This window comes from Monodon monoceros, unplaced genomic scaffold, assembly GCF_005190385.1.
Source record: "Monodon monoceros isolate NGI ecotype Baffin Bay Population unplaced genomic scaffold, NGI_Narwhal_1 Super_Scaffold_9, whole genome shotgun sequence".
NCBI lineage: Eukaryota > Metazoa > Chordata > Mammalia > Artiodactyla > Monodontidae > Monodon > Monodon monoceros.
The window spans coordinates 52,051,533-52,195,711 of record NW_021703786.1 but is presented as its reverse complement, the minus strand read 5'-3'; the positions used below and the strand labels follow the sequence as shown (position 1 = coordinate 52,195,711).

General features: G+C 40.4%; 3 protein-coding genes, 1 long non-coding RNA gene and 2 other non-coding genes across 8 annotated transcripts in view; 4 read left to right on the top strand and 2 right to left on the bottom strand.

Annotated features, from left to right (window-relative positions):
- The window catches only part of EFCAB5 (EF-hand calcium binding domain 5), a 108,804-nt gene extending 90,982 nt beyond the window's left edge, over positions 1–17,822 (top strand). Inside the window, exons 20-24 of the mRNA XM_029210918.1 lie at positions 181–284; positions 2,614–2,867; positions 4,151–4,434; positions 4,816–4,912; positions 17,104–17,822. Of these exons, the coding sequence (XP_029066751.1) occupies positions 181–284; positions 2,614–2,867; positions 4,151–4,434; positions 4,816–4,912; positions 17,104–17,285 (921 nt within the window). The 3' untranslated portion in view covers positions 17,286–17,822. The remainder of the gene's footprint in view (positions 1–180; positions 285–2,613; positions 2,868–4,150; positions 4,435–4,815; positions 4,913–17,103) is intronic.
- A 6,270-nt stretch (positions 17,823–24,092) lies between these two features.
- NSRP1 (nuclear speckle splicing regulatory protein 1) lies at positions 24,093–90,272 on the top strand. 3 transcript variants are annotated; one of them, XM_029211445.1, is made up of 7 exons: positions 24,093–24,154; positions 25,362–25,455; positions 74,138–74,194; positions 84,629–84,757; positions 85,663–85,870; positions 86,619–86,727; positions 88,675–90,272. In XM_029211445.1, the coding sequence occupies exons 1-7, from the start codon at positions 24,135–24,137 to the stop codon at positions 89,735–89,737; spliced, it is 1,680 nt and encodes a 559-aa protein (XP_029067278.1). In that variant the 5' UTR covers positions 24,093–24,134; the 3' UTR covers positions 89,738–90,272. The 3 variants fall into 3 exon arrangements, with proteins under 3 accessions (XP_029067278.1, XP_029067280.1, XP_029067279.1); XM_029211446.1 differs by lacking the exon at positions 24,093–24,154 and adding an exon at positions 24,508–24,621 and having other exon boundaries at positions 88,675–89,804; XM_029211447.1 differs by lacking the exon at positions 25,362–25,455 and having other exon boundaries at positions 24,107–24,154; positions 88,675–90,052.
- Positions 80,384–80,523, top strand: LOC114889856. The gene has a single exon (XR_003792153.1). It is a non-coding gene; the product is annotated as a U4 spliceosomal RNA (small nuclear RNA).
- Positions 90,273–93,260: 2,988 nt separating the features above from the next.
- LOC114889424 lies at positions 93,261–112,289 on the top strand. Its single transcript, XR_003792027.1, has 7 exons — positions 93,261–93,334; positions 96,013–96,160; positions 100,669–100,733; positions 104,160–104,271; positions 107,552–107,636; positions 108,105–108,214; positions 111,027–112,289. It is a non-coding gene; the product is annotated as an uncharacterized LOC114889424 (long non-coding RNA).
- On the bottom strand, positions 101,769–136,931 carry SLC6A4 (solute carrier family 6 member 4). Its single transcript, XM_029212701.1, has 14 exons — positions 136,525–136,931; positions 123,052–123,505; positions 120,436–120,570; positions 119,779–119,998; positions 118,817–118,955; positions 118,144–118,278; positions 117,459–117,562; positions 116,233–116,360; positions 114,522–114,634; positions 113,731–113,862; positions 112,608–112,707; positions 111,058–111,158; positions 106,926–107,093; positions 101,769–102,547 (listed from the first exon to the last, which is right to left on the bottom strand). Exons 2-14 carry the CDS (start codon positions 123,392–123,394, stop codon positions 102,473–102,475), a joined length of 1,893 nt encoding a protein of 630 aa, XP_029068534.1. The 5' UTR covers positions 123,395–123,505; positions 136,525–136,931; the 3' UTR covers positions 101,769–102,472.
- TRNAW-CCA lies at positions 115,884–115,956 on the bottom strand. Its single transcript has one exon. It is a non-coding gene; the product is annotated as a tRNA-Trp (tRNA).
- Positions 136,932–144,179: the final 7,248 nt, after the last annotated feature.

Here is a 144,179-nt window from a genome sequence, read left to right as displayed (position 1 = left end):
TACTGACCCCACAGACCACAACTAGAGAGAAGCCGGCGCGCCACAACGAAGAGCACGCACGCTGCCCATGCACCACACCTAAGACCCTGATGCAGCCAAAAACAAATAAATATTTTTTAAAAAAGAGAGTATGAAGTCTAAGTACTCCTCTCTCTAATGATATCTCTGCCTCTTTTCAAGGATTCAGACTATGTTTTACGAAATATGATGGTCACAGGGCACCTGGGTCTAACAGAAATCCACAGGAATCCCCCTATCATCTTTAGGAAGACTTGCATTTTCAGGTATGAGACATACCTCATGGTCTGTTTTGTTTGACTGCCAGCTTCTGCCTCTTATTAATATACACTGGCTCTCATTCTGATTGGGTTTTAAAGAAAAATTACTGCAGACCTTTGTCTGCCTGGGTCCTTTCCCCCTCAAGTCCTTTTTAAAACAGATTTCAATTTAGTGTTTTATTTTCTATAATTGTCCTGTAAACATGGAATTAACAAAAACCCACCATGGTTATGAAAAATACACCCACATCACTTAATCAGAGCTCATCCTCTTAATGTTAACTAGTCTGTGGACTTGTATTTTTTATTTAAAGAAGACAGTCTGGGGCAAAGATGGGGAGGAGGCAAAGAATGTTGCCTTTAATAAACCCCCAGTTCTAGATAACCTTGAATGCCTCTCACCTGTGGAATGCAAAGGCTATTAAACTGTGGACAGATGCAAAACAGATCTTAACTAGAATACATCTTTTGCAAAAAGGGACCACTGCTTCTTAGAGGGTCAGCATAGTTGAATAGGCGGTAACCTATCTCAGACTAGTAGGCTAATTTGACATTTAAGTACCTATGTTAATTCAATTTCAGTTTGGCCTCATACCAGAATGTTCATTCAGTTTTAAGCTCCTTTCCATACAGTTATTCCTTGTGCTGGTCAAGGGTTCTACAGGAGTCCTTGTAACATCCAGACTTATAACCTCGGATTTCTCTGTGTAACTTAGAGTAGGTGCTTTTTTTTTTTGCGGTACGCGGGCCTCTCACTGTTGTGGCCTCTCCCGTTGCGGAGCACAGTCTCCGGACACGCAGGCTCAGCGGCCATGGCTCACGGGCCCAGCCGCTCCACGGCATGTGGGATCTTCCTGGACTGGGGCACGAACTCGTGTCCCCTGCATCGGCAGGCGGACTCTCAACCACTGCGCCACCAGGGAAGCCCAGAGCAGGTGCTTTTTGAGGACCTCTGTTGACCAAGAAAGCTTAGCATGATGCATCATTACTATGGTTATCATAAAGACACAAAGTGATGGCTCAGCTGCAGCAAGGGGTAGGAATAGCAAAAGAAGGACATAACCTTCCCTATCATCATAGGATTGATGTTATGAACTATAAGTGTGCTTTTTTTTTTTTTTTTTGGCAATGCCCTGCAGCATATGGAATCTTAGTTCCCCGACCAGGGATCGAACCCCTGTCCCCTGCAGTGGAAGCACGGAATCCTAACCACTGGATCACGAGGGAATTCCCTAAATGTGCTTTTGAGGCTATGCAAAGCACCAACATTTTTACAAATACCTCAAAGGAATGACATCTCAATATCATGTAAGGACTTCCCTGATGGTCCAGTGGTTAAGACTCTGGGCTTCCACTGCAGGGGGCGGGGGTTTGATCCCTGGTTAAGGAAGTTCCGCATGCCAAAGTTCAGCCAAAAAAAAAAAAGATACACTCAATATCATGTAGATGGGGAAAGAGAGAAAGAGATAAAAAGAGATACCTCACTAGAGAAAAAAGGAGCCACTACATTTCTATGAAAACCGCAGGTCCCTCACTGAAGCAGGTGCCCTGCCCAGATCCCCGTGTACCTTCTGCGAGGGGCCAGGTCCTACTGCTAATGACTCACACTGTAACTTTCTCTGGAGGAGCACCCTTGAGCAATGGGAGCCTCTCACCAGGAGGTGCCTAAGAGTTCTGTAAACACCCTCTCCACACACAACCCAAGCAGATTAGAGCTCTAATGACTGACAAAAGGCCTCTCCCCTGCCTCAAGGTGGAGCAGAGTCTGGGCACAGTTTGCCTTCCAGAGCTCCCCTTGGGATCAGACTGAGGCTAGAGTTCACCTGAAATCACATTCTTGCTTAGCTCCTCCCCCTTGCCTATCGCGCTTTTCTCAGACCCTTACAGGTTTCTCCTGAGAGCACTCCCTCAATAAATCATTTGCACAGAGCATCCCTTTTCTCAGGCTCTGCTTCTAGGGCACCTGACCTAACACGCTCATTGTTCCTTCAGGCATTCAACCAATATGTATTGGACAATATTTAAACAAAAAACAAATACCCTCAGATAAGGATAAGTATATAGTAAAAACAATAAGGCAGAGTATTAGGGTGGAGCGAGACTCAGATGCAGCTATTTTAGATTGTGGGGTCTGGGAGGGCTTCTCTATGAGGAGCTGAGGGAGAGACCCCTGTGAACTCAAGGGGTGGAGTGGTCCAGGCAGACGAAACAGCAACAAGGGCTGGTGCGGCTGGAGTGTAGTAGGCACAAGAGAAGATGATTCAGTACGTTTGGGTGGAATGTTATGAACAGGCTGTTGTTTTATATCCTTATGCTTATTTGGTTTTGGTTTCAGAGATTTCCTCTTTAAGTGTACAGACAGTTCAGAAGTTGTTTTGGCCTCTGTCTGTGGAGAAAACCACATAGTAGTTCCACTTCGTAAGAGAACAGGAGAAGCTTTGGGAGTTCTCGATGTTAACATTGGCAGGAGTAAGATGTTGTTGTATCGAGAATTTAAAGATCTACAGAAAATGACGAAGGTGATCCAAGTTGCCTGCAATGAAATACTGGGCGAATTATCTGGAGAAATAAAGAAAAACTATATCTTAGGTATTGTGCATGTGGCGACCATCTGAATTCATGGATTTAAAAAGTTTTGGGGAAATCACAGACAATGCAATGCAGGATGCATTTTCTAAAATGAACTGTTGCAATGTATAGATCTTTCCACATGGAAGGATTTCCTTCTTGCAGTCTTGGGCTGATGAGTGTGGGCTATAAATGCTAGCAAAGGGTAAGGAATCACATTTTCTTGGCTAGAGTCATGGTTTTAGAACTGGAAGGACTCATAAAGGCAATATACAAGTAGCATTTATTGGGTTGGCCAAAAAGGTCATTTGGGTTTTTCTGTAACATCTTATGGAAAAACCCGAATGACCCTTCTGGCCAGCCCAATATTAAATGTCACATCATGTGTCAAGCACTTTAAATATGTTATTTCAGTTGGTCCTTACCATAACTCTATGAGGTGAATGGTTATTATTTCATTTTACGGATGAGGAAAGTAAAGTTCAGAGAAACAACTTGCACCAAATCACATAGTTAACAAGTGGTGAAGGCTGGATTTGCACCCCAGTTTGGGTGCTCTTTTCAGTACATTACACAGTGCTAACTCTTCAGAACATCTCATTTTACAGATAAAGAAGCTAAGGCCTGTCAAAATAAAAGTCCAATAGCAAGCTAGTGCACGACCAAGAACAGGCCCCCGGTCCTTATGATTCCACATCCACTAGGCTACCCTTAGCACAAAATCAGTTTGGGCAGAAGGGAGGGAAGAAGGAAGCATGGAAACCTTTGGCTGCCTAGAATGGAATGACCAGAATTAGTAGAGTAACACTCTGGTGGGGTAAAGCTGAAAGGTTTCTAGCCACTACACAGTGTGGGAGAAGAAGAAAAAAGAAAAGAAAACTCATGTCTTTTGAGCATCCACTATGTGTAAGACCTGGGGCTAAGCACTTTTACATATACCATCTCCTGTAATTCCCACAGCTCAACAGGGAAGTAGGGATCAGCTCTATTCTCACAGAAAATGAAAAGGAGGCTCAGAGAGACTGCAGAACCAATAAGGGGGAAAGTAGGTATTCAAACCAAGATCTAACTCCAAAAAAGTTTCTACATTTCCTCAAAGCCTCTTCCTGTGAACTTCACCAGGTGTAATTCCATTTTTGCCTTTTGATTTCGTGACTAGAGAAACTGATTGTTTAAAACCATAGGATATGGTCTTCTTTTTCCTGAAGAAAAAAAAAAGGGTTTTACTATATTATGTTCAGAATCCTATTAAAAAGTAGTGTGTGTACTAAACAACAATGTGGGATGTCATTCTATCATTCCAGAAATTGAAAATGTGGGAGCAGTCCAGCGGGCAGGCATTCTCTTCTTCCGAGTCATGCTGAAAGAGCTACAACAGTGCCTCCGGCTGCTTACCTCCATGGACTTTGTGTCACTGTTGCTCTATGATTATGATCCTCTGGCAGAGCCAAAATCACCAGCCAGCCAGTCCCAGGAGTTGGAAGCCAACATAAAACTAGTACAAGACATCCTAAAAGGGATTATCTTGTTCTTTCATCCAGAATTGGAATTATCAAGTGACTTAGGAAATTGGGATCAGTGTAAACTGGTAAGTTTTTTTTTAAGTACACTTTATTGAAAAATATCCTACACAGGTTTAGATATACAAATCATAATTGCACAAATCCTAATTATACAAAGGCAAGTAATTTTTACACAATGAACATTTGTAACAGGCACCTAGATCAAGAAACAGAACATTAGTGGCATCCCCAAAGCCGTCCTTTGTACCGTACCCTCTCCCATCACCAGCTTCTCACACACACACACACGCACACTCACCCTCGGGTAACCAGAATCCTGACTTCTAACACCATAGACTGGTTTTGCCTGTTTTGAAGGGTATATAAATGGAATTATGTAAACTGATGAATTGGGCACTCTACTTCTACTTGTTGATGATTCCATAACTTTTGTTCTTTGTTCACAGTATGTTAACCAATACTTAGTCGAGAATATTTGTGACTTTGATCCAACTGCTAGGAAACTGAAGGTTAATTTAAAGCTCATTGATGAATATATCAGAGGTAAATTTCCACTTAATTATGGTCTAAATCTATGCCAAGAGCAACAAAACACAGTTGCAATCCAGAGACTTTTATTAGAATAAAGCAAGTGGCTCATACATTCAATTTTTAGGGGAAAATAGTTCTGATTATAGTCTTCTAAAAGGAGGGGCATTGTCTATAATCTACTGCAATCCCCATAGTGACTGTCTGTGCCACACGTATGAGAATTCAGAAGCACCTCTGTCTCCCACTTATTGACTACATGTTCATAATTCGCTAAAAAACAAAAGCAAATAGGGGCTGCAGTGAGACTAGGAGACAAGTATGTTAAGCAAAAAGGCAGCTATTATCTTTAGTTCCCATGAAGAACCAAAGAAAATAATAGATCATGAGTCTTTATAGACTAGTAATGTAGACTTTTTAGAGGAGGAGCATCAGCAGGAATCAAAGCAGTGAGGCTCCCAGGTTGGAAAAGGTGATGAGCTCTTTGACCACAGAGAACTGGTCACATATAAGGGTAAATATACATATACAAGCACACATTTCTCTATGTGTGTATACTACCCCACCAGAGACCTGAGGTCAGTTTTGTTTTGTTCTGTTTTTGTTTTTTGCTGCTCGGCTTGTGGGATCTTAGTTCCCCAACCAGGGATCAAACCTAGGCCCTCGGCAGTGGAAGCACAGAGTCCTAACCATTGGACGGCCAGGGAATCCCCCTGAGGCCGTTTATATGAATAGAACAGTAAAGAGCGAACTTAAAAATTTGGCTCTTTTTTTTTTTTAACTCATTTAAAAAACTAATCATTAATTGGAAAAATGGCTCTGTAGAAATCTCTTCACTAAGCCTATCCATCTCTTCCCCACTCTCTTTGGAGACTCTGGACCAAGTCACAAGGGTTTCTGGACTTCTTTGACACCTATATTAGGCAGAGAGGCTTAGAATCAGACTCCTAGGACAAGAGAAAGGAAAAGACAATTCAGGGGAAGACAGCCACACTCTTCAGGCTGTCTGTGGCAGTGGAAGCACGTAGCACAGTGGAAGCACAAAGCAGCGAGTGAGGACGGATGGATGAGAGAGAGAGATCTTCTGGCTTAGGAAGGAGAGATACTCCCAGAAGTTCGGGAGTGCTAGACACGAGATTCACATAAAAGTTAACATGGGGCTTCCCTGGTGGCGCAGTGGTTGAGAGTCCGCCTGCCGATGCAGGGGACACAGGTTCGTGCCCCAGTCCGGGAAGATCCCACATGCCGTGGAGCAGCTAGGCCCGTGAGCCATGGCCGCTGAGCCTGCGCGTCTGGAGCCTGTGCTCCGCAACGGGAGAGGCCACAACAGTGAGAGGCCTGCATACCGCCAAAAAAAAAAATAATAATAAGTTAACATGAATTCATGTGGACTGAGAGTGGTGTGAGTAAAGATTAGAATTCCTGTTTGGAAGGTCTTCTGTGTGCCCTCAGGGCCATGGACTGATTCACAGAGCCTCTGCATTCACAGGTGTTGCAGTTATCACTTCTAAGGTGCTGTTTAAGGAAAACAGTAACAGCAGCAACAACAAAAATGAATACGTGTTCACTATATATTTGTATACACTGTACTTGGTCTATACTTGTTCACTGTTCACTGAGGACTTAAAACTCTAGAAGAAATATTTTCTATGTCAGTGCCTAGTTGCTGCTCTTCCCTTTGGAGTAGATTTAGTCCCTGCCATGGGCCTGGCACTGCCCCATGTGTGACCCGTTTGTCTAATTGATATTCTCCCTGAGTCCCTACTCCACTTTGGTCCCCATCCAACCTGCCAGCCCCTTGGCCTAGAGCCAGATCCTGCTGCCACTTGTGTCCCTTCAAACTGATGCTCCCCTTCTTGGGCAAGGACTCAGGTACCCCCCAGTGTCCAGTCCAGTCCCTCTGTCAGATAGGAGCTAGGGATGAGGATCAGGCCCCTCCCCTCTCCACCTTGAAGGCATGTTCAGGAATTGGCTCTCAGCCCTTAATAAAGACATCATCCATGGCATTGTACCAATGCTTCAAGGGAGTTTCTTCAGGCTCACCTCCGATTTGCCTATCAGAACTACCTCCTATTGTCATATATAGCTCTTTTGTTTCAGGAAAACATGCAAATTTCTGTTTCCTTTGCTTGCCCCCCTTTGGACTGTGCTAGCTGATTCCTGAGCAGCCTTGATCTCCAATGCTCCCCACCACTTTCTTTTCCAGCAGTGTCCTCAGGTGCCAGGAATTCCAACTGCAGTTAACAGAGCTGGATTCAGCCAGAAGCTAATATCCCCTAGGCTCCCCTACCACGGCCACCAAACCTTTAGCATTACCACAGTCTCTGAAGCAATCAAGAAAGTTCATAGACCACCCAGGTACCAACCCTCTCTCCTTCAGATGCAATTGTATCAGGAAATTCTAAGCTCCGCATTTGGGGAAAGGAAAGAGAACTCTTGGGGCACCTTTCTACTTGTGCCAGAAAAAGAGTCTTCTGGCAGGGCACTCTGCTGCCCAAGTTTATCTGAGCCTTCTTCTAGAAGTAAGGCCCCTACTCAATGACTCCACCCAGCATGAAATGCCACCAATACCTATAGGTTCCGCCCAGGATGGGGAGGGACTTTTGGCATAGCTCCTAACTCATCAAACCTTCCAAACTGATGACTTTGCCAAGAAGACAGAGTCAAAGGCAGGTGATGTGCCCACGCTTTTTTAGGGCTTCTGCTTCCAGCTCTCACTCCACTTCATCCTAGCTCTAGCGAGATCATACGGTATTTGTCTTTGTCTGACTCATTTCACTTAACCGAATGCCCTGAAGTTTCATCCATGTTGTTGCAAATGGCAGGATTTCCTTATTTTTTATGACTGAACAATATTCCACTATATGTATATATCACATTTTCATTATTCATTCATCTGTCGGTGAACACCTAGGTTGTTCTCACATCTTGGTTATCGTAAGTAACACTGCAGTGAACATGAGGGGTGCAGATATCTCTTCAAGATAGTGATTTCATTTCCTTCAGATATATACCCAAAAATGGAATTGCTGGATCATATGGTAGTTCTATTTATAATGTTTTGAGAAAACTCCATATTGTTTTCCATAGTGACTGCACCAATTTACATTCCTACCAACTGTGCACAAGGGTTCTCTTTTCTCCACATCCTGGCCAGCACTTGTTATTTCTTGGGGTTTTTTTGTTTGTTTGGTTTTTGTTTTGGTAATAGCCTTTCTAGCAGATGTGTTGTGATATCTCATCGTGGTTTTGATTTGCATTTCTAGAAAGGGTTATTTTATATTCTGGTGGAATTCCAGGCAGCTATGTCCCACCTTTATATCGAGACAGTCACCTTTGCAGGAGCACTGGGCAGCTTTGTTCAGCAGGCTTGGCTTCCCAAGACTATGCCATTGCATGTGAATGTTGCTGACATACTTCCCTGTGGGGGACCCACTGACTCCAGTGACCACTCCCGGACAGCTGTGCATAGTGCATCAAAAGCCTGCTACCCTCTGTTACTCTGCCTAAAGTACTCATGTAGTTAGCCTTCTCTACCTGAAGACCCGTGACCTGACCACCTTGTAATGGATCTGTTCTCCTCACTCCATTTTGGACCTCTGATGCCAGCCTCGCCTGGTTTTTCTGTCCCATGTCCCCTTCCCAGTGGATTTGGACAGATGTTTTCTACCAGGAAATGTTCTCAGACCTAGAGGTAAGAAGAGCTGTCTCCCATTCCAAGTGTGACCAGAATCACTTTGCTGTCTAGAAACTGTGTTTCTGCAAGTAGCCATACTTCCTCCCCACACCTAAATGCAAGCGTCTATAGGTGCACAGACACTGGTCTCAGCAGGAGCTCCCCAGGCCCTCCACTTCTCCTGCGAGAGACCCAGGGCTCCTCTTCCAAAGCAGCCACAGCCTCAGTGCTATCACCATCTATAAAGAAACTCACCAGCTTCCTCCATAAAATACCACCATGATCCTCCAAGAATGACAATGGAGGGAGATGCTCTACCATCAGGGGGCAGGACTGCTGGACTCACAGCCCTGATTAACTTCTGTCCTCAAGATTCACCTTTCCCCGGGAGATCTTTCCCTAATTGCTATTGCCACCACCGTGGTGGCTCTACCTCATGCTGTTCTCCATCCCTCTCCATTCCAGAAGTGGGGCAAGACTCTCTCCTTCACCTCCCGCTGCACAGCTAAAGATCAGACAGGATTCTACCAACCATCCAGAAATAGCAAATATGAATACAGCACTGAACTGAATCTGCAACTGTGAGGATGTGCTGGGTTCTTTTAAATGAGTCAGAATGAAATGGACAAGAAACCAAGAAAATTGTTTTGTCCTATTTGGCTTGGATTTGGTTACAGTTCCCTACCACCTTTTCAAACCTAGTATTCTTAGATAGTGGTCTCTTCCAAGACTTATTTCTACTTGTCGGAAAAGAGCTGCTGTCACAGTTAGATCTGGGTTTAAGAGGGAGTCTAGAGTGTGATATTTATGAGTTGCTCACGAATTTCAGGCTCTAGAGGTAGAAACATCCATTCCGTTCTAGAATAGATTCCCTTGTCCTGAAAAGAACCGCTTAAAGGGCCCTTTTAGTTAAGATATGAGACAAGTACTCACACACTGTTCAGAAATTATTTTGGAATTTGGTAAAGACCTGGGGCCTAGATGCTTGCCCATTTCCCATGCATTTCCCTTCCAGTTTCAAGTCATCTGGGGGAAAAAGAAAGAGAAAAATTAAATTAGCTATTTTCTTTCGTTCCTTATCACTCCTGATTTTAAATTTTGAAGTTTTCCAATAGTAGTTATTGAATTATGAGAAAAATGGTTTTGTCAAGGTAACATCCCATTGCTTTGATATCTGATAAAGGCTATTGAAAATCAGTTTAATGAGAACATTTTTCTATTTAAGGCAAACATATTTTTCAAGTTCCTTTGTCACTCATTTTTTTCATTTCAGTGGATGTTAAAACAATCTTTTATCCCAAAAGGATTATAAAAATTATATCATACTTTTTTTTTTTTTTTTTGCGGTACGTGGGCCTCTCACTGTTGTGGCCTCGTCAGTTGCGGAGCACAGGCTCCGGACGCACAGGCTCCGGACGCACAGGCTCAGTGGCCATGGTTCACGGGCCCAGCCATTCCGCGGCATGTGGGATGTTCCCGGACCAGGGCACGAACCCATGTCCCCTGCATCGGCAGGCGGACTCTCAACCACTGCGCCACCAGGGAAGCCCTATATCATACTTTTTATTAAAGTACTTTAAAAGGTCAAATAGAACTAAAAGCCTTCTAACAAAGAAGTCACTAGCCCATCCCTTTCCTCTCTTTTCCCCAGTTCCTCTCACCATGCAATTCTTTTTGACTCTTTTGACTGTTTCTTCTGTTGTTTTCAAATTTTCTGTATTTCTAATATTATGCACTATTGCTATCTTTTGAGTCATTAACTTAAGCCTTGTCAAATGATTTTCTTCTTATAGATGAAAGTTTAGTTCTGTTATACCACAATTTTCTTACCTTGCCCTCCCAATGAAATTGTATTACTATTTGGAGTTAAATTCAAATGCAATGTTTACATGATTTTGCCTATTTAGATATCCACAGCTGAGCATTGTAGCATATTTTGATCATTCCTTTTTCATTTTTGTTTTTCCTGAAGTAAATAATTGCCTTTTATTTTTTAAATTGCTTAGTTTTCTTTGTACTTCATAATTATTCTCACCCCTTCTATTTGTCTCTCTGTATTTTTAATTTCCCAAAACGTCAGTTTTACCAGGTAATTTTTGTTGGTTTCAATTTCTGTTTTTCTTGAAGCCATCCTTTCTAGAGATCTTAATTTTCTTTGAATCTGGGGCCTTCCCCCACCCCAGATCTGCTCCTTAGCTGCCTTCCTGAAATTTATTTTGCTGCCGTCAGAGGCATTTACTTCGCCATTCTCTTGGTTCATTCTTCCTCGATCTACTCCCATGTTTTGAGGTAGCATATCTCTAGTAGTTTCCTGAGCACTAGTGCATGAATGGTAAATTTTTTGAGACTTTTCATGTCTGAAGATGTTTTTATTCAACTGTCACGTTTGATTTGTAGTTTGCTAGGAAGTGTAATTTTAAAGGCATTGCCCCATTGTCTTTTTTTTTTGCCTGCGTTGGGTCTTCGTTGCTGCGCCCGGGCTTTCTCTAGTTGCAGTGAGCGGGGGCTAATCTTCATTGCAGTGCGTGGGCTTCTCACTGCGGTGGCTTCTCTTGTTGCGGAGCATGGGCTCTAGGCACACCGGCTTGAGTAGTTGTGGCATGCGGGCTCAGTAGTTGTGGTGCACAGGTTTGGTTGCTCCGAGGCATGTGGCATCTTCCCGGACCAGGGCTCGAACCCATGTCCCCTGCATTGGCCGGCGGATTCTTAACCACTGTGCCACCAGAGAAGTCCCCCATTGTCTTCTTTTAGAAATTGAGATATAATTCACATACCACAGATTTCACTCTTTTAAAGAATACCATTTAGTGGTTTTTAGTATGTTCACCAGGTTGTGCAATCATCACCACTATCTAATTTTAGAATATTTTCATCACTTTAGAAAGAAACCTTGTACCCATTAGCAGTCACTCTCCTTTGCCCCTCCCCACCCCAGCCCTTGGCAACCACTAATCTACTTTCAGTCTCTATATATTTGCCTATTCTGGACATTTCATATAAATGGAATCATACAATAGGTGGCTTTTGTATGTGGCTTCTTTCACTTAGCATAATGTTTCAAGGTTCATCTATGTCCAAGCATGTACCAGTACTTCATTACTTTCTTATAGCTGAATAATAGTCTATTATAAGGATATATCACATTTTATTTATCCATTTATCAGTCGATGGACATGTGAGTTGTTTCTACTTTTTGGCTATTATAAATAATACTGCTATGAATATTTGTTTACAAGTTTTTTTGTGAGTATATGTTTTCAGTTCTCTTGATACATAACTAGGAGTGGAATTGCTGGGTCATATGGAAACTCTATGGTTAACTTCTTGAGGAAATGGCTCCGTTGTTAGAAGAAACTTGGAAACTTCCAAGCTTGCTGTTGAAAAGAAGTCTGAAGCCTTTCTGATTCTGTGCATGTAACTTTCAGATTCTGTGCATGTTTTGTTTTGTTTCTCTCCAGAAGCTATAGAATTACTCCTTTATCTCCAAGACTGTGAAATTTCATAATGATATGTCTTGATGTGGGTCTGTTTTCATCCATTGATCTGAGCACTCACTGGGCCTTTTCAATTGTGAAACACAGGTCCTTAAGTCCTGATGATTTCCTCCATGGCATCAAGGCTGCTACTTATGGCTGTGCAGTCTGTGCACTGCACAGATGTGCCCTGCTGAGGATGGTGGGGGCTGAAATCTAACCAGAATTCCATTCACTAAGCTGTGTGCTTCAGCTTAAGGCTATATCTGCTTGGAGGAGGGGTATCTCTTTCCTCACACCTTTTTCTTTCTTTCTTTTTTTTTTTTTTTGCGGAAGGTGGGCCTCTCACTGTTGGGGCCTCTCCCGTTGCAGAGCACAGGCTCCGGACGCGCAAGCTCAACGGCCATGGCTCACGGGCCCAGCCGCTCCACGGCATGTGGGATCTTCCCGGACCAGGGCACGAACCCACGTCCCCTGCATCGGCAGGCGGACTCTCAACCACTGCGCCACCAGGGAAGCCCTCTTTTTTTTTTTTTAAACTTCTAATTTTATATTGGAGTATAGCCAACTAACAGTGTTGTGATAGTTTCAGGTGCACAGCAAGGCGACTCAACCATACATATACATGTATCCATTCTCCCCCAGACTCTCCCCCATCCAGGCTGCCACGTAACATTGAGCAGTGTTCCCTGTGCTATACAGTAGATCATACACCTTTTTCTGCTCAGCAAGCCGTATGCTTATAGAGTATATTCATCCATGGTTGGTGTCTTTTTCTTATTTACACAAAAATGACCTAGAGGTTAGTGGAGGCCCTACCCTCCCTTTTCTGTGTTCCCTCTTTGGAACTCCTCCTATTATTCAGACATGGGATCTCCTAGATTCAGCCTCAAAAATCCCTGTATTTTCTGTCCTATTTTCCATCTTTTTGTCTTTTTATTTCACTTTCTGAGACATTCTCTCAACTTTTAATCCTATTGAATTTTTGTTTCTGTGCATTTTAATGTTTGAGAGCTTTTGTTGCTCTTGTTCTCTAAATATTTGCTTTCTACAACATGTTGTTCATATTTCATGAATGCAATGTCTTATCTCACTGAGAGTATTAATGGTAAGTATTTTTTGAAGTTTTCTTCTCCCTGTTGTTTCTCATCTTTCTGTTTTAGTGTTTTGGTCTCTGTATCTCATCTTCTCTACATCACACCACTGGGCAACCTTCCCTCCCCAACCTTAGAAATTTATTCCTCAGAGAGGGTAACAGAATTTCTCTGGACTGGGGGACGTCAGACACAACTGAGAGGGAGAGTACCAGAGTGAAAACAGGGAGAGTATTAGTGTGTTTACTGAATGCAAAGACCCCTGTAGGCTTCCCACACTAAGCTCCAAACAAAAAGGAGCAAACAACTGATACCTGTGCCATTGGAATACAGGAAAAAATATCATTCAACTTTTATTTGTAATGGTTTTATCACATCAATAGCGAGTTTCTATTTTTTGTTTAAAAGTGTTTTTTGTTTTTTTTGTTTTTTATTTTTTTTATTTTTGCGTTATGCGGGCCTCTCACTGTTGTGGCCTCTCCCGTTGCGGAGCACAGGCTCCGGACGCGCAGGCTTAGCAGCCATGGCTCACGGGCCCAGCCGCTCTGCGGCATGTGGGATCTTCCCGGACCGGGGCACGAACCCGTGTCCCCTGCATCGGCAGGCGGCCTCTCAACCACTGCGCCACCAGGGAAGCCCTAAAAGTGTTTTAAAATAATTTAATTTAAATAAACAGTAAAGGGACTTCCCTGGTGGCGCAGTGGTTAAGAATCCACCTGCCGATTCAGGGGACACGGGTTTGAGCCCTGCTCCAGGAAGATCCCACATGCTGCAGAGCAACTAAGCCCGTGTGCCACAACGACTGAGCCTGTGCTCTAGAGCTCGCGAGCCACAACTACTGAGCCCACGTGCCACAACTACTGAGCCCACGTGCCACAACTACTGAAGCCCGTGCGCCTAGAGCCCGTGCTCTGCAACAAGAGAAGCCACTGCAGTGAGAAACCCGCGCACCGCAACAAAGAGTAGCTCCCGCTCGCTGCAACTAGGGAGAGCCCGCATGCAGCAACAAAGACCCAATGCAACCAAAAATTTTTTAAAAAGATACACTGCTTGCTGATCTTGGGTTAGTTTTTAGTTGAAAGGAGCAGTTACACTTTAACTTTTGGACTTGAAGCTTAGGGACTTCATTCTTTATTGCTTCGCACATCTTTCTAATTGTCTATAATTCCCAAAGGATTTACCTTAATCCAGTGTTAAAGCTGAGATCCATAAATGGAATTTTAATTATAAATATCCTATAATACCCCAATGTTTTCAGCAGAATGAATTCCCTATGTAATTAAAAGTTTGATTAAGCTAGACCCTACAAAAATACCATAAAATGTTTCTGAACTAATAGGTTCATAAACAGAGATTCAAAGTTTGACCCAGCAAGTCTTTAAACTCAGATATATTCAAATAATTTACTATATCCTTTACAATGGAAGAATTACTAAATCTATGCGCATTGGAGTTCTGCTGAACTGCAGAGATCTGGCGTCTATCCACCACAAGAGGGCAGTAACACTCAACCGTTGTTACTGGGAACCCAACCGACCGAAGAAGGCTTCTAGAGAAATCATTAGAGCCAGTTGTTAAGGCATCAATCTCTCATTGAAACGGGGCAGGGAAACAGGAACCTCCACCCAGACAGGTTCGGAGCTTCTGTCCTCGGTAACAGTAAGACAGGAAATAAGCAACAGGGGCTTGTGAAAGGGAGCGACGTCGCTCCCCATCCTCAAATCCTTGAATCACCGTGGAGATGGCTGATTAGCTTAATAATGGCTGCAGATAGGGGTCTGATCATTTGGATGTCGGATAAGAACACTGGCAGGCGTCAATGCAACAGGGCTCTTAATGGGGATCTGGAAAAGGCAGAATAAAGGCTGTGGGCAGTAGCAGAGCTGTTATATCTCAGAAAATTAGTTAGGACTGGTTTTAGGAGTGTTCTAGAGTGAAGTTTTATTTAATTTAGATTCATAACATTGGAACATTATGATAATCAAAGTAATCTTTGCAGCCTATAGCATTAACTTTTAAAGCTTCCAGGAAGCTAATTAATACAAAAAGCGATCAATTATAACAAATGCATCTCAATATTTTAAGTATGTATGTTATTGGTCTAGTATTACCCATAATATGATATGAATCAGGGTTGTTTTTGTTTTTGTTTTTTGCGGTATGTGGGCCTTTCACTGTTGTGGCCTCTCCCGTTGCGGAGCACAGGCTCCGGACGCGCAGGCTCAGCGGCCATGGCTCATGGGCCCAGCCGCTCCGCGGCATGTGGGATCTTCCCAGACCGGGGCACGAACCCGTGTTCCCTGCTATTGGCAGGCAAACTCTCAACCACTGCGCCACCAGGGAAGCCCTGAATCAAGTATTTTTAATGTGCTCTCATGACCAGCATCTGTTTTAATTTTTATTCATAATTGTCACTAATGTTACTGAAAAGACAGTATTTGAAAAGCCTAACTTAATTATTCCACAATTTAATGTTGTTTCAATCAACATTTATTAAACACCTACAACTGAGAGAAGACAGTACCTCTGTGTGTGTGCGTGCGTGTGTTAAAACAGAATTTTAGAAACTTGTACCCACGTGTTTTAAAGTGAGCTTCAAATAAAAATGAGACTTGAGTATGTTTTCCATATTTTATGTGCCTTTCCTGTCCCACATTGTACCTTTTGTGGTAATGATGCCTTCAAAACCATAGAAAGTCTAAGCCTAATTCAGGGAAATTTGTTCCTTCATGTTGATAGAAGATAGGGAAATAATATATGTTCTGTTTTGTCATCCTAATAGATATCCATAAGTGACATAATTGTCAGTGTTGTTAATGAGCTACTGTATAGAAAACATTTAAAACCTCTTATTCAATTATAAGTATCACTTAATAGTTTGATTCAACTCAAATCAGCAAACATTTATTGGGTTAGGAACTGTATTAGACACTAGAAGTAACAAAAATGAGTAAAACATAGACCTGAGGGTAGAAGGCACCTGAAAGAAGGAAGGTAATTAACATTTTTTTGAGCAACTACTCTGTGACAGATTTTTGCATATCTTTTCTCATTAATCCTCATAGCAATTCTGAGTTATCCCTGTTTTTTGGAAGAAGAAACAGGCTCAGAGCAATTAAGTGACTTTTTTCAAGGTCACAAAACTAGTTGGGGTACAGCCAAGATTAGAACTCAGATCCTTTCAACTTTAAAGTATATTCTCTTTCCATTGGACCATTCTATCTGAATATTAGTCACTGACTGACTCCTGGGAAAAAGTAACTTTTACGAATAGCAGCTTAATAGTTAGCAGTCTAACAAATGAAATGTTTTGGTGTACAGTGATTATATGTTTAAAAATAATTTTTAATTAGGAAATATTTCAAACACAGAAGTTAGAGACTAACACCTGTGTAGTCATTATGGAGCCATTTTCTATATCCAAGCTTAACATTATGCATGGTTGAGTCAGACTTTCTTAAAGAAAGAAAACATTATAGGAACAGTTGAGACTTTCTATACCCCTCCCTGATCCCATTCTCTTCTCTTCCTCCCTAGAGCTAATATTATTATGAATTTGGTGTTTATCAGTTTCATCATTTCTTACTTTTACTACATGCCTATGAATCCATAAACAATATAATATTTTCAGGTTTTAAAATTGTTTTTAACTATATCCAAAAGAACATACTATTCTACAACTTACTGTTCTCAACAGTATGTTTTTGAGATTTATCCACAATGATATATGTAGCTCTAGTTCTTTGTTAAATGCTGTGTAGTATTCCATTATATGAATATAAGGAAATTTATTTATCCATTTTCCTGTAATTACATATTTAAACAGGATTCTGCTATGGTTTTGACTCAAAATATATCGAATGAACTTTTGTCATAATTTATATTTTATATTTTAGTATTAAAATATATTTTAGTAATAAAAGTACAAAACTATTCACACTAACTTTTTTTTTCTTGGTGCAGATCATTCTAGAATTGAAGTATGGACATTTGGTAATACTGCTATCGAATACTTATACCACTGGGCACACATCTGTTCAGCTCTTATGAAGCTGAACAAAAAAATAAATAGTGCCATTTCACCCCCATTGCCATCCGAGACTGACTCCTATGCGTATGCAAAATGCCAGGGGGAAGCTTGCTAGGGAAATGCTAATGGAATTGCTACTGTATTTAGGGTATTTTTGTCATGTTCAGTTTTGTTAACTATAAAATAAATATTTTCATTTGGAAAGGAGTACCACATAAACATATTCTCCTAGACATTTATCTCAGCACTTTATAAAACCAAAAGTGCTACCTAAGGAGAAATTTGATCTAAAAAATATCCAGTTAAGGTAGCCATAACCAAATGTATGTTATAGAATATATTTTAAAGTTTCCTTTTAGTTTTAGCATTGTATCTGGCATGGGACTATTACGGTTCTTTGGGCAGAGTTATTTTAATTTTTTTAAAGTACAAGCGAAGAAAGACTGAGGATTTAGAAAAAATGGCAGTTTTTACATCAAAAGAGCACCAAGTAATAAATATTTTAAGAAATGGACTGGGAATTGTTTTTCTAAATTTTCAAAGACTTATATGAGCACCGCTTCCTCCCCATCCCCATCTCCACCCCCCACCCCTACTTACCTTAACAACTTAAAAGTTATTTCAATGAATAGAAATTCTGGGAAAATGTTTGTCCATGACTCACGGAAAAAAGAAAACACTTTTTTTAAATAACAAAATCCTCTCAAGTTCAAGAACTGCAAAAAGAATTTATATTTATTTAAAGCTTCTTACTACAGCAAACTTTACTGCTCTGTTGTGAGATTTCATCTTTGCAATAAGATATCTGATGACAGAGTCCATTTTTAATAAAATTTTGGGAAATTAAACTTCATTTTCTTTATTTGGTTGACAAAATGTGATGTGTTCCAAACATCTTATATTTTGAGATTGGAGGTCCCTTTTTAACCTTTTCTGATAAGATGGCAGTGTTATTACCAGGCCTCATCTCTTGGATGATCGCATGCCCAGTTTTAACCTATAAGCCTGTTTCATATTTGGAAGTGGTCTTTTCAGGGCATTTGCAGCAACATTTCTAGGAACAATGTTCTTGAAGATATTAAACTGATAGCCACATATCGTGATGGCTTCAGATCAAGCTTATAAAGAGTCCACTGTGAATACAAATGGCATTTTAGGCAGCAAGGAGGGGAAATTTTTGCAGACTGCCACCTGTTTAACCATTATCATGGTTATTATTTTATTAGCTCTTGCTCCATAGTTTATAGGTAACAATGATACTGCATGGTGTATACCATCCACACCACTTTCCTTTATCATGGAGTTAACTAAATGGCGTCCAGCTTAATGATAAAATCATCACACACTTGCATGGCATTTTAACTTGTTTGAAGTATCAGTATTTTCACATACTAGCTCATTTGATCCTCCTCATAATGTGTAAGGTGGTAGTCTCGATATTACAATACTACGCCCATTTTATAACCAAGGAAATAGGCTCAAAGAGTGAGTTATTTAGGTCACAACAGCTAGTAAGAGGCACCCACATGTCCTAATTTCTGTTTTATTGCTCTTGCCAGCATTCCAGACATCTCACCAACACTTTCCAGACTTTACTAGGCTAAAGACTATGCTATTAGTCTTTTGGAAACTACTTTAGAATTAAGCAACCAACAGGGTTGAATTTATCTAACTATCGTTAAAGTAAAATCCTATCCCTTAACACCAGGAGTTTACTCTTTTAGTGAAGAGTATGTTATTTATGCTTGACAAAAATTTAGATGTAGGTTTATATTTAAACCTATTTATTTGACTCAATAGATTTATTGATTTATTTGTATTTACATATACTTCAGAAGCTTAGACTTGATTAATTGGATTTTTTTATTAGCTGTTTCTCCATATTTTATAGGTAACAATGATACTGCATGGTGTAGACCATCCAGACCACTTTCCTTCATAATTACAGCTTTCCATGGTCCAGAAACAACATAAGATTTCAAGACAATGATATTGGAATCCCAGAAAAGCTCCTATTGGCTCTTTTAACAACTTTATTGAAATATAACACATATATTATACAATTCACATACTTAATGAAAATGCTTTTTAGTATATTCACAAAATTGTGCAACCATTTACAACTATCAATTTCAGAACATTTTCATCACCCCCATAAAAACTCCATACCTATTAGCAATCACTCCCCATTTTTCCTCACCCCAGCCCTAGGCAACTACTAACCTTGCTTTCTCTATGGGTTTGCCTGTTCTGGATATTTTATATAAAAGGAATCATACATTATGGGGTCTCTTGTGACTGACTTCCCATTCCTTCATAATCTAAATGTGATCAAGCAACCAGCTGCCCTTAACTTCCACAGACATCCCCAATCTACGGACTCAGAAGACCCTTTGCAGGTAATTTAGGGAATTTTCATTCCTCTTCTGTAAGGTTTTATGCAATGCCACTCCCACCTAACCCCACCCTACATCATCAACTCTATGTTCCTCCCCTCCCCTCCATGACCTTATTATAAAGACTTCTCAGCAGGCAAGATCAATTCATTAAATATTGCCTATGTCTTTCTCTGTAGGCATTGTAATTCCCCTTGGTGGGTGTTCCATCTCCTAGCCATTAACCATATTTTACCTCTCCTCAACCTACTGCCTGAGCTTAAAGGCAATGGGAGAATACAGAAGCTTGCATTATATAGGATATCGAGCTGGATAACTTTGTGTAACTAATTCCCCATCCAGTCTCCATAAGTAAGAGGCAGACAGCCCAGGCAGGAGGCTTTATTTTTACCCTTTATCAATTCTTTTTATTTTAAGCAAAGTAACACATGCTCATAGCTTAAAAAGTCCTTCTGTCATACAAGGTCTATCAAGACCAGAGCATTTCCCAGCTCAACCTCACCCCTATTTTCCTTGCTTCTGAGTCATCTACTTTCAGTTCTTTTATCTCAGGAGTTAATAAACAGCCCACAAGCTAAATCTGGCTAGTTGCCTGTCATGATAAAGTTTTATTGGAAAAGCCATGCCCATATTGTCTATGACTGCTTTCATACCACTGGGCAGAGCTGAGTAGCTGCCACAAAGACCTATGACCCATAAAGCCTAAATATTTACTATCTAACCCTTTGCATAAAAAGTTTGCCAACCCCTATTCTGGCTGTAGTTTTGACATGTGCCTCCATATTGCAAAATAACACGTTGTGTGGCAACTTTTTTTTCCTGAATTAGGCAATATTTATTAACCTCCCAGTATGCAATACAAAGATTTAGCTCCTTCCCCAGTGTGTGCATCCACACACACACAAACACATACACATTTCCCACTCCTTCCTTCTTCCCAATATAATTACATAGTAATTTATATCAGAATAGCTGGATATTCAGTATTTGCATTATCATGATCATGTATGCTATTTAGGGCTTACCTATGTAGTAAGTTACAATTATTTTCCTTTCCTGAACATCTTTTTGCTTTCCCTGGCGTTCGTGTCAAAAGAAAACTTTTGGAGTGGATGGAGTGACTATAAAGATATCAGACAAAGTAGATTTCAGAGCAAAGAATATTACTGTGATAAAGAAGGTCATTCCATAATGAAAAAATGGTCAATTAATTAAGAAGACATAAAAATCTTAAATAGTTACACACCTAATAACATAGTTCCAAAATACACAGAGCAAAAACTAATAGGACTGCAGGTCCATAGAGAACAGAAGTAGATTACTGGTTGCCTACTGTTGCGGGGGCGGGGGGCGGTAAATGGGAGTGACTAATGGTTACATGGTTTTTTTTCTGGGTATTGAAAGTATCCTAAAATTGCTTGTGATGATGGTAGCACAACTCTCTGAATATATTAAAAACCATTGAGTTGTACGGTTTTGGTTTTTTTTGGCTGCGTGGCATGGTGAACGAGATCTTAGTTCCGGTACCAGGGATCGAACCCATGCCCCCTGCAGTGGAAGCGCAGAGTCTTACCCACTGGACCGCCAGGGAAGTCCTGAATTGTATGCTTTAAATGGGTGAATTGCACAGTATGTGAATTATGTCTCAATAAAGCTGTTTAAAAAAAAGATGTTTATACTAAATAGAAATCTGGTTCTACACAAAGATATGGAGACACTGGAAATGGTAAATATGTGAATAAACATAATATTTTTCTTTTCTTTTTACATTGACCTATTTATTATATAAGGGATATGATAAAGTATACATATAAACAACCAGATAGAGATACATAGGTGAGGTCAGGAAGGGTGCTTCTGTCCTCGTGAAGTTGGGGTGTATCACCCTCTGGGCAGGTGGATATGTTCACCAACCTGGAAGCTCTTAGAATTCCATACTTTTGGGTTGTTTATGGAGGCTTCATTATGTAGGCATGATGGATCATTAATTTGGTTTAAAACCCCTCTCTTCTTCCCGGAGGATGGGAGGTGGGGTAGAAAGTTTCAAGCTTCTAATTATGGTGTGGTCTCTCTGGTGACTAGCCCCCATGCTGATGCTATCCAGAAGCCCACCAAGAGTTACCTCATTGGAACAAAATAACCCCTATCACCCAGGAAACCAGGAACTAGGGTCAAAGACCAAGTATCAAAACAGCAGTTGCTCTTAGTGCTCTAATTACTCAGGAAATCACAAAGGTTTTAGGAGCTCTGTACCGGGAATCTGGGGCAGAAACCAATATATGTGTCTATATATGTATATATATATTTTCCCTCTTATTTCACTGTGCCCCAAGCAGATTTCATATTTGGTTTCTATCTAGCCTTACCCTAATCACTTTGGGGGAAAAAAGACATTCAGCATATTCCTATATGCAAAGCTATATAATTCCTTTAATAATATATCTCAGCATTAATTCATTTAGAAGAGTGGATATCAAAATGTGGTCTGTGGACTCCCAAAGGTCCCTAAAACACTTTTGGGATTTTCCAGGTCAAAACTATATTTCTAACAATTTGCCTTTTTCACTCATCCTCACACCAGTGTGCAATTGAACTTTACAGAGGCTTCATGATGTGTGATGATGTCATCGTTCTGACAGCTAATAGAACGTGTGGATTCTTTTGCGTTTTCTTTCAACTTTATTTCTTCCAGTTTTATTAAGATATAATTAACATACAGCACTGTATAAGTTTACGGTGTACAGCATAATAATTTGACTTACATATATTATGAAATGATTACAATAAATTTAGTGAACATACATCATTTCACATAGATATAAAAAGAAAAAATATTTTTCTTTGTGATGAGAACTCTTAGGATTTACCCTCTTAACTACTTGCATATATAACATACAGCAATGTCAGCTATATTAATCATGTTGTACATTCCATCCTAATACTTTTTTATCTTATAACTGGAAGTTTGTGCCCTTTGACCATCCAATTCCTCCTCCCACTACCCCACCCTTTCCTGCTAAAAAGAAAAAAAAGAAAAAGAAATCTGGATCTATACAAAGATACGCAGCCACGGGAAATGGTAAATATGTGGATAAACATAACATTTTACTTATTTAAAAATATTTTTAAAAGATAATTGTTTAAAGCAAAAATGATAATTTATTGTGCATTTATAACATAGGTAGAAGTAAAATGTGTGACAAATACAGCAAAAAGTCTCAGAGAGGGAAAATGGAACTATACTTTTATAAAGTTTTTATACTATACAGAAAGTGCTTCATTCTTACTTGAAGGTAGACTGTGATAAGTTCAAGATGTGTACCAGAAACCCTAAAGCAAAACCTTAAAAAAAAAAAAAAAGAAAGCAAAGTATGGCCAATAAGCCAACAAAGAAGTTGAAGCATAAAAATCTTAAGCAGAGTCATAAAAATTTATTGATTAATTCAAAAGGGCGGGGGAAGGTGGAGGGGGGAGCACAAAAAACAGATAGGAAAAAGAGAAAACAAATTGCAACTATACTAATAACTGCTTTAATGATAATGTTGTAAATACCCACGTTAAAAGGAAGAAATTGCCAGACTGGATAAAAAAGCAAGACCCAACTATATGTTATCAACAAGAGAACCACTTTAAATATAAAGACACAAACTAATTAAAATAGGTTAAAAGTAAAAGGACAGGAAAAGATACACTATGCTAACAATGCTGGTTACATTAATATCAGATAAAGTAGATAAAAATAAATAAAAAAATAAAGAGGATCATTTCTTAATGGTATAGGGGGTCAATGTAAGAGGACACAACAATCCTACATGTTTATATATCTAATAACAAAACTTGAAAATACATGAAACAAAACATGACAGATTCTTCTGTCGGTAATTCAAAAGATCTCTTTGCTGTTACTAGTTTGGAAAGGGCCGAGAATGAGTGGGTCCACAGGTGAAGTGTGACTAGCATTTTTTAAAAAGTATCATATATAATCTTACTTCCTATACCCAGTGGTACCACGGTATTTTATTAATCATTTCTGTCCTATAATGAGATACTTAGCGTACAGATTTTCATCTTCTGCCAAATTACCCTGAGCCAGGTATACTCACACTGAGTACCTCGGGGGCGGGGTGGGGGGGAATCGATAGCCTAGGGCAGTGGTTTTCAAACTTGAGTATCAGAATTACCTGGAGGGCTTGTTAAAATTCAGATTTCTGGGCCCCGTCCCAGAGTTTCTGATTCCGTAGATGTGGAAGAGTCGGAAACTTTGCATTTCTAACAAAGTCCCGGGTGATGCCGATTCTGCTGGTCCCAGGACCACTCTCTGCGAACCGCTGGCCTAAAATTTTGCCATTCCTTTCTTCACACTGATTTCGAGGCAGTCTGTGGGTTTTCAAAACAACGCCCAAAGCCAAGCATCAGATTCCCAGCAGTGCGGAAGCAACACAAAACGCGAACCCAGCCGGTAGGCGGGCTCTAGGCCGCCCAAACCCGCGCGAGAGCTCACGTTCGACGTCGGCGTCTGCGTCAGCGTCACGTCGGCGTCGGCCACGTTCAGCGGAGACGGGAGCAAGATGGCGATTCCGGGCAGGCAGTGAGTGACCTGGGAGTTAGGGTTAGGCTGGGGAGTGAGACACCACGGCGACTGTGTCTTTGGCCGAGCAGTAGAAGTGCGCTGGAAGTGAAGGGGCTGTGTCGTCAGGGATAGAGATGGGGGAAAGCGAGAAATCCTGAGGAACATATATTCCCATCCCCCCCCCCACATTTTCCAGGATGGAAGCCCGAAGTTTGAGGGAGAAACTTGTGAGGAAATAAAGGAAGTTAGGCTGAGGGGCAGAGAGCGAGACTTTTCTATTTTCCAAAAGCTCGGTCTGAGGCCCCTCAGTCTTGCTTCCTACCCCGCGCTTGAGTTTCTCCCCGGTTGGATGCTTTCAGGGGCAATGAGAAGAGAGACAATTCCTGGCTTTCTTAGAGGGCCTTGTTCTACTTGGCAGGTCAAGTTCTGATTACCGCCCTCCCTTCTCGGTTTAGGACTGTTGTGCTGAGAAGCCACAGAAAAGGGTAGGCATATAGGGAATTGGGGTATACGTTGCCACAAAAGAGACAAATGTTATATGTTCTTGGAAGTTTTATCTTTGATGTATAATCCTCGCTTGTGATGCGGCCTCCCGTGATTTCTGCGTCTTAAAGGCCAAAACGTGAGAAACTAAATGAGTTGGATCTGATGAGATGGTTCTTTCAGGTGCTCCAAGACAGCAAGTGTGCTTAATAAAGTGTAATGGCAATTTGCCCCGTGGCTACTTGGGTTTCTCAGTTAATGTAATCTTTTAAAAAATTTTCATGGGTGACATTAACCTTTATCCAATAACTTCTTTAAAATTGTGTACCCAATAGGAAAAAAAAACACAAGTATTTTCTTGACTCTTGGTAGATCACAAGGATAATTTAGAGCATTTTTATTTTTAGTGGACATCAACTGAGCTTTCCACTAACATGTTCTTTTTAAAACCTTGCTATCATTTCACCATCTAAAACATTTCTGAACTCTTCATTCACTTCCCTTCTTTGATTAAAATGGTATTTTGATTTTGGCCCCCAAATAATCACTTAAAGTAATAATTATAAAATCTTAGTGCATATTAGAACTTTTAGATAGTTGAAAATCAGAACCAGTGTTATATGTTCATAGGTTATGTGACATGTTTTGACTTGGTAGCTTCGTCTGGAAGAGGTAGTGGCTGTATTATTGTTTAACATTTAAATATAATGGTGTAATTTCTATTTCAAAAAAAAAAATGCAGGTATGGGCTTACTTTGCCAAAGAAAGCACAGCAGTTGCACCCTGTTTTGCAAAAACCTTCAGTGTTTGGGAATGATTCTGATGATGATGAGGAGGTAAGGGAAACTGTGTTTTTCTACTGCATTGTTGGAAATTTTTTTTTTAAATTGAACTTGTGAATTTAATGTCTTTGCTTGCTTTAGATATTTGTTAATACAGCATATCTGTAGCATTATAATTTATAGAATTATCAAAAAGAATAAAGAAGAAAGGTCTACTTTTTATTTTTTTGTAGGTGATACATGGATAATCTAAGAGATTTTTTTTTCCCCAAGGCTAGGAACTTCAGTTATTTTTAAGCAGTTATACAGTGTAATTTCAGACAATAATACTGATATATAACAAAATTGTTGCTGTAAAGATCCCTGGAAATAAGCTATTAAGATGTTGCCAGTTTCCTAGAAATTTTTATTAGCAAAGTAGTTTCTTATGAGACTACTTTTGTGGTTACTCAGTGTCTGCTAAGTGTAGTTATTCAGTTGTAATATGGTAGTGTATAAAGTTAGCATTGATGATAATGACATCTAATATGAACATTTTATGTTTTAGCAGCCAAAACAGTGTTTTCCTATGAAGCCCCAGTTTACAGCAGTTTATAAAACCCCCAAATGTGTGCTTATTTAATACTTCAGTCATTTTCTGTATTTCTAAAAGACTTTGTATCAATTTCATACTTCCTTTGCTCTGGCCGAAAAAATCACTTCTCTTTCAGTTTTTACTAATTATATAATAGCATAGTTAGGTAATTGAACATATTTGATCCTTTGCTTCTTTTCTTCTGTTGAAGAAATAGACTCTAGATGGCTTACTTTTTTAAAAGTTGATAATTTACATATAATTTGCATATAAACTTATGGATTTTAAGTGTACAGGTTGGTGACTTTTGACAAATATATACGCCCCAGTCAAGATGTATTGTAGAATATTTCTCTCTTCCCTGAAAGTTCTTTAACGCCCCTTTGCAGTTAGTTTGCTTCCCCACATTATGCCCCAGACAACTATCTCATTGTGGTTTTGATTTGCATTTTACTTACGACCAAGGATATTGGCCATTTATGTATCATCTTTAGAGAAATGTCTGTTCATATCATTTGCCTAGTTTTTAATTGGGTTGTCATTTTGTTATGAGTTGTAAGATTCCTTTATACATTCTAGATACAAGTCACTTATTAGATGTAATTTGTAAATATTTTCTCCCATTCTGTGAATTGTCTTTTCACTTTCTTGTGATAACGTCCTTTGAAGTACAAAAGTTCAATTTTGAGGAAGTCCAATATATTTTTTTTCTTAGGTTGCTACTGCTTTGGTGTCATACCTAAGAAACCATTGCTTAATCCAGGGTCACAAAGATTTACGCCTATGTTTTCTTCTAAGAATTTTGTAGTTTTAGTTCTAAAATTACATCTATGATCCATTTTGAGTTTATTTTTATACGGTTATGAGATGGGGGTTCAGTTTCACTCTTTGCATGTGGATGGATATCCAGTTGTCCCAACACCATTTGTTGAAGGCTCTTCCCCATTGAATTGACACTACCCTTGTGGTTTGTTTTAATATACAAATAATTTTTTAAAATCACTGTAGACACAACAGAAAAATACGTCATGGTTATCTTGTAGTTTCACATAAATCATCCTGGCATACCCACGTAATGCAAAGCAACATATACTCCAGTTTGAGAAGGATGGGTTTATACAAGTGATCTAGAAAGTTTACTGATGTGATTGCTGTTTCTTTTCCATTGTGAAATGAGGCTAGTGGAAGCTGGACGGTGGGTACACTAGAGTCAGAAAAGAAAGGCCTAGGGCCATTTTGCTCTTCCCTCCCTTCCTCCCACCCTCCTTCCTTTTACATAGAGAGACTTTAATGCAGAGTATTGGTTACATGGGTGATGGAAGACTTGAGAAGCTACAAGAGATGGTGAAGCAACCCAGAGATTAGTAGTAGTAAAAGGCAAGAAGTGATAAATGGAGGGATACAGGTAGGAGTTGGACCTGGAGGCCAGAGGCTAGGGTTACTTGGTGGGAACTGGACTTTTCCAAAAGGAGTTGAAGCCATGGGGAGATTCAGTCTTAGGTAGAGAGAGAGGCAGGGAGAAATACCTCGTCTTCTCCCTTTCTCCTACCCTCCAATATACTGTTTTTGTATTCTATTGGTAGAACCCAGCCAGAAGCCAACTGACAGGGAGATGCAGTTTAGTTCTTAATGAGCAGAGAATATAAAACCGGTCTTTAGAATAATTTCCTTACCTATAAAACATCAGTCTGGTGAATTCCAGCTTATATTATTTGTATATTATTTAAATGTTTGTGAGCTTTGAATATAAAACTCTTCTTTTTAAAAAATTTATTTTATTGAAATATAGTTAATTTACAATGTTATGTTAATTTCTGCTGTACAGCAAAGTGACTCAGTTTATATACACACACACACACACACACACACACACACATACACACACACATTCTTTTTCATATTCTTTTCCATTATGGTTTATCACAGGATATTGAATATAGTTTCCTGTGCTATACAGTAGGACCTTGTTGTTTATCCATTCTATATAAAATAGTTTGCATCTGCTAATCCCAAACTCCCAATCAATTCCTCTCCCACCCACCTCCCCCTTGATAACCACAAGTCTCTTCTCTATGTCAGTGAATCTAAAACTCTCTTCTTTAAAAATTAATCAGTTAAGAAATAATAAAATTATTGGTGTTTTGGAAAATACAGAGAAAGATATTTTGTTTCCCCTCCTGAGGAGGGCATTTGATAAACCTGGTGAGGAGCTTCTGAAGCAAATCCAACTATTCTTATTTTCAGGAATTCAGCAGAAGCAACTAAGAGCCCAAATTTAAGATCAGACTTTTATTCCAGTGGTCAAGCAGAGGGAGCCCTAGCAAGCGAATTCTGTTTCAGTGTGTGTTTGTATCCAGAGTTAGTTTGAAAATGGGAGAAAGTGGTAGTCCAGCACTTTAAATTATTATTGAAATAGTCCCTCTTTTTGAAATTATCAGAACTAAATAGAAACAATTATCATTTTGTTCAAAGGTAGAGGAGATGAAGAGTTTTTACTCCATATGAGTAAGGTTTATATTATATCCAAATGCTGCTGTCTGATAATAAGTGTTTGAGTGGTTTTGCTAAGATAGTGTGTTTGTTTCATTTTTTTCCAGTCTCTCCTCTCTTTCCAGTCCCATTGCCACCACCTTCATTACTTCTGTCATGGATTATTATAGCTTTGTAACAATTTCCTTATCACCTTTCTCTCCTCAAATTCATTTCAAATACTGTTGATAGATTGATCTTCCGAAAGCACAGTTCTAATCACTGTTAACTTCCTTACTCTTGAACCTAATTGTATTTAAAATCTAAACTGCTCACCCTGACATTGAAAGCCTTCCCTATGCTTTGGCTTCAAAGGACTTATTAGCATTTTCTCCTAATTGTGCTTCTCCATGCAAAGTACACTGTTATGTTTGTATTCTTTCACAACTCTACTTTTCTTCACACTGGAAGTCTCTCCATCCTATATGTCCAAATTATAGCCATCCTTTAAAACCCAGTGCAAAAGTTGCTTCCTTCAAGATTTTCCCCACTAGAAAGACTCTTTTTTTTCTGACACTCTTTACCTTTCTTAGAGCACTTAGCTTTTTATATCTTGTATTATAAGTTAGTTGCATACAAGTCTTTCACTGTACTAGAGTATGAGCTCCATGAGTTAGGATCCGAATGTTTGTGCTGGCTTCTAAGAATGAGTAAAATCATTTACTCAGATGTTTTAGCTGTCTATATTGTAAAGAGCCAGAGAGTAGATGTTTTAGGCTTTGCAAGCTAAGTAGTCAACTTTGATCTCCTAGTGTGAAAGCAGCCATTAGATAATATGTAAATGAATGAGCATGACTAATAAATGTGTTCTAATAAAACTTTATTTACAAAAGTGGGGATGGCTGAGATTTGGCTGTAACTTGCTGACCCATGATGTATACAATTATCCAAAGTATGTGTGACAACCAGTATTTCACAAGTGTTATAAAGTGGCTAGTGACTAAAATAGATGTTGCATGACAAACATGGAACTTCCTTTTAGATATTTCTCCGTGATAAATGCTTGCTTATTTTGCAGAACATAATGAATTTTTCTTTTAGTCTTGGCAATTGAAATGCTCATTTCTAGATAATAATAACCTTGTGAGATCCAGTTTTGTAATATAATTCATATGCCATGAAGAGGTATGATCCATAACAACCTAAGAATTGTCACTGTTGGATAAAGATGCAAAACTTCTTGATCTCTTTAAAAGAGAATATTAAGTTAAAATAGATAGCTTAAGTTCATTAATTTAGTTTTTTGTGTATATATCAAATATGTTAGATAAATGGTAGATGATAATAATTGCACTTTGAGGACTCAGAAGCCATGGTATAGTCCTTTTATAGGTTAAGCTTTCATTTTCATAAACTATAGAACAGTTACAAAAACTATAAGGAAAACATTAAAACTCCAGCAGAAAACTAAGGAAAATACATAGAGAAATGTAGAAGAAATGGAAATATCTAATAAACATTAAAAATATTTAATCTTAGTATATCTAAGAAATGTAAATTAGGGCAACAGTAAGCTGCCATTTTTTTTTTTTTTTACTATGTTAGAAAATACTTTAAAAAATGATAATGGCAAGGTTTTGGTGAAATGGGAAATTCTGAAATTCAAAATTTTGTTCTTGTCAATCATTGCCCCTTTTTGGAAGGCAGTTTTGCAATTTGTATCAATCCTTTAAGAATCAAGTATATTTAACCCATTGTATCAATCAGAAGACAGAGGCTGTGCCAGAATTTTCCCTTCTAAAATTCTCTCCTGAGGAAGTTGCCAGAAGTTTGCATTAAAGATTTGTAGGTATTCAGAAGTCTTTATTTCACGGTTGTTTATGATAGTAAAATCTTAGAACCAGTCCAACCTTCAACAGTGAAAGCATGGCTAAGTAAAGTGAGGTGCAGTGTATATTACAGAATTGTTAGAAATAAAATGAAAGGAAAAAAGAGTAAAGAGAGCATTTCAGAATATTTATGGTAGTTGTCGTTGGTGGACTTATGAGTGGTTATTTTGTTTTTTATGCTTTTCTGTATTTTCTAAATTTTCCACAGTAGTTTTTATAATTGAAAAATAATTTTTAAGAAAAATTTATGGTGAATTTTAAGAATTTCCTGTAAGATACTTAGCTTCCAAATCATATTAAAATATAACAGGAAATAACACATTTAATCTGATAGAAGTCATAATGAGAGAGAGTACTGGAACCATTTAAAAGCATGAAAGAAGATGAAATAAGCAGAATACAAAATTGAATATGTATATATGGTTGTACAGAACTATATGGATATATAAGTGGAAAATAAAAGAGAATTGGTTTGGGTTTTTTTGGTGACAGTATGAGCTTTTTTCTTTTTTTTCAAAATTGTATTCATTTCGTTGTTATAATTTTTGAAGAACAGAAGGAAATCAGTGCTTTAAAAAATACATGACTGTATTTGTATATCCCCCAAATTAGAAACATTTGCAGATTACTGGATTACATGGTGTATTTTCATTGCTTTTACTATTTCTTTTTTAAAATTTTATTGAAGTATAGTTGATTTACAGTGTTGTGTTAATTTCTTCTGTACAGCAAAGTGACTCAGTTACACACATATATATATTCTTTTTCATATTCTTTTCCATTGGTTTGTCACAGGATTGAATATAGTTTCCTGTGCCCTACAGAAGGACCTTGTTGTTTATCCATCCTATATATAATAGTTTTCCTCTGCTATCCCAAACTCCCATTCCTTCCCTCCCGCCTCCCCCACCCCGCAGCAACCACAAGTCTGTTCTCTATATCTGTGAGTCTGTTTTTGTTTTGCGGTATGCGGGCCTCTCACTGTTGTGGCCTCTCCCGTTGCGGAGCACAGGCTCCGGACGCGCAGGCTCAGCGGCCATGGCTCACGGGCCCAGCCGCTCCTCGGCATGTGGGATCTTTCTGGACCGGGGCACGAACCCGTGTCCCCTGCATCGGCAGGCGGACTCTCAACCACTGCACCATCAGGGAAGCCCTTGTTTTGGGTTTTTAAAAAATATTTATTATTTATTTAATTATTTGTGTGCGCCGGGTCTTAGTTGCAGCAAGTGGGATCTTCGTTGCTGCATACGGGATGTTTAGTTGCGGCATGAGAGATCTAGTTCCCTGACCAGGGATTGAACCCTGGCCCCCTGCATTGGGAGTGCGGAGGCTTAACCAGTGGACCACCAGGGAAGTCCCTGTTTTTGTTTTGTAGATACGTTGATTTGTATCATATTTTAGATTCCACATATAAGTGATATCATATGGTATTTGTCTTTCTCTTTCTGACTTACTTTGCTTAGTATGATAATCTCTAGGTCTATCTGTGTTGCTGCAAATGGCATTATTCCATTCTTTTTTATGGCTGAGTAATATTCCATTTTATATATGTACCACATCTTCTTTATCCATTCACCTGTTGATGGACATTTGGCTGTTTGTGAATAGTGCTGCTATGAACATAGGGGTGCATGTATCTTTTCTAATTATAGTTTTGTCCAGATATATATGCCCGGGAGTGGGATTGCTGGATCATACGGTAGTTCTATTTTTAGTTTTCTGAGGAACTTCCATACTGTTTTCCATAGTGGCTGTACCAACTTACATTCCCACCAACAGAGTAGGAGGGTCCCCTTTTCTCCATAGCCTCTCCAGCACTTGTTATTTGTAGATTTTTTAATGATGGCCATTCTGACTGATATGAAGTGGTACCTCATTGTAGTTTTGATTTGAATTTCTCTAATAATTAGTGATGTTGAGCACCTTTTCATGTGCCTAGGGCCATCTGTAGGTCTTCTTTGGAGAAATGTCTATTTAGGTATTCTGCTGATTTTTCAGTTGGGTTGTTTGTTCTGTTGTTGTTGAGTTGTATGAGCTGTTTATATATTTTGGAGATTAAGCCCTTGTCGGTTGCATCATTTGCAGATGTTTTCTCCCATTCTGTAGGTTGTCTTTTCGTTTTGCTTTTGGTTTCCTTTGCTGTGCAAAAGCTTGCAAATTTGATTAGGTCCCATTTGTTTATTTTTGTTTTTATTTCTATTGCCTTGGGACACTGACCTAAGAAAACGTTGGTATGATTTATGTCAGAGAATGTTTTGCTTATGATTTCTTCTAGGAGCATTATGGTGTCATATCTTGTGTTTAAGTCCTTAAGCCATTTCGAGTTTATTTTTGTGCATGGTGTGAGGGTGTGTTCTAACTTTATTGATTTACATGCCGCTGTCCAACTTTCCCAGCACCGTTTACAGAAGAGACTGTCTTTTTGCCATCTTATATTCTTGCCTCCTTTGTTGAAGATTAATTGACTGTAGGTGTGTGGGTTTATTTCTGAGCTCTCTGTTCTGTCCCGTTGATCCATATGTCTGTGTTTGTGCCAATAACACACTGTTTTGATCACTGTAGCTTTGTAGTATTGTTTGCAGTCTGGGAAGGTTATTCCTATTTCTTAATCTCTCACCACTTTAACTCCAGTCTTTTATCTTTCATTTATTTATTTTTTTATAGAAGCAGTTAGGTCTTTAATTTTTTTAAATTTTTTGGCTGAGTTGGGTGTTCGTTGCTGCATGTGGGCTTTCTCTAGTTGTGGCGAGCAGGGGCTGCTCTTCATTGCGGTGCGTAGGCTTCTCATTGTGGTGGCTTCTCTTGTGGCAGAGCATGGGCTGTAGGGCATGGGCTTCAGTAGTTGTGGCACGTGGGCTCAGTAGTTGTGGTGTGTGGGCTCAGTAGTTGTGGCTCGCGGGCTCTAGAGTGCAGACTCAGTAGTTGTGGTTCATGGGCTTATGGGCTTAGTTGCTCCTCAGCATGTGGGATATTCTGGATCAGGGCTCAAACCTGTGTCCCCTGCATTGGCAGGCGGATTCTTAATGACTGCACCACCAGGGAAGTCCGAACTCCAGTCTTTTTTTTTTTTTTTTTTTTTTTTTTTTGCGGTACGCGGGCCTCTCACCGCCGCGGCCCCTCCCGCCGCGGAGCACAGGCTCCGGACGCGCAGGCCCAGCGGCCATGGCTCACGGGCCCAGCCGCTCCGCGGCACGCGGGATCCTCCCGGACCGGGGCACGAACCCGCGTCCCCCGCATCGGCAGGCGGACTCCCAACCACCGCGCCACCAGGGAAGCCCCGAACTCCAGTCTTTTAAAAACACTTTCTTGGGACTCCCCTGGTAGTCCAGTGGTTAAGACTCCGTGCTCCCAATGCAAGGGGTGCGCGTTCCATCCCTGGTCGGGGAACTAAGATCCCACATGCTGCGTGGCCAATAAATAAATAAATAGTTCCCCCAGATAAAAAAAAATAAAAACACTTTCTTGAATAACTAAAGTAGTCTTCATAAGTCTGTTTTTCCTAAAATGAATCTTTTTTTCGTTGGAAGCCTGTTTGACTTGCTAATGGTAAGAAAAAGTTAAAATTTTAATCTCTCTGAACATTATAGTACATCTGAATCAAGGAAGTGTTTCAGTTTCAGTTTTTCATCAGTTATCAGTCTCATAATTTCCTATTTCTCTGGAGATAGTCTTGTATAGTTTGAATAAAATGACAGTTTTATATGGACATGACAAAGCATATTATTTGTGAAAATGGCAGGAAATTTGGGTTATTTTAATGATGGCTAAGAATTTTTTACGTTTTTATCATATGCTACTAAATTGAATTCCTAGAGATTGATGATACTGAATATATCTAATAGCAGTATAAGGAGTGAGAGATTTTAAGTAACTGTGTAGCTTTGCTAAAAATTCATCCCTTGGGCTCCCCTGGTGGCGCAGTGGTTGAGAGTCTGCCTGCCGATGCAGGGGACACAGGTTCGTGCCCTGGTCCGGGAAGATCCCACATGCCGCGGAGCAGCTAGGCCCGTGAGCCATGGCCGCTGAGGCTGCGCTCCGCTATGGGAGAGACCACAGCAGTGAGAGGCCCGCATACTGCAAAAAAAAAAAAAAATTCATCCCTTAACCTGCTATCCGTGAGTGAAATGGATATGTAAGAAAATGCAAGAAGAGAGCAAAGGACAACATTAAATGATAGAATTTTGTGAGGAGTGGGAGCGACAGCAAGAGGATTCTGTTCTTCTTATGCCAGTAGGATAAGAGCATTACCGAAGTGGCTGAGATCATCCAGATTATGAAGATGAGATGAAGTAGGAATTTTTGTTCTTTTCTAGGAAAGAAATGGTGGTATTAATCATGTGCCCTCATAGACTTTAAAGTTGCTTTGTGAATCTCTGGTTAAATCTGTTTAGCCAGATTTACTTATGTTGACATATGGGTGGATTATGTTTTTTACATCTCCTTTGTCTGAGATATAATACGTTGTTGTATTTTCAACTCCTGAGGTTTGTTTTTGTTTTGTAAATTCTTTTTATTGGTATTCTCAATTTGGTGAGATATTCTCATACTTTTCTTTAGTTTTTTAGACAGTTTCCTTTAGTTCATTGGATGTGTTTATTCTGTGTGTGGACTGTACTTTCTTGTTTCTTTGTATGTCTCATAAATTGGGGTTGAAAACTGAACATTTAAAATAATAGAAATGGCAACTGTGGAAATCAGATCTTCCCCTCTTCCCAAGGTTGGTTGTTTTTGCTGGGTTTTATTGGCTGTTGTTTTTTGCTTAGTGACTTTTCTGAGCTAATTGTTTGTGTTTTGGTTTTTTTGGACACACCACGTGGCTTGTGGGATCTTAGTTCCTGGACCGGGGATTGAATCTGGGCCCACGGCAGTGCAAGTGCTGAGTCTCAACCACTGAACTGCCAGGGAATTCCCTGAACTAATTCTTAAAGTCTGTATTCATAGTTGTGTGTGGCCACTGAAGTCCACTTGGTTAGCTTCGTGGTCAGCTAGTGAGCTGACAGAGACTTTCTTAAACACCTGTAACTAATAAGTCACAAATCTGCCAAGAGGCACTGTATGCATGTTGGGGTATGCCTTCAACACATAGCCAGGCATTTTACAACTTTGCCTTATCCTTCAGTTCTTGCTTGTGCAGAGCCTGATGTCAGTCCTCAAGATCTGTCTTGAGAGTTTAGGACCTTCTTAGGTCTTTCCTGATCATGCTCAAAGGTCTGTGTATGCATGTGATCTTCATGATCCCTAGGAATATTTTGGGGATTTCAAGCCCATATGAACATTCTGTTCCTCTGCTTTTCTTCCTTTTAAGCTTTTTGGTTAACCGGTTGTTTTCCCCAACTGTTAAAACTGTTACCCACTGCCTCAGGCCACCCTGAAGTTCAACAGTTGTCTTTGATCGTTTTTTGACAGATACTCCCAAGGAGAAGGCTGTTTTACATCAGCAACTCTGTCAAGTCAGATAAAGACAGCCTTGTGAGTGGTGTCTTCCAGGGAACCACCAGACAGGTCCAATAATTCTCTGGGATGAGGTTTTCAAGGAACTTCATCTGCCCTTTGCAATGGCTGCCAGACTGCTGATTTTTCTACTGTACTATGATTGTGGTCTCTTGTTTTTAGGCTACCATGGCACTAGGGAGGGGATGATGGAAATAGGGCAAGTTAAAACACCACAGAGTTCTTACCAATATTCAGTTCTTGAATAAATGCTCCCTGGACTACTGTAAGCCTTTGGTTAATTTCCAGAGTTCTAAAAAAGCTGATTCTGACCTTTTTTGCCAGTATTTTCTTGCTGTTTTGGAAAAGAGAATTTCTGTTAGGTCCATACCACCATTTTCAGTGACATCCCAGTTTGTCTTTTGAGCCTCTCCAGTACATTTTTGCACACTTTTGACAAAGTCGTCTTACTTGTTTTAAAATCACTGTTGACTTCCCATTGCTCTTAAAGACCGAAATCTTCATTTTTGATCTGCAAAGTCATTCATTGTCTTGCTATTCTGTTCAGCCTATTCTCTACTGTAGTGCTCTATCTTATTCTTTAAAATTGCCTTAAGTCATTTAAATGTTTTAATGTCACCTTCAGTTTCATAATAAAATTAGGGATTTTGATTGGAATTGCATTGAATTTATAGATTAGAAGAGAATTGATATTTTAATATTTCACTCTTTTCATATATAAAGATAGCATATTTTTTTTATTTGTTCAGGTGTTTTATATGTCCTTTAGTACAGTTTTATTGTTTCTTCCATGAGGGTCACACCCACCTTTTGTTGGATTTATTTCTAGGTACCTTGTAGCCCTTGTTATCGTATAAGTGGATTTTTTCTAATTTATTTTTACTAGTATGTGTAAAAGCTTCTGATTTTTTTGTTATTGTTGATTTAATTCTAGTACCTATATAGTTCTAATAGTTTACCTGATGATTCTTTTGGATTTCCTTTGTAGACATAGTGTCTATAAATAAGGATAATTTTGTCTCTTTTCAATTCTTTTACCTCATATTTCTTATCTTTTGCTCTGATTATGAGTGTGTCTTATTACGTTGTCTGAAAACTACAATATATAGAGAGAGGCAATGATAGAAACTTTGTTACATTGCTGACTAATGGAAATTGCTTATAAAATTTCTCAAATGTGATGTTCGCTTTACATTTTAGCTACTATTTCTAGTTTACTACGAATTTTTATCATAAATGATTTTAAATTTTAATTTTTTTAGCATCAATGTGAGTTTACATTAATTTTTTTAACATCTTTATTGGAGTATAATTGTTTTACAATGGTGTGTTAGTTTCTGCTTTATAACAAAGTGAATCAGTTATACATACACACATGTTCCCGTATCTCTTCCCTCTTGTGTCTCGCTCCTTCCCACCCTCCCTATCCTACCCCTCTAGGTGGTCACAAAGCACCTAGCTGATCTCCCTGTGCTAGGCAGCTGCTTCCCACTAGCTATCTATTTGACGTTTGGTAGTGTATATATGTCCATGCCACTCTCTCACTTTGTCACAGCTTATCCTTCCCCCTCTCCATATCCTCAAGTCCATTCTCTAGTAGGTCTGTGTCTTTATTCCTGTCTTACCCCTAGGTTCTTCATGACCTTTTTTTTTTTTCTAAGATTCCATATATATGTGTTAGCATACGGTATTTGTTTTTCTCTTTCTGACTTACTTCACTCTGTATGACAGTCTGTAGGTCCATCCACCTCACTACAAATAACTCAGTTTCATTCCTTTTTATGGTTGAGTAATATTCCATTGTATATATGTGCCACATCTTCTTTATCCATTCATATGTTGATGGACACTTAGGTTGCTTCCATCTCCTGGCTATTGTAAATAGAGCTGCAATGAACATTTTGGTACATGACTCTTTTTGAATTATGGTTTTCTCAGGGTATATGCCCAGTAGTGGGATTGCTGGGTTATATGGTAGTTCTATTTGTAGTTTTTTAAGGAACCTCCATACTGTTCTCCATAGTGGAGAGTCAATATTTGTACAGTCGCTTGAATTGTATTTCATGAGGTTAATAATCCTGGTTAATCCTGATGTCTCCAACTAGAAGTACTTGAAGTCAGAGAAATTCTCTTGCAAGACTGTTCCCTTTTCTCCACACCCTCTCCAGCATTCATTGTTTGTAGGTTTTTTGATGATGGCCATTCTGACTGGTGTGAGATGATATCTCATTGTAGTTTTGATTTGCATTTCTCTAGTGGTTAATGACGTTGAGCATTCTTTCATGTGTTTGTTGGCAATCTGTATATCTTCTTTGGAGAAACGTCTATTTAGGTCTTCTGCCCAGTTTTGGATTGGGTTGTTTGTTTTTTTGTTACTGAGCTGCATGAACTGCTTGTAAATTTTGGAGATTAATCCTTTGTTAGTTGCTTCATTTGCAAATATTTTCTCCCATTCTGAGGGTTGTCTTTTCATCTTGTTTATGGTTTCCTTTGCTGTGCAAAAGCTTTTAAGTTTCATTAGGTCCCATTTGTTTTTATTTCCATTTCTCTAGGAGGTGGATCAAAAAGGATCTTGCTGTGATTTATGTCATAGAGTGTTCTGCCTATGTTTTCCTCAAAGAGTTTGATAGTATCTGGCCTTACATTTAGATCTTTAATCCATTTTGAGCTTATTTTTGTGTATGGTGTTAGGGAGTGTTCTAATCTCATACTTTTATATGTAGCTGTCCAGATTTCCCAGCACCACTTATTGAAGAGGCTGTCTTTTCTCCACTGTATATTCTTGCCTCCTTTATCAAAGATAAGGTGACCATATGTGCATGGGTTTATCTCTGGGCTTTCTATCCTGTTCCATTGATCTGTATGTTTTTGTGCCAGTACCATACTGTCTTGATTACTGTAGCCTTGTAGTATAGTCTGAAGTCTGGGAGCCTGATTCCTCCAGCTCCATATTTTGTTCTCAAGATTGCTTTTGCTCTTTGGGGTCTTTTGTGTTTCCATACCAATTGTGAAAGTTTTTGTTCTAGTTCTGTGAAAAATGCCATTGGTAGTTTGATAGGGATTGCATTAAATCTGTAGACTACTTTGGGTAGTATAGTCATTTTCACAATGTTGATTCTTCCAATCCAAGAACATGGTATATCTCTCGATCTGTTGGTATCATCTTTAATTTCTTTCATCCGTGCCTTATAATTTTCTTCATACAGGTCTTTTGTCTCCTTAGGTAGGTTTATTCCTAGATATTTTATTCTTTTTGTTGCAGTGGTAAATGGGAGTGTTTTCTTAATTTCATTTTCAGATTTTTCATCATTAGTGTGTAGGAATGCCAGAGATTTCTGTGCATTAATTTTGTATCCTGCTACTTTACCAAATTCATTGATTAGCTCTAGTAGTTTTCTGGTAGCATCTTTAGGATTCTCTATGTATAGTATCATGTCATCTGCAAACAGTGACAGCTTTACTTCTTCTTTTCCAATTTGGATTCCTTTTATTTCTTTTTCTTCTCTGATTGCTGTGGCTAAAACTTCCAAAACTATGTTGAATAAGAGTGGTGAGAGTGGGCAACCTTGTCTTGTTCCTGATCTTAATGGAAATGTTTTCAGTTTTTCACCATTGAGGACGATGTTGGCTGTGGGTTTGTCATATATGGCCTTTATTATGTTGAGGAAAGTTCCCTCTCTGCCTACTTTCTGGAGGGTTTTTATCATACATAAATGGGTGTTGAATTTTGTCGAAAGCTTTCTCTGCATCTGTTGAGATGATCATATGGTTTTTCTCCTTCAATTTGTTAATATGGTGTATCATGTTGATTGATTTGCATATATTGAAGAATCCTTGCATTCCTGGGATAAACCCCACTAGATCATGGTGTATGATCCTTTTAATGTGCTGTTGGATTCTGTTTGGTAGTATTTTGTTGAGGATTTTTGCATCTATGTTCATCAGTGTTATTGGCCTGTAGTTTTCTTTCTATGTGACATCTTTGTCTGGTTTTGGTATCAGGGTGATGGTGGCCTTGTAGAATGAGTTTGGGAATGTTCCTCCCTCTGCTATATTTTGGAAGAGTTTGAGAAGGATAGGTGTTAGCTCTTCTCTAAATGTTTGATAGAATTTGCCTGTGAAGCCATCTGGTCCTGGGCTTTTGTTTGGTGGAAGATTTTTAATCACAGTTTCAATTTCAGTGCTTGTGACTGGTCTGTTCATATTTTCTATTTCTTCCTGGTTCAGTCTTGACAGGTTGTGCATTTCTAAGAATTTGTCCATTTCTTCCAGGTTGTCCATTTTATTGGCATAGAGTTGCTTGTAGTAATGTCTCATGATCCTTTGTATTTCTGCAGTGTCAGTTGTTACTTCTCCTTTTTCATTTCTAATTCTACTGATTTGAGTCTTCTCCCTTTTTTTCTTGATGAGTCTGGCTAATGGTTTATCAATTTTGTTTATCTTCTCAAAGAACCAGCTTTTAGTTTTATTGATCTTTGCTATCGTTTCCTTCATTTCTTTTTCATTTATTTCTGATCTGATCTTTATGATTTCTTTCCTTCTGCTAACTTGGGTTTTTTTGTTCTTTCTCTAATTGCTTTAGGTGCAAGGTTAGGTTGTTTATTTGAGGTGTTTCCTGTTTCTTAAGGTAGGATTGTATTGCTATAAACTTCCCTCTTAGAGCTGCTTTTGCTGCATCCCATAGGTTTTGGGTCATCATGTCTCATTGTCATTTGTTTCTAGGTATTTTTTGATTTCCTCTTTGATTTCTCCAGTGATCACTTCGTTATTAAGTAGTGTATTGTTTATCCTCCATGTGTTTGTATTTCTTACAGATTTTTTCCTGTAATTGATATCTAGTCTCATAGTGTTGTGGTTGGAAAAGATACTTGATACAATTTCAATCTTCTTAAATTTACCAACGCTTGATTTGTGGCCCAAGATATGATCTGTCCTGGAGAATGTTCCATGAGCACTTGAGAAAAATGTGTATTCTGTTGTTTTTGGATGGAATATCCTATAAATATCAATTAAGTCCATCTTGTTTAATGTATCATTTAAAGCTTGTGTTTCCTTATTTATTTTCATTTTGGATGATCTGTCCATGGGTGAAAGTGGGGTGTTAAAGTCCCCTACTATGAATGTGTTACTGTCGATTTCCCCTTTTATGGCTGTTAGTATTTGCCTTATGTATTGAGGTGCTCCTATGTTGGGTGCATAAATATTTACAATTGTTACATCTTCTTCTTGGATTGATCCCTTGATCATTATGTAGTGTCCTTCTTTGTCTCTTGTAATAGTCTTTATTTTAAGGTCTATTTTGTCTGATACAAGAATTGCTACTCCAGGTTTCTTTTGATATCCATTTGCATGGAATATCTTTTTCCACCCCCTCACTTTCAGTCTGTATGTGTCCCTAGGTCTGAAGTGGGTCTCTTGTAGACAGCATATGTATGGTTCTTGTTTTTGTATCCATTCAGCCAGTCTGTGTCTTTTGGTGGGAGCATTTAATCCATTTACATTTAAGGTAATTATCGATATGTATGTTCCTATTACCATTTTCTTAATTGTTTTGGGTTTGTTATTGTAGGTCTTTTCCTTCTCTTGTGTTTCTTGCCTAGAGAAGTTCCTTTAGCATTTGTTGTAAAGCTGGTTTGGTGGTGCTGAACTCTCTCAGCTTTTGCTCGTCTGTAAAGCTTTTAATTTCTCCATCAAATCTGAATGAGATTTGATGGAGAAATTAAAACACTTTAAATATGTCCTGCCACTGCCTCCTGGCTTGCAGAGTTTCTGCTGAAAGATCAGCTGTTAACCTTATGGGGATTCCCTTGTGTGTTATTTTTCCCTTGCTGCTTTTAATATGTTTTCTTTGTATTTAATTTTTGACAGTTTGATTAATATGTGTCTTGGCGTGTTTCTCCTTGGATTTATCCTGTATGGGACTCTCTCTGCTTCCTGGACTTGATTAACTATTTCCTTTCCCATATTAGGGAAGTTTTCAACTATAATCTCTTAAATATTTTCTCAGTCCCTTTCTTTTTCTCTTCTTCTGGAACCCCTATAATTCAAATGTTGGTGCATTTAATGTTGTCCCAGAGGTCTCTGAGACTGTCCTCAGTTCTTTTCATTCTTTTTTCTTTATTCTTCTCTACAGTAGTTATTTCCACTATTTTATCTTCCAGGTCACTTATCCGTTCTTCTGCCTCAGTTATTCTGCTATTGATCCCTTCTAGAGAATTTTTAATTTCATTTATTGTGTTGTTCGTCGTTGCTTGTTTCCTCTTTAGTTCTTCTAGGTCCTTGTTAAATGTTTCTTGCATTTATTCTATTTCCAAGATTTTGGATCATCTTTACTATCATTATTCTGAATTCTTTTTCAGGTAGACTGCCTATTTCCTCTTCATTTGTTACGTCTGGTGGGTTTTTATCTTGCTCCTTCAACTGCTGTGTGTTTTTCTGTCTTCTCATTTTGCTTATCTTATTGTGTTTGGGGTCTCCTTTTTGCAGGCTGCAGATTCATAGTTCCCATTGTTTTTGTTGTCTGTCCCCAGGGGCTAAAGTTGGTTCCGTGGGTTGTGTAGGTTTCCTGGTGGAGGGGACTAGTGCCTGTGTTCTGGTGAATGAGGCTGGATCTTGTCTTTCTGGTGGGCAGGTCCATGTCTGGTGGTGTGTTTTGGGGTGTCTGTGGCCTTTGGCGCTGCCCTAGTCTCGAAACTCCCGCCCCTGCTCCTCAGACCGCGTCCCCATCTACATTAATTTTTTGAAGTTAAATCATTTTTGTATTCCTGTATTTTGTATTCCTTGTTTTTTTAATTTAATTCAATTCAGTGCACTCTACTAGTCCTTTTACTAGTGTTTTCCATTTCTGAGGTCTTCAGCTTAATTTCACTGTCCCATAGTTTTTCGACATGTGCTTATAGGGGCATTATTTCCGAAATGCTTTTTTTTTTTTTTTTTTTTGCAGTACACGGGCCTCTCACTGTTGTGGCCTCTCCCGTCGCGGAGCGCAGGCTCAGTGGCCATGGCTCACGGGCCCAGCCGCTCCGCGGCATGTGGGATCTTCCTGGACCGGGGCACGAACCCGCGTCCCCTGCATCAGCAGTTGGACTCTCAACCACTGTGCCACCAGGGAAGCCCCCCTAAATTCTTAATTGTTAAGGAGTGATTGATTTCCTGTTGCTTTAGTCACCTAAATAATCTATCTGAATGGTTGTAGAATTTCTAGAATAACAATTTATTTCAAAACTTTGTAGACTGTAGTTATTTTCCCTGGCGCCGAGTATTTTTATGAGGAAGTAAAATACTGTCATTATTTTATCCCACTTTCAATGACTTACTTTTTTATTGGCTTGGACAGCTGGTGAGTATTTTCTTTATATCCTTTAAGTTCAGTGTGTTTTGGTGCAAATCATTTTGAATTACTTTTTCTGGAATACATTGTTGTTTTTTACCTAAATATTTAACTATTCCTTCATTTCATAGAAATTTAGCGTCATCATGTCAATACTTTTTCTGATCCATTTGCTTTTTATCTTTTATCTTTTTGGAGGATCATCTTTGTCTTCCATATCATCATGCATTCATTAATTCATTCAGCTATTTAGTGATTCCCTCCTCTGTGTCAGTGAAACAACAAAGCCACTGCCTTTCTGGAGCTTACATTCTAGTGGGAGGAGGAGAGGTGATAAATAGTTAACCTAACAGATTAGTAAATTACATGTTAGTTTAGAAGATGACAAGGAGGAAGAAAAAGTATAGTCGGGTAAGATGAGAGAGTTAAACAGATATTTGGAGAAATTACTCAATCTTTGTCTTTTTCTCTGCATCAAAGATCATCATCTTAAACCTTTGTTAATATTTCAGTTAGATCTTTTCTGTTTTTTTGCTGTTTCTAATTTATTTGTTGGTGGTGTTTATTTATCTAGTGGTGTTGTTTTAGTCCTTGGTGTATTTTCTCAGTTCTTCAGTCTCCCTTTCCATCCCTTTTATTGTTCTGTTACGTGATCATTAACTTCTTTGATTTAATTCATGGTCTTATTTTGAAAGAGTTTGACCAGGAAGAGGAGACGGAGTTGATAGAAGGAATAATGGTAGAGTTGGTGGAAATTTCCTTTTTGTTTTTGTTTTCTTAGGATGAAGATGTTTTGTACATGTTTAAAATGGAAGAAGCTGAAGGGAAAGGGGAGATTTTATGCTAAGGAATCTGAGGTGTCAAGAAGTTAATTAACCTGTATCACACACAGAGTACTTAGGTAATAGAGCTAGTTTTTGATCCCAGAAGATCTGCCTGTTACCAAAGTCCATGCTTTTAAACATGATAATATATTGCCTCTGAGAGGCAGTTTGTTTGTAATAGAGTTTTAAAAGTTTGAGAGAGCAATGGAAAAAGGGTTAGTTGAGGAATTGGCAGAGCTAGAGACTTCAGAGTCAACTTGTTTACTAGTTGGAAAAGGAACACAAGCTTATGTTGAGATGTAGTTTTTATCATGTGAAATTACACAACTCTGCCTTCCAGTGATTTAGGAATATTTTGAGGAGATGGGTCTATTAATTTTCAACAAAATGGTTAGGTAGTTGTTCAGTTTTTTTTTTGAACAGTCTTATTCCAGGGGTTTTTGGCGCTTCAAGAGAGGCATTAAGAAACTTATGGAGTGGCTTTTACTTATCACAGTTACTCAGAGAGAGTGTATTGACAACAATTTGATGTGGGCCAGGAATTGTAAATATTCTTCCTCTCATTTACCCCCATTCATATAGGTGAAATCCCTCTGAACATGTGTACAGATGAAAAGGTATAATTTTATGAGCCTTGGACCTAAGTTCTTTTTACCCGTAAACACAACATATGTTTTGCACATTCTTTTTTTTTTTTTTTTGGTTGGGGGGTGGGGGTTGGCCCTCACTGTGCAGTATGTGGGATCATAGCTCCCTAATCAGGGATTGAACTTGCACCCCCTGCATTGGAAGCACAGAGTCTTAGCCACTGGACCGCCAGGGAAGTCCCTGCACATTCTATTTTTATTAAATAAAAGTTTTGTTTTGTTTTGTTTTTTGTTTTGGCTGCACCACACGGCTTCTGGGATCCTAATTCCCTGATCAGGGATTGAACCTGGGCCCCCTGCAGTGGAAGCACGGAGTCCTAACCACTGGACCGCCAGGGAATTCCCCAAAATAAAATAAAACTTTAAATACTTTTAAAAAGTATTATTTTTATGTGGCAAAAGTATTATTTTTATGTGGCTAAATTTTCCCCTATTTTTGACTGTCTTATAGATTACGTGAAGATTGTATCTTATTCTGTTCTTTACCAAGAGTTCACCAATTTAAGAAAATCAGGTCACCGTCCCCAGTGTCACTTGTGGTATTTGAGTCACCAGTTCTACAGTCAGCATTTGTATCTGTAGCATTAATGGTGATTACAGTGATTCTGCCTGTTAGAAGCATTTGACAACTTACTGTCTTCTAATGTGGTTATGCATTTATATATTGAAATATAGTATAATTCTCCTATAAATTAATTTCCCTTTATTTTTTTAGTTCTGTAAGGTTGTATGTGTGTATCCAAAACTGGGTTAGAAAGAAGAAATGGGTGTGTGTATGTATAACTTTTAAGAATTGTGTGTAGATGTTTATATTATCTTTTCATTTTCTTTCAGTATGGATAAGGAGTATTTACAAAGTCTTCCTATGAAAGAGGGGTATTGAGTATGATAGGATGAGAACTACCATTATGTACCTTCCCCACTGATATAAAATGATTCATTTATTATGTATTAAATTCCCATAAATATGCAGGTCTCTTTCTCTGGACTGTTTATTCTGTTCCATTGATTTCTTTCTCTAATCCTGCTCCAGTGCCATTTGATTTCAATTACTCTAGCATCATAATCTGTTTTGATAAATATAGTGGGACAAAGAATAAAAAAACTAATATTTATTGAGAACTTGCTATATGTTAAGTACTGCTCTAAGTGTTTCATATGAATTAGCTCATGTAATCATCACAATAATATTAAATATTACTGTATTTTATCAAATGTAAGATACTTTGATATTGATGCTTTCTTGATGTTACCAGAAAGTGACACTGGAAAGTGTTCATATACTATTGATGCATTATTATTGCTTTCTGGGTGACAGCTATTCTTTCAAGAAGTCATCAGTTTCTGAGAGGTTAAAGTGAAAAATTTGTTTTAGAATCAATGAAATAGGTTGTCATCTTCATTTCACAGTTGAAGAAACAAGCAGAGTTTGCCTAAGATGACATAGTTAATTGGCTTCATAGCTCATATGCTTGGTTGGGATCTTTTAAATTTATTGTTACATTTATTATATTTTCTAAGTGTTTATTGCTGATATATAACAATAGTTATTTTTGCTCTGGGTTCATGGTAAATACCTTTTTTCAAATTAAGGGAGTTCCCCTTTGTTGTAGATTTATCATCCCCAAGTCTTATTGGGCAACCCTCTCTACTGGGTCCATCTCTATGGAGTCCTCCCATCAGATGCCTCTCCCTTTGGGAGAGTATACTTCCTGCCCCTTGATACTAGGCTTATTCATGAGACTTGTTTTGGCAAGTGTGGAATGTGAATGGAAGTGATAAGCTATATCCTGATTTAGCCATTGCTTTTTTTTCCCTTTGCCATATGAACAGCATGTTGAAGATAGGTAGTATGAGCAAGAAATAAACCTTGTGTTGTAAGCCATGAGATTTTCGTGTTTCTTAATGCAGGATAAATTAGTGAAAGTTGGTCAGTAACTCTGGATTGCCAGAAATTTTTATTAGGCATTTCCTCCTCCCCCTAGCTCCTGGAAACCACCATTCCACTTTTGTGAATTTGACTACTCTTCTTACCACATATAAGTGGAATCATACAGTATTTGTATTTTTGTGACCAGCTTATTTCACTTAGCATAATGTCCTCAAGGTTCATCCATGCTGTAGCACGTCAGAATTTCCTTCCTTTTTAAGGCTGCATAACATTCCATTGTATGTATGTAACACATTTTGCTTATCCATTCATCTGTCATGGACACTTGGGTTTTTTCCAGCTTTTGACTATTGTGAGTAATGCCACTATGACATTTGTGTACAAGTATGTTTTGAGTCCCTGCTTTCACTTCTTTTGAGTATATACCCAAGTAGGACTGTTGGATCATACGGTAGTTCTGTGTTTTTGAGGAACCACCATATTGTTTTCCACAGTGGCTGTACCATTTTACATTTCTGCCAGCAATGAACAGTGGTTCCAGTTTCTCCATATCCTTTCCAATCCTTTCAGTAGTTATTGATTATTTTTTTAATAATAGCTATTCTCATGGTAGTGAAGTAATATCTCATTGTGTTTTTGATTGCATTTCCCTGATAACGGATGTTGTTGAGCATCTTTTCATATGCTTATCGGTCATTTGTAGATCTATTTTAGAGAAATGTCTGTTCAAGTCCTTTGCCCATTATTAAATTGGGTAGTTGAGGGTTTTTTTTGTTGTTAAGTTGTAGGAGTTTATTCTGGTTATCAGTCCCTTATCAGATATATGACTTGTGAATATTTTCTTCTATTCCATGGGTTGCTTTCTCATTGTTGATAGTGTCCTTTGATACACAAAAATTTTAAATTTTGTTGAAGCCCAGTTTATCACATTTTCTTTTGTTGTCTGTGCTTTTGGTGTCATATCCAGTAAATCACTGCCAAATCCAGTGTCATGAAGCTTTTCCCCTGTTTTCTTCCAAGAGTCTCAACTCTTAGGTACAGGTCTTTGATACATTTTTAATTAATTTTTGTGTGTGTTATAAGGTAAGTATTTGCTCTTAAGTCACACTGACCTAGTTTTCTTGTTCTGTTTTAACCTGGTGTTGGTGTAGCTTTCCATCTTTTTTTTCTTTTCTAGAGCAGTGGCTCTCCAGTTGTAATTTGGAGGCCCCTAGATGTCCTCAAGATCCTTTCATGAGGTCTGCAAAGTCAAAACTATTTTCATGATAATACTAAGACGTTGTTTGCCTTTTTTACTCTCATTTTCTCACAAATGTACAGTGGAGTTTCCTAGATACTGCAGTACATGTGAATTGCAACAAATTGAACACAGAGCAATATGAGAAAACCCAAAAATCTTCTGCTAAATAGACTTGCAAAAATATAAAACACCGCCACTCTTCTTACTAAATTTTTTTGGTGAAGTACAGTTTTTTTTCATAAGACTGTGGTTAGTATGAAATGAGTTTATTGCTGTTTTTCAATGAATTAATAAGTATTTAAAATTTTCTGTTTTACTTTCTAATGTGGTAAATATTGATAGGTATAACTCATATAAACGAAAGCTCTTTGGGTCCTAAATAATTTTGAGTGTAAAAGTTTCCTGAGGCCAAAACATCTTAGAGCCTCTGCTTTAGAACATTTAACAGAGGAAATATGTTCCTTTAAAATATTTTAAAATGCACAGTGATATTTTGCATTTGGTCCTTGACTATTTCAATTTCTTCCTTTTTTAAATCTGTTTCAGTTTCTACATTTTCAGCTAATTTTGTTTTTTTGTATTTTCCTAAGTAGTCATTCATTTTTCTAGGGATTCAAATTATATTTGTAGAGCATTTTAATAATAGTTAAAATGCTTTCAAAAAATCTCTTCTGCATTTGTAATTATGTCTCTTTTTTTTCCCTGATGTTGTTTATTTGCAATTTCTTTCCTTTTTTCTTGATCATACCTGGTAAAAGTTTACCTATTATATTACCTTTTCAAAGCATTACCTTTTTTTTATTGGTCATCCAACTATCTTTTAGTTTTCTATTTTATTACTTTGTTCTCTGTTATTTCCATATAATCTTTCTTTGTTCTTAGTCTGTTCTCTCTTACATTCTTCAATTGAACATCTTTTTTGTTTCCTAAGAAATTTATTAATGGCTGTAAATTTTTCCATAGTCCTGCTTTGCATGTCATAGGCTTTGTTATTTGCCTACCTCATTGTATATTTTTTAAAAAGTAGTTCATAATTTTTGTTTCGATTCTCTTTTTTTAATGAAGGAATCATTTAGGATTGTGTTTTTAATTTCCAGGTATCTGGTCTTTTCCTTCCCACTTGCTATTATTAATCCTAGTGCATTTTGCCTGTGAACATGGTCCATGTGACTTCTGCTTTTTGTAATTTCTTGACATTTTCTTAATGGCTCAATGCAGATTTTGTGACTGATCCATGTATATTTGAAATGAAAATTTTTTCTGTTTTCTTTAAAGTACTACACATACTTGTACTATAACAAACATTTATGTACATATATATGAATATATATTCATGTTTGTATGTATATTTGTGCATTCATTTATTTAATAGACACAAGCAAGTTGGCTGTCTGTCATGACAGTCTTTAAAATTTTTTAAATGTGACTACCTTTAGGTGGGGCTTGTACTCTTTGGTTAGCTATAGTTTCTACCAGTCCCTGTTGATTACTATAGGCTGCATCTCCCTGGCCCGGGAATGAGTTTATATTCTCCGTCCAAACTTAACTGCATTGTTCAAGTCTATACCCTTTCTCACTTGGTATCTATTTGATTTTTCTCTTGAGTATGGTATGGTAGTTTTCCACTATGGTTACAGTTTGTTGATTTTTCTTTTTAAATAAATTTTATTTTTATATGTTTGGAACTATGTTAATTATGTAAAGATTCATTAATATCTCCATGGGTTGTTCCGTTTTTGCCTTGACTTAAGATTTCTTTAAATTAATTTTGCTGGGTTTTTTTTAGCGTGTTCATGCTGTGTCTCTCTTCATCTCTTTATTTTCAGCTTTATTGAATTCATCCATTTGTTCGTTACCTTTTTTTGTATCTCTTGGATATAGCTGTGTTTTGTTCTTGTCTTTTAAATAGGTGATTATGATGTTTGTACTTATTCCTGCCATTTTATATCTCTTGTTTACCATGCTTATTAATCATATATTTCTTGTTTTTTCTTCTGTTTGTTGGATTAAGTTTTTGTTGATGTGGTAATGGTGGTTGTTCCATTTTACCCTTCTCTTTGGGAGCTTTACCTTCTGTTATTTTAATGTTTACCCTTAAAATTTCAACACAATAATTAAACTTAAATTATTCTAATGGTGTTTAGAATAGAATATTCACATCCTCTCTTGAACAAGTCAAGAACCTTAGCAATTTGTTTTTAATTTATTTTATTTTTGGCTGCATTGGGTCTTCGTTGCTGTGCACAGGCTTTCTCTAGTTGTGGCAAGCAGGGGCTACTCTTCATTGCGGTACGTGGGCTTCTCATTGCGGTGGCTTCTCTTGTTGGGGAACATGGGCTCTAGGCACACGGGATTCAGTAGTTGTGGCACATGTGCTCAGTAGTTGTGGCTCTCGGGCTCTAGAGCTCACGCTCAGTAGTTGTGGCCTATGGGCTTAGTGCTCCACGGCATGTGGGATCCTCTCAGAACAGGGATCGAATCCATGTCCCCTGCATTGGCAGGCGGATTCTTAACCACTGTGCCACCGGGGAAGACCAAGCGGGGGCTACTCTTCGTTGTGGTGCACTGGCTTTTCATTGCGGTGGCTTCTCTTATTGTGGAGCATGGGCTCTAGGCACGCAGACTTCAGTAGTTGTGGCACGCGGGCTCCGTAGTTGTGGCACGCAAGCTCTAGAGCACAGGCTCAGTAGTTGTGGTGCACGGGCTTAGTCGGTCCGCAGCATGTGGGATCTTCCCAGACCAGGGCTTGAACCTGTGTCCCCTGCATTGGCAGGCAGATTCTTAACCACTGTGCCACAAGGGAAGCCCAGCAATTTTTTACTTCCTTCCATTTTTCTCTTTTTTCCTCTTTCTCTGTTACCTTATGCTGATTACATTTGAGATTTTAGTTGCATGTATTTTTTTTTAACAGTACATGCTGTTGATTTCTGCTTCCTGCTTCTTTGTTTGTACTTCCATTAGTATTTTCTCAAGTAATTCTTTTAGAGAGTATCTGTGGGTGATAATCTTTGAATCCTTGCAGATCTCCAGATGTCTTTATTTTGCCTTCACTCTTGAAAGATAGTTTGGCTACATACAGAATTCCAAGTTCAAAATTACTTTCCTTCAGAACTTTAAAATAACACTTTGTTTTCCTTTTATATCCACTATTTCCAAATGGAGGCACCTGATATCAATCTGATTCTTTGTAAGTAATTTTCACTCCCAGCTTCCTTCTTAGGTGTTAGGATTTTTCTCTTTATCCTTGGTATTATAAAAATTTCACCAGGCTAACTCAAGCTCCTATGTTCACTATTCTCAATTAAGGGCAGAAATGAATCTTTTTATTTACCTTTTCCAAGAAAGGCAGCATGTAAGGATCACCTGCATTGCTGCTTCTAATGCAAAAACCCCAGTTAATTTATCTTTGTCGTCTTCTGCTCTTTGTATCCCTTACCTCAGAACATGTAGTGCCCTTGGAACCATTCCCATCTTTTCTAGCATTCAGCCTCTGGGCAGTTTGGTTTCTAGTCTTCTATCTTCCTCAAGTTTCTAGTCTATTGAAAGCACCCTTTCTTGTTTTCCAGCATAATTATGGATTTCTTTTCTGTCATTCTAAGGGTTTGGAAGAGGAGGAGGCTGCAGCGTGTATTTTTTTTTTTTTTGACATCTTTATTGGAGCGCAGCATGTATTAATTTGCCAACTTAAACCAGAAACTTTGCATTGCTTTCCTAGCTCTGAGATCTTGAGCAGATTGTTTAATCTTTTTAGTTTTAGTTCCACATTAAAGAAAATCTCTATAATATCTAAACGTTTATTTTAAGTATTAAGGTACCTTAAGTGCCTAGTACAGTGCCTGGCACAGAATAGAAGTATAATAAATGGTAGCTATATTGCTACAATAAAAATGATATCTTCTTTGTGTAGAATAACTGTCATCATTAATCATTAGTCGTCTGAAAGTTACTTGTGCTGTCTCCATGCACTTTGTATTAGACTCATATTTGGTAGCCTGGCTTTTTTGTGACTTTTTAATAGAATCTTGATCTTCATTTTGGGTTGTGGCCATTAGCTAAGAACCATTATATTAGAAAAATTTTCTGTAAAGAAGGCAGTAATGACCATAATTATATTTTTGCATTATTTTATTTGGTTTCTATACAATCTCATTGCACCTTTTTTAGTCATCATTTTTAACTGACAATTTCTAATTAGATGATGGTAAAAGCCTTACTTCTAAATTTGCTGTTAAATAACAAAATTAGCTTTCTGTTTTCTAAAACCATACACATCTTTCTCATACACTGACAGGCTTTGATATTGCCTATTCTAGCTTCACCATAAAAAACATTAAAAAAAAGTTTTTCCTTTATTTTCATGTTGTGTTTCAGTGTGTGCAGTCAGACAGAAAGCAATAATCCCCCATCTTATTCTTGGATTTATCAAAAGCTGAAAATAAAATAGATCAGATCACTTTCTGAAACAAAATTACTTTATTAGTTTAGTAATAATTTGAGGTTACTTTAAAGATAAGAAGCAGCATTTGGGAGGAGATTCATTTCCTGCCTTTGGGCTTTATCTGTAAGAACTACATCTTCAATGTCAAGAGATTGTGTATTTATAACTGAACTCTAATAAAGTCTGTACTGGGGTTTACTGCACACCTGACTTGGTCATTATGATTATATATTAGGTGCCAAACTGTTGCTTGTCTTTTGAAAAAAATACATTACCAAATATATTTCATTAAAATTTGGCCTGTGTGGGGAGGATTACAAGACCATCAACTATTGATTATAAGTGTGCTGGTTATTACCAACATGGTTAATGATGTTCCTTTGGGAAATAAGTGGAATAAAATGTAGTTTTCCTTTTATTGGTGAATTAAGCAATAATTGGAAGAGGTGTTATTATAATAAATGTTTTTACTAAATCTTATAAAATGTTTTTCTACCACTCTTTTTGACTGTGCAACATAAGATATTGAGAATCATGTTCTGAGTTTTTTTTTTCCTTTAATCCTTATCTGTCACTATATGTGGATATTAAAGAACTGTGTTCTTTTCCTTATGAGCGGTCCAAAATTACCCTCTTTTTTACACAACTTTTATGCTTCTCCCATTTTGCTGTCTTGTCATCACAGAGAAATTGTCACATGAAACAGATAAGATTGTTATTTCAGAACAGCATCCTTCATGACATTTTCATCTTTGTGTTGTTGGTGCCACGTGTGTGTATGTCTTTCTGGAACTGTGACATCTCTGACAAGGAAAGAACTGTTAAGCATGTAGTAATGTGCTTTTTTTTAAACAATCAGAGAATTCTTAGTCATACTTCTCATTTCAGGGCACACTCACATTATCAGCCTGCACAGGACTCTTATTTATCAGTTTTCCTCTTCATCCCCTCTCCCATTCCCTTTTAAACATACTGTGTTATGTTTGATATATATGCTTGAATATGTGTGTATGCTTTTGTATTGTGTTGTTTTGAGTGTGTATTTTTTTTTTGGCCATGCCCTCAGTTCCCTGACCAGGGATTTAACCCAAGCCAGGACAGTGAAAGCTCAGAATCCTGACCACTAGACCACCAGGGAGCTCCCGAGTGTGTATATTTTATATATATATGAGCTTCACTGTATTGTAGATCTCATTATTTTCAATTAATACTACATTATATTGTATATACCTAGTTGATTCTAACTATAGCATATTACATGCACCATATTTTATCCCATTCCCCCAGAGATAAACATTTAAGTTATCGTCAGTTCCCTATCATAGCACTATAAAAAACATTCTTGTACATGTCCCAGTAAAAGCCAAATAGAAACCAAAGGGTTTCTTTGGATTTCTGGATCAGAGAGTATATAGATACATTATTTCACTAAGTACTGGCAAATTGCTTTCTGGAATGACTGTACCAATTTGCATTCCATTGGTGGTCTCTATTTCTTCATCTTGTTAACACTTAATAATTTTTCCAATTCTTCATTGTTTTACTTTGCACTTCATTGATTGTTCATTATTAGGCATTTCTTCATTCTTTTCTGTAAATTTCTCATTCATATCCACTACCCTCCTTTCTATTGTATTTCCTGTCTTTTTTTATGGTATGTAATTTGGATAGTAATCCGTTGTTGGTTTTAGACATTGAAAGTCTCTCAGTCTTTTACTTCTTTTGTGGTCCCTATGGTGAGGATTGCTAATTATACACATAAATCTATCCTTCCCTAATGCAATGACAGAGTTTAAGCTGGGCACATAGCTGCTCAGTTAGGGGTTGTGTTTTCTACTTTATCATTAGCTAATTGAGACCACATGACTAATTTTGCCAATCAAACATGGACAAAGTATTATGTGCATTCTTACCTCAATGTGGACTTCTTTTCTACCTTGTCATAAGTTGGAATATGGATAGGTTTATTATTTCAGGCCATGACCCAACTTTCTCTGTACCCTTGTGATAGCTGGAAAGAGCTTGGGTTTCTGAATGACCATATGGAACAGAGAGCTGTCTTGCCAAACTGAACTGTCCCCTTGGTGGAACAATAATCTAGAGAGAAACTTAATTAGCAGTATTTGAGAGCTAATTTGTTATTGTAACTTAAAGTTGACTATAATATAGTGTCCTTTATAGAGCATAAATTCTCTCTCTTTAATATAGTCAAATCAATTATTCCTATATGGTTTGTGCTTAAGAGGTCTTGTTTAAGAAGCTCTTCACCACCCTGAGGCTATCAAGATATTCTCCTATCTTCTATTAGATATATAATACTTTTTATGTATAGGTCTTTAATCCATCTTGAATTCACTCTTTATATATGTTGTGAGGTAGGGATCCAACATTATTTTTCTTAAAATGGACCAGTTCTCCCAGTACCATCTATAGACAGTGTGTGCTTTACCTCTTGATTTGTGGGTCATCTTTATCATGTCAAGTTCCCATATATTCATGAATCTGCTTCTAATCTCTCATTTTATTACAGTTTTTTTTATTATTATGGCTTAGTAAATCTTACTATCTTGTAAGCTGAGTCCTTTATTTTACACCTCTCTTACAAACTTGATTAAACTGTTTTTAGACAATTTAGAGTTGTAAAATTCCTTAAAAATTAAAACTCCAATTTGTATTGGAATTGCCTTGGATTTATAGTTTAGTCTTTAGGAACTACCGATAAATGTGGTATAGTTCTCCATTCATTTAGGCTTTTTAATGAAGTAATTTTTTATTTCATTAATGTTCTATACCTTATCTTCAGGTTTATTCCTAGATACTTCATAGTTTTTATAGCTATTGTGAATGGTACCTTATTTTCAAGTATATTTTCCAGTTGACTGTTCCGGTGTAGAGCAATGCTGTTGATTTTGTAAATTGATTTTGTATCTGGCAGTCTTTCTAAACTCATTTAGTGTAATAATTTGTTTATACCGTCTGCTTTATCTCTTCTAATCCTTATGCTTTTTTTCCCTCTGTTTTATTATATTAGCCAAGTCTTCCAGTAGTATGTTAGACTACCTCAGTGGGCATTCTTTCTTGTCTGTATTTTAAATGAAATACTTCTGACTGTTCCTGAGTAAAGTTTTATTGGAACACAGCCTTGCCATTTACTTATTTGTTGTCTGTGACTGCTTCTGTGAAACAGTGACACAAAACTGTTTGCATGTTGCAAACAGTTGCAACAGAGGCCACATTGCCACAAGTCTAAAATATTCACCATCTGGGCCTTAAAGAGAAAGGCCTACTGAATCCTACTCTAGATCTGTGCTAATATGGTAGCCACTAGTCATAGAGACTTTTAATTTTAAACTTAAATAAAATTTAAGTTTAAAATTCGGTCACTGTAGTTACATTTCACATGCACAATAGCCACATGTGACTAGTAGCTACCATATTGGGCAACAAGTATAGAACATTTGAATTATTTCAGAAAGTTCTGTTGTATAGAGCTGCTCTAGATTTTTAGTTCTGGATCATTTTGGTTATCTTTTTGCTCATTTTTAAAGATAATATTAAGTTTTACTTAATCTCACAATATTCTTATTGGGAATAGTTCCCTTAATGTGTATTTTCAGAGAGAGCCTTTATGTGGCAAATCTTCTGAGACTTTGTGTGCTTAAAATATCTTTACTTTTGATGCTAGTTTATCTGGATATAAACTTTTTGGTTTGAAGTTTTTTCCATCAACACTTTAAAATTACTCCACCCAGTAATTTTAAGAATTACTTATTCTTAAATCTTGTGTGGCTGATGAGGTGTCTGAGGTCAATCTGATCTTATTCCTTTATAGGTGATCTATTCTTTCTTGTTAGAAGCTTTTAGAATTTTTTTTTGTCTTTGATTTTCTTAAATTTCATTATAATGTATCAAGGTATTGTGTATGTATATGTGTTTTATTTATTTTCTGTTCTCTTTGGCATTCACAATCTGTTCAGTTTGACTTTTTATTCTTTAATTCTTGAAAAGCCTCAGTCATTCAGATGTTTCTTTGAATCTGTTTAGTTTATATGTCTTCTTTGTCTTTAATTTTTATGAATGTTGATACTTCTATCTCTCATATCTCTGTATCTTTAAAAAAAAAATCTCCTTATCCCTTCTTCATATGTTCCAGGAGCATTTCTTAGCCTAATAATTCTAGGTCACTAAAACATTTTAGAGCCATATCTTTTAATCCATTCACCCATCTCTTAATATTTTTATTTTAACTGTATTTTCTATACACATTATTTCAAATTGTTTCTTTTTAAAAACTGTTATTCTGGGGCTTCCCTGGTGGCGCAGTGGTTGAGAGTCTGCCTGCCGATGCGGGGGACGCGGGTTTGTGCCCCGGTCCGGGAGGATCCCACATGCCGCGGAGTGGCTGGGCCCGTGGGCCATGGCCGCTGGGCCTGCGCGTCCGGAGCCTGTGCTCCGCGACGGGAGAGGCCACAGCAGTGAGAGGCCCGCGTACCGCAAAAAAACAAACAAAAACAAACAAACAAACAAAAACTGTTATTCTGCTTCATGTTGCCAGTGTCCTCTCTCTTATTTCTGAGGATATGTATTACGGTCATTTAAAATTTATATTCTGTCTCGTTCATGAATCTGGTTCTTTTTAATGTACATTATTCAGTTCTTTTGTCCGTTTTTTAATCTTTAGAAAGATTTTTATAATCCTTATACTTCTCCAATGCTGGATTATTATTTTTCTTTCATGAACATATTTTCCATTGGGATTATCAGCCACATTAATTTTGATGGTAATATGTTTGGGAGGAATGGTAAGGTCCGGAGAAAGGAAGAAGAACCTCAGGGCAGAGAGCCTATGATGTTAATCCTAGGCTTCTCTTTGCTGTATCCACCAGGTAACCATATCCCTCAGGGCACTTCGCAGTAACTACATCAGAGTTGCTCTTTATTTGAGAACAAACTCCCATGGAAGTTTAAAGATTGGGGTGCTGCTCTGACATTACCTCAGAACAGTTGCTTTTTTTGCCTCTGGGGAGACAAAGAACATTTCTGAAAAGCTTTCCATCATCCAACCCCTAAGTTGTATGCCCTATCCTCTTTAACTGTGGTTTGCTACTCTGCCCTCCCTCTGTCCAGACTAGTCAGCTTTTTTTCCCCAGGCATTTTTTCCCCACAGCTTTTATATTTGTTTCTCGTGTCCAACCTCTCTCACCTGTAGAACATCTTCAGAGAAAGAGAGCCTGGCTTAATTTCTTACCAAGAATTGGAAGCTGAGTATGACTAATTCTAAAAATTTTATATATGTGGCTTTTGATTTCATGAGTGTTTATCTATTTATTTTTTTTACTAGTTTTGTATTTAGGGATCACATATTCTGTTGGCAGTGGTAAAGAACATAGTGAGGGCCTGTGCAATGGAAGGAGACTGGTCTAGGAATATTATTAAGTGGTAATTCAGAAAGTAGATAATGGAGATTTCAATAAAAATAATATATATTTTAATGGTTTTCTTGTTCAACACTTTTAACCATCATTATTTGAGCATCTGATGTGTAGAAAATACTGACCTCCTGTTAGTAAATAAAAGGCTGAACAGGACAATCTCTGCTCTAAAGGAGCTTTTTATTGTACATTATGAACATGAATTTATAGACAATTCAAGTTAAAACAAAAATATCTTGACTTCTGGGAGAAGTTAAAATTTCAGAAACTATTAAGGGTGTTTTGTTAGAATTAGGGCCATTTCTTATTGAGCCACCAGGAATAAAAGCCAAATGGAGCATCCAGCCTTACTTTGAGAAGAATTTTGTGTGAGCTCCTATTCTTGTGCATAGCTTTGCCTCTTTTGTTTATTCGGCAGTGTACTTGACTCTAACCACTCTCTAGCTTCACCTGTTTTTGCTGCCTGCTTTCTGTTCTTAAAGTCAGCCTTAAACCATAGTTTGTTTATGTGTTCCAGGAATGATTTGCTTTATATACTTGGACTGTGCTCTTTAGTCTGTCTCTGTCAGTCTATTCATCTGTTGCATCATAATTTGCCTTTGCTACCAGGTTCCTGCCTCTGAATTTGCTCTGCACCTGTCCTCATATGTACTTGGCTTGGCATATTTTGATTCTTGGCTTTGGTTTCTAAATATGCCCTCACTTCTCTTTCTCCTGAGGTTAATTCACTGAGGCTTCTTTGCATCTGGTTTTGTAAAACACCTGTCAACCCTGTCACTGGTTCAAATCATCTCTTCCTCCTCCCCAGTATATGAGTCATGATAACCACAGCTCATTTTATTTTAAAATTATTGTTATTATATCATTTTTTCTATTTAAAATTACCCGCCAGAGGTAAATAGTCCACAGTTTTCAGCATATGGCCTGACATTATTTTACTTAAAAAAAATACCTTTATTGAGGAATAATTGACATATACATGCACTTATTTAAAGTATACAGTTTGCTAAGTTTTGACCTAAGTTTATACCTTGAAACTGCCCTGCAACAAAGGCAGTGAACGTCCATCACACCCAAAAGTTTCCCCATGCCCCTTTGTAATTTCTCCTTTTTGCCCCTTTGCACACACACCAACCCCCAGGCAGCTACTTATCTGGTTTGTATCACTATAGTTTTCATTTTGTAAAATTTATATAAATGGAATCATGCACTGTATACTTTGGATGGGGGTGAGGGGTGTCTGGCTTCTTTCAGCATAACTATTTTGAGATTAACTCATATTGTGTTTCAGTAGTCTGTTCCTTTTTTCTTGCTGAGTAGTATTCCTTTGTATGAATATACTACAACTTGTTTGTTTATTCACTGTTGATCATTTGGATTGTTTCCAGTTTTTGGCTATTACAGGTAAAATGGCTATGAACATTTGTGTACAAGTCTTTGTATAGAGTTATGCTTTAATTTCTCTTGGGTAGAACCTAGGCATGAAATGGTCACATGGTAGATGTAACTTTTTAAGAAACTGCTAAATTCTGGGGACTTCCCTGGCGGTCCAGTGGTTAAGAGGCTGTGCTTCCACTGTGGGGGGCACGGGTTCGATCCCTGGTAGGGGAACTAAGATCCCACATGCTGCACAGCATGGCCAAAAAAAAAAAAGAACAAAGAAACTGCTAAATTCTTTTCCAAAGTTGTTGTACCATTTTACATTTCCACTATTGGTATATGAGAGTTATAATTGTTCTACCTCCTTTGTACAGACATACTGTTGTTTTACCTTTGAGTAAAATTTTATTCTCTTAATGTTTTGCAACTTGTGTTTGCATTTAAATGTTTAATAACACCTGGAGTGTATTTTGATGTTTGTTATAAGGAATGAGGTGTGAGGAAGGTATCAGTTTTAATTGTTCTTTTTTTGTTTTTTTCAAAAGGCTGGATAGTTGTCTCCACACCATTTATTGAATAGTCTGTCATTTTCCCACTGATTTGAAATTTGCTTTCCTAAGGAATTATTTCAAATGAATACACTTTTAGGTTCTTTGTCTATTCAGAACCTATATGTTTAGATATTAGAGAAAAATGTAGAACAAACCAGAAAATTCTCCATTTATGATGCAATAAGGTATTTTTAAGGAGGTAAAATTATGAGGATCGTGTCCTTTATGTGAGATGTGAGTTGTCAGTGGGCGAACTATTATAATAATACTTCAAAAAATACAATTCATATATATCTTTTGGATAGGGAGTATAATTTTTTTGTTTAATTTAAAACCATTTTAAAAACAGCTCTGGATGAAATGAGCTTTCTATAACATACATATCATTCCACTTCTCATCACTATTTCTGCAGTCTCCTAGCTTAGAAACTTTAATACCATGTTCGATTCTATTTTCTACATTCCTTCTATTTCCAAGTTCTTTTTCTTTTAGAATATTGCCTAGATTTACCCTTTCTGTCCACTCCCACCTACCATAGTCTTGTAAACCCTGTGCCCTGAGTCTCCTTCTTAACCGTATTGCATTGATTCCAGATCATTTTTCTAAATTACTTTTTCATTAGCTTAAAAAAACCTCTAATAATTCTTTTTCATCTTTGTATCACTTTCAGAGTTCCAGCTGTTTTCATAACATGGTCTTAGTCCAACTTTAGTACTTAACACCCAAATAGAAGTCATTTGCTATAATCATATTGATTTCTGCATCCTTTGTTTATTTTGTTTTGTTTTTTGGCATGCCACCCATCTTGCAGGATCTTAGTTCCCTGACCAGGGTTTGAACCTGGGCCCAGATAGTGGAAGCTCAGAGTCCTAACGACTGGACCGCCAGGGAATTCCTGATCTCTGCATTCTTTATTGCCATGTTTATGTCATCGTATTTCCTATTGGGGTTTCCTCTATATAATACAATCTATTTATTTATTTGTTTGTTTGGCTGCATTGAATCTTAGTTGCAGCACGCAGGATCTTCGTTGTGGCATGCGGGGTCTTTCATTGTGGCTCGCGGGCTCTCTAGTTGTGATGCACAGGCTCTAGAGCACATGGGCTTATTTGCCCTGTGGCATGTGGAATCGTAGTTCCCCAACCAGGGATCAAACCCACGTCGCCTGCATTGGAAGGCGGATTCTCAACCACTGGACCACCAGGGAAGTCCCCACAATCTTTTTTCACTGTTACCCATCTTTCTAAATTTGGCCTCATCCTTCTTCCTCCATAGATGATTCTTTGATTCTCTCAGACCATGATTTTCCTTTCCCTGAACTCTAATACTTATAGTTTGTTTCTTCACTCACTGTTCCATCCTTGCCTTCCTCCTTGGACGTATATGGTATGTTCTTGCCTATTGTCTGTGCCTGAAAAGCTCTTCTCCAGATCTCATTGTGACTTGTTTTCTCATCTTCTACTGGTCTTGGTTCAAATTTTATGTTCTCATTGAGACCTTCCTCGAAGATCCTATTTCAAATTCAATCCACTCCTGCCTCTACTCTTCTTTGATTTATTTTTCTGCATAGAACGCAACATATCTGACATAAATCTTGTCTGTTTATTGTCTGTTCCCTTATAAGCTCATTGAGGGCAGGGGTTTTTGTTTATAATTTTTCCTCCAACATCTTGAATAGTGCCTTGAACATGGCATATGCTCCATAAATATTTAAATGAATGAATAAATGCCATTATGTTGGTATTGATTGCTCTTTAGTTGTATAAAAGTATTAGTTGTTTAATTGTTTCCTTAACTAAATGGTAAATTCTTTAAAAAGTAGAGTATATTCTGAACTCTTTCTTGGTGTTGGCATAGAGTGACCTAACCAACATTAAATACTAACTGGCTGAAGGTGTGGAATTAGAAATTTTGACCACACAAAGGCAGATGGCACTTCCTATTCTGCAAAATTGGTCAAGATACTAAGCATAATTAACTTTCAGTTCTGAGTAGGATCTTAAAGATGCTTTTGTTAATTAATAAATTAGAATAACTTCTGTTTGCTTAATCAGAATAACTTCTTGTTATATAAAAATACGTAGTCATTATAGACCAGTAGAAAATACAGAAAAGTATGAAAGAAAAATTAAAAGTACTGTTAATCCCATCACTCAGAAGTAACCACTGTACACGTTTGGGCAGCAGCTCCATAATATTTTATAGTATATTTGGACCATAATTTATTCAGCTGTTTTCTTATTGTTGAACATTTCAATTTTTTTTTAATGCTCTGGTGCTTTTATTTCAATGACATATTTCCATAATGAGGCTTCTTGGTTGAAGAATATGTATGTATATTTTAAATACTAAATAGATGTGCAGGGCTTCCCTGGTGGCGCAGTGGTTGAGAGTCTGCCTGCCGATGCAGGGGACACGGGTTTGTGCCCTGGTCCGGGAAGATCGCACATGCTGCAGAGTGGCTGGGCCCGTGAGCCATGGCCGCTGAGCCTGCTTGTCCGGAGCCTGTGCTCCGCAATGGGAGAGGCCACAACAGTGAGAGGCCCGCGTACCACAAAAAAAAAAAAAAAAATGTGCAGTATCATTTTAGATGGTCATATTGCATTCCATTATATGAATAAACCGTAATTTAACCATTCTGCTGTTGAATCTTAGAGTGGTTACCAGCTTTTTGATTTTACAAATTCCATTATCCCGCAAGGCATTCTTGTACACATTTGAGATTATTTCCTAGGGATGAATTCTTGAAGTGGAATTGCTGGATCAGAAGCTGAGCAAGTTTTTAAAGCTTGTAATATCATACATAGAAAATGTGATAGTAGTGGAAAATACAACCATAAATTGAACTTATTTATTTAACAAATACTTAATGTGCCGGTCATGTTGCCAGTTTGTGAAGTTACAGAAGTGTTTAAATAAGATGGACAATGTCCCTGTCCTTATGAAACTTTTAGTCAATAGGGGGTACAGCTAAGTAAAATGACAACTTCAGTGTAGAATGATAAGTAAAATGAGAAGATATAGATGTACCTAGGAGGGTACAAATATCTAACACATTCTTTGAGTCAGGGAAGATTTCCTGAAGGAGGCCAAGACTAGAAGGATAAGTCACTTATCCAAGCAGAGGGAGTTAGATACACAAAGTCCTGAAGTGGAAAGAGGACATGATGTGTTCAAGAGAATGAAAGTAGCTAATTAAGAATGGATCATAAACACTGTAGTGTATACAGAAGTCTAAATAGAATGTTGTATTTACATATACAATACATGTATAATGTTATAAACCAATGTTACCTCAATTTAAAAAAAAAAAAAGAATGGAGCATAAAAAGACAGAGAGGAACTGATAAGAAATGAGCTTGAGGGAGTTTAAAGCAAGGCCAGGATCAACTAGGTCAGATACTTCTGAGAAGTCAAATAAGATAAATATCAAAACTATGGATTAGGTTTAACAACAAAGGTTTTAGAACAATTTCAATGGAGTGGTAGGGACAGAGGCCAGGTTGCGCTGGGGTTGAGGAATGTTTGTGGATAGAGGCAACAAGGGTAGACCACTTTGGCTCTTATGGGATGCCAGGATTCTTACGGTGGCTATAGGGACAGTGGGGTCGGGGGAAGGGAATCTTTGTTTTCATGTAGGAGAGATTTAAGCATGGGTCCTGACGCACAGGTTTTTAGGTTTTGTGAGAGGGAGTTATAGGAGTTCCTATTTGATGTTTCTCTTCAAAGATGCCAATATCATAGGTGTCATTTTAAAAGGGAAAACACAAGCCATAGGGGAAAGATATTTGCAACCATAAAAATAAGAAAAGATTACTGTCCAGAGTATACCAAGAACTCCAACAAATCATTAAGAAAACAAGAGAACCCAAATAGAAAAATGTACAAAAGACATGAATATGACTAATAAATGTATGAAAAATATATAAATTATATGAATATATAATTCAGCCTCAGTAATAAGGGAAATGCAAAACAAAATCATTTTATGCCCATAAAATTGCCTAAAGAATAAAATGTTCCACAATATAAAATGTTCACAAGGATAGAGTAGTGGGAATTTATATACGGTAGGTGGGAGTGTGAATTGGTTAGACTACTTTGGAGAATAATTTGTCAGTATTTAGTGACGTTGAAGATATATCTCCATACAGTGTAGCAGTTCTCCTAAATGGTTACACATGTGTATTAGGACACATGCATAACAATGTTCATAGCTTCTTTGTTTGCAAAAACAAAGGAAACCCAAATAAATGTTCATCAGCAGAGGCATGGATACGAGTTCAGTTTCTGTAAAGTAAAACATCATTTGGAGAGGTATACTGTAGAAGGAGGTAAGATACTCCTTCATTCTACTAGAGACTCTAGCTGGGGCTGACGTAAAGACAGATGAGCAGGAGAAAAGCATATGAAGTTCTTTTACACATATATTGGAGCCCTCACAAGAAAAAATGAAAACCCAAAGAAGTGAGTAGGCCTAAGTGCTTATATAGTAGGTTAACAAAGAGTAGCAATTGTGGAAAAGTAAAATTTGGGGGGAGACGAAAGAGTTATGCTAACAATGTCTGTTTGTATAGATGTCTCCTGGCTTTGACTCCCCATCTCTGGTGATAAGAATTTTTCTAACTCCTAGTACAGGGAAGGCACCTTTCACATGGGAATTTTATCTCCTGCTTTTAGGAAGAAAAAGGAAGGTCAGAGTGTCCTTGTATCTGCTGTTTTTCAGGTGTCTTTAACTCAAACTAATCAATATGCCAAAGCAGCATATTTTGGGGTAGCATGTCCTGAGCCCCTTCAATATCTATGTAGCAAAACTATTTTTAAAAAAATCAAGGAGGGGGCTTCCCTGGTGGCGCAGTGGTTGGGAGTCCGCCTGCCGATGCAGGGGACACGGGTTCGTGACCCGGTCTGGGAGGATCCGGAGCGGCTGGGCCCGTGGGCCATGGCCGCTGAGCCTGCGCGTCCGGAGCCTGTGCTCCGCGACGGGAGAGGCCGCGGCAGTGAGAGGCCCGCGTACCGCAAAAACAAAAAACAAAAACAAAACAAACAAAAAAATCAAGGAGGGGTCTTCCCTGGTGGTGCAGTGGTTAAGAGTCTGCCTTCCGATGCAGGGGACATGGGTTCGTGCCCCGGTCCGGGAAGGTCCCACATGCCGCGGAGCGGCTGGGCCCGTGAGCCATGGCCGCTGAGCCTGCGCGTCCGGAGCCTGTGCTCCACAATGGGAGAGGCCACAACAGTGAGAGGCCCCGCGTACCGCAAAAAAAAAAAAAAAAAAATCAAGGAGACTGTAAACAAAATGCAGGGTGGAAAGGGTAGGAGATGAGATCAGGGAAGGATATATAGGAACTTCAGGTGTACTGATAATGTTCTGTTTGTTAGGCTGGATAATAAGTTCATAGGTGTTATTTTTTGTGCAAAATAATTTTTCATAATAGTTTTGAAAGGTGGCAGTAATCTTAGGTAATGTGTGTACAGGGAGTTGACAAAAACTAGGAGGTTTAAAAAGAGAGGAGGCCTGGATATAGTTGGTAGAGAAAGAAGATAGACTTGACTAATGAAAAAGAAGAATTGGTAGGTAGCATTAGGGCCCAATTACAATTAGAAACTAAGAAATTACATTTTACGGAAGTGCTTGGCAGGCCTAATATAGACAGCAGATGGTTGGATTGATTCAGGGCTTGGGTTTGTCAAATGAGTAATAGAAGATAGGCAGCATAGCAAAGGAGTTAAGATTATTGGCAAGAGTAGTTGAAGATTTACTACTGTAAAGATTCTAATAGAAAATGGAAGAATCAAGGGATTAGGGGCATCCATAGGATCAAAGAAAGGATACGGTGGAAATAAATGATCAAGAGAGCTACTGTATTTCATTGAATTGAAAACATGGTAGGTTGCAGTTATTTTATGTACCACTAAGAAAAAAAGAACACTGTCAACTAAATATGACAGTCTTTCCTGTCACTTAGAATTTTAATTGTATATTTAGTACACGATACAATATTGAAAGGCTTCTTTTAGTCTAAATTAGATACAGATTTTTAAATTTAGGTTACTCTTATACGTACATAAAACAAAATATAAGCAAAATTAATTGGTTAAGGAATTCTTAAAACTTTTTCATATCTAGTATTTTTTGGACTCACTTTTTCACTCAGACAATGTTTTTCCATGCTATATCATTCTCTCTGACATCAAACTTGACGTTTATAAGGAGGGTGTTTGGAGGTGGTGAAGTAGGGCATGTTAAGTAATAATCCCAAATGGGAGTCAAAAGTAAATTATCTCCACAAAATGGCATAATTTTAAGAAATGCTACATCAACACTCAGTGATGCTCATTCTACAAGTTTTGATGCTGATACTTTTTAATATTCACACATGCAAGCAGTAGTATCAACTAAAGTATTAAGAATACCTCTGGGGCTTCCCTGGTGGCGCAGTGGTTGAGAGTCCACCTGCCGATGCAGGGGACACGGATTTGTGCCCTGGTCTGGGAAGATCCCACATGCCGCGGAGCGGCTAGGCCCGTGAGCCATGGCCGCTGAGCCTGCGCGTCAGGAGCCTGTGCTCCGCAACGGGAGAGGCCACAACAGTGAGAGGCCCGCGTACCGCAAAAAAAACCCAAAACAACAACAACAACAACAAAAAAGAATACCTCTGGTTTGACAGTAATTCGATGATGCCACTGGTTGTAAGGTGTATTCAGATTTCAGCAATGTTAAAATGTGAAATAATGTACATCTTATGTTCAGTGAAATATAGTTAGAAGAGTAGTGGTGGTTATCAGGTGGGTTGCACAAGTTTATAGTTTCAGAGCTGGGGCAGTTGCAGATAGTAACAAGAGTGACCGTGAGAGAGGGTGGCTGAAGTAGAGAGGAAACAGTCATTAAACTGCAGTCAGACAAATATATGACTAAAAGGGAGACTTAAAAACCTTTAAAACATAAGTGGAGACGAGGAAAACAAGGTTATTGTTTATGCATTATCTGGGATGATGATGGCATGCCAGGGTGATGGCACGATGTAAAGTAGAGAGGAAGACTGAGCTCAAGATGTCAGAGATAGTAAGTAATAAAGGGTTCATGAATTGAGAGAAGAGAGGGGTAAGGGTAACATAGTCATATAGCATGAGCTCCAAAGGAACAGGGATTTTTACCTACAGTGTTTGAGACTAGAATCAGGAGGAGAAACAGCCTCCTCATCTGAAGTACGGGGTACATGAGCCATGAGCAGCCTCAAATGAAAGATGTCTTTAGGGAAAAGCCAGGTTTTAGCCGAGGAAGTGAAAGAGAAGGTCATCAAAGAGGATGAGGATATGGGGAGGTTTGAGTCAAGGTAAAATACGCAAGAAGCAGTGTGGCCATAGTATGAGAGGGAATGATTATTGGGTCGCTTCTTGAGTAGTGAACAAGGACTAGTAGGCATGTAGCCTTAAAGTTTCCCCATACCATTAAATGTTGTTGAAAACAGATTTTCAGTTGACTACAAAACTTCCTGTTGAAGAGTATACACTTATTTAACCAATCTTATTTTGTTCAAAGTTTTTCACTAATGTGACTAGATATCCCGTTATATAACACAGTGAATATCATAGTACCTAAATCTTTTTGTGCATCTTCTTTTATGTCCTTAGAATAAACTGTAAGTGGAATTACTGGATCAAAAGAAATGGATATTTTTCAGGCTCTTTTGATACATTTTGCTAAATTGAAACTATTTCACATTTTCACAATGTAGGAGTATATCTTTGTTCATTACCTTGCCAGTATTGGATGATATAATTTTTAAAAATCTTTACCAATTTGATAGGTGATAAAAGTTAGTATTTTCATTTTCATCTTTTTAGTTATTGGTAAGATTGAACATTTTTTCATATAGTTAATGGTCATTTATATTTTCTCATTTCTAAATTTTCTGTTCAGAGCCACATCTTTTTCTGTCTTGAGTTTATATAATAAAAATTTTCTGTATTTTTCACAACTCTTAAACAGGCTTTGTACTTAGAAGAGTCATGTGAATGTGGACAAATAAAGCCCATAATACAGATGACTGTGTTGTAGGACCTTTAATAAATGATCTGTTGCTAGGTTTAAAGAAAAAATAAAGAACAGGAATTTTTCATTTCTAAGTTCGAAGAGCACAACAGAAGATTGTAGCCATAAGCCATTTAAGGAAGGATTGATTCTTTTTTTATATAAATAAATAAATTAATTATTTTTATCCTTTTTGGCTGTGTTGGGTCTTCGTTGCTATGCGCGGGCTTTCTCTAGTTGGGTCAGCGGGGGCTACTCTTCGTTGTGGTGTGCGGGCTTCTGTCGTGGCTTCTCTTGTTGCGGATCATGGACTCTAGGTGTGCAGACTTCACTAGTTGTGGCACATGGGCTCAGTAGTTGTGGCTTGCGGGCTCTAGAGCTCAGGGTCAGTAGTTGTGGCGTATGGGCTTAGTTACTCCGCGGCATGTGGGATCTTCCTGGGAGAGGGCACGAACCTGTGTCCCTTGCATTGGCAGGCAGATTCTTAACCACTGCGCCACCAAGGAAGCCCAAGGAAGGATTGATTCTTGAACTGTTTTTTCTTGTAACTGAGATCTGTTTTGGGTAAGTGGATAGGTAAATCTCTTTTTTCAGAAAGAAGCCCATAGGTAATTTTTTTTTCCCTTTGTGGTTTATTAGTTATGGAATAACAGATTAGTTTCTGTAAAAAAAAAAAATCAACCCTTTTCTGAATTTTCATTTAATTAAAAAAAGTTTATGACTGAAGAAAGATAATTTAATAATATAAATAATGGTCCAGTATCTGTAATTTTTCCCCAGTGTCATTAAACTATATTTTGTGTATTGATGAAGGAGTTCCAGTAATACATACAGAGCCGTTTCTCTTCTGATTGTTACCACAGCTCAGGAGGCAACCCAGTAGTGATGGAAGAAAGGTGTTGCACAACCATGTGCTTTCTCTTCCGTTTATCTGAGCTAACTGCAAAGGTTTTTAAAACAGTCTCCCACTTAGTCATGTCATATCTGACTGCAATTTAATGAAACAAAACACTAGTAAATAGTTTTTATTCTCTACAAGAACAATGGAGGTAATAAAGACTAAGAAAATCCAGTTGCAGTGTTCTCCTTAATTCTGCAATCATGGTGCTTATACTTGATGATCACATCTTTACCCTTTATAATTGTGTGTGTGTGTGTGTGTGTGTGTGTGTGTATGTGTGTGTGTTTGGAGAGAGAGAGAGAGAGAATTGTTGTATATATAAAATGGACGAGATTTTTATATTCTTTTTCTTCATGTTCATTTTTTATTTGGAATTAAAGCTAATGTGAGTGTACCAACTCTTATATTAGACATAAAAAATTAAGATGTTGACCAAATATGGCTCCTCCTCCACTTTTAGTGCTATACACGTACTGGGTGCTCCGAACATGTTTGTTCAATTAAGTTCAAACATTTTCAAGGAACTACTACAGGTTTTTTAAAGGATATTTCCCTGACATTTTTGGTAGAGAACCTAAATATTTTGAAACACCAGTGTAATACAGTAGTTTTTACGCTTTTAGGACAGTCAGAATGTTTGCACTTCAGGACTTCTCTGGTGGTCCAGTGGTTAAGACTCCGTACTTCCACTGCAGGGGACGCAAGCTAAGATCTCACATGGTGTGTGTGACTCCCCCCCCAAAAAAAGTTCGTATTTGACCCAATTTATAAATTGAATTTTTTTAAAATTTAAGATAAAGCCCCTTTGTCTTCCTAAATTTAAAACTGATCATAATTTGTGGTTTTATTAGAAGGCACCATTAATGAATACTCTTATTGCTCTGTGAAGTGGTCTTCAGACATAGAATTAAGATAATTGCCTACCTGCTAATTTGGAAACTAATCAGCTAATGACAGTGTTGTGGTTTGGTCACATTCAACCTCCATCATCAGGTTTTTTTTGTTTTATTTTTTAAATATTTATTTATTTATCTTTGGCTGCATTGGGTCTTCGTTACTGTGCGCAGGCTTTCTCCATTTGCAGCGGGCAGGGGCTACTCTTCATTGTGGTGGCTTCTCTTGTTGCCGAGCATGGGCTCTAGGCGTGCGGGCTTCAGTAGTTGTGGCACATGGGCTCAGTAGCTGCGGCTCGCGGGCTCTAGAGCACAGGCTCAGTAGTTCTGGCGCACAGGCTTAGTTGCTCTGCAGCATGTGGGGTCTTCCCGGAGCAGGGATCAAACCTGTGTCCCCTGCATTGGCAGGTGGATTCTTAACCGCTGCGCCATGAGGGAAGCCCCCATCATCAGTTTTTAACAGCTATATTTCCTTAGGTCACTTGCAGGCTAGAACATTTTGTGGCAAGAACTGAAGTGTTTTGTAATATGTGTACTAAGCAAAATACATTCCATTAAAATAATGCTGAGTGAAAAAAGGCTAGTCTCAAAATGATTCCATTTATTTAACATGTTACATTCTTGAAGTAACATAATTATAGAGATACAGAACAGATTAGTGGTTGCCAGTGATTAAGGTTGGGAGCGGGGAGGGGAGGAGAGGTGGGTATGGCTATAAAAGGGTAGCACTAAGGAATATTGTGGTGATGTTACAGTTAAGTATCTTGTTTGTGGTGACAGTTACACGAAACATGTCATAAAATAGCATAGAGCTATACACATACACAAATTTTGCATGTAAAACTGGTGAAATCTGAATAAACTTTGTGGTTTATACCAAAGTCTATTTCCTGGTGTTGGTATTTTACTCCAGTTATGCAAGATGCTCACATTGGGGGTGTGCTGGGTGAAGGACCTTCTTGTACATTTCTTTGCAACTTCCAGTGAGTGTATAATTATTTCAAAATAAAGTTTAAAAAAATATACTTCTTTAACAAGAACTCCCACCCCAAACGGGGCAGTTATTAAAGGAGGATGTCCATTCATTTGGTCATTCCTTGCTATCAGCTCCCATCATCCAATGATTATTATAGCAGCACAGCAGAGGACTCTCTCAAAAAGAAGAGTTCTTTCTAATCTCATGCTTTGGGGCAATGTATTTTCATTTATAGTTGCTTGTAAAACCACTCTTAGTTCTAGAAAACCCATTTCTAGTTCTGCCATAGCTCCCATGGCTAGTAAAGGATTCAAATGTTTGCATCCTCTCTTTTCCTTGTTTTGGTGTACTAAGTATGAAACGTTAAGGAATCTTAACACACAAAACATGTACAGCCTTTTAAATATTCAACAGGATAGACTCTTCTATTTCAGTAGATGCAAATTGAATCGTATTGTCCATCTTCAAGTAAGCCAATCTTATGTTTATTAAACACACTGATAAATATACTATAAAGTGGAACGTAGTGTACATGCTTTTCTGGTGAACACTTTGGTTTAACTGTAATACTCCAAGGGAAAAAAACTTATAACTACTGTTTTCACATAACTTAATTTTAATTTGTTTAAATATAAACATTTTTTCAGCCCAAAATGTTCTTAAATATGAGCATAGTAATAATAATGGTAGTAATGATAGCTAACCTTTACTGAGCACTTGCATAAGCCAGATACTTGCCAAGTACTTTTTACATGTTATCTCATTTAATCCTCAAAACAACCTTGTGAGATAGGTACTATTATATAGATGAGTAACATATCTGAAATAATACAGCTAGTAAGAGAGAGGGAATAGTTTGAAAGTCAGTCAGATTCTTGAGCCTACACTTTTGACCGTCATTCTGTACTTCCCCCTTACGCCATGCAGTATAGGAACTCTAAAGTTAGAGGCTGACGTGTTGGCAGTTATTACATATTTTAGTTGTTTTATTCATAGGGCACATGTATGAAATCTGTTTCTTCTCTTGCTGAGTTCAATAAGGTGAAACCTTCCCTGACTTATGCAGGACAACCTGCTTTTCTCATTTTTATCTTCTCTTGCATATCCTTTTTCATGGAAACCAGACTAAATTAAAAGTTGTCTTAACATTTGTATTGGTATTTTAATTTAAGGATATCTCTTAAAACTTAGAAAGACTTGACCTTTAAAATATAAAATCTTATTGCTCTTGTGTTTAATTTTACCGGTTATTTTGTCTCCAGTATGAATCTAGACTACAGTTTCTTATGTTTGTTATGTAGAAGATAAGGATTAAAATGTCATTTAATACACTTACTGATTTTTATATAGGATCACTATTACTGAAACAAAAGTTTTATTGCTACTATTTTCATTTTTAGTTTTTTGTGTATATGTATTTAAACAGGTTGACATTTTAGCCATCACCACTAATAATCATTGTTAGAGTTCCTTTAGCTAGAAAACTGAGACATGAACTTCAGAAGGAGACAGTCCTCCCTGAGTTTTTCAGCATAGGTTCAGAGTTACCTCTTCATCCACTGATGCTCTTGGAATTCCAGGGATATAAGTTGGTGGATAGGATCTGTAAAATCACTGTCTCCATATGTTATCAACCCTGTAAGTAATAACAACTGATGTTTTTCAAAGGCCAGACTTCATCCTTCTAAACAGCTATAAGCGTGAAAACAAAGTCTCTTGAGATATTTCAAAGTATATATCACTTTACATTGGAAGGCCCTTCCCAGTCTGCCTTTTCTACATTATATAAAAGTCTAAAAAGTCACAGGCTTGTGTTTTGTTTTTTCAAGTTCAGTAGTTCAGGTTGAAGCAACCAGTTTGAAAGTAACAGCCTGTGAACTGTGACTGACTGGAGGAGAGGTGGGAAACAGTAATAAAAATAAGTGAAAGTCCAGCATTTGGGGATTTACTCTTTTAGTCAATCCTGAGGACATTACTGACTCAATGATCAAGAAAAATATATTTAGTATACACTAATTAGAAAGACTGAGACATAAAAACGCATTGGAGGGAATTCGCTGGTGGTCCAGTGGTTAGAGCTTGGTGCTTTCACTGCTGGGGCCTGGGCTTGATCCCTGCTCGGGGAACGAAAATCCCACAAGCCGTGAAAAAACAAACAAAATGCATTAGAATTTCATGAGATACACTTACTAGAATATTTAATATTTTCATGTTTAAAATTTATATTCTAATGAGTGAATAATGTGTCATATTACATAACAGGGACATTTGAATTAAATGAGTAAGACATGTAATACACAAGTAATAAACTTAGCATAATAGCACCTGCTCTATAGATGTTAGCTACTATTATTATTCTTGTTATCAACATCTCTTCCTCTAGTTGGAGTCAATTTACTATAACCTAAAGTAAACTTAGTCTCTGCCTGTACACTTCTTTTAATTTATTAAGTAAGTGTTCTGTTATTATTGTCTGGCCTTTGTGTATTAACTTTATTCATCTGCATGGTCATAGAAAACTAGAAATAGTTTTATTTTGTTCTGTTTGTTGCCATGGAAAACAAAGGATGCACCAGTTGATACTGCATAGCTGGAAACAGCAAATGTCAATAGGCTAGAGAACTATAATTCATTAGTAGTCTTTTTTTTAAGATATAATTTACACACCATAAAATGCACCCCTTTAGTGTGTACATTTCATTGTTGGTTAGTATATTTACAAGGCCTTATACTTTTAAGGGAACAGTTTTTCCTAAGTGTTCTAATTATATTTCTTTTCTTAGCTGCAAGTCTTTACTTTCGCCCATGTGGTTACTACTTTCTGTACTCTTCTTGTCTTCTCTGAAATTCCTTTTGATTGAGGTCTAATGTCATATCTCTTTTGGGAAGGCTTTCTTTTTTTTTTTTGGCAGTACGCGGGCCTCTCACTGTTGTGGCCTCTCCCGTTGCGGAGCACAGGCTCCAGACGCGCAGGCTCAGCGGCCATGGCTCACGGGCCCAGCCACTCCGCGGCATGTGGGATCTTCCCGGACCGGGGCACGAACCTGTGTCCCCTGGCTGGCAGGCGGACTCTCAACCACTGTGCCACCAGGGAAGCCAGGGAAGGCTTTCTTGATTCCTTATACATTTAGTCTCCTGCTCTGTTCTCCTGCAGCCCTTTTTTTAATCCCTTTGTTATATTGCCTATCACATTTATATTGTGATTATCTCTTTTAGTTATCTGTCTTCCCTTTCAGACCATTTATCTCTCAAGCACAGAGACTGTTCTTGTTTTTCTGCTGTCTTCAGGAGCTAGAACAATGTCTGTTATGGTAGGCTTTTCAGTACATATTTATTGAATGATAATAATGACAGATAGTCCTGGCTGTCGCTGAGCCTTCAGCATGTACTAAGAGTTTGATATACTATATTCAGTGGTGAATATTAAAATAATGTGCTTTTTGTTGCTGGGAATCATACCATTTTAGTATTGGAAGGGACCAATTTTCCCCCACTCAACACGCGCACATTCACATATGTACACAAAGCAAATTGAAATCCATAGAAGTTGAACAACTTAGTGGTGAAGCTGGGACTGAAAAACCCATGTTACCTCATCTTGTCCTGTACCATTTTATTTTCTCTTACACCCTGATGATTTATAATGAAGATTCATTCCTTTCCTAAAGTTTAGGGTGAAGACCTTGAAAATGTTAATTTAGTTCATAATATTATCTTTCTGTTTTTAACCATAAGTAAGGGACTAGTTGCCAACCAGAATACTGGAAAAGAAGATTTAAATTGGTTGAAACAGTGACAGCATTTTCCTGTTTTATAGACCTCCGTGAGTGAAAGCCTTCAGAGAGAAGCTGCTAAGAAGCAAGCAATGAAACAGGTAAGGTAGAAGGGTGAATTAAATGCATCTGGTGAAGTAAGTAGTTCAGCTCACATTTTAAAGTATCAGTTTTGGTATTAGGTACCTGAGACTAAAAAGAGTAACGGTGTATAAGGAAAAATTTTATCTTGACACTTGTTTTCTGAAAATGTGTAAGATGTTTCTTGATTTACATAGATTTCAGGTTTCTTGTATAAATTTTAAAGGAGAAAAACACAGTGAAGAATTAGCTCCTTATTGCTGTGTTGTAGATTAAACCCATTTCTGCTTTCATATGACTTAGTCTGATGATGGATTACATGGTTTAGTAATTTCTGCTAATGAGCTTACTTGCTAAAAAAAAAAACAAAGGATACAACCAAAATGATTTTGCAGTTTTATAATTATTTCAAACTCATCTAGCAAGGAAGGGGAATATCAGGTGATTTTCGGTAGACTTGCCAGCACCTTATATTTATGTATACTGTATAGTATTTCCAAGTACTTTTATACATACATTATCTTTTTAAAATTCTCACAAACCTGCCCATGGTCCTGATAAAGAAGTTTGAAACTTCAAAAGGATGTTTACCCCTCATGATCACACAGCTCATTACAGAACTAGGCCTGGAGTTTTAGTGATTTTTCTACTACTGTACCAGTGTATTTTAGATTTAGCTGCAGTAGAAAATAATGAAATTAAACAATGGCAGAGTACCTTTCTTTTCAATTTTAATTCCTTTTCCTCCACATTTTCTTTAATTTTGGGCACCTGTTTTTCCCTTGTGTATCTAGAATCCTGCATAAGGATAAATTTGTTAAGCACTTTCTATGAGCCAGACATTATGGCAACTCCTTTCTAGAGTTACCTTTAATTCTTACAGCAGTCCTATTTTAGGATAATTGCTCTTATAATCTCTATTTTGTAGTTGAGGAAATGAAGGCAAAAAATATTTATGTGACTTTCATGAGATCTCATAGTTAGTAAATGGTCATGTTGTGTTCAAACCCAGGCAGTGAAATTGCAGAGCCCAAGCTTTTAGCCTCTGTGTTTTACTGCCTCCTTGGGGAATGGGCACAGAATTACGTATTTAGTTACTTTAAGATAATATCTTAGTGTCATATGAGATATAACATGTAACTTAGCCTCAAAATGATTTAATACACACATAACATTAAAAACTTTGATTCTTTAGCTTAAGTGCTGGAGTGCTTTGAATTAGAATTTTAGAGCTCAGTAGAATTTTAGAAAGACCATCAAGTTCAGTTTCTTCACTATGTGGATGAGAGAATTAGTTCTAGAGAGTCTGGTGACTTCTCCAAGTCATGTAGGTATCTTGTTTTCTAGTGTTCTTTTCACATTTTTTGCTGCCTTTTTTTTTTTTTTTTTGCGGTATGCAGGCCTATCACTGTTGTGGCCTCTCCCATTGCGGAGCACAGGCTCCGGATGCACAGGCTCAGCAGCCATGGCTCACGGGCCCAGCCGCTCCGCGGCATGTGGGATCCTCCTAGACCAGGGCATGAACCCGTGTCCCCTGCATTGGCAGGCGGACTCTCAACCACTGCGCCATCAAGGAAGCCCTGCCTTTTTTTTTTTTTTAATTAATTAATTAATTTTATAGACCCGGCTCCTTAGTTGCAACATGCATGTGGGATCTAGCTCCCTGACCAGGGATCGAACCAGGGCCACCCCCCGAACTGGGAACGTGGAGTCCCAACCACTGTGCCACCAGGGAAGTCCCTGTGTTGCCTTTTCTTATTCACTTAAATCATAAGTCCCAAATCTGATTTTATTCTTAACTCTGGCTTGTTCAAATCCACTTTTTTGATAGTGGGACTTTTTTATAATTTGCCTGGAAATTGGGGATGCTGCTACAGCTCTTCTGCCTCTCACCTGCCTGCTGCTGCTATACTACCTTTCACCTTATTTTCCCCACTTGAATGATTCAACTCTTCTGCTTTAATCTCAAACTAAATTTTATCATGAAGAATACCACCTTGATTGTATTTACTAAATCTAAGAGAAAATACTCTTAGAAATGGGGTACTTTATCTGTTAGACCTTTCTTCTTTCCTTTTCTAAATTTTTTATTTATTTTTTATTTATTTATTTTTGGCCGCGTTGAGTCTCCGCTGCTGTGCACAGGCTTTCTCCAGCTGTGGCGAGCGGGGACACCCCCCACTGCAATGCGCAGGCCTGTCTCTGCAGTGGCCTCTCTCTGTGGTGGCCTCTCCCATCGCGGAGCACAGGCTGCAGGTGCGCAGGCCTCAGTAGCCATGGCGCACCTCAGTAGCAGTTGTGGCACACAGGCTCAGTAGTTGTGGCACATGGGCTTAGTTGCTCCACAGCATGTGGGATCCTCCTGGACCAGAGCTCGAACCCATGTCCCCTGCATCAGCAGGCAGACTCCCAGCCACTGTGCCACCAGGGAAGTCCTTTTCTTTTCTCTTTTTTTTTTCTTTTGTTTTCTTTTCTCCCCTTCCCTTCTCTCCCCTCTTCTCCTCTCCCATCATTTTTTTAATCTGGCCATCAGGTGCACAGAACTGATGTTGTCAACATTATTATCTTATTCCCTATTTCACTGGAAAAACTTTTAATATGTCATCATTAAAATAATATTTCCTGTAGGTTTTTGGTAGATATCTGTTTTCAAGCTAAGGAAGTTCTTTTCTGGTCTTGGTTTGAGGTTTTGTTTGTTGTTGTGTTTTATTTTTTGAAAGTCATGCATGAACTATATTCATACCAGTAAAGATCAATTTAACTTTAGAAAATCAGTAATGATCACTTCACATAAATGATATAAACACAATATAGGTATAGAGTATTCTTCTTTTTATGTTCCATTGCATTTGGTTTACTAAAATTTCATTAAGGATTTTTGTTTTAAATGTTAAGGAGTTTTTCTTTTTCTTATCATCAGTGAGATTGGCCTGTGATTTTCCTTTTCTTTCACTGTAATTTTCCAGATTGAAAAAAATATAAAAGTCTGACAGTCCCAAGATTTAGTGGGTTAAGTTTGTTTCTCATTCATTACTTTCTGTCCTGACAAATTAGTGTTTTCTTCATTCTGCTTTCTTTGGGTTTATTTTGTTATTTTTCTTACTTTTTGAAACGAGTGCATAGCTGTTTTCAAAAGCCCTTTCTCTTTTCTAATGTGTTTAAAGCTATACATTTTCCTCTAAGCACTGCTATAGCTGTGCTTATCTCACAAGTTTTTGGTAAGTAGTACTTTTTATTCAGTTCAAAATATTTTATAATTTCTCTTATGATTTCTTCTTTGATCTGTGGGTTATTTAGAACTTAATTTTTAAACATATAGGGGTTTTTTGTTTCCTTTTTGTTACTGATTTTTAACATGATTTCTTTGTGTTCCAAGATGATGCATTGTATTGTTTCATGTCTTTAAAAAATGTGTTGAGATTAACTGTGTGGTCCAGTAGTTTTTAATAAATATTCCTTTGATGCTTGAAAAAATATTCTAAATGGTGTTTTTTGGCCAGTTGTGTGAATCCATATATATTCATACTAATTTTTTTGGTCTCTTAATTACTGAGAGGCATATGTTAAAATCTCCTATTATAGTTTTGGACTTGTCCGTTTTTCCTTAGATTTCTGTTCAGTTTTTACTTTATATATTTTGGGACTTAAGCTAATTGACAATACCCTATATCTACACACATGCCCTCTTGCCACTCTCCCAATATACAAAAAAGTAAGTTATCAATTGAAAACAGTGTCCTGTTTCCCTTGCTTTTTGTTGGTGTGATGGTGATGATTTCTTGGATTCCATGTTTTCCTCCTCTGAGTTTTCCAGGTTGGTTTTGGGCAAGGAGCAGCAGTGCTAATTCACCATGTAGGCAGGAGCATTATTGTTTTTCTGAGGTTAAAGTAAATGTTGAAATGTTTTTAAAAATTATTATTTTTTAATATCTTAAGCAATATTCCAGAAAAAAAGTTTTTAATTTGGCATGTACATCATTCCAGTCTGATTGTTGACATGTAAAAACCTGAGAATATCAGGTCAGTTCTTTGAATAATTTATACTATCCACCCTATCACTTAAAAGGATCACTTTTATGTTCCACATTGCATTAGGCAATGTACCAATTAAAGAAAAAGTTAAAATGTGTACTTTCTGTACCTCAGGAACTTACAAGTTGGGACAAGAGGCTAAGATTTGTGAAATAATTAGAAAGTAATAACATCAGGAGTATTCTTAGGAACTATATATTGCAGTACAGAATGTGCCATCAGACTTCAAAAGAAAGACCTAATTGGGGGTAAAAGCCCTCAGAGATGGTCTCGTTTAAGAGGTAGGGGGTGAGCTGGCCTGAAACTCTAGATAAGATTTTGATGGCCTGAAAGCAGGAGGAGGAACATTAAAGTATTTCCCCAGAGAGGACCTACAAACAGCCAGAAAACAATTAACAAGATGGCAATAAGTACATACATATCAGTAATTACTTTAAAGGTAAATGGACCAAATTCTCCAATCAAAAGACATAGAATGGCTGCATGGGTAAAAAAACAAGACTCATGTATGTACTGTATACAAGAGACTTACCTCAGATGTAGGGACACACACAGACTGAAAGTGAAGGGATGGAAAAAGATATTTCATGCAAGTGGAAACTAAAAGAAAGGTGGGGATACCAATATCAGACAAAATATACTTTAAAACAAAGACTTTAATAAAAGACAAAGATGGGTATTACATAATGATATAGGGATCAGTCCAACAAAAGATATAACACTTGTAAATTTTTGTGCACCCAACATAGGAGCACCTAAATATATAAAGCAAATATTAACAGACCTAAAGGGAGAAATTGACAGCAATACAATAATAGCAGGGGACTTTAATACCCCACTTATATCAATGGGTAGATCATCCAGACAGAAAATCAATAAGGAAACATTGGCCTTAAATGACACATTACACCAGATGGACTTAATAGATAGGTACAGAATATTCCATCCAAAAGCAACAGAATACATTCTTCCCAAGTGCTCATGGACCGTTCTCTAGGATAGAACATATGCTAGGCCACAACACAAGTCTTAATCAATTTAAAAAGATTGAAATCATATCAAGCGTCATTCCAACCACAGTGGTATGAAATAAGAAATTACAAGGAGAAAGCTGGAAAAATCACAAATATGTGGAGATTAAACAACATGCTACTGAGCAACCAATAGGGCAATGAAGATATCAAAGGAGAAATAAAAAATACCTTGAGATAAAAGACAGTGGAAATACAGCATACCGAAATCCGTGGAATACAACAAAAACAGTTCTAAGATGGGTGTTTAAAGCAATACAGGCCTGCCTCAAGAAACAAAAATCTGAAATCTAAAAGAACTAGAAAAGAACAAATGAAGCCCAAAGCGGAAGGAAGGCAGTAGTAAAAATTAGAGCAGAAATAGGCACTAAGGGACTTCCCTGGTGATGCAGTGGTTAAGAATCCACCTGCCAATGTAGGGGACATGGGTTTGAGCCCTGGTCCGGGAAGATCCCACATGCCACGGAGCAACTGAGCCTGTGCACCACAACTACTGACCCTGTGCTCTAGAGCCCGTGAGCCACAGCTACTGAAGCCTGCGTGCCTAGAGCCCATGCTCTGCAACAAGAGAAGCTACTGCAATGAGAAGCCCACGCACAACAAAGAGTAGCCCCTGCTCGCCACAACTAGAGAAAGCCCGTGTGCAGCAATGAAGACCCAACACAGCCAAAAATAAATAAATAATAAAAATTTATTTAAAAAAAAGAAGTAGGCACTAAAAAGACAATAGAAAAGATCAGTGAACTGAAGAGCTGGTTCTTTGAAGAGATAAAATTGACAGACCTTTAGTTAGGCTCACTAAGAAAAAGAGAGGGCTCAAATAAATAAAATCAGAAATGAAAGAGGAGAGATTACAACTGATACCAAAGAAATACAGAGGATCGTAAGAAAATGAATAATTATATTCCAACAAATTGGACAACCTAGAAGAACTGGATAAATTCCTAGAAACATACAATCTTCCAAGACTGAATCATGAGAAAATAGAAAATCTGAATAGACTGATTACTAGTAAGGAGTTCAATCAGTAATCAACTCCCAGCAAACAAAAGTCCAGGACCAGCCTTCACTGGTGAATTCTACCAAATATTTAAAGAAGATTTAATACCAATCCTTCTCAAACTCTTTTAGAAAACAGAAGAGGGGGGCCTTGTGCAGTGGCAGTATCATAGCCAATGAGGTTTATCTGAGGTGTGATATTGCTAATTGAAAACTTTTCCCCATACCCTTCCATGACGACTTGAAATATAGTCGGCACTGGCAACTTTTGACAGTCTCTGCAGAGACTGCATAATAAAATTTTAAAAAAAAAAGAAGGAGGGAACTCTTCCAAACTTATTTTTTGTGAGCAGCATTATTCTGATACCAAAACCAGTCAGGGACCCCACAAGAAAAGAAAATTATGGACCAGTATCCCTGATAAACATAGATGCAAAAATCCTCACCAAAATATTAGCAAACCAAATTCAATAATACATTAAAAGGAGCATATGTCATAATCAAGTGGGATTTATTCCAAGGATATCAGGATATTTTAACACCCACAAATCAATCAATGTAATACACCACATTAATAAAATGAAGGACAGAAATCAATGATTATCTCAATAGATGCATAAAAAGCATTTGTTGAAATGCAGCATTACATTTTTGATGAAAACTCTCAACAAAGTGGATATGCATGGAGCATACCTCAACATAGTAAAGTCCATATATGACAAGCCAACCACTAGCATCATACTGAATGGTGAAAAGCTGAAACCTTTTCCCTTAAAATCAGGAAGAAGACAAGGATGCACACTCTTGCCACTTCTATTCAACATGGTATTGGAAGTCCTAGCCACAGCAGTTAGGCAAGAAAAAGAAATAAAAGTCATCCAAATTGGAAAGGAAGAAGTAAAACTATTAATATTTGCAAATGACATGATTTTATATATGGAAAACTATAAAGACTCTGCCAAAAAAAACTGTTAGAATTAATAAATGAGTTCAGTAAAGTTGCAGGATACAAAATTAATATACAGAAATCTATTGTTTTTATATACTATCAATGAACTATCAAAAATAAAAATTATGAAAACAATCTCATTTACAGTTGCATCAAAGAGAATAAAATTCTAGGAATAAATTTAGCCAAAGAGGTGAAAGACCTGTACATGGCAAACCATAAAACATTGATGAAAGAAATTGAAGAAGACAAAAATAAATGGAAAGATTCCATGCTCATGAATTGGAAGACTTAATTTTGATTAAATGTTCATATTACCCAAAGCAGTGTACAGATTTAGTGCATTCCCTTTCAAAATTCTAAGGGCATTTTTGATAGAAATGGAACAAGCCATCCTAAAATTTGTGTGGAACCATGAAGATTTCGACTAGCCAAAACAATCTGGAGAAAGAACAACAAAACAAGAGGTGTCACACTCCCTGATTTCAAACTATATTGCAAAGCTATAGTAATCAAAACAATATGGTATTGGCATAAAAACAGACACATGGGTCATGGGACAGAATAGAGAGCCCATAAATAAACCCATGCATATACAGTCAAACAATTTATGATAAAGGAGGGAAGAATGTACAATGGGGAAAGGACAGTCTCTTCAACACAGTATTGGGAACACTGGACAGCCACATGTGACAGAATGAAACTGGACCACTAGTGTACAGCATGCACAAAACTTAACTCAAAATGGATTAAAGACTTGAATGTAAGACCTGAAACCATAAAACTTCCAGAAGAAAACAGGTGGTAAGTTTCTTGATATCGTTCTTGGTGATATTTTTTTGATCTGACTCCAAAGGCAATGAGCACAAAAGCAAAAATAAACAAATGAAACTATGTCAAACTAAAAAGCTCTGCGCAGCGAAGGAAACCATCAACAGAATAAAAGGCATCCTACTGAACATGAGAAGATGCTTGCAAGTCATATATCTGATAAAGGGTTGATATCCAAAATACATAAAGAACTCACACAGCTCAAAAACAAAAAACAGTCCAATTAAAAATGGGCAGATAGATGTATAGCTGATAAACTTTGCTGTATAGCAGAAACTAACGCAATGTAAATCAACTATACTCCAATAAAAATTAATTTAAGAAAAAGAAAAAAAAATGGGCAGAGTATCTTAGTAGACATTTTTCCAGAGAAGACATACGGATGGCCAACAAGCACTTGAAAAGATGTTCAACAGTACTAATCATCAGGGAACTAATAATCAAAACCACAATGAGATATCACATCACACCTGTCAGAATGACTTATGAAAAAGACAACATATAACAAGTGTTGGCAAAGATGTGGAGAAAAGGGAACCCTCATATACTGTTGGTGGGAATGTAAATTGGTACAGCCAGTATGGAAGATGGTATCGAGCTTCCTCAAAAATTAAAGATAGAACTACCACATGATCTAGCAATTCCACCTCTGTATTTATCCAAAGAAAATGAAAATATTAATTCAAAAAGATACATGCACCCGTGTGTTCATTGCAGCATTATTTATAATGGCCAGGATATGATAACAACCTAAGGGTCCATTGACGGGTGAATGGATAAAATATTCCATGCCACACAAATGGAATATTACTCAGCCATAAAAAAAATAAAAAGAAATCTTGCCATTTACAACAACATGGATGGACCTTGAGGGTATCGTGCTAAGTGAAATAAGTCAGAGAAAGACAAATACCATATGATTTCACTTATATGTGGAATCTAAAAAACAAAATGATCAAACAAAACAAAACTCATAGAGAAAAGATTTATGGTTGCCAGAGGGGAGGGGGATGGGGGGGTTGGTGAAATCAATGAAGAGGATCAAGAAATACAAAATTCAGGGCTTCCCTGGTGGCGCAGTGGTTGGGAGTCTGCCTGCCAATGCAGGGGACGTGGGTTCGAGCCCTGGTCCAGGAAGATCCCACATGCTGCAGAGCAACTAAGCCCATGTACCACAGCTACTGGGCCTGTGCTCTGGAGCCTGCGAGCCACAACTGCTGAGGCCCACGCACCTGGAGCCTGTGCTCCACAACGGGAGAAGCCACTGCAGTGAGAAGCCTGTGTACTGCAGCGGAGAGTGGCCCCTGCTCACTGCAACTGGAGAAAGCCCGCGCAGGAACAAGGACCCAACGCGGCCAAAAATAAATAAATTTATTTAAAAAAAAAGAAAAAGAAATACAAAATTCAAGTTATAAAGTAAATAAGTCATGGCGATGTAATGTACAGCATGGTGACTGTAGTCAGTAATACTGTATTCAAATTTGAAAATTGCTAGGGAAGTAAATCTTAGAAGTTTTTATCATGAGGGGAAAAATTTTTTTTTGGTGACTTTGTATGGTGACAGATGGTAACTAGACTTACTGTGATGATCATTTCACAATGTATACAAATGTCAAATCATAATGTAAGTTACACTTCAATGAAAATAAATAAGCATTTCCTTATAATTATTAAATTTTTTTTTTTTTTTTTTGGCTGCGTTGGGTCTTTGTTGCTGTGCACGGGCTTTCTCTAGTTGTGGCAAGTGGGGGCTACTCTTCGTTGCAATACATAGGCTTCTCACTGCTGTGGCTTCTCTTGTTGTGGAGCACAGGCTCTAGGCGTGGGCTTCAATAGTAGCAGCACGTGGGCTCCATAGTTGTGGCCTGTGAGCCCTAGAGTGTGTGGGCTTCAGTAGTTGAGGCGTGTGGGCTCAGTAGTTGTGGCGCGTGGGCTCTAGGGCGTGTAGACTTCAGTAGTTGTGGTGCACAGGCTCTAGAGCGCAGGCTCAGTAGTTGTGGCTCACGGGCTTAGTTGTTCCGTGGCATGTGGGATTTTCCTGGACCAGGGATTGAACCTGTGTCCCCTGCATTGGCAGGTGGATTCTTAACCACTGTGCCAGTAGGGAAGTCCGTATTAAAATATTTTTATGAAAAATGTATCAGAGACAAAATTTTTTTAAACTACTTGTATTTCTGTAGTGAATATACTGCTTATTTTAAATTCTGAAGGTGACATCTCTAAAAGTAAAGTATTTTTCAATTACCAAAAAAAAAAGTATTTCCTACCATTTGAAACTTGAACATTTTATTTGGTAACACAAGTAAAAATGATATGGAAGTTTAATATGTAATATAGGCATCTCAAAATTAAGGTTAGGTGTTTCTAAGTCATACCCTGGTCCTTTTGTAGATAATTCTGTTTATGTACAAGTGAATAGATAATAATGTTTACTGAACACTTAACTCTCTGTCAGGCTCTATTCTAAGTGCTTTAAGTTTAAAATGTGATTGATACAATTTTTATGATATATTTCTGATTTATGATCTTGTCTCAAAAGAATTACTTAGACTCTTTGTAGTATCTATTAGTTGGCTCATATTTTTGAAACATGTTCAATGTTTTCTTTAAAGACCAAACTGGAAATCCAAAAGGCCCTTGCAGAAGATTCTACTGTATATGAATATGACAGTATTTATGATGAAATGAAGAAAAAAAAGGAAGAAAGTAATCCAAAATTGCTTTTGGGAAAAGACCGAAAGGTTTGTAGCTGAAAATACAAAGTTTCTTTGACCTTGACCTGCATTTTGTAACTTACGCTTATTTCAACATGAGAATGATCTGAGAAAAAGCTTTTAGGTATTTGAAGTGTGAAGAGCCCCTAGTTCCAGATAGTATGGATTTGATTGAGAACCTAGGAAACTATATATTTAGTATCCTAACAGGAGCAAGAGAATTATCTAACGATTTTATAAATTTTGGATTTTTGCTTTAAAACTTTTGCAGATTATTTTTTGAAAGTTTTTCCTAAGAAAGTCTTTGTACTGCTGCTCCTCCTGTTCATGTTTGTGTCTTATAATTTTTTATTGCTTCCTAGCTGGTAACTGAATCATCTGCATGTAACATGGTCATATTTTTAGTTTGAAAAAACAAGTTAGGGTGTGGAGATTGAATGAAATAAGTTCAAATTTTCTATCACTCTTATTCTTTCACAAAGCACAGACTGGTATTTAAGGATCTTTACATCTTACAGTATCTACAGATAAAGTGGTGCTCTAAAATGATATTAAAGCTACTATTTTAAATGATTATATTTCAACTAATGTGAAAAATTAGTCAGAAGCCTTCCTATTCACGTATCTGTTGAAGTAAGACAATACCATTTTGTAAAAAGGGAGAGAAAAACAGTGGGAAAATGACCTATTTAGCTTGAGATATTTTTTAAATGCCATTTTGAATAATTTTTTGTTTTTATACTTAAATTTCTATTGAGAAGAATTTTATTATCTTGCTAGTAAATTTATATTGAATTTTGAGAAGTTGACAGTCCTATTTATTTGGATTTCTATCAATGAATTTCTAGAGTAATAAATTCATGATAAAAATCGAATATTAGCAGTTAATTATCTTTGACTCTTTCCTAAATAATCTTATTTTTTCCCCCTAGCCCAAGTACATTCACAACTTACTAAAAGCAGTTGAGATCAGAAAAAAGGAACAGGAAAAAAGAATGGAAAAGAAAATACAAAGAGAACGAGAAATGGAAAAGGGAGAATTTGATGATAAAGAGGCATTTGTAACATCTGCTTATAAGAAAAAACTGCAAGAGAGAGCTGAAGAGGAAGAAAGAGAAAGGAGGGCTGCTGCACTTGAAGGTGAAATGGAAGAGGGAGAGGAGTAGCAGGAAACAAACAGGAGAGTTCTGCCCTGTGGTTAACCATTTGCTCGTCACTGAACTTTTAGATTATAATGTTGTCATAATTTATGCATATGAATGCAGGGTACAAGATATATGATGTTATGTATATTATAAAACAGGAGATTTTAACTAAAAACACAGTTGCACTCTTAGTAACTATTACTTCTACTGAACTTTTCAATTACATCTCACTTTGTTGCTTAAAACTATGATTATCACAAGTCATTGCCTTAGAAAATGATTTCAAATGTAAAAACATTGATTACAAGGCATGGAAAGCATGACATTTGTCAAAAGCAGTATAAGCTGAGATTTAAATCCTAGTTATATTTCCTGGGATGAGAAAACTAGAGTAACATCACCCAAGGAGCATTAACTGGGCATTTACAAAAAGAATAACATTAATTCAAGAAAGAACAAAGATGTGCAGAGGCCAAAGAATACCTTAGTGCTTTACTTCATTGCTTCCTACTCGTGGTCATTTCTCAAGGTCTAAGTAAAATGTGTACTTAAAAATAGCTTAATTGGCAAGTGCTTATCAACTTTAAGTGGAAGAAAACCAAATGTATAAGACTTGGTCTAAGCATGTACTATGTGTTCATCTAGAGCACCACTTCATACACTGTGTTACATACTCTATGCCTGTGAAACTGAACTGCATTTTGCCTTTTTGAATATACTCACTTTTGCTTTCATTCTCTTAGCACGTTTGGATGTAACCAAGCAGAGCGATCTCAGTGGATTTTATAGGCACCTATTAAATCAAGCAGTTGGTGAAGAGGAAGTACCTACATGCAGCTTTCGTGAAGCCAGGTGAGATGTGGCATATGGAATATTTAGAAGAAAGATACTGTTCATGATTTGTGATTGTGGGATCATTTTAACTCTCTGGAAGTAGAGGATTGCAGTATTGCGTATTGTGTTGTTAGCCAAACCTGACCTAATTGAATGAATAACTAGGGATTTACAGTTTTTTAATTAAAAAACTTTTAGTTCAAGTTTATTTTTATTTTACAGTAATTCTACACGCATGTTCAGATAGTATATAAAAAGAGAAGTGTATATATATATTTTTTAACATCTTTATTGGAGTATAATTGCTTTACAATGGTGTGCTAGTTTCTGCTTTATAACAAAGTCAATCAGCTATACATATGCATATATCCCCACATCTCCTCCCAAAAAGAGAAGTATATTTTTTTCATAAATAGGACCTAGCCTCCATAAAACATAAGATTCACATAATCAAGGGCTTAGAAATACATTATCCAATATGTAGCCGCTAGTTACATGTAGCTGTTTAAATTTAAATTATATTAAATCTAAAATTTTGGTCACAACAGTCACATTTCAAGTATTCCATTGCCACATTTGGCTAGTGGCTACCATATTGGACAGCACAGATATATGGACATTACTATGTAGACATTTTTTTTTTTCTGGCCTTGCTGTACAGCCTGTGGTATCTTAGTTCGCGAACCAGGGATTGAACCTGGGCCCCGGCAGTGAAAGTGCTGAGTCCTAACCACTGGACCGTCAGGGAATTTCCCATTTCTGTAGACATTTCTATTAATACTGGTCTAGAAAGTAAGGATTGGAGGATTTTTGAATAAAATTATAAAATATTATGGGGATGGTGAAATGATTATGGTGTAAGTTTATAGCTGAAGGTAAAATTTGTCTTAAACTTGTATCTAAGGAAATCATTTATTGGAATAGAAACATTCAGATAAGAGGGTCTGAGTCTTTGTTGCTAGGGAAAGAGGAGATGCAGGAGAATGGAATTAAGGATGAAGAGAAGGGATTACATCCCAACTACTAGGTTTTGATTGTAAAATTGATGAGAATTATGAGTCTCAGAAAGCATATTTGAAGACTGAAATTTTTGAATGAAAAATTAGAGTTTCATCTGGAATTGTTGTGAGGCCAGCCGTGAAACTTCATAATGTCATGTAGTAGTTGCAATTTCCAGAGTCTAATAATAGAATTCCTAACTATTAGTGAGTCCTTTAGCCAAGACACTTTTGCCAGCAATTGCTAGAGAGCCATAGTTGTTGCTTTGTTTGTTTGGTAAGTGATTAGTGAGAATAAATGTGTAATGTAAATAAATTAACCATGCTTATTGGCTGGGAAAATGTAGGTGATGTAAACAGTGTTAATGTAACTGATCGTAATAGCTGGATAGATTCTCATATTTCCATTTTGTTGTAAAAGATGCCAAGGGGTAGAGCAGGATGCTGGTGCCTTTTCAGTCATGAGAGGGATTATTTAGTGATACTTAGAATTAGGTTTTGTCACCATTTTGCTGTGAAAAAATTTATCTTCTTCTTCCAGGACTATTTTTAAATATTTTTAAAAATAAAATAAAAATCCAATAAAGCCACAACTTGAACCTCATGTTGTAAACTAGTACTTATCTTCAGAATATATCTTTTCCCAATTATTCTTTGTCTGTGCTTGGCAAAAATGAAGACCTTGCACACACCCCTGCCTGAAGGTCCTAGTGGTCCATACAGAGAAGGGCTGATTTTTACTTTTTCATTTCTACCAATATTGAAAATATTCGGAATGGTTAGAAAATACTAGTTTGCAGATGTTTACAAGGTAAATAGACAGCAGCACCTTTTCAAATTTGGGATAATCAGAAGATTTATATAGTATAGGTGTATTGACTTAAGTACTGATGAACTTTATATGAACACTTCATTTATTTACTATAATTGATAATGTAGCATTTTCTGTTACATTATTTTTCTTAAGGTCTGGGATAAAAGAAGAGAAATCAAAGGGATATTCCGATGAAGTAAGTTCAGAAGACAGAACAACACCTCATGAGAACTGCATTCTCCAAACTGTTGTGAAAGTAGAGGAAAACCCAGATGCAGACAGTGACTTTGATGCTAAGAGCAGTGAGGATGATGAAATGGAAGAAGATAATAAAGTGAACTGCAGAAGGGAAAAGGGCACAGAGACCTTAAAAAATGACTCCAGGCATCACAGAAGTCATACCCACTCACAGTCATCTAGTGAAGAAAGAGAGCATGGTACCAAATACCACACAAAAAGTTCCAAGTCAAGAGGACATGAGAAAAGGGAAGATCAGCACCAAGAGAGACAATCCAGGGAGGACAACTATTACACTGACCGTGATTACCAAAAAGAAAAGAAGGATTCCCATAGGCACAGAGAGGCCAGTTACAGAGATTCACACTGGAAGAGGCATGAACAAGAAGATAGACTGAGGGGAAGAGACCAGAGAGAAAGAAATGATAGGGAATGGAAAAGGGAGAAAGACAGGGAGAAATACCCCTCAAGAGAACAAGAAAGAGACAGACAACGAAATGATTATGACCGACACATTGAGAAAGGAGGAGAGAAGGAAGAGAAAAGCAAAGAAAAGGAAGAGCATATGAAAGCAAGGAAAGAAAGATATGAAAACAGTGATAAATACAGAGATAGAGAAAACCGAGAAGTAAGTGTTCAATCTTCAGAAAGAAATCAAGAAAGAAAGGAAAGCCCAAATTCTAGGGCAAAGGATAGGTTTCTTAACCAGGAAAGAGCCAATAAAATGAGAAACATGGAAAAGGACAAAGAAGGAAACACAGAGAAACCCTCTAGTTCTGAAACATCACTGGGAGCAAAACACAGATTCACAGAGAAATGCCAAGGGACTGGCAAAGAACAAGAGAGGCCACATGAGACAGTGAACAAGTTTGCAAAGCGGAGCAACGAAGAAACTGTAATGTCAGCAAGAGACAGATACTTGGCCCGGCAAATGGCACGGGTTAATGCAAAGACATATATTGAGAAAGAAGATGATTGATAACTGCCCCAATAGGAAGACCTATGGAAACACAGAAAATTATAATTCCTGGAAAATGTTGAGTGAACACATAAAGGAGTGTGTTAACAGTGGTTGGGAGGGTATTTTAAAATATATTTTCAAAATTCATTTTTGGTTTAGGTTTAAGTCAGAAGTCAATCCTTTTATCTTGAATGTTTAACTAAATTAATATATAATATTTACTTATCAATACCACATTCTTGGTTGTATTCAAGCAACCTAAAGAGAGTGCTGAATCCCCGTAGGTACTTAATGAGGAAAATTGGCTCCACTACAACCATTAAAAAATAATTTAAATAACTCTTCTATGTTGCATTTGTTGCAGGAGCTGTTTGTTTTATAAATGTCATGTTTCAGATAAAAATATGTGGATTTGAACAGAGAATATTTTACTTTATGTTCTAAAATTTGTATTAAAGTGTAAAATACAGATCACACATCTTGTCTAAGCTTTTTAGCCCACAACATACTCACTTAAATGAAAATAAAAATAGTGATATATTTGTATGTTTAATTGATGCTTATATTTTATTTTAAAAATAATGTCATTCCTGTCATGCTGTAATTCCTCTTTTTTTAAATTAAAAATCACTTTAATTCTGAAACCCTAGCAAGTTAGTAAATTGGTTATGTGTATAAATCAGTTTTAGCTGAGGGTGAAAAGATGGAGATACCAGCCTAAAGAAATTACCTAAAGATCCAGGTGGCCTGTTTATGAACATGTCTTGTTTAATATACTCTAAAAAATATAGTACATCTTATTAGAGTTTCTATTTATATATCAAAATAAAACTAAAATTTCTGTACTAAGTCTTTGAAACTTAACCATTTGAAGTTATAAACTGTAAATAATTTATTCATGTGAAAAGGATGAATCATACGGAGAAAACAGTTCTCTTAACAGTCTTCCCATTAAGAAAGTGCTATTTTTATCTCTCATACTTCATGAAGAGTTACCACATTGTCTTATTTTAGAAGGATAAACGTAGTTTAGTAAGAATATTGTCTTTAAGAAAATATATATAGAAGATCAAATTTAGCATTCATAAATCATTTTGTTATACTTTTTAAACCAGAAAGGAAAAGTAGCAAGAAAGCTAATGCCTGTATCTCTTGACTGACATATTAAATATCAGTTACACCTTAATAATTTAAAATGTATCAGTGACAGTGACAAACACTTCAAAAGCACTGACTTTGTGTACACAGAGGGGTGTAGTATAATGTAACTGTGAAAGAGTTAGGGTGAGATCATGGAAGACCATGAGTGACAGGCTAAAAATCTTCAACTTTGGTGGAGAATTGGATTCCTTTGTTAGGGTTGTCATACTAAAGCCATATATTGGGAAGATTTCATTTGACTATAGTATGCAAGATAAAGCCTAGGAGAAAGAGACTGGAGGTGGAGAGATCTGATAAGAAACTGTTGATTTCCCTCTCCCAGTAATTCAGAGACTCAAAGCAGCATGGATGGTTTAGATAGGAAAAGTTACATATTTAAAAAACAAAATTATTTAAGTGTAATTGATTTACATTATTGTGTTTCAGGTATATAGCATAGTGATTCAGTTTTTTTTTTTTTTAGATTCTATTATAGGTTATTAGAAGATACTGAATGTAATTCCCTGTGCTATATAGTAAAGCATTATTGCTTATTTATTTTATGTACAGTAGTTTGTATCTGTTAATCCTATACTCTTAATTTGTCCCTCCTGTCCTCCCTCTCCCCTTTGGAAGCCATAAGCTTGTTTTCTAGGTCTATGAGTCTTTCTGTTTTGTATGTAGATTAATTTGAATTATTTTTTAGAGTCTACATATAAGTGATACAGTATTTGTCTTTCTCTGACTTCACTAAGCATGTTCTTCTCTTGGTCCACCCATGTTGCTGCAAATGGCAATATTTTATTCTTTTTTATGGCTGAGTAATATTCCACTGTGTATATATACTACATCTTCTTAAGCCAGCCTGTTGATGGGCACTTGAGTTGTTTCCATGTCTTGGCTATTGTAAATAGTGTTATGAACATTGGGGTGCATGTATCTTTTCCAAGTAGAGTTTTTGTTTCTGGATGTATACCCAGGAGTGGGATTGCTGGATCATGTGATAGCTCTGTTACATAATACTTTTATTAACCAAGTTTGACATAACTCAGGGAGAAACTGCAAATTAAGGATTTCTTCTCTCTCCTTCCCCAGATGTACAGATGTTTTTGCCTCTTTGGCATTCACTCCCCCATTTCTGAGAATAGTGCCTTGATTTTCACTTGGGAAAGTACCCTTCACTACTCTTAGTCCAGTGTTTCAAATGGGGCTGTAAGAGCTCCAGGAAGGTATGTGACTCAAGATAGGCCAATTCTGAGACTTGTCATAACTTAAAGTGATGTTTTCCAGTAGAATTCTAGACTGTGAAGATGAAGTAATTCCAGAGTTACATGGGAAAATGAGTGCCTGACTGCCTGACAGAATGAAGCCCACACAAAAGAAAACAGAAATGAGAGGTGAGAAGGACAAAGATCTGATGATTGCTTTTGAAACTTTGGCTCTAGTAGATCATATTTCGATATTTAAACCAGTATTTTTCTCTTGGGCTGATTGGATTTGGATTTCTACCAAAAAAGCCCTATTTGACACAAAAAGGTTCCACCTCTGATAAGTCTGTGCCAAAAATCACCAGAATATTCTTAGTAAGCTTTTAAAAATTGTAGGATAACAAACATAAAGAAAAGTCCATATATCATGAGTACATAATTTAATGGATTTACACAGTGAACATACCCAGTTCAAAAAGAGACCATTACCTGCCCCACAGAAGCTCCCCTCAAACCATTTCCCAGTGTATTCCCTGCCTTTAACACCATAGATTAATTTTGCTTGTTTTCTTGATTGTATAATATTTATCCATCTACTGTTGATGGCCATTGAGTTATTTCCATTTGGGGGTTATTATGAATAATGCTTCTAGGAACATTCTTACATTTGTCTTCTAGTATGTACATATATATGTTTTGATTGGGTAGGTCCTAGGAATGGAATTGCTGATCCATAGGGTAAGTATGTGTTCATAATAATAGGTAATGTCAGTTTTCCAAAATAAACTTCAATGTATGAGAGTTACAGTTGCTTCACATTCTTGCTTACACTTGTAATTGTTTAACCTTTGTCTTTTTGTCCTTTAATTTGAGCCGTTCTGGTGGGTGTGATGGTATCTCATGGTTTTATTTTGGGGTTCCCTGATGACTTTCATATTTATTAGCATTTTGATATCATTTTTGAAGTATCTGTTTCTTTTGCCTGTTGTTTTTTAATTTTATTTATTTATTTTTGGCTGCGCTGGGTCTTTGTTGCTGCGTGTAGGCTTTCTCTAGCTGCGGCTAGTGGGGACTACTCTTCGTCGTGGTGCGCAGGCTTCTCATTGCAGTGGCTTCTCTTGTTGCAGAGCATGGGCTCTATGCGCGGGCTTCAGTAGTTGTGGCGCACGGACTTAGTTACTCTGCGGCCTGTGGGATCTTCCCGGACCAGGGCTTGAACCCGTGTCCCCTGCATTGGCAGGTGGATTCTTAACCACTGTGCCACCAGGTAAGTCCTGCCTAATTTTTTTTTTTTTTTTGTGGTACACGGGCCTCTCACTGTTGTGGCCTCTCCCGTTGCGGAGCAACAGGCTCCGGGCGCGCAGGCTCAGCGGCCATGGCTCACAGGCCTAGCCAGTCCGCGGCATGTGGGATCTTCCCGGACCGGGGCATGAACCCGTGTCCCCTGCATCAGCAGGTGGACTCCCAACCACTGCGCCATCAGGGAAGCCCCTGACAATAGTTTTTTGACCTGGGTGGTAGTTACTTGGCTGTTCACTCTATCAATTGTAAATGTGTTTTATATATTATTCTGTATGCATAAGATATCTCACAGTAAACATTTTTGTAATTTAAGATTTTTAATATATGAATGGAGGAGTGTTGGCCATGCTGGTTAATCTTAGTCATTTCTATAGGAAGAATATGTAGATGTTGATTAGTCAAATGGCTTATGCACAGGGCAGCAGTTCTTTGATAACGAATTATTTGGAGCAGTATAAACAAGGGGTTCATTATATTTGTTGCTAGATACGTGTTCTTTTAAATATATGAGGTCTAAAATAATGTACTTAAAAGAAATTATTATGAATTGGTAAACAGCTGTTCCTGTGATTCAGTGTCTTTAATTTTCCTTCTCCCTCCCCTTGTTTACTCCTGTTCCAATCATACCAATTACACAGTGCTGTTTCAAGGTGACCGTGCCTTCTCACATACTAATCGCTTTGCCTGGAAAGTCATGTTTCTGCCTAACTCCTTATTTTTAAAACTGAAGTGTGATTGCCTCCAGAAAACCTCTTATAATACCTTTCTTTGTTTCAGCCACACCTCTGTTTCCTTTTAATTCTGTGGGTAATACCATCACAGCATTATGGTATAATGATTGTATGTTAGTTGTTGGAAGGCAAAGATCTGGTCTCAACTTTGTATGCCCAGTACCTACTATAATAGCTGGCATGAGTGAACGTTTAGAAAAGTTTTTACTTCATTGTTTTAACTTCATTTACTTTAATATCTGTTAAGTATTTCTTAAAATTAGAATTTTAAAACAAGAATGAACTTAGAAATCATCTATAACCCCTCGAATTTAAAATGTTTTTAAGATGGTATGACATCAGGTTTAATAGCTGAGATTTGGAAATCTTGGGTCCACCACTTGCTGCATAATCTTGGACAAATTAAGTTCTCTGAACTTTGTTTTCCTTATTTGTAATATGAGGATAATAAAAGGGTCTCTTTCATAAGACTGATGTGAGGATTGCTTGAAACAATGTATGTAATGCTGTGCCTGACGTTAGCACACAGTAAATACTAGTGTGTATATATATCATATGTATATATATTGTGTGTATGTATGTATATTATTACCCATGAGGAGATGGGGCCAGTAAATTTGAGTGACTTAAATAAGGTTCCTTAGCTTGGTAGTGGATGAGAAAGGACTTGAGCTTGTCTTCTCAATTCTATCTGGTTGCTCTTAACACAGGTGCAGAAAAGTTTTTTTGCTTTTGGTAAAATGTATGACATGAGCCATACTTACTATGGAGGGAAACTAGACCAGACAAATGACATGAAGTATGCATTATTTTCATGTATTCAGCAAATTGGGGGCTATGTACCAGATATGCGAGAGTCTTCTTAATTGTGTTAAGAAGACAAAGCCTTAAGAATCAAAGGAATACTAAGCAGGAAAGATTTTGGAAAAAGAGTTTAGAGATACACTTTAATACTGAAGTTTCTGTCTTGGGAGATGCTTTGTCCAAGCTTTGCCCATCCCACTATACTGCTAATCCCATTCCTCTCTCTGCCCCTTAAGAAAAGACTATGGCTTTCTTAGGCTATAATTTTAACAATTAATGAATGTAAACTGGTCCTCTTCCTTTTTCACCATCCCTTCCTTAACAATTCAATCCAAAAGCCATTAAGTGGGGCTGAGCAAGGTAAAGCTATCATGACCCAGAGCTGGGTGTCACTAAAACACAGTGAAGAGCATCGTGAAGGAGCAGCCCAAATGAATGTGAGGGGTAATCCATGCAGAAAGGAGGTCCCTTCAGGATATCTGAGCCCAAGTGGTGGAGGGGGAGGCATCTGTGCAGTGGATGGTGATGGTGACTGCCCACCAAGGGATGTCAGCTTGAGCACGGTGAGAAGGGCATTTGTACAGGGACAGTCCCAGCATAAGGTGTCAGAACCTGAATGGGGTAAAAAGGGCTATGTAGGGCTTCCCTGGTGGCGCAGTGGTTGAGAGTCCGCCTGCCGATGTAGGGGACACGGGTTCGTGCCCCGGTCCGGGAGGATCCCACATGCCGCGGAGCGGCTGGGCCCGTGAGCCATGGCCGCTGAGCCTGCGCGTCCGGAGCCTGTGCTCCGCAACGGGAGAGGCCACAACAGTGAGAGGCCCGCATACCAAAAAAAAAAAGGGGGGGGGGGCTATGTAGACGGCAGTGACAGCAGCAATGGAATATTGCTTACATTCAGGGATATTGATCAAAAGTAAATATATTTGTTATAATGGGAGCCATGTTTCTCACTGCCCTAGAAGGGGTTATAAACATGAAGAGAGAAAATTAGAATGAACTTTTTAGTGTTGGTTTGGAACTGGAGTTACTGGTATAAACTCATATAGTTTTCAAGATAGAGAAATAATAATAGATGAAAATGTGTGTTTTTGTGCACACATGTGAGAAGACGGGATCAGTGACACTCCAATGAGCATACCTGGCACCTAGATCTCGGTTTCTAAATATATTCTTCACTAAAAGAAACCAGGACTTCTTGGAGAAATGGCTGTGGCAGAGAAAGTACAAGATGATACTGTAACATCTTACTCCAGAAGGTAAGGAAGTGAGTGTTCCAGGAGTGATGGGGACATGTCAAAAGGATACCGGAGCCAGCTTGAAAGGATTCTCACTGGCTAAATATGAAACCATTTGAGCATCAAAATGAATAATAATTGATTATAATCCATTGAATAAAATAAGAATCCGTAAAAAATGAAAGTTAGATGAGGAACAACAGTGTATTTGCACAGTCTGAGAGTAAACCCCCTACAAAATATTAATTACAAAACAAAAGGAATTTTACTTGGTGGAAAGTCTGGCAGATACCACCTTAATGAAGTGATTCAAGTTAATATCACCAGTATGGGGACAAAAATTGAATCATACTCAACCTGATAGAATGTGCTGAGAACACAACATCATTCCTGTGATATTTCTGCCAAAAATGTATGTTAGCTTGAATCTAATCATGAGTCAAGTATCAAATCAAATTGAGAGAAACTCTACAGAGTAACTAGCTTGTAATATTCAAAAGTGTCAAGTTCGTGAAACAAGGAAAGTCTGGAAAACTGTTGCAGACTGAGGGAGACAAAAGAGACATGAACGTGTGGTTCTAGACTGGAACCTTTTGGTAAAAGGACGTAATTGAATGGTGTCTGAGATTAGATGACAGTAATGTATCAATGTTACTTTCCTGATTTTGATGGTCCTATTGTGATTATGTAGGAGATGTCCTTGTTTGTTGGAAACACATCCTTCATGATTTTCCTTTTTGAATTTAGCATCTGTATTTTGGCTTCTATGGATGATGATTTTTTTTTAGTTAAGACGTTTTTTTAATCGATTTACAATGTTGTGTTGATTTCTGCTGTACAGCAAAGTGACTCAGTTATATATACATTCTTTTTTTTTTTAATTATTTATTTTTGGCTGTGTTGGGTCTTCACTGCTGCATGTGGGCTTTCTCTAGTTGTGGCGGGCGGGGGATACTCTTCGTTGCCGTGTGCAGGCTTCTCATTGTGGTGGCTTCTCCTGTTGCGGAGCACGGGCTCTAGGCTCGTGGGCTTCAGTAGTTGTGGCTCACGGGCTTATTTGTTCTGCAGCATGTGAGATCTTCCCAGACCAGGGCTCGAACCTGTGTCCCCTGCATTGGCAGGCGGATTCTTAACCACTGTGCCACCAGGGAAGTCCCACATGCAGTGATGTTTTGGGGGATGTGTAAATGTTTTGACAATATACAGTTAAGATTTTTCTTTTAACCTTAAGAGTTTGGAAAGGTTTTTTTGGTTTTGTTCTGTTTTGTTTTTTAATGAGACAGAATCTATTCATCATGATGTTATGAGTTATTACAGTAATAGTTCACAACAAAAGGCATTTACTGATACCTTAAAATATAGTTTGGAACATTTATGACTAAACTGCATAAATGTATACATGGGCATTTCATGCATCTTAAAGAGGGGACTCCTATTTTGTATAAATAAAACAGGTTTAATTCTGTCACTGAAGTTTAAAAATAAACACGTTTCATGTAAAAAGTAATGTTTCATGGAAAATTTCATATTATCACTGTTGACAGGTGAATAGTGGAAGAAATTTATTTTTCTTAGCTCTAAATAATGTGGAAGAAGAAAGGAAAGATGAGGAAAAAGAAATACCATTTATATAATTCAACTAACTGTATATAATCCACACTTTGAAGCACCTCATCGATATGTTCAACACACAAAGTATCCTGAAAATGTTTTTTGTAAATCAAATCATATTTTAAATGCCACTGGAGAAATAACTGCAAATTCTTATGTAAAGTCCCTAATTTTATCCTTTAAACTTTGCATTTTTCATGTATCAAGTTTTAAGATAAGGTACACTTATCATATTAGAGTTTGAATAAGAATCAAATCGTTTTTTTTTAAAAAAACAGCAGATGTTCTTATTTATTTATGGAAATTTAGGTATTTTAGCATAGAGATGGGCTAGCTGCTCCTTCCTAAATATTTGTTGTTTGGACTGTCAGTGTTTACAAATTGTTAGAAATAAATTATCTACTATAATTGTAGTCTTCAGTTGTAGAACTGAAGGACTGAAATCATCTTTTCTCTCTCCTAAATGATAAGGTTCTTCTTAGTTCAGCAGACATAAAACTTTCTTCTGATGACATGCCCCACCAATGCACACTGGTTCCAAATTAGATTTGGCCAATGAAATAATCTCTTTTTGATAACTTAAGGGAAAAACCTGCATTGGTGGCAGAGCAATTTGGTGTGAATTTTATGATGTGTTGGTAAGAGAAATACAACCTGAAATTCCAATTGAAATATACTGTGAATTATTTCCAAAAAATAAAGACTTCTCCTGAAAAGATGATTTGTTTTGAAACACCTAACACCTAATGTAGAAACACTACTGAATGAATTCTAACTGTATGTAACAAAAGGAAAGACATATTTAAGATTCCATCTTTTCCATTGTGGTAAATGCCTACTAAACAATTGAGAGGGGCATTATTTCATTCTAGGAGAGGAAATAAAACTTAAGCTCACCTTCCTTTAGAAACTTCCAGATCCCAAGAAAAGTAGAGAAATTAGCTAGGTTTGTTTCTGCCTCTAAATGTAGTTATCTGAACTTTAAAATATTGTCCTATCATTGAAATTTAGAGACAGTTAAGCAATGAGGGGAAAAGGTGATACTATAAAAAGTAAGAAAAAAAGATTTAGAGCTTTTAAAATAGTCCTTCCATGGAACTGAACGTGACAAATTTTAATAAATATCAGACTTATCTCTGATATTGAAGAAAAGAATTCAGAATGTTTCAAGTGGACCAGGAAGGCTTTCCACAGTGTAAGAATATTCCCTGTCTTAATGGGTTTCTTTCCATATTTGGATTTATAAATTTCAGTCTCTAACATACTTCTCAAGCAAGCATTTTCTAAGTTCCCCTTCCTAATTTAGAGCCTTTTGTGTAACTCTCCTTGCGTTTTTAAATAATGATGACTTTAAAGTATACAACTTCTGGGCTTCCCTGGTGGCGCAGTGGTTGAGAGTCCGCCTGCCGATGCAGGGGACACGGGTTCGTGCCTCAGTCCAGGAAGATCCCACATGCCGCGGAGCGGCTGGGCCCGTGAGCCATGGCCACTGAGCCTGCGCGTCCGGAGCCTGTGCTCCGCAACGGGAGAGGCCACAACAGTGAGAGGCCCACGTACTGCAAAAAAAAAAAAAAAAAGTATACAACTTCTTCCACTTAGCATAGGACTATTTTGCTTTTATTGCTTTATGGGGATGACAGGTTGTAGTATAGTCTCTCTGAGGAATCTGCTATTTCACTTCCCCATCCATCTCTGACAATAAAAGAAAAAAGGGAGGGTAGAAAATGCCTTCTGAATACTGCCTTATTTAATAATATCTTAAGCACCAGATGTTGATTTATGAGCAAAGAGACATGCTATGAAAGGAACCAGGTATGGATTGTACCACTGGGTAGCTAAGCATTGTCTAAAATGTGTAAGAACAGCACAGTTAAGCCACTGCATTCCATGGTTTTAAGCTTTGCTTGACAGTGACCTCCAAATCAGTTATACAACAGATACAATGTATCAGGTCAGCCTTTCCTAATTATCAAAAGAATATGGTTCTAATTCTAGGAGAATAATCTCCCTTTTAAGGGGTCAGGGTGGGGTGGGTGAATTAAATGGAAATTCATACTTACACTTAAATATTGAGGTTGGTGGCACCAAATTAACAAGTTTCCTAAAAAGCAGGGACGATGAGAGAGTGACTCACCTCAAGAATAACTTTTTGCCTTAATTTGAGATTATTTGGTTTGATTGTTATTGTTTGATTTTGGAGCTAATACATTGACTTCGGGTTTGTTGGGGTCTTTGCATCCATCTCTACATGGGGCAGCCAGGGCAATGAATTTAGGTTACAAGTCATATGCATTCCACACAACAAATGGAATAAGTTTTAAATGGGTTGCAAGTTTTTTGGAATAAAGATGAATTCTTTGGACTCCATTACATGTCAACATATAGGAACAACCTCAATCAACTGAACTGCCTCCATGCCTTTGTTTGTGTCTTGCCTATTTCTCAGGTATTTCTCACTAATAAAATCACAGAAAAAAAATTAACTTCAGTACTTAAATAACTTTACAATTCATTCCATTTTTATTTTTTACTTTTATGTAAATGCTACATTAGATGTAAAAGGTCTTTAAAAGATTATTTTAAAGTCCATTTACCAACTCAAGTTTTCCTTAAAAAAAACATCCATGGTATAGTATTGATAAATAGGGGTCAAGTAAATGCAAACTATGCTGAGGAGAGATGTTGGATTTTTTCCTGTCTAGTGACATTTGAAATTTTTCAAAACACCTGTATAACACCTGGCTTGACAAAACTTTGTTTGAAAAAGTGCTTTTTAAAAAATGATATCTTTGGAAAATGCATAAGTGTGTGGGATGGGGAGAATACATATCTGAATATATTTATAAAGCAAGTTCTTAAATTTGCAAAGCTGTTTACCACTGAATACGCTGCCACTTATATAACCTCTCTCCTTTCAGCATGCTAGAAAGCAAAGAGAAGACATGAGGTAGCAGGAAGGAATGAAAGAGTGAAGATAATGAAGGTAGGTCAGTTAAGAGTCATTTTTAAATCCCCCTCTCTTTTCCTCTAATATTTTGGGAAACTTCTCAGGAGCTAACATCTATGAGGAAAATATTCTGCTAGGAAAAGCAAAGAATCAGCAATAGAAGAATGTAGGGGGAATACAGGAAGATGGCCAGGGAATATTGTTGGGGAAAGGAAGCCAAGGGAGGAAGCTCTGTAATTGGATTAAACTAGGCTTCTGCTATATAGATCTTTCTATAAGGTTAGGATTAAGTTAGATTTATATAGAGGACTGATGTGATATGGGGCCAGATCATTGAGTCCTTTTATCATTGACTAGGCTTTACTCCCTTTAAGATTTTGGTAAGGAAATCTCATACTACAAGGTAAAATTTGCTTCTCTACCAATGCATCTGAGAGTCCCAAGCCACTGAAGGTCAAATATACTTGATCTGTATTAAGGGTTTTATGTGGCGTGTAAGGTTATTCACTTAACTGACCCTTTTCCAATCAGGCTTACTTAGACTCAGTCTTGAAAATTATCTGGAGGGCTCAGTATCCTGGTAGCCAACCAGGAAGGGTCAAGCGGTTGGGAGGAGGTTCATTTAAGGCTAACCCAGATTCTCCAATTACTTTTGGGTTGAGGATGACCTTGGTTTAGGTCAGGGTACCAGAGCTCTACACTCTATGAAAATTCGATTTATCCACTCTTCACAAAGCCAAGTAACCTTAATGGTTAAACTGAGTCATTTGAAGTAGACAGAGCTTAAACCAGATAGTCAACTGAACACTGAAGATGCATTTATCAATATTCATCTTCAAAGTAGTTCATAGCCAAGCCACAGTGACTAATGAAATAGGCCAGATTTGCCTGTGGAACATTATCCTGAATGTTTAGCAGAGAGAGACAAGAAGATGGCAGTGAAGTGCAAGAAATACTAAAGCATGGCCCATAAAGGAAGATGTATGGGCTAAAGTTCATTGGAAAAGGAGCGGGTGGCAGAGTGTGTTGTAGTAATTATACCCTTCAAATAATAACATACATACAAATTTCAGTAGGTGGAATTTGTTAATGTAGGAAAAACTAGAGGAAATTCATAAAGTTTGTAATGGGCCCAAAGTATTAGAATGGAGATAGGGATACACTGGAACAACAGTATACACAAACACACATGCTCACATGTACACATTATTTTTCAGCTTAGCTTCTTACATCCTCCTCTCCTGACTCCAGAGCAGTACACAGGTTACAGGGTTCTAGTAGATTCCAGCTATAGTAGAATTCTATGCTACTCAGGAAATATATGGCTAGCAAGACAGTATCCCTGTTTTCTTCTAAATGGTTTATGCATTCATGAACAGTGAAACCTTTGGAAGCAAACGATGTTAAATACTGATGATAGTAACAAGGAATGATACAGGAGACTTTCACAGACTTGATCCTAAACCTAATCCTAACTGACGATATTGTGGTTTTCATCACCTCCATACACACCCTCCCACATCCAAAGCAGTCCACTTCAGCTGCATCACAGAGTCTAACATGATAACATGTCTGGGAGATTTCACAGAAATAAGTGGCTGGAGGCCATAAGAGTCTGGGCACCATAGTCTTTTGGGACTGTGTCTCTGTGAAGAAGGCCCTTCCATCGGCAGGCTTAGCTGGCAGCTCATTGACTTAGAGGGGGAAGGCGAGGTGTGACTTGTCAGAACTGGAGGAAGAGCTTGTTGGGAAGCCATTTTCCTTTCATTGATGTTTTACACAGCGTTCAAGTGGATATCCCCACAGGGAATTTCTGTCGGTGTTTCTGGAGTGATACCTTTAATAAGACGCTGTTAGGAAGAAAACATGATGTTATAAATATTCTTATAATTTAACAGTTTAAATTTTTTTTCAATATTAATACAAAGGTTAAGTAGCATTTAAATGGCATTTAATAGTAAATTGGAATAGTCTTACTGACTTTCCTTAAGAAAGGAATCCTTAATTTATTCTCAAATATGGGTAAAAATGGCATATTCAGGAACTATATAAGCATCTGTAAACTAATTAAGAAAGTCATCATAACACTAATGGGAGAAATGATGGACCTTCAATAGAACCTCTGCTGGCCTGTAACATGCCTTTGATGGCCTGGGAAAGGGCATCCTTTTCTCTTGTCTGTCAGAGGAGGCTTCATGTGGCCCACAGGGCTTGGGAAGCAGAGTGAGCTCTGGATTCTGGCTCCCCCCACCTCAGCCATGCTCCTTGTGCCTGCATACCTGCTACAGGCACAGTGCACAGTGCCATCAGCCACTGTAACAGCCAGGATGTTACTGATTTAATGAATTTACCTGTTAAGGAGCACTGGTTAGTTCATACAAGGGTGCAAATTATTACATAATTAAATTTTAAAAGATGTGCCCATTTAAATCATCATTCCTAAAGCAATCTCATGTTGATGTAGTACTTAGCACAGGGAAAAGGCTGAGAATTTTTACTTTAGAAACAGCTGAGGTACACAGAAGCTTTGGGACAGATCTGAAATATGCTTGGGCTTGGGTATGAAATATACAGCCTGCCTTGCAAAACTTAGCATCAGTGACACGAAGCAGCTCAGGGATGTGGGGAGCACTGCAGAAGTGTAGAAGAAAATCTTTGTTAAGTAAGTTGCTCAGTAAAATCTTTGATGCCAAAAGTCTGTACATATGGTGAGCAAGGCAAAATTGGATCTGAAAGCATATTTTGATTTATTGATTTTAGGTGAAGCTCTGCTACTTGTCCTTTTTACTTTGGATTGAAAAAGTATGTAGTCCCCTTCAGTTTTTTTTATTTCCTGGTTCAGTTTTTTTATTTCCTGGTTTTATTTCCTGGTTCTGGGGGTTGATTCTTCTTTAGGGAGCAGGGCCTATGGAATTTTAAAAGTTCCCATTCTCATAGGTAATGAAGTTCACAAAATTGTACATGTTGTGTTCCTAATGACCTTAATATTTCAAGAACTAAAATCTCACACTGGAAATCCATTTAAAAACGAGTTGCTGCAGTGCTCATCAACTACCTGGACATGTCAAGTCATAGAAAGCAAAATTTCACAAACCATCCTTTCCCATAGATGAATCTGTAACCCATAACTGATTAAGGAGAATTAGGCCTTGCTAATTGGGAACTGGACACATCACTCTAACTAGGGTAGAGGCAAGACCCACAGTAACCAACACTGTAAAGTAGAACATTTGGCTTTTGTGCCCTAGCCCCCTCCTGCCCATTCTCCTGCCCTTCTGGCTGCTGATCTCCCCAAATGCCAGGTCCACCTTCGTCTTCCATATTTCAGCAGCATTCCAGTTGCCACGTTACTATCGCTCTCAAAATTTGCCAGTCCCTGGCCTTCTGCAAGGCAGTCATCTAAGCAATGGATCACTGTTGCCATCTTCATGAATGCTTACTTATTAGGGACCATCTTCCCAGTGTCTTTGTGCAGGTTACTAGGGGCTTCTGGGGGCAGTGACCTAATCCAGTTGATGACTCCAACCTTGCGGCTTCCAGGTTGCAGATGCACATGATAGCCTCCAAATTACAGGTGAGTAAGTGGTGGCTCACTCCACAAACTGTGGCCTTGTATATGGCTAGGGCCCAGAAGAGTTAAGAAATTTACTTTTTATTTTCTTTTTAACCATACCAAAATTTTATATGAGTTCTCCCTCCCTCATAGATAGAATGTTCAAGACCATCAAGTCTGGTATTCACAAAAAATTTTAGTCCCTTGGGGTGCTTGGCAAAAACATGGCATGCTTTATTCTTATCAGAAATTAAGCATGCACATAGGCATGTTAAGGCTTTTGAGAAATCCTGTAGTAAAGAGACCTAGTTACCTTGCCTTAATCCAGCATTCTCTAAAATTATTTGACCACGTAACCTTTTTCCCCCAGCAGTAACACTTACTGATATCCCATGGAACTACTACTACTCCTTAAAACATACTTTGGAAATGTTAATCCAATTCAGTGAGCACATTTTAAAGATGAAGAAACTAAGGCCCAGAGCAGGTAAATGACTTGCCATAGTCTTTTGCCTCCTAGGCCCCCTTGACCAGCTATATCATGATGCTTCCTGGTAACCCACTGTTTCCCATCTGGTGGCCTATGACAAACATGGCCCTGCAATCGGCCTTACCTCTACTACTAATGGATCTGAGCTCTGTTAATTATACACCGTTGGGTGGCATTTCCTTGTGGCTAACGGGGAATTTGCAAGAAAGATGATCAAGACTTGAGGTACAGTCTGTGACGAAAGAATACTGAAATTTATTAACCTAACTAGAGTTCCCACCCCTGACCTTGGCCTCTGGGTTTGAGTCAGCTGGGCCAGTGGACTATCATGACTGCCATAAAGAACAACCTGAAGGAGCAAGTACAATGACTTGTCTGAGCGTGTATTTCAGGCAACACCAGAGTCCAAGCCCCTTTGGGAGGAATGAGGTTGTGATAGGACTGTTTTGGGTGTAGGAAATTAGTAACTCCTGGCAGAGTTACTAATTCTGTTCACCTAGAATTCAGTTTTTCTGTTTGGAAAAAGAAGCAATCTCAGTTCTTAGAAAAGAGATGATGTTTAATGGCCTCATGTTCTCTTGCTTCGTGTTTCTTGTGAAATGTTTTAGGAAGATGAGTATGATGATCTGATACTTAAGTTTTGCTTCTAAGAGTCCACAGACTAGCCCACCTATGCTCTCAGGTCATTATAGAGCACAGGTCCCTCTAGCTCTCCCCCAAATACCACTCTTCACCTTTGAGCTTGTCTCCTACAAAAGCACCCACCCACAGACTTCTAAGTGGCCGCTCCTTCAGGCTCTACTGCCACAGTAACCTTACTATGGCAAGAAGCACAACCAAACAAGTAACAACCCAAGCATTTTCGATTCTGGTAACATTGCTAGGAATCCTGGCAGCCTGAACACTAACTCTTGTCAGTACAGGATGAAAAGTGGCAACTCATCTCTCCCTAACCTCTAGAGCCAATTTCTACATTAGCAAACTATTAGTACCCTGAGGACACAAAAGAGAAGCTGCACCTAAACATGAAAGAGCATTGGACCAAAAACCAGAAGACTTGGATTCTGAGCCTCCCTGTACTGTGTATCCCTGGACAAGTCACTGAAATAAGGAAACTATGAGCAGCATTATTCCCTGACTCAGTATCTTTGTCTGCTAATGATACCTGCCCATCCACCTCACAAAGTATTTTGATAACAAAATAAAATAGTCTACATGAAGATGCTTTAAAATACATACAATCTTATACAAATTGTAAGATTCTGCTACTGAAATTTTTACAGCACATTATTCATTTACTGACATGAATCTTGCTAAAATGGCAACTTTTTTTTTCATTCCAGTGACTTGAACTAAAACTACGATATTGTTGCAACACCCTTATTTAGTGATTTTCAAAACAGCCCTTGTAGGGCTTCCCTGGTGGCGCGGTGGTTAAGAATCCGCCTGCCAATGCAGGGGACGTGGGTTCGAGCCCTGGTCCGGGAAGATCCCACATGCCGTGGAGCAACTAAGCCTGTGCGCCACAACTACTGAGCCTGCGCTCTGGAGGCCGCGAGCCACAACTACTGAAGCCTGTGCTCCGCAACAAGAGAAGCCAACGCAGCGGGAGGCCCACGCGCCACAACGAAGAGTAGCTCCCACTCGCTGCAACTAGAGAGAGCCCCCATGCAGCAACCAAGACCCAACGCAGCCAAATAAATAAATAAATTTGTTTTAAAAAGCCCTTGTCACACTGCTGTTAGAAAATGACCACAGACATTTTCCATCATAATCTCCACTTAAACCAAGTGGATTTAATTTAAATCCACTTAAATCAAATTTGCGTTATTGCTCCAGACACCACTGATCTGATGTGCATGCCCAATGCCATGCAGGAGGCAAAGCAGTTTTCTCATATGTTCAGAATGCTATACACCAAGCTGTGTGCTATGGTGCATCCAAATGGCCAGCTCACTCTTTCGCCTTTGTACTTGAGGCTTATGGGAGATGCCTTAAGGTGATAGTGGCAGCTATTAGAGGCTACACGATGGTATAGTTATATAATTATATAAGACTAAGAGCCTCCTGGTGAATTCTTGTGGTGGACTTAACATCCTTTGAATAGAGCATAAGAAGAGAACCCTTTTCTCCCCAAACAGTTACCAATCTAAACACACATACACACACACACACTAGCACATACCTCCTTAAGTGTCCCTGGAGTGATGATCAGCCGATAAGTTATATACATCGGGATGCAGACGAAAGATGAGGTTCCTATGCAGTAACCCAGGATGATGCTCCACTGAGGATAATTATACTGAAAAAGTCGTAGCTGTGGTGGGCTCATCAAAAAACTGCAAATGATGAACTAAAACAGAAATTCCAAGCAAGAAACATTAAAAATGTTTCACGATATCCACACAGAGACAGTCCATATACCACAAACACTGAACACTAAAGTTAAGACACTTTCAGGAAGTTGCCTAAGTGTGATATATCGTAGATTGAACTCTGACACAAAGAAGTCACTAATTTCTGTGCCTCAGCTGCCAACAATGAAGCGGTTAGGGGCTTTTCTTGATTTTCCTCCCTACCCCCACCTCAGCCCCTACAGTGGGGATGCCAAGGCCTCAGAAGGTTATTTAGGGGGGTTACAGCACCCCTTTCAGGGCAAAGGAGAAGAGACGCATCCATCAGGAGTGGTTCAGGCCCAATTTGTGAGACAGTGGAGGAATAAACTGGGAGACTTCTCCATAGCTCCTGCCAGTCCTAGGGCTTCATATTTCTTTCTGCTTTGTTTTCATTTCCTCCTGCGTTTCTCTGCAGTGATTGTTTTTGGTAAGATGGAAGGCACCTAGGTCCAGGAGACATAATAAGGTTTTCAAGAGCTGGAGAAGACTCAGGCTCCTAGGTAAGTTCTCCTTCTCCCCCCTTTCCCTGCATTAACCCCAGGCTAAGAACTGGGATTTCAACAAGGATGGCTCTGCCGTGAGGCATCTTGACAATAAATGACTGCCTGCCACAGGCCCTTGTAATGAAAGGAATAATGGAAGGAAAAAGCAGCTCAATACACTTTTGACGTGAAAATTCAGTGAAGATTCCGACCAAGAAAAATTCCATGGTGTGCTCCCAGTACTCGGTTTATGAGTTTTCTTATTTCAGTTTGGTTTCCAGAGACAGCGTAAATACCAGTTTTTGCCTAGTAACCGCTGTGCTGAAATCGTTATTGCTCTTGATTTAATTTTATCTTATTATTTCATAGTCATAAAGAAGACAGTAATGTAAATTATTTGTGGGCTTAAACATCTATTTATATCTTTTTTTTTCTTTCTCTTCACATAATAAAATGGGAAATTGTTAAACACACATTCATCTTCAGAACAGTGTTATCCTAAGTCCAGGAGGAAGCTTTCAAAACAGGAGCCCAGCCAATCGCAAACCTTTCTCTGGACAGACTCTCCTCAGCCCCAGACCCGGCTACTAAGAAAGGTAATTTTGAAACAGGGAAAGGTGGGGTCTGGTTAGGAGCCATCCCTGCTGTAACTCGTCTCATCTTGATGTCAGGTGTGTGAAACCTAATGCAGTTCAGGGAGGCCTCAAGCTCTCACTGTGGCCACTAAGTATTGCTCCAGACACCCCCTCGCACATCCCCACCTCCTCTTGCTCATAGACAATATTTTTCTTCTTTATAACTTGGCTTCAGTGAAAAAGAATATTTTTAGTAAGCTACTAGTTGTTTACCTAAAGCAGCTTTAAAAAGCCCAAAGCAGGGGATCTGTTAAGTAAACCCAGAAGTGGAAGACAGATTTGCCTCCTCTTAATTGGGCCCTGGAGCACTTACCTTTAGAGGAAGTGAGTAGAGTGAACATCACAGGAATTATGTCATGTCCCTGAACCCAGATCTGTACCTGGGTTTTGCTGGGCACGGAAACTCATTGGCTGTACACCAAGAGTTCACCCAGTTTGCCAGACAACCACAGAAATGAAAATACTAAAAGCCTGGGGCCAGGACTAGGGTAAGGCATATGAGACATTCACCTTGGGCACAACATTTAAGAGGATGTCAGAATTTCAGTAATCAAGAAATAATAATAATATAATATTTTAGTGCAATACTTTAAAAAGACAAGCTCGGACAGGGCCAGATTAGGGCAAGGTGAGTGAAGTGAGACATGCAAGTGTATGGTTGGATCCTGTATTTATTTAAAACGGTATTTTGTTCATCAGGGATTTTTTTTTTGCATTAATTTTGGTTTTTAAAAACTACTGCATAAAAATAGTATTTATCGGGACTTCCCTGGTAGTCCAGTGGTTAAGACTCCATGCTTCCACTGCAGGGAGCAAGGGTTCGATCCCTGGTTGGGGAACTAAGATCCCACAAGCTGCGCGATGCAGCCAAAAAAAAAAAAAAAAAGTAGTATTTATCTTGACTACTGAGTTTTTTGGCACCCCCGGAAATTTTACGTCCAGGATGAGTGCCTTGCTTGCCTTTCCTGAGTCTCAGCCCTGAACATCATTCCCTCCCTGTGTGGAGAATATGAAAGTAGACAAACAAACAAACATGGCTTCTTCCCTCAGGGAACTAATCCAATATCTCTCCTTCCTTTAAAAAACAAGTGAAAAGATTTAAGTAGATTATCAAGAAGCACTGGTAACAATATAATAACCCATTTATGTCAGGACTTCTGCTTCTACTAATGGCAGATTAGTGATCCAGACCAACCCTCTCACTGAAAACAACTAAAATTTCTGGATTTAAAAATACATTGTTTTAAATTTACCAAAAAGCAACAGCAAGCTGACAAGGTAATAAGGAACTACCAGGCCAAGATCTAAAGGAATACTGGAGCCCACAGCACACACCAGAGTCCCCAGGCCCTGAGAGTATCTGCTGCTTGGGGCAAAGGTTGGCTTTGGTTCTGGAAACCTCCAGGGTCCAGGGGAACGGAAGTCAAGGAGGGATTCTGGGGTAGAGAGAGACATGTGCAGCATTATGGAGGCAAGAGTGAGCACGCTGTCCATCTTATAGGTTAACATCGAGATGTGCAGGTACAGAAAAGCACAAAAAATAAAGAACCACCCCGAGGGCTTCCCTGGTGGTGCAGTGGTTGAGAGTCCGCCTGCCGATGCAGGAGATGTAGGTTCGTGCCCCGGTCTGGGAAGATCCCACATGCCGTGGAGCGGCTGGGCCCGTGAGCCACGGCCGCTGAGCCTGCACGTCCGGAGCCTGTGCTCCACAACGGGAGAGGCCACAACAGTGAGAGGCCCGTGTACCGCAAAAGAAAGAAAAAGAACTACCCCGAGAAAGTCAAACTAGAATGCAAAAAGGGTTGTTTTGAAAGAAGGGGAAGGCACAGATGCATACATGTCCTATGATGAAATGGATGGTCCAGATATCCTAATAAGCTGGAGCTGGACTGAAGGAACAGTCTCTGGCTCTAAAAGACCAAAAAGCTCCCCCCACCCCAAATCAAGTTACAGATAAATGAAAGAACGGAGAGTAATCCCTGCTGATGTGCACGGAGTCACTTTACCCCAGGCTACCTCAGAGTGCACTTGGGATGTTAGCATGGTACTTATCCATCTTTGGGCAAACATCTCCTTCAGACGGGTACCAGGAGGGAAGTAGGGGCACACGCAGCAAGGCTGGAGTCAGCACTGAACACGTCCTGGCAAACAGGCAACCCTTGGAGCTGAGCTCTCTCATTCTACGATGAATGGATTCTACTTTTGACTCAGATCTACACCTGAGAAACCTGGTGGGGGGTGGGGGTGGTCTTTAAGAAAATGAATACAGAATTACTAGGACCCTTGTTAGGTCCTTCATGAGCAGCACAGTAAATACTTCCCTGGCCTTGAACAGTTCTTGTCATGTGACCTTGGACCCTAAACCTCAGTTTCTCTGAACGTGTGAAATGGGGAACTAGAACTCTACTTCACAGAATTGTTGTGAGAGTTGAAACAGCAATGGGTGTTACGTTCAGTGTAAAGTCTGGCCTGGCACTCACTGCTCAATGAACGTTATGTGTCATTATCACAGAGCAGGGGAGGGATGAAATATGTGACAGAAACCAGAAGAGTGGTTAACTATGGGGGCACAGTGACTGGGAGGGGACACAAGAGGGGCTTGTGAAGTACTGGTCATGTGTTTCTTGGTATGGTTTTAGCTACAAAATGGTGCTCAGTTTATAGAATTTCACTGAGATGTACACTTGTGATTTGCACACTTTTCTGTATATATATGTTACACTTCGATAAAATTTATTTTTTTATGAGTGTTTGAGGGTGAATCTTTCTCCAGGGCAAGAAGGAGAAGGGAAATGACAACTCACCAGGAGAAACAGAGGGCTGATGGCTACCCAGCAGATCCTCCAAAACCATCCAGGGCTGAAGCCAAGCATTTCCTTCACATCACTGCAGAACTGATTGATGCCTAAAATCATCCAAAAGAGAACGAGATTGACTGACTGAGAGAGGAACTAGACTGTCCTCCTATCCCTTGACTCTCAGAGAGAGTAACAGCTCTGGAGTTTCTCCAAAGGAGGGGCTTGGGGGCACCAGTCTGGTCTGAAAGTGAGATGGGGGACTTGTCACAAAAATGCACGTTACAGTAAGCAAAGCTCTTTCTACACGGAGTGGGAGGATTGGTGGACATCTGGGGAGGGACCTAAAGCCCCCTCTTCGTGCCCACACTGCCTTTCTAGGATTTCAGCATATATCTGATTTTATCGTTACTGTAGAAAAGGAAGTGGAATTTTGTCTAAAAACGGTGAAACCACTTGACAGAGACCGACTCTGACCATATGCTGGAAGCTTTGAAGAGAAAATTTTAACCACACTGTTGCGCATTCATATGTCAGATCAAGATCAAGGTTCTTCTCTACACAGTAACTGGCATGGAAGTGAGGACTGGGGGAGAAATCGAAAAGGGGAAGGAAGGGTGCTCTGCAGTTGCTTCCCTGAAAGTGCCCAGCAGGTCTGTAACATCACACACCTTGCACTTGGTCCTCCGAAGTGCTGAGGAGGTGGGGAGGACTTCTTTCAAAAAAAAAAAAAAAAGGGCTTACATGCAACTCAAAATGTGGGCCCTCCCTTCTTTATATTACGTGTAATGACACACATGCTAAAGCTGTTCTGCTATCATAGAAACTAGGAAAATATTTTCAGAATGAAATCATCACATCTTGATTTTAAAGATGAAGAAAGGCATCTCTGAACTTGGTTTTCTTCATTTCCATTGCCTGTGCCCTCCTCATCCTCGCCCAGGGGCTCTTGGGATCCCTGCCCATGAACCTGTGTCAGCTCTCTCTCTGCTCCTGGTGGTTTCACCCTTATCAGATTCCATCCCATGATTGGGGGGCCGGGGGTGGGGGCGGTGTAAATTGGAGGCTTTACCAAGACAGATAATCCAAACAGGAACATTCTTGCCTCTTCCCTAGAAGATAAGCTCCTAAACTCTGTCTCAGGGCTCTGGAGGGAGTGCTCGTTTGTGAAATTTAACGTGGGGCCACTCTATGTAACGGCAGAATATTGTACACTCTGCAAATGCATTCACTGTGCACTAGTTCTTTGTTGTCTGTCCAATTCTTAGAGCCTGTCGGGATCTTAAGCAACCACTGTGGATGAGCTATAGGGAACCACTTCAGCCCTGTCTCCACTGGGTAAACATATAAACTCAGAAGAAAAAATCATCCTCCCAGGAGTGCAGGCAATCTGTTGCACATTGTGGAGGAAGTGATGACATGTTTTTGAAGAAGGGATGCAGCAGGTGACGTCTTGTACACTGGCCTGCTTTTTCCTGACGACATCAGCCCTCCTGTATTCTGGTGGCTATATGGGCTGTTGTAGGAAGGATCGTGGCTAGTGGAAGGGAGCATCTTACCATAGAACCAATACACAGCAATTGCTTCTATCAGGGCAACAGTGAGCACTGCGGGTCCGGTGGCAAACTCCTCCAGCAGCTTCACCACGTAGGCCCCTCCCTGGAAATGAGACCACAAACCCGGTTAAAGGCCCTCTGAGGCACTGCCTCCTCTTTACGACAGGAGCAAAAAGAACTTCTTAGGATAATTCTGGAAAATTCTCTCCTTGGGTATAACATAAGTGTCCCAGAGCCTACTTCTTGGACTGGCCCTGGCAGATGGGCAAGATTTCATCCCATCAGACACACCTCTTCCCGCCCTACAGGTCACTCTTGTTTCCACTCCCCACTAAGCTTTAAGACAAACTCAAAAACGCCTCTGGATCTGTTTTCAACTTTCAACTTTACTGAATACCTACTGTGTATTCTACCCCAGAAAATCTACAATACCAGACACACCGGGCCCAGTGGTCATGGTTTTGCCTCTGTCCTAACTCACAAATCCCTTGGGTCCTACTCAGGGCCCCACAACCCTGCTGAAGCTCCAGAGCCATTGGGGTCATGGCTTGAAGATTTTATTTTATCAAAATCTGCCTTGAGTCAGAAGGATACACGCCTGCAATGCCTGTGGGTACTATCTGATGCCTGATTTACAGTTTGACAGTATGTGCCTAAGCTACCCCCCCCCCCAAAAATAAAATCACTAGAGAAGGTCTAACTTCTTTACCATTACAAATTCTCTGGAGGAGATGAAGTGACATTACAAACATGAGATGGCAGCCTCCAGATGTTCAGCATATCAGGACATCAGGGCACTATTCCTATGAAAGCAGCCCTAAGGACTGGAAATAGACTGAAAAGACACATCTTAGTTTTCCTCCAGATAGTCTGTCAAGCCTTAAATCTAGTTGGATTTGCTGTAAAATGCTGAGCCTCCAGATACCACGCCCAGATTCTTCAGACAGATGCCACTAGAAACAACTTTTCTTCCTCTTCTTGATGACTAACTTTTTAACAGCGGTGACAACTTCTCTCCCTTTGGCCCCAAAGCCAGGGCACCGTGTGGGAGGGAAAGGAACAGCTTCTTGTAACATTCTGTTGCCCTAGGGGAGGTTGACTCTAAGTTTAGGGTTTTGGTACTCACAAAAGTCAGGGTGATCAGGGATCCAAAGAAGCAGGTAATGACCACACTGAGCACAAACCACTCCCGGCGCTTGGACCAGATGTGTGGAAACTCATCCAGCACGGCTGTGATCACCCCCTCCAAGCCTGCAAACTGAGAGGGGCACACAAATGGTCACTGTGTAGACTTTGGGACAAATCTGCTACCTCTAGGACCGTGAACAGAAGGGAGGGGTTAAATTGCCAAGTGACCTGTCAAGCTGATCGTGACCAGTTACCCCTACTCACCGGCCCTCACTGGAAACATATCTCCGTTTTACCCCGTCATTTAGAACCCATTCCTAAGGACATCAAGGAAAGAAAGTATAGCACATGGACAGGACTTCTTTACATGAGGTATCTCGGGGAGACTTTGGTTGCACCAGAAATGCCAACTGAAAGCTGAGACTCATTCCACACTAATGATATGAATGCTGGGCTGCAGGGCACTGAGACACAAGTGTGACCTTGCCCTGGCCTTCAGGTGCTGCCAGTCTGGTCAAGGGACAGTGCACAATGAGTGCACAACAGTTCACATATGCTGAGCTCTCGGCCTGTGCCTGGCACTTTACCCTCATTATCCCATTAATGCCTCTAATGTACTAGAGGGCAGTAAGCACCCAAGTGAACAGGGGCTGAGGGAGCACCAAGAGGGAGCAGCCAACATGGCCTGGGGTGGCCAGGATGGGAAGGAATGGGTACAGCTTCCTTCCCCTCCTCCTCCCCCCCTCCTCCCTCCTCCCGAGAGCCGGATTTCCCTCCCCATTCACTTACTGTGCTGTCCAAGCCCAGTGAGATTAACATCAGGAAGAAGATGATGGCAAAGAACGTGGATGCAGGCATGTTGGCTATGGCTTCCGCATATGTGATGAAGAGCAGGCTGGGGCCTGAGACAGAGTGGGAAAGAGGAGGAGGTGGTCGCTGAGACCTGCCCTACAAAGATGTCTCAGGAGAAACTTGGCCACACCAACAATTACAACTCCTGTCACAAAACCTTACATGTGAATCAGGGTTGGACATGTACCAAATGCTTCCTCACACCCCACACCATCCTACCTGGACATCCTGGGAGGCAGGAAGGGAATAGTATCCACCTTGAAGAGTATGCGCCCTCAACCAACATGGAGAAACGAAGCAAACCTGAGACCTCAAGACTAGCAAAGCTGAGCACATGAATTGGAGTGTCTGCTATATAATAATTCGGTGCTTTTTTTTTTTCAACATGAGGCTTGATATATCTCTGAAGTCTCACAGCGTTTAGCTCTCTCTTTAGCTCCAGAACAGTAGGAAATGTTATACTGATTTCAGAAGAATCTAGCGGCCTCGGAATAAAGACCTCCAGCTATCTTGAAGTCCTTTTTGATAGTATGAGGGACATGTCTTCAACCTCTCATGGACTAGATAGGCCACCCTTAGTTTGGGGCATAGAGTTCATCAGAGCACCGTGTCGGGCTAAAGACAGATGTATGTTTGCAAGAAAGCCCTGGGACTCCATCCACAAGATCCCATAACCTCTTCTTCAACGTCTGTCGCTCTTTTTCCATGAAACCTTGCAGTACAGTAGAGCGCTACATCATCTACATTTAATTTTTCTGCAAAGCATTAGTAATCATTTGCTTCCTAGACTTGGACCCATCACAGGACCCAAACATACTTTTTTTGTTCTGTTTTGTTTTTTTTAAATAGGAATTGCTATCTATCTATCTATTTATTCGTTTAGGTTGCGTTGGGTCTTCATTGCTGCGCGCGGGCTTTCTCTAGTTGTGACCAGCGGGGGCTACTCTTCATTGCGGTGCACGGGCTTCTCATTGCGGTGGCTTCTCTTGCTGCGGAGCACAGGCTCTAGGCCAGTGGGCTTCAGTACTTGTGGCTCGCAGGCTCTAGAGCACAGGCTCATTAGCTGTGGCACACGGGCTTAGTTGCTCCGCGGCATGTGGAATCCTCCTGGACTAGGGCTCGAACCCATGCCCCCTGCGTTGGCAGGCGGATTCTTAACCACTGCGCCACCAGGGAAGCCCCACACTGTTTTTTAGTTAGTTTGTTTTATTTGGCTGCCGCTGGGTTTTAGTTGCGGCACGAGGGATCTTTGTTGCAGCATGGGGGATCTTTTAGTTGCAGCATGCATGCGGGATCTAGTTCCCTGACCAGGGATCGAACCTGGGCCCCCTGCATTGGGAGCACGGAGTCTTAACCACTGGACCACCAGGGAAGTCCCCCAAACCCACTAGTTTTAAAAGCCATCATCCAAGTCATATTTCCAAGCCCACAATGTATTCAAGGCCCCAGTACTGGGTGCCGAGGGAGCTGCCCCATTACCACCATGGAAAGGGTTGAAATTTCCAAGGCAGTAAGTTTCTCTAAAACCTTTGAGAATTTTAAGAGGAACATTTAGAAATAATGCAAACGTTAGATATTTGTAAAGATCCAAAGAGCAGCAAAGCAATTCAGTGGGAGCCAGGAACCCAAACAAAACCCGAGGTCCTACCTGCATCTTTGGCTACCTCAGACACATCTTCGTTCCTCATCTCAGCCATATACCCCAGCACTGTGAAGATGACAAATCCTGAAACGAAGCTCGTCATGCAATTCACCACACTGGTCACCAAGGCGTCTCTGGAGCAGAAAACCCAAGGGGCCTGAGACATTTCCAAGTCAGGAATCTAAGGAGCATCTGTCTCCAGCTGTGACAAGGGTGAGTGGGCTGAGCTCACAGGGACTTCAAGCCTGTCCGGGTGTCTCCTCCCCTCCTCCCAGGGCCCAGCCTCTCAGACGGGTTGCATTACCTTGAAGCACAAGCTGCTGTTATCACCACGCATGGCATGGGGAGAACAGCAGTCAGGGATGGTTTTAAGAGATGATTTTGTTGTAAACCAGCACAGCACAGACCTCTGGATTTCAAACAAGGCTTGCTCTGAACCAGGGCCTGAGTTGCAGCGGGGGCCAGGAGGAGGCCTTGGCCTTACATTTGTGAAGACCTCAGATTTAGACTTTTGACATTATGTGTAAATGAGGTTATAAGAGTGCCACAAAGATATCCTGACACTTTTAAAAGAGGACTTCATCATACAATTTTAGGCTGGCGTCCCAATGCAAGGCCACATTGCTTAGGGTGCATGTAAATTCCTTTTTAAAAAAAAAATTAATTCTATAATTATCTTACGAATAGCACAATCAGACTGCTGGACATTGCCATCTGTGATAGAATATTAAGACAAAGTTAACTCTAAAGATGAGTGATATTTAAATCATAATTGGCACCATGCTCCCTGTTTTGTCACATTTCTGAAATGAGATTTTGACATAAAAATTATGGCATTCTATGTTGGTCAAAATAGTTCAATCATTATTCTTTTTGTATATAGATACATAAATAAATTATCACAATTTTTGTTGTTAAATACTTTAACAGGTCAAATCTAAACACTGAATGTATGTTGTGATTTCTGTAAACCTGCTTTGGAATTTCTTAATTTTCCCTGACATATAGAGAATCTCACAAAACAGAAGTGGCCTGGAGCCTCTCTTAACCCCTGAGTGAGGCTATGGTCCAGGTGAGTGGTCAGGCACCTGTGGCACCCCTGAGGGTCAGAGTGTCAACGTGGCCTAAGCCTGGCCAGGTTTGAGGCCATCGGTTTGATTGCTTTCCTCCAGACCAGCTGACTTACACTCACTCCACTTTCAAGCTTTGCTTGGGGGGCCCCAGATACTCACTGGTAACAGTTGTTGTTGAATTTGTTGTAGCTTGCAAAAGCCAGCAGGACCCCAAAGCCAGGACCGAGAGAGAAGAAGATCTGGGCGGCCGCATCCACCCACACCTGCAACACAGCAGAGGTAAGGGCCAGGGCCGAGACCCAGGCCATCGCTGAGCACCAGCGGGGCCAGCGCCCTCATGCCTCCATGTGGCTACATGCAGAGGCAAAAAACAGGCTTCTCAGGGCTCCTTCCAGGGCTGGCCACATACCAAGTGCAAACAAATGTGAGTTCTCTTCCTATCACTTAGCCATAAACCAACGCAGTGGCCTCAAGTGTACTATTTTTTTTTTTTTGCGGTACGCGGGCCTCTCACTGTTGTGGCCTCTCCCGTTGCGGAGCACAGGCTCTGGACGTGCAGGCTCAGCGGCCATGGCTCACGGGCCCAGCCGCTCCGCGGCATGTGGGATCTTCCCGGACCGGCGCACGAACCCGTGTCCCCTGCATCGGCAGGCGGACTCTCAACCACTGCGCCACCAGGGAAGCCCCTCAACTGTACTTTTCATGCTTGTATTTCTGGTTTAAAGCATCACTGCAGACTTGCCGCTGAACCCAAATTTCAGTTGTTCCTACTGTCCTATTCGGAGGACTAGCTTCAGTTAGTAAAAAGACAGACAGGTGCACACTGCTTTCCTCATTATCTTACCCCTGTCTCCAGGAGTTTCTGCCAGTTGGGTTTCAAATAGAAGAGAACTCCCCTCCAGGCTCCGGGGAGGGTGGCCCCTCTCACCAGCAGGATCGAAAGGATGATGTAAGGGAAGGTGGCTGTTACCCAAACCACCTGTAAGGAAGGAAACATAGGTTATCACCACATGAATGCTGGTGTCTTATTCTTGAAAACCTCCAAGAAAGATCTACCTCTTTTTTTTCTGTAATTTTAGGAGGCAGGGTGGCAGAAAGATCACAGCCTTTAAAATTATACAGGGATCTGATTCCCTGCTTGCTGGTACTAACTACTTCTAAACCCACTCCCCATCTGTAAGATGGGGAAAATACCTAGCAGGAGACAAAGTAGCCAGTGTATACAAAACACTGTACATGGTCCATGATGGGTTTTCAGTAAATTATTGCCACTATTATTAGTTATGACACTACCAGCGTGTTAAAGGAATTTTTAAAAAATCATATAATGGTTCTTGGGATTGACCCATTTCTAGAATTTTCTAACCAATTTTGTGACAAGACACTGAAAATCATGGAATGTGTTTGGTGTGAAGGAAAACATGTCCCCGTCTCTGGCTATCCAGGCCACTGGATTCTGAGTTAGACCCTCCAGAGCCCCTTGGTAGGCCTGGATCAGCAGCCAGAGTCCTCCTCACCTTGCCAGATGTTTTGACACCTTTCCAGATGCTAAAGTAGATAATAGTGAAGATCAGCATGATGCAGAGGGCAAGCTGCCAGCTGATGCCCCCCAGGTCCTGGAGCCCCTTTGACCGGTGGATCTGCAGGACGTGGCGCCTGAGTGAATGAGAAAGAAGGGCCAGTGACGTGGTCTGAACAGTTACCTGAGCATACTGCGTGTGATACCTCTGGGAGGACACCAAGAGAAAAAACGGACACAGTACTGCAAGGATCAAGTGGTCAGCAAGCCTCGGGAAGAGCTGGGAGGGGCTCTGCCCATCCTGAAGGAGAGAACAGAGCAGTCAAGCCGACCAAGCCTGGGAAGAGCGCTCAGCCCAAAAGCAGACTTCCAGGTCTCCTTCCTAGGCTGGGACCCAATGAATGACTAACATGACTGGCTTCTGGGTGCATGAGGATTTGTATGTGTGGGCAGTGGGTCCCTTCCCCACCCCAAAACAGCCCCCTTTGGGCTGCTATTGCCTGAAATTCCAGCATTAAAGAAAACTGCCTACTCCAGGCATCTTCTTCCAAAGGGTAGATCCCACGTATTAAGTGAATACATGAAACCAGAAACTCTTTGTGTAGTTTCAAACTATTGAAGTAGTGGGAGGCTTTGCTTCCATGACAGCTGGCTGCAACGAGGGCCCAGGAAGAAGGGCAGTTTTGATGCAGGGGAATAATTTTGGAATGTGAAGGTAGGGACTGGCCTGGGCACAACAGAAAAGAGGGGGATGGCACAGAGACCCAGACTGTGGAGCACTCAAGGTAGTCTCCCAACTCCCTCACTCACATTTACTCCCCCTCCCTGATAGCTTCATCTCTCAGAAATCCATCAGCCAAGAGGTGAAGAGCCCCTGGCTCCCACCTCCCTCCTAAGAAGCCAAAGCCCAGGGGTGTGGCCTGCCCCTAACAGGCCACCCCCTCGCTTACATGCACTTACGTATAAAATTCTTCTGCAGGGGATGTTGAGTGGAGTGTCCAGGTGACATTGTCCTCGGAGAAGTAGTTGGTGCAGTTGCCAGTGTTCCAGGAGTTCTTACAGCTGGTCCAGGGCAGCTGGGCCGCAAAAGAGGAGATGAGGTAGTAGAGCGCCCAGGCCATGATGGTGTTGTAGTAGGAGGCGATGTAAAAGGCAATGATGCAGATGGCGTAACCGATCCCTGGGAGAGAGAGGGTGAGGGAGGCCAAGTTTCAAGGGCAGCCCAGCAGTTAGGCAGGGCATCAGAGGCACTGAAGCCCGGGTGAGGGGTAAAGGTGGAACTGCCATTCATTTCATCCTCCAAAGACTCCAGGAGACAGTGGAAAAGTGGCAATATGGTATATTCCTTATTTGTATTTGCAGAGTTACATGTTTTAGAAAATGTGTACATGTGCTATTAATGCTTTTTCTATTTCATTTACTTTTAATTGCCATTTATTCTATTTTGCTTTTAACAATCTCATACTGCTTGAGCAGTCAAAACCTTAATTACTCAAGTTATCTCCCAGGGATACCTAAGGCCTAACTGATTCCAGAAGAAGGTGTCCAGCTCGACCCATTGATAGAAATCATCACTTCCCAGGAGGACCCACTCACCCACCCAAGCCTTTCCCTTACCTTTGAAAATCGGGCAGATTTTCCTCCATATCGAAATGCATCCATTTCGGTGGTACTGGCCCAGCGCGAGCTCCATGTAGAAGAGCGGGATCCCCCCGAAAACGGCCATGATAGTGTAGGGGAGGAGGAATGCCCCTGAGGCAGATAAAAGACAGTTTCACTCCCTGCCCACATCTGACCCAGGACAGCCCAAGTGATCTGGACACACAGAGCCATCTGATGCTCCAGAGTCATGAAGCCACCCTGTCCTGAGTGACCTCACACGGTGCTCCCGTGGTCTTAATCCTTTGCCAGAAGTAGTAGTAGACAGAGCTCCACAGTGAAGTGAGGTTTGGGAGGAGGCAAAGAGTACGTGGGAAGGAAACTGGGTCTGGGAGTCAACAGAAGAGGCCCTAGGACCAGTTCCACTTCTAACTGCCTGGAGGACCCTTCTCTCTGGGCCTCTTTTTCTTCCACTAGAAACTGACAGGGTTGAGGAGAACTGAGGTTCCCAAACCCAGCCACTCATCTTAATCACTGGTAAGCTTAAAAATACACACACACACACCCCCAAAAAAAAACACACACACACACACACCCTGACCTTCTGAAGCAGAAGCTTCAGGTATGAGTAAAACAAAGAATACTTTAAGTTCTCCAGGCGATTCTGATGCAACCAGTACATTGACCAGCATTTGGGACCCTTGAAACAGATCTCCTGCGACAACCTGTACAACAGCTGCAATAGTCTGTTGACTACTGCACATCACTGAATTAGCATCTTTGTTCATCTGTATCCCTGGCTCCAGACACTTGACTACTGATGTTTGGTTATACTTCCATAACTCCACGGAGCCAGAATGCTCCCTCCTGAGCCAGATTTGCAGGTGTGGCTGAAATTTGCAGGTAGTTTGCTACAGAATGAGAAAGTGCAGAACTGCTGCATCACTGGAGATGCTGGTGTCTCCTGGCTTTTGTGGCTGAGGCAGAATTTGGGTATGCCATGCTGGGGATTGCTCACCTGCAGCCTGAGTTTCAGCCCAAAGGGTGAGCCGGCTGTGATATTTCCTTGATAACTTTCCCTCCCATAAAGTGTTCTGAACCTAGAAATCTGAAATCTGTGCAACTCAGAAAGGTTTCATCTAACTTACAATCACACTGGGTAAATCTGGCTTGAGAATAATAACCATGTTGTGTTCTCATGATGACATTTGTCCAAAGGGTTTGCTTGACTGGCTTTACAGTAGGGAATGTGTGTAGGGGAAACATCACCGGTGACCCAACTCCTTATATAATGCTCAGGCTACAGGCGGGTCCTCCCAAACTGGAGATAAGATGATTCCAACTTCTGCCCCTTCCAGGCCAGGAACGCTGGGCTTCCCGGCACTCCCTCCACCCCCCACTCTCTCGGAATAGCCTTTGCTGCTGAATGGACCCAGGTCCTTAAAAGATGCATCATATCCAGGCAACTCTGTGTCAGGTCATGGAGGAAATGAAGGCGACACAAACGAATTATCCCTCAAACCTCATTTTAGTTGCCCTTCTAAATCTGTTGCCAGAGCTCCTGTCAAAATAAACGACTGGGACTCCCGTGGTGGCGCAGTGGTTGAGACTCCACGCTCCCAATGCAGGGGGTGTGGGTTCGATCCCTGGTCAGGGAACTAGATCCCACATGCATGCCGCGACTAAGGAGCCCGCGAGCCGCAACTAAGGAGCCCATGAGCTGCAACTAAGGAGCCCACGTGCCACAACTAAGATCTGGTGCACCCAAATAAATTTTATAAATAAATAAATAAACAAACAAACTGATTTGACTCCCACTTCTGGTCCTTTTCCTATTCTGATAGCAAGTCCATTGTCAAAACAGAGGCCCCATACCTACCTGCTCTGCTCTCTGGGGCTCCCATATCTATGCCTACAATCAGCTACTATTTTTGATAATCTGCAAATAAACTGCCCTGTAGGCATTAGGAATAGTAGGAGGAACAAGAAATCGTCTCTGGCCTCAAGAATCTAACACTCTTGTAGGAGCTATAAGGCATATCCATATACGGTTTGGTGCTGGCATTAACGTGGCTGGGTTCAGCTACGGATCATGCCCAGATTGTAACTTAAGACTATGGACTTGAGCTGACGCCCTCTCTGCCCTCACACAGGTCCAAAGGCCCAGCAGGGTCTGGGAACGTGGAGCCACTTCCCAATTTTTCCTTTCACAGATCTAAGCTCTCTGGACTCTTCTGGGCAGAACCAGCCAGCAGGAGTGAAAGAACTCAGCATAGTGCTGATGCTCATTCCCCCACGTCTCACGTGGAGGAGAGCAGGGCTTGTATAATGCAGGGATGAGAAGGGGGCTCTTCCACAGAGGAAGCATTAATGATGCTGAAAATCTGGTGAGGTCAGGTTCAGGAGAGCTTTCACTCAACTTCATAACCCAGAGAGCCACAGACATGCTGACTTAAAGTTTTGGCTTACTGGAGATTTGTCTTTTAGACTAGCTTGAAAGTCTAAGCAACCATGTTCCCAGATGCATTATCAGTTAAACAAGACAGAGAAGACATGATTTATCCTCTGGCCTCCCAAAAGGATCTACAGACCACCCCTGGGTCACAGCCTCTGCTTGCAGCCCATGATACTGACCCCCTCCGTTCTGGTAACAGATGTAGGGGAAGCGCCAGACGTTGCCCAGGTCCACAGCATAGCCAATGACGGAGAGGAGGAAATCCACCTTCTTGCCCCAGGTCTCCCGTTCCCCTGGATGAACCTCAGCGACTAGGGTGGTGGTGGCAGCCGGGATGGAATGCTGAGTGTCTTCTCCTGCACTGGGGCTTGGAACTGCTGAGTACCCATTCGAGATTTGGCTGGACTCCGCCTTATCCCCAGGGACAGGGACACCCTTCTGTAGAACACTGTTTCCTTGACAATCTTCTCCATCCATATATGCTGTTAGCTCCTTCTGGGAATTTAAGGGTGTGGTCTCCATCCTACTAGCTAGTAGATGATGCTGACGCCCATGTGCTGAGGACCGACCTGAATTCTTGGTGCTCAGATCTATGAGTCTCCTCAGCACTTGATATCAATGGGGTTGAGACCTCTGTTGGAAATGCACACAGAGAAAGGAAAACAGAATTAGGCATTTTACTTGTCTTTGGTAACTCATCATACATCTTGAATTACATTAGTTAATGGTATTACGAAGGCATCTGTTAAATGTGAGACACCCTGTTTGCTATAGGAGAGTCAATAAAATCAACTATGGCCGCAAAAAAGAAAAGAAATCAACTACGGCCACTCATCTTCTGAGACAGATCGCATTCTGCCTGTGGAATGTGTATCTCTCTCAATAAACCTGCTTTCACTTTACTATGGCTTGCTCTTGAATTCTTCCTGCATGAAGCCAAGGACCCTCACTTGGTGGCCTGTCCCAGGAACTCATCCAAGACCTGGGACATGACCATCCTCCCATGATCCATTTTCTGTAAACTCTTTTTTTTTTTTTTGCGGTACGCGGGCCTCTCACTGCTGTGGCCTCTTCCGTTGCGGAGCACAGGCTCCAGACGCGCAGGCTCAGCGGCCATGGCTCACGGGCCCAGCCACTCCACGGCATGTAGGATCTTCCCGGACCGGGGCACGAACCCGTGTCCCCTGCATCGGCAGGTGGACTCTCAACCACTGCGCCACCAGGGAAGCCCCTGTAAACTCTTTACAAAGGATATTAATAAATCTGCTTCTTGCCTATCAAAAAAAAGTTTTAAAGTAAAGTAAAATCAACTACATTTTTCAACCCATGCAAGGTATCAAATCACAACCAAGTAATTGAAAAGGAAAAAACAAAACAACAGGACAAACAAAAATAGCAAATAACCAAGGTTTTGCCCAGGCTCTATTAAGAACAAAGTATTGACCTCAATTTGAGGGACTGGAATCCCACCCTGGAGTTTAGCAGTGACTCAGAAGAACAAAGCTTCACTTCAACAAAGTTTCACAGGGCACTTACTTTGTCTTGGATGCTGTGCTGGGAAAAGAGTAACAAAGAAGCAGTTTCTGGCTACAAATAGATAAGGACAGTCCTCTCCATCATTTAAACTGAACACTCAAAGTATATTTTATATAAACCATAGGTGTGACTTAAAAAGGAAGAGAGCATAGGAAAGAGATGAAAAGGCCACCCTTTGTGAGGACCCCTAGCTCCTTAGCTGTAGACTTTTTCACTCTTCCTGGAGCCCAGCTCTTAGAAACCTTTGGGCAGATTCTAGCTGCCTCCAGCTGTGTCCAGTCCGTCTGTGCCTTGCCTTTCTGCATTCCCATCATGCCTCTGCAAATCCCACTGAGCCTTAGATGTCACTGCTGCTCACCATTCATTCTTCTTGCCACTCCCCAGCAACTCCTGAGGCTAATCCACTTGTGTTCTGCAACAGTGGGCAGGCAGGGTCACCTCTCATCCACGCTGGAAGAGCCAGAGAGAAGAGCGTGGAGGTTACACATGCCAGTGTGACTGGTGTCTCTGTCCCCACATGCCTCAGGGCTGCCATGCCTTCATGTCACTGCCGTGGGCCAGGGTACAGGGAAGTCAGCTCAGCTCTCTGAGATGTCAAACATGGGGTAGAAATCCGAGCCCTTTCGGACTTTAAACCTATGGCCTGTTATAAAGTAGTAAGGAGCCAGGACCTTCCAGCTAACTTCATTCTTCTGGGTTTGAACTTTGTTTCTGCTTAGCTCAAATCACATTATACCTTTCTAGGAAAAGATGTCCAGGGATACTGCTACTGCTATTCATAACTGCAAAGATCTGATACTAATCCTCCAAATCCAACAGTAGGAGGCTGGCTAGGAACTGGTAGCTCATAAAAAATGTGAGTGTAAAAAAAAAAAAAAAATGTGAGTGTATGTCTCCTACCCTGGTGGGGCTTTCGATGACTACAACTTAACTATCCACGTGTGGAAATGTGGAGACAAAAACGTAGTGAGTGAAAACTTAGAACACAAAGTATGTAGATTCACACTGATGACTATGCACATAAATATTGACAAGGATCAGAAATGAACACGGGGATGCAACTAATTAGAGTTTCATGTTTACTGGGTAGTTTCTTTCTGTAAAGTAGAAAATAAAAATTTTAAAGGGATTGATTGATGCCAAAAATATCACAGCAACAAAAGAGAAACCATCTCTATGTAGCGAGGGTGTGTGTGTGGTGTGTTAACGGGTTGGGGTAGGTGTCCTGGGTTCTACCCTATCTAACTGGCCCCCGCCACCGACCCTATCCCGGGTTCAAGGAGACAAACATGACCCATAGAAGGATATGAATTTCTGACAGAGTGATCTAGATAAAAACCTGTTCTGCTTATCCTTATGCTGCTGTCCCGCCTTCCCTGCCCCCATCCGTTCCCTGAGACCTCAACTACACTTGATGGACTTTTTAAATAACCACACATCCTCTCATCCACCATAAGGTACCATCTACCAGGCTAAGGGATTTTTATTTTAAGGTGTTTCTGTTTTTGTTTTTGAGAGAGATGAGTTGTCAATATACTTGAATACACAGCTAAATTAAACCTGAACTTGGCAGTCTCTGGTTGTGCTGTTAGAAGAAGGCCTCTGTACTTCCCTCCAGCCTATATCAATGGCATGTTTTCCACATTAAACAGTGAAGAACTTGCAGACCAGATGGCAGAAATAGAGCTTTACCACATGCGGATGGTCAGACGGCACCCAGCTGACAGATCCTACCTATGACCGAGGCCCCCCTTCCCTGGTCTTTCTTTTCCCACCTTCAAAATTTTACCCAAAATTTTCTGTAGGAACATCTTCCCATCTTTAATACTGCAACTTTCCTCTCATTTAAATTGAAGCTCAGAGAGCAACTGTATCACCCAACCTTTCTCTGGCATGTCCACCACAGTCTCTAGAGGGGAAACATCACCCATCTCTGAAGAATACATTGGTGGGGGAATAAACGTTTAGCCATACAGTGGCTCTGTCACCCTCCTGCTGGAAGAGTCGTGTGAATTTTTCTAGATTTCATTGACTTTCTCCCCTGGGGCACTCTGCAGGAAGTTGGAAAATGTGTGTGGGCTGGTGAACTTTGGTTGGGCAGTGTATGTTCTTCAGGGTTCTCAGGGGTTCAGCCCCCAAGGTATTTGATCTTGATTTCTCGGCAATTGTTATGAGCAACTCCTAGAAGAATAAGACACCAGACTATTTTTGCTGAGCATTACAAAAGGTCTTGTTTCCTAAAATATCCCTCAGCATAAAAAAAAAAATTCATCAACAGCTGAAATAGCCCAAGTCATAAGAAAACCTGTTCAGAGGGTCCTTTAGCCCAATCATGACTTCAGGTTGCCTCTCCCCTGAGGCTGGTCTCTCTCCATCCAGCTGTGCTTTCTGGGGTTGCCTTATTGGGCTCCTGCCCCAATCATAGAGCCCGGGGTACAAATAGATAAGTTACAGCCACACGAAGCCACCGAACAGGCAGGAGATGCACATCTCCTTTTCTTCAAATCACTCCTCTGCCTTTGAGAAGAAAGCTCCTCCCAAAGACGAATCTGTCATCTAGGAGCAGATGGCCGGGCCTGGGTTCCCTTCTGCCTGCGGGATGCTGCCTGTGGATCCAGACTCCTTTCCCATTTTCCTGATTCTACAGAGCACTGAGCAGCTTTTCCTACTGAGACCAGTAGATAGCAATAGTTGAGAGCAAGCTGGCCCAGGAATATAGAAGGAAGAGATGTTAAGAAGGTTGCTTTCTAAGAATGTTGTCTTGAAAGCTTTCTTTTTTAAAAGGTATTTTTATCCTGCTGGGTAGAGAGACTGCAAATGAGCCCAATATTACAGCTGTGTCCTCTTCCAGGCAGACCTGAGCTTCTCCGTGGCCAGAAACAGCCCCAGAAGCCTTCCTGTGCACCTTGAACGTATGCCATTTTCCCGGGCTGAGCAGGTGACCAGCTGTGGGTGGGGCCATGCACGTCACCCAGCTCCATGGTAGGATGACAGCTTGACACGCAGGAGCCTCATCCCCCAGGGGTCCGCACACGAGGGGCCGAGCAGTGATGCACTTGACAGAATGCTCGTATTAGCCCAGAGAGTGGGCTAATTCACTCCACCTCCCCCCGGCCCCCCAGTAAAAAGGATTGTTTCTATTTAAACTTCTCCTGATCAAATCTCCATCCCTCTTTCCACAAATTTGGTCTCTGTAGCCAGGGGAACCAGTATCTGAACAAGCATGTAATTACAGTGATTAGTCAAGAAACCACCCAGACCTTTGGAAATGCCCGTGACCCTACTTGTCTGTTTGATACCTCAGCACATCCTAAGCAGAAACACTGTAGAAATTTTGTACTTCGACTTCACATGTCCAGATCAAAGTGAGCTCATTTCTCAGGACACTCAATTTTCATTTTCAAAAAAACAAACACAAAAACCAAAATAGAAAACCCCCCAAAACCAACATGAATTATGGGTTTACCACTGAGATAAGATTAATTATAGGTCATATGCTCAAGTGGCAATTGGCACTCTCTATTCAGAGGGAGTCTAGAGTTCCCAGGACACCAAGGATGATAGGAGTTACAGAGTCCTGGTGCCTGTAATGCAGTAAACACTGAACCTGGCCCTCTGCCACGGATTGGCACTAATTCAGCAGACACATACTGTCTGCCTACTATGTGCTAGGCTCTTGCAGACAAGGCAGGCTCAGTCCTGCCTTCATGAAGTTTATGGTACAAGGCCAAAATATGACTGGTAGGAAAACACCAACATGCAGAACAAGGGAGAGTCTGGTGCTGCTTCCTAGTGCTGCCACACAACCTGTTGTAAACCAAGATTTCCGCTGACTTGACGCAGCATGTTCAGATACCTTGCATTTTTAGCTTCCAAGTTGCCCTTGGGTTTTAAAGGTCTTCCTTTTGTTGCTATTGCACGGCTTCTGTCACAGGACCCTGGATTTTCACTGCTTCTGGCTCATGTCTTCACAGTGCAAAATGGTGGCTTGTATTTGTACCTGTCGAAGGGACCGTTGAGTTCTCTGAGGGTCATAAGCCATGGGACTCCTACTCGCCTTTCAAACAAAATAGAGACTTCATGATCTGAACAGAGAGAGTAGAGAAAATCTTGGTTTTTGGACATAAGGGATAGAAATGAACTCCGCTATCACAGCCATCTCCTTATCCAAAGAGTGCCTTGTATGAGACAGTTTAATTTTTTGGAGAGGAATTAAATAGGCTATAATCCTCAGGGCCATTGGGGCCAGTTACCATGAGAAAGGAAAAGGGTCTCCATCCAGAACTTTCCCTGGGGGAGGATAGCTTCGAGCTTCTCACCACACAGGGTGTAAAATTTAGAGGATTAGCCATTTGTGCTGGGGTTGAGATCACTCCAGAGGCTGGGCAAAAGTACAAAGGATTATTTATTTTGACTTTAATAAAAAGAAGTAGATCTGGCATAGATAGGCATAAATAGCCCTGCTGTAGTGAACACGAACAGGAAAGCCTAGACTAATTACCTTCATTTTTAACAGTCCTTGTGTGTCCACAATCCATGGCTCTCCTGTTGCACAGTTCTGCACTGGAATCCCAGACCCATTACTTACTGGCTGTGTGACTTTGGGCAGATTGCTTAACCTCTCTGAGCTTCACTTTCCCCATGTGTAAAAGCAGACCCTTAAAATTCCTGCTTCCTAAAGGTTGTTGTGGAAATTAAATAAACGTATGACAAACACTTAACTCAGTGTCTAGCACGTGGAAAGCATCAATAAATGACAGTGAGTTGATGGCCACTAAGCCACCACATATATGCAACCCATTCTGCTTTTCTACTCCTCACCCCAGTCCGAGAAACTGGGGCCCACAAGGCTAAGTGATTCGTAGCCCACAGCACAAGTGAGCCACTTGAGCCAGAAGCTACAGCCACCAACCCCTTCCATAGGCCCTCACTGGTTCTTGCTTGTTCCTCTCAATCAGTGGCTTGGAGTCACTGGGAAACTTGTAAACAGCAGATTCCTGGGCTGCTCTCTCGGAGATTCTAATAAAGAGATCCAATGCAGTGGGTGCTGCATTGTTAACAAGTACCCCAGGTTACTAGGGGCAAGTGGGCCACTGAGCATGCCCAGTGCATCGCCACCCTGCCCCTTCGCTCCCTCTAATCATCCTGTATCCTCCAGGCGTGGCTTAAGTTTCCATCCACCCCCGCCATGTAGCTTTCTCTCACCACCCCAGCCCAAGATGATCTCTCTCTACTCATTTGTCATTCCTCACTGATTTTCAAGTATCATTAGTTATCCTTTTATGTCTAGTTGCTTTGCATCCCCCTGGAAGCAGGGGCCATGGCTCATACATTCTGTACTCAAATACTTGCTGACCCGTGTGTGCACTGCACAGCTCCCAGCACAGAGGGTCTATTTCAGGTTTCCCAGGCATGGGACCCAGGGAACCACAGCTGCCATGCTGGCAGGTGTAAGCCTCAGGTGGGGCTCTACTCTTTCTTCCCAATCTCAGGGGGCTGCCCCTCCTCCCTCCTCACCCATTAGTAAGATCTGCATCTCGGGGGCCGAGGGAGGACTGTCAGAACAATAATTTTAATGAACTCTGGATTGGAAAAGACTGACATGTCTAGGATTAAAGAAGAGCCCAGGTTGTGCTTTTAGACTTTGGAACAAGTACCAGCAGGCATGCCCGTCAAAGGTCTGTGTTCCAAACATTCATTTGTGAGTTGTTTGTTTGGAACTTGCAATATATTTTCTACCTACAGAAAGAAATGTTGTAAACGGTGGTTAATTTCCTAATCTAGTTTACAAAATCCTAGTTTAACCATAAAATACAAAAACACCTAAAATGCAAGCTGTAGAACACAGCATTGTTAAGTACTACAAAAGGGGGTGGGAGGTGACAAACTGATTAGAAGTTGTTTATTTTAACATTCTTCCTGGTTCCTGAGGAAAATTAAATTTAAGGAGAGAAGGATAAAGAGGTAGAGAAGCTTGTGTATAGAATCTGTGGAGGTGCCTTTAGAAGTTGAGGACACAGATCCCTTATTACATTTAACTACACAATTTACAACTATTTGCAGAAAACAAAACTGCCTTCACTGTTTCAACATGGACAAGGCCAGGAAAGAGGCTTGGGAAACTCGAACAGGTGATGTGTTAGATTAGGCAGAATGAGGAGTACTGGGCTTCCTTCGTGGCACAGTCGTTAAGAATCTGCCTGCCAACGCAGGGGACAAGGGTTTGAAACCTGGTTTGGGAAGATCCCACATGCCACGGAGCAGCTAAGTCCGTGCGCCACAACTACTGAGCCTGCGCTCTAGAGCCCGCGAGACACAACTACTGAAGCCTGCACAACTAGAACCTGTGCTCTGCAACAGGAGAAGCCACCGCAATGAGAAGCCTGCGCACCACAACGAAGAGTAGCCCCTGCTCGCCACAACTAGAGAAAGCCCACACAGCAATGAAGACCCAACGCAGCCAAAAAATAATCATTAGAAAAAAGTTAGTTTCCTTAAAAAAAAAAAAGAAGAAAAAAAAGAACGAGGAGTATCACTTACACCTTCTAAATACTCTTTTCTTGTTATAATGCAATTTATGCAATAAATAGAAATCAAGATTTAAAAAAACATGGGAGCACTTCCAAACACAGATTTTTCTTTTCCTTAACACAGGTATATTACTAAGACTACTTTTGTGTGAAACAGACATGATTAGACCCACAAAGAAAGCCGAGAGAGGGAGAGACAGGAGACAGAGAAAACCAGCCCCAGGGAGAGGGTGTTATGAAATGAGGGCAGATTTACCTGTGGCAGCTGGTAGAAGAGAGAAGGGGAGGAGAAAGGGATTCGAAGTGGAATTAGATACAATGTGAGTGAAGAGGAAAGGAAGGGGGAACCGGGCCCATTTCTCTGGGTGGGGCAGGGAGGGGGAGAACTAAATGAGAAGAGAGATGGGGTCCAGCAGCAGAGCAGGGTGGGGGATGGGGGCCGCCTCTGCAGCCACAAGCTGTTTGTGACTTGGGTAACGTTGCTCAAAGGTGCCTATGCTCGTAGGTCAAGTTCTGAAATGTGCTTTACAATGTGTCACACACACATGGTTTGGGAACATTCATGAAAAATCAGTTCATCATTACACAGAATTGATCTAATTCTCAGATGCACTGACATGAGGGCAAGAGGTAATTTCCCATCTCTAGGATCTGATGGTCTCAAAAAGTAACCCTCTGAGGGCTTCCCTGGTGGCGCAGTGGTTGAGAGTCTGCCTGCCAATGCAGGGGACACGGGTTCGAGCCCTGGTCTGGGAGGATCCCACATGCCGCGGAGCAACTAGGCCCGTGGGCCACAGCTACTGAGCCTGCGCGTCTGGAGCCTGTGCTCCGCAACAAGAGAGGCCGCGATAGTGAGAGGCCCGTGCACCACGATAAAGAGTGGCCCCCGCTCGCTGCAACTAGATGAAAGTCCTCGCACAGAAACGAAGACCCACCACAGCCAAAAATAAATAAATTAATTAATTAAAAAAAAAAAAGTAACCCTCTGAGCTAAAATGGACATCACTGAGATAGTGAGGGAAATCTGAATATGGGCTGTATATTTTATAAAATATTTTATCAATGTTAAGTTTTCCAAATGTGATAATTATGGGGCTCTGGTTATGTAGGAGGATGTCCTTGTTCTTAGGAGACACGAGCTAAAGTATCCAGGGGTGAAGTATTTGGATATCTGCAAATTCTCACAGGTTCAACAACAAAATTATATATATGTACATATATATAGTATAATTATTACATTAGTTATATCATATTATACATAATGTATCAAGTTATATATATGTTAACATGTGTAAAAATTAGATATGTGTCTAATTAGAGAGAAAGCTCAGGCCCAAATGTGGCAAAATGTTAACAACCGGTGAAGGTTCACTGGGCCACTTCGCCAACTTTTCAGTTGAAATATTTCAAAATTAAAAACTGGGAGGAGATGGGATCGGGCGCATTCAGGGTGGTATGGTCGTGGGGTGGGATAGGGAGGGTGGGAGGGAGACACAAGAGGGAGGAGATATGGGGTTATATGTATATATATATAGCGATTCACATTGTTACACAGCAGAAACTAACACACCATTGTAAAGCAATTATACTCCAAAAAAGATGTAACAAGAAAACTTACGATTACCAGGGGGTAAAGGAGGGAGGGATAAATTGGGAGATTGGGATTGACATATACACACTACTATATATAAAAGACATAACTAATAAGGACCTACGGTAGAGCACAGGGAACTCTACTCAATACTCTGTAATGGCCTACATGGGAAAAGAAGCTAAAAAAAAAAAAAGACTGGTTATATGTGTATGTATAACTGATTCACTTTGCTGTACACCTGAAACTAACACAACATTGTAAGTCAGCTATACTCCAATAAAAATTTTCTTTAAATCATAAAACAAAAAAATTGGGGGGAGAAAAATAATTCTAGCCCTCAGACGAGCTGGGAAACGTCCAGTCAGTCAAACCTCCCTGCTGCCTGGAATAGCATATCTCCTCTCTCCCCGTCTCTTCCCTCCCCTTTCCTTCCTGCCCCAGCTCCTCTCCTCTGAAACAAGGGAGAGACCCAGCTAATTTAGCGTTTAAAACAACACACCCAGCGGAGAGAAAAAAAACAGATGCGCAGGAGACTCAAGTTCGAGGCCTGGCCTGGAACTCGGGGCTGTGGGCGAACTTCAACAAGCCACGGAGGACTCGGACCGGCTCCCCAGAGAGGCCCCTTCCAGCTCTGCCCTCCCCTAATTCTAGGGAATCCCTTAGTTAGAGGGAAAAAAATCAGTTTATCTTATTTTCGTGCAGCAGCTCCATAGCAAAGGAAATACCATCTTCTTTCTCCTTGAGTATGCCCCAAAAGACCACACGACAACACAAGAAGGGAAAGGCCCACTGACTGGCTCCCTCTCACTGAGCCCACCTACCAGGCTCCAGCTCTGGATTTGCCCAGGGCACACAGGTGGCTCTCCTACATCTGCCACCAGCCTCGTCACAGATCCTACCTCTTCCCTTTCTACCTCAAATAATGACATGAAGAACTGGACCTCAGGATTCCAGGAGACCTTCCAGTGCCAGACCCCAGGCACTGGCAAGTGGCATGGGGACCCTGGCAGTCGAGCTGGCCCTGGGACACCACCTCCGTGTCTCCACGTTGCTGGGGTTCATCCCTCACTTTGCAGTCCAGGAGTTTTGGGGGTTAATGGAGAGCTATCCTGTCCTGGCTTTTAGAAAGCCTAGGGCTTACAGTACCCACTATCAAGTGCCCTTGGTCCCGGGCTGGGGTGGCAGCAAGGGAGCTGCTACCAGGTTCCAGGGGAGCCAAAGGAAAGAGGAAAATAAGGCAGCCTGACTGCCTCTGCTTGCACAGGCCTTATCTCCACTCGTTTCGTCACCCCATTAGACACCTGGCTGGCAAAACACTTGGTTTACAAAAATGTTGACGTTCAGTAAGTGAGCCTTCATCTTCCCAGGTGCTGACAGCTGACAAAGGTCAGGCAGGAGGAAGTGCCCCCTGCACACAGCCTTTACTCAGAGATCATTCCTGCATGTGGACCCACGTCAGTTCGCTGAGCTCTGCCTAGAAATGGGGGGCTGTGCTGGCCGACGTTGGGTCTCATGCCCACCCTAGAAAAGCAGGTCACCCTCTGACCAGGGGAAGTCATTTATGCCAGGGTTCTTTAAAATGCTAAGTTTCATCTATTTTCCACCTGGGTCTATTTTCCATCTTTCCCTCCTAGAAAGATGGCAGTTCCCTTTCCTTAGGGTGCTATTTGGCCCAGTTAAACCCAGAAATGGGATTCCCCACAGGAGCAGGTGAGTCGGTATCACTTGCCTGAGGAACAGAGAGACGGGACGCTTTATCAGACCTTTGACTCCACTCCCAAGCCTGTCCCGTGGAACACCACCAACCTCAGTGGAGTGCAGCCCACTGGCAACAGCTCAGTGACTGCAAAGCAAACCAGCCCAGCCCAAATCTCTACCGTCTGGGGGCCATTTCTCCTGCCCCACACCCTGGGCAGTTTGCAAAGGGGATTCGAGGAGTCTAGGAACTCAGGTCCCTGTCAGCTGGACAGGGTTGAGGTGTAGGACTTAACTTGTGCATGTCAGTGCGCAAAGCCCCTGCCTTAGAGGGAAAGCCGGGGGTCCTCAGAGGACCCTAATCTGATGGAAACATCTGGGTAGAGAGTCCTGGCCCCCAGGCATTTTGCACCATCACTTCAACTCGTGTTTGCTTAAAGCAGAGAGGCTAGGCTCACAGTCACAAAGTGAGTGGAGGGGACGCGGACATCATGTTAGGCAGGGCCCCCCAGCCCTCGCTTAGAGCTGAGGACCTCGAGACCCAGAGGAGCTGATCTGTGACGGGGAATAATTAAGGTCTGAGGTACCTTCTTAAACTGACAGAAACATGACTGCATAATTTTCCCTTTGGCCATCCAAGCATCTTTAAAAAGTCAAGTCATGACCATATCCTGTTGATTCATTAAAGCCAAATTAAAATTAAACTTCTTCAGGCAACGCTGCCTTTGTTCTCCCAAATTATACCATTCGAGGAGTATGAAGGAGAAGAACTGCCATTTACTGGCTTAATGTCTGGAATTACCTGCATTTCTCTTTGGAGGGGGACACATCCAGGATGTTTCTGCAAGCCTGCCATAAGAGACAACACCCTCCAGCCAAGCACCCCATTCCACGGTCACCTCACCCATTTGTGACTCTTTGACATGCCTCTCCGAGTTTCATCAAAATGCTCAGACAACTCTAAGAATTCCCCAAAGAGGAATTTCTGAGGTTTTGCTGATTCCATTAAAACTGCAATGTTATTCCGTCCCCACCGCCCACCCCTAGTATAAATATTTTTAAGCAAGGAGACAAAAGAGATGGGTTTGAATATCTGTGCTGGTGTCACATCTCTGAAATGTCCTAGATGGATCACCCGAGTGTTGAGGGGACTTTTGATTAATCGTGAAGCAGTTGCAAGTAACCTGCTCTTACTCAGGTTCAGTGAAAAAAAAGGAAAACCCGTGCCCAAAACAGCTTGCACAAACCCCATAAGAACCTGCATCTCATCCACGCTGGAAGCGGCCACCCCAACCCGAGTCTGTGGTAGGAAAATCTGAACCTTTGAGCACCAGTGGCTTCACACAAAAGCGAGCAATGGGACAGAGTCAAAGCTGTGTGTTTCCCTCCACTCCCCAAACCCAAACAGCCATGTGCCATAGCGCCCTCCACTTCATTAAACACAAATCCCAACGTTGTTTTCTTAGACATTTTTCCTATGTAACTGAAGGCAAAACACATTAAATATTTGATCTCTTCTTACTCTGATGAGAGCTAGCAGGCTCATAAATAATCCATTGACCTGGTTCGTTTTTCTGGACAAAACTGATCATAAAAATACATACACACAAGCCTTTGTAATGTCTGACTCTTAGAAATTCCACCCCTCTGAAATTCTTTAGAACCCCAACTGAAAAAGAAATTCATTATGCAGAAGACCCAGGGCAAAAAGAGATGTTCCTTAGTGTTCTTTAGCCCCAGAGATCCTTTTCAAAAGCAAATTTGAATACACACATTTTTCAAGCAACTGACGGTTACACACTTCAACCACGTAAAACAGCTCGCTGGAGTTTTGGGTTTCACATAAATTCTGAATGACTGAGCATGCATCGGCTCTGCCAGGGAAAACTACCCAAGGGCACGGAGACTCGTCCCACTTATGTGTCATTCAGAGATTTCTCTAGATATTTGGGCATTTGCATCCACCAGGACTCTCCCCCCAGAGATGCCTGCACACAGCCCCTGCACGCGATGGCCGTCAGTGAAGAGCAAACAGAAGCCATGGGTTGAAAGTAAAGCAACTTTTCCTCCCGACCGCAGGACCGTCCTGAAGGACTTTCCTGGGCTACTCGAAGCCGGGCAGCCGGGGACGAAGGAGCGCTCCGAGCCGGTCGCCCGCCCGCGTCCCCTTGTCCCCGCTGCCGATTCCGCGCGCGCCCACCCTGCCCAGAGCCCCCGCGCCGGTGCCCGGAAAGGTCGGGCGGGATGAAGTTCGGGAGAGAAGTGGGCATTAGAAGCCGGGAGGAAAGCGGACCCACCTGCCGGGAGTCCGCGGAGGCTGGTCCGGAGCTTCCGAGGCGGGCGACCCTCGCGCCCTCGAGGCACCGGGGCGTCGCTGCCTGTGCCGACGCCGTCGCCCGCGCGGCCGTATTTGTACTCTCGGCCCCTCACATGGTCTGATCTCTAGATAACCGCCGCCAAAGAGCTCTTAAAGAATTTGTGCGTCACTTTTGAGCTGCAGAAACTTTACGTTTCCCCGCGGCTGCGGCTCTGCGTTCCTCCTGGGGAGGGGGAAGGATAGGGGATGGGGGGGTGGGCGCGCTCACCGGGGAGGGGCCGCTGGGGGTGGGAGTGGAGGGGGAGCCGGGGCCCGGGGAGGTGAAGGACCCCTTCCCCGCAACATACACACTGACACACACACACACGCACACTCGCACACACGCTCCCCGGAAGGGGCAGCGCCCTGGGAAGAGAGGGAGCCGGGGGCGGTGAGGGGCGGGCAGCAGGCCGAGAGGAGCTAAGAATCCTGACCCTCGTGTTCGTTAAGCTTGCGGGGGAGGAGCTGCTCCACAACCCACAGGTGTAGTTCCTCCCCCAGCAAATTGCTCCCAAATTTTTATTTAGTTTTCGGCTCAATGTCACTTTCTCAGAAGGATCTCTCTTGACCACTGACACCCCCCCATCACCCTCACCCCGCATCCTGCCCTATTTTCCTTCCTGGGACTTAGCCCCTGGCTCTCCGTCCGGCTCCACCGCTGGGAGGTGAGCGCAGCCAGAAGGGACCTTGTTTAATTCCTCGCCCTCCCCGGTGCCTCCAATAAAGCCCAGCCTAATGGCTCACAGTAAATACTTGCAGAAGGAATGAACGAATGACGAATTCTTTCCCATTTTGTTAACCAGCTACAGTTAAAAGCAATATCAGAACAGTGGGTGGTGATCTGGAAAACGTAGTATATGCCGGTGGTGTTGGGCGAGTGGGCGAATTGTTAACAATATTTTAATTATCTGAAGAGGGTCAATAGGAGCCTATTGTGTTGAGCCATGTGAATACATTGCTTCGATATTTTAAAAATTAAGTTTAAAAGTGAACTTAATGTCATTATATTTTCAGTAAAATTATTTTTTACATTTGAAAAGAACAGCTGCAGTACTTGCTCTGTGATGTCCCTGAAGCTGAGATGGAAGGGTGAGGGCTGACCCACCTACTTTTCCCTAGAGGAGGCCAGGGTCCCAGCCAAGTAGAAGGCAGAACAGAAACAACAATTGCAAGTTTGCAGCCCCTGTACTTGGACGGAACGGAACCCAGAAAGCTGAGCTGGCAGCCAGCTGAGTTGAGCTTAAGTCTGCAGGGACTGACTTGGAAAAACTCCGTTCCCGGGCGTGGGCGGTGCCCCAACCCGGGAGGAATCAGTGTGAGGTTTTGGCGCCACCTAGACGTCAGGGTGGCGATTGCAAGGAAAGCGGGACGGGCTTCATAGAGCACCGGGGCTGCTCTGGTGAGCTGGCTGGCGATTCCCCGGGCAATCTTGGGCATTGCACCCCGTGGCCAAATCCCGGGATGACAGGGTCCACATTAGGCAGCGCCTCCCTTCAGATGAACACAATGTGTGAGCACTGTGTGAACAGGGACTACGCAAGTGTAAGGTGTGGTTCTGAGGAGGGGACTGGGGGCAGTGGGTGACTCCAGCCCTTGGCTAAGGCTCTTGTCTCTCCACCCAGTCTGTCCTCCACGTTGGGTCAACGTGACTTCTTTTTTTAAGATTTTTTTTTTTTGATGTGGACCATTTTTAAAGTCTTTATTGAACTTGTTACAATATTGCTTCTATGTTTTGGTTTTTTGGCGACGCAGCATGTGGGATCTCAGCTCCCCGGCCAGGGATCAAACCCACATCCCCTGCAGTGGAAGGTGAAGTCTTGACCACTGGACCGCCAGGGAAGCCCCCTCAACATGACTTTTTAACACCATTCCAGAGTCTCATGAACTTGCTGAACACTCCTGGCCTCCTTTCGAGGACCTAATACCCATTCCTGCCCAGCCACCCCGGCCCCTCTCAGAACTGCTGTTTTTGCGGGGGGGCGGGGCAGTGCTGGCCTAGAGAGTGGGACTCCCGCAGACCTGGGTTAAATTCCAGCTCTGCCCCTGTGCTGTCCGTGGGGGTTTGTTCCCACACAAGGTGAATCCCTTCATCTCAGCCAGTGCGGCCTTCAGCTCCTTTGTGTGTAAAATAGGGATCACAAGGATGGTGGGCACCTCCTAGCCGCAGGGAGGGAAGGGGCTGGTGTGTGCAGTAACACCAGGGCCCTCTCCGCCCAGGGAAACCCCACCCTCCCTCCCTCCTCGGCCTTGGACCACCCCAGGCCAGTCTTCTCCCCACTCGCTCCCTGGCTGAGGGGTGGCATCAGAAAAAGACATTGGGATTTACCCAGACTGGACCTTTCCCTTATTCCTCACGCCTCCCTGGCACAGTCCACACAGAACTATTGCAGGCGGTCCATCCTCTCTCTACACGTGTGCTGTCGCTTCTTCTTGTCCCTGTGGGTGTCATCCCACAGAGACCAGTTGGCCTCAGCTGCCCCCCTTCCCCTCAACAAATCCAGCCTCTCTCCTCCCTAAAGCGAAGTCTTCCCTGTCTTGCTTCCCATGCTCGTTGCCACATCTGCCCTGTCTTTCTCCAGCATCCGGACTCCCTCCCTGGTGGAGCTCCTTAGTTCCGGCACCTGGTCCCACTGCCGGGGGGCAGGGGGGGGCTCCACTCGACCGCCCTTCCTCGCCTCCCGATTGGGGTGAGTGGACAGACATTATCCACTGCCCAAGAGAGGGCAGCCCTGTACCCTTCCCAGCTGTCCGCCTCCATCAAAGCTTCTTCCCGGCTGAGCACCTGCTCCACGCCAGGCCCCGAGGAGGACACACCCTCTGACCTTGGGGGTCAGGGAGAAGGGCTGTGCTGAGCATGGAAGGCATTTGGGAGCCCTGAGCGGGAGAGGCGTTGACGAAAGCAGTGTTCCCAGGGAGCACTGACATGGGCTAGAGGAAGCAGACGGGTTCCTTAGACCGTGAGTGCAGTTGTGAAGCAGGTGTGAGGCAGGCAGGCACCAGCACACACAGGGAAGAGACGGGAGTCAGACACCGAAGGAGAACCTGTGGGGCTCGGAGGCTGGTGTCTGGGGAAAACAGTGCATCTGTCAATGATGCCGTGAACCTGGGCAATCATGGTTCAGCAGGACTTTTTTGCTCCACTAGCTCTAGATCAGAAATAGCAGGGCCTCCAGCCTGCTATGAGGCTGCAGAATAAAGTCTCGCTTTGAGAGGTAAAGAGCACGTTTAAGTATTTCCAACCTCTCCCCAGCTCTCTCTCCCTCACCACACACAGACACCGCCACCAAGGAGACCCACTTCCTGCGCGTCTCAAGGCCCAGCAACTGTTCCCCTGTGGAGCCAGGCTGGGACACACGGTGTAAATCACAATAATGGAAGACAAGGCCCACCCACCCCTTCTTGTGGGCTCTTTCTCAGTACTCCAGTCTTTAGAGTGTCTCACAGGACCCCCTTGTTTCTCCTGGGACGTGGCATAGTTTTGGTGATGGGGTCCACGGTCAACCATGCGAGGGGTACAGCACCTCCAGGGCAGGATTCGCTGCCACTGTGAACCCTGGGCTCATGCCCACAGAGATCTACGTAGGAGCCCCCCGCGGAAGGCTGTGTCTGATCCATGAAGCAAGGCCAAGGGGAGGAGACGAAAAGCCCTTTCAGGAGCGCCAGGAACTTGACATGCAGTGGGGGTGGGAGAGTAATGCCCCGAGGAAGGCAGAGAACATTTGGAAGTAGATGACTTGTGTCTTTGGTCACCTTTTCCTGGCCCCCTCTCTCCCATTTCTTATGAGCCTACTGCCTTTGCTAAACAAACCCTGTTCCCCCAGATTTTACAGGTATTGTGACTTCCCCGTGCTCTTTCTATGATATTTTTGAACCAAGGTTTTTGGTTTTTACTTCCTTGCTACAGGATTCCCTCCCCTGACTCTGAACACCTTAGCTAGGGCCACATTCTGGAAGGCAGCTGTTTTTACTTTCCACCTTGGCTGAGAAGTCGCAGCCGGGAGAAGCACAGAGTACCAGGGCGGGACGCCAGCCCTGTGCACGCACAGACCTGTGAGAGCCCTCAGATGTCTCCTAAATGCCCACCTCCTCCGCTAGGCTCTGAGTTCCCAAGGGAAGGGGCTCTGCCTCTCTCCACGTCTCAACACCCAGCACTGTGTCTGCATACAGCAGGCCCCATAAACGAGAACTGGCAATGAACGACTAGGAAAATGCCTTTCACTCTTAGCAGACTTGAAGTGTCCTAAGAACCAGTGCCCTTGGCGCTGGTGAGTAAACCGTGGCATATCTGACAATGGAGAAACAGCTAGCAGTGGAAGGAGTGAGGCAGTTTTCTCTGCGTATTGAAATCGCTTTAAGTATGTAGAAGAAACTGGGAATCGTAAGTGCCTTGGAGGGAAGGGACTTTAAAAGTAGAAGGGAACCCTGGTTTTTCACGGTATTCCCTTCTGTATTACTCAAATATTTGCCATGTGTAGGTAATATTTTTATAAAACCTTTTCAGAAAGGCAACATTTTAAAACATTTATAAAAGTTCTTTTTAAAAAAAAAAGGAAGGAAGAAAGAAAAAAAAGAGAGGGGAAAGAAAGAACACAGGAAGATGTTCTAAGGGCCCCGAGCTTGTGGCAAAGCAGGGGAAAAGCCTGGAAGATTCTCAGCTCCACTTCCCGCAGCGCAGACATGTTTCCTTCCCAAACGGGGCCAAATTACTCAGGACCACTGTAATTTTCTTTTGTTCCCTCAGGAAGGAGGCAAATATTTTCTCTAATTTTCTAACCAGGATGCTGTGAGCCAAGAGGTGACATCCAGGGCTTTGCTCGGGATCCGATCAAGAGGGACAGGACTACTTTTAGAACCAGGTCCTCTGCTTCCAGCCCCCGAAGTCATTCCTCTCCCCTCCGTCCCACTCCCAGCTTTCTTGGCCTGCTCAAGATTACACTCACCCTCTCTTTAGCTCTTCTTCTCCTCCAGGAACTTCAAGATAACTTGGGCCTCTGCATATAGGGAGATTTTCCCTTAGTCTCTTCTTGGAAAACTGATCACCCTCATCCTTGATGTCTGTGGTCACTGTGGTCAGAAGTTAGTTTAAAACCGGTCAGCTTTTCTTTTCCTTCTCCAACTTCAAGCTCTTTCCTAACAATTATGGTATTTACTGGAAAACTTCAGACAAGTCATCTGCTTTTGCAACCGGCTCGTGTATACACATCTTATTTTCCCAACTACACGGCACGTTTCTGGAGAGCAGGGAATTGCTTTAAGCCCCAGAGGGCCTCACACAATGGACACACTGGAGAAGCTCTGTGAGAACTGGTTATTACCAACGGCTCCCACTTACTGAGCCTCTATCTCCCAGGCATATTACCTGCAGCCTCTTTTGTTCTTTTCTACCACATATGGGTAATATGCAGTCTTTTCAACCCTTTGGCTATATTTTGCTGTAAGTGTTATTTAAAATATAGTTCTTTTCAAGCTGTGGCTTTTCCTATTTAATACATTTCAAAATGCTTTTCAATAAAGATGGTATGGAGACTGAGGCTCAGAGAGGTTTGGTGACTTGTCCCTGCTTACATGGCTCCAGGCAGATCAGCCAAGCCGTCTGCCTGAGTCCAAAGTCGCTGGGATACTCACTCTGCTGGGTTGATTTGAAGAAAGAAAGGTGCAAGCAGTGAAAAAAGTGGAGTAAACTTTTGAGGGTTTCCCCCTCTCTTCTACTCCCCTTATGCCCGTCACCAGGAAAGCTAGACCTTTCTGTTAAGCACTGAAATATGACGATCCATGGGGGCTTTGTTCTCATTCTAATTGTCCCTACTCAGCAAGTTATCGGGAAGCCCACTTCGGATCTATGTATAAACTTTTTTTTTTCCTTTGGCTGCGCTGGGTCTTCATTGCTGCGCGAGGGCTTTTCTCTAGTTGTGGCGAGCGGGGGCTACTCTTCGTTGCGGTGTGCAGGCTTCTCATTGCAGTGGCTTCTCTTGTCGCAGAGCACGAGCTCTAGGCATGCGGGCTTCAGTAGTTGTGGCTCACGGGCTCTAGAGCACAGGCTCAGTAGTTGTGGCACACGGGCTTAATTGCTCCGCAGCATGTGGGATCTTCCCGGACCAGGGCTCAAACCCGTGTCCCCTGCATTGGCAGGCGGATTTTTAACCACTGCACCACCAGGGAAGTCCCTATGTAGAAACTTTTAATTGAGTATAGCTGTCAGAATTTAGGGCATTTTCAATCAGGCAGCCAACCGTATTTACGGTGAACCAGGCTTGTGAATGCAGTGGCAAGCAAGACAAAGCCCCCGCCCTTGGGGAGCCGACAGGGAGTATTGACTTTGGGGAAAACAGAAGTAAACATACAAATAAACAAGAATTTCAACAAGGCGGAGGGCGGTTGGTTGGAACAGAAGGGAAGGGAGGCAGCTGAGTCCCGAGAGGCGGATCAGGGCCACAAGGGAGGAGGCTGTGCGCTCCTGTCACTGAATGTGTCCAAGGAGAACTTAAAGGGTTCCTTATCCATCTTGGGGCAGTGTGGACGAGATAACGTATAAGGGCCCTCCCAGGTAGGAGCACACTCTGGTACTTTCCACCGTGTACCCACCCTGCCTCAGCTGCTCCATTCTTCTGCAAAGCAGATAATTTTAAAAAAATAAAACAAAAAACTGTCTTAGGATAGCCTGAGAGATGGTTCCAGAGCCCATTCCATCCACTTCAAGAGGAGCTACTAGAGCTTTTGCAAGAGAGAGAGAGCAGGGAGCATTCAAACCGTACCAAGAAAGACGAATGCAGAAGGGCTTCCCATCTTCACACGATCCTGTTCCCAAGTGACTGCAGCTTCTATGAATCAGACATTCCCTCCCTCTCTTCCTTTCCCTTTGTGGTAATGTGTAAAGGGCTTGGATTTTGAAAAGGAAAACAAAGCAAAACAAAACAACTCTGGCCAACTGATTCCTAGTTTTCAATCATATTGTGTCACAGACCCCAAGGAAGAATAGTCGTCTTCATAAGAAGCAAGACTGGCTCTGAACAAGTTGTCCTAACTATGGGAATGCTAATCTGATATTACTTAAAAGGAAAAATCCAACTTAGCCAATGACTATGGCATAGTCAGCAACAAGGCTCACCCACGCCACACGGCCGGAGAAATGGGAATTAAAGTGCAAGTGCCCTGGCACTGCCAACAGCAAATAAGAATTCAGCTACTCTTTGATGACAAGCCAGAGCACATAGATGGATCCACAACCACATCCTGGAGGAATGTCTCATCATCAGGTCCTGGCTTCTTGGATGTGTAGGGTCAGCATGACTCTACATGTCTCAAGAGGAATCCTGGGGCTGGCAAGGAACTTCCAGAGGTGAGAGTGTCATTCAAAGAGTTACAGGGGAAGACAATTCATACCTTCTCCTTTCCGAGCTCACCCAAAAGTTAGCAAGTTCTTCCAATTCAGATGTCTGGCTAAAACTCTGGCCCATTTCCTTTAATCTTCAGCAGAGAAGACATACCCGCCATTCTTTGTTTCTCTACACAGGATCCTAATTTTATTTGGAGAATAGATTTTATTAAATATTTGGTTATGAAGATTATCTATTTTATATATTGTTGGATTTGGTTAGT

Bases quoted from the DNA above. Each gene is read 5' to 3' on its own strand.
- NSRP1 (XM_029211445.1), top strand. From the start codon at position 24,135: ATGGCGATTCCGGGCAGGCA. The intron at 24,155-25,361 runs GTGAGTGACCTG...AAAAAAATGCAG, and splicing joins ATGGCGATTCCGGGCAGGCA to GTATGGGCTTACTTTGCCAA. The intron at 86,728-88,674 runs GTGAGATGTGGC...ATTTTTCTTAAG, and splicing joins TGCAGCTTTCGTGAAGCCAG to GTCTGGGATAAAAGAAGAGA.
- SLC6A4 (XM_029212701.1), bottom strand. From the start codon at position 123,394: ATGGAGACCACACCCTTAAATTCCCAGAAGGAGCTAACAGCATATATG. The intron at 119,999-120,435 runs GTAAGGGAAAGG...TCTCTCTCCCAG, and splicing joins AATCTGCCCGATTTTCAAAG to GGATCGGTTACGCCATCTGC. The intron at 116,361-117,458 runs GTGAGTATCTGG...TTTCTGCTCCAG, and splicing joins TTCAACAACAACTGTTACCA to AGACGCCTTGGTGACCAGTG.